The sequence below is a fragment of the Dasypus novemcinctus genome, chromosome 25, assembly GCF_030445035.2.
Source record: "Dasypus novemcinctus isolate mDasNov1 chromosome 25, mDasNov1.1.hap2, whole genome shotgun sequence".
Taxonomy (NCBI): domain Eukaryota; kingdom Metazoa; phylum Chordata; class Mammalia; order Cingulata; family Dasypodidae; genus Dasypus; species Dasypus novemcinctus.
Genome location: NC_080697.1, coordinates 22,537,350 through 22,659,245, shown reverse-complemented (window position 1 = coordinate 22,659,245; position 121,896 = coordinate 22,537,350). Strand labels below are relative to the sequence as shown.

Sequence of the window (121,896 nt, the reverse complement as noted above, 5' to 3'; positions counted from 1 at the left end):
TGGGGAAAAAATAGCCTTAAATTATGACAGGAGCAATTTATATCAAATTGAGGGGCATATTTTCTATGTGTGAGGTTTGGATAACTGGAAGGTCTTTGGTGAGTAAGTGTTCTTTATAGAGGACACAACTGGATGATTGTCATCTTAAAAGCTTAGATTGCTTTTAAACAAAAGGTCAAGAGAGAGACCAGTAAATTATAGCATTACAGTGTTATATCTCTTTCCCTGGAGACCATTAAGAATAGGTGAGGCACCACCCAAACATCCAGAGAAGAGACAATGAGAATTTCCAGAGAGACAGACAAGTGCAGGGCACATGTGTAGAGCAGCAACTATGGCCTTTACTTTGTAAACAGCTCTGACCACTTCCACCCTGATTTACTCAGAATTGGCATCAGATCTATTTTTTTTTTCCTAGCAGGTAACTGGGCACATGGTTCAGAATTTAAAAGGCACAAAAATATACAGAATACAAAGTAAGTTTCCTGCTCCTCTCTGTCCCCAGATCCCTTCCTCAGATACAAGTTACCAGTTTCTTGTGTATCCCACAGAGTTTTTCATGCATTGCAAACATATGCTTACGTATTTTGAATGCTAAGAGATTACACATATATTTTTACTTTGATTTTTTTTCTCTTTACAATATATTTTGGAGGTTGATATACGTCACTGCATATAAAGCTACCTTATTCATTTTATCAGTTTAATTTAGCCTTCAATTAGATGTACCTAATTTAATTAACCTTGTACATGTGCCAGTTTACCTGTTTATTAGGATGTGGACAGGATAAACTCTTAGGAGTGTAGTGGAAGCAAAGAGGATTCAGTGATTGTATATTGAAGGCTAGGACTTAGGAATCTCTGAGAAGGAAGATCTTTTTCGACCAGCCAGGCCCGGTGGACTCTTGTCCAAAAAGTCGAGCCCTGAGTAGAGGCTTTAGGTTATTTTTATACAAGAGACACACATGGTGGGGCCAGGAAAGGTTTAGGAGTCAAAAAGGCTTTCTTTGTTAGTTTTTTAGGGTTTAGCCATTTGTTTGAATACCACCTAAGCTTGAATTAGCGTATCACCCACATTCCAGGTAAGCTTGAATTAACATATTGCCTACTTTCCAGGTAAGCTTGAATTAACATATTGCCCACATTCCATCTGGATGTAACTTTGAATACACATTCAATCTATATCCTTTCTGAATATTCAAAGCCTATAGGGTCTATATCACTTAATTGGCTTTCTAGAAACTAGGCATACTTGGATACAGAATTAGATAAATTTGAATTCATGCACAGGCTATATCAGGAGTAGGCTGCTGACCAAAGGATATGTGCATTTTCACTTTTTCTAGAAACTGCCCAGTTGCTTTTCCACGACTTTCCACTCTCACCAGTAATGTGCCATGAGTCTTCCCACTAACTCTAAAAGGCAGGAAGCCTAGTCCAAGACCTCTGAGCCAGAGGAGTCTGCTGGGTGGACTGGTCAGCTGTGTTCCTGCTGGGTCACCAGAGGATGACCCACTCTGCCGCCTTCTGTGTGCCAAGCCAGCAGGGAGCCTGGCAAGGGGCATGGCATGACAGGGAGGTGGTTGCCTACATTGGCCCAAAGGAAACTGGTATTGCATTGCCAGGTTCCTGAAGCATCAAGGGGAAATTTTCCACTAGCAACTACCACCAGAAAGATTAGGCCTTTCCTGAGAAATTGTCAGCTTGAAGGAAAGCCTTTATGGACATAGCAGAGCAGAGTCATGGAAAGAGAATAGATTTGAATTTGCCACTTCTTTTTTTTTTTTTTTAATTATTTATTTATTTTTAAAAATTACATTAAAAAAATATGAGGTCCCATTTAACCCCACTGCCCCCACCCCCCACTCCCCCCACAGCAACACTCACTCCCATCATCGTGACACATCCATTGCACCTGGTAAGTACATCTCTGAGCATCACTGCACCCCATAGTCAATGATCCACATCATAGCCCACACTCTCCCACGTTCCATCCAGTGGGCCCTGGGGGGATCTACAATGTCCCGTAGTTGTCCGTGAAGCACCACCCAGGACAACTCGACGTCCCGAAACCGGCTCCACATCTCATCTCTTCCTCCCATTCCCCAAACCCAGTAGCCACCATGGCTACCCTTCCCACACCCATTCCACATTTTCTCTGTGGACATTGGATTGGTTGTGTCCATTGCACATTTATGTCAAGTGGGGGCTTAGATTCCACATGGATACTGGATGCACTCCTCCTGCTTTCAGTTGTAGACACTCTAGGCTCCATGGTGTGGTGGTTGACCTTCTTCAACTCCATGTTAGCTGAGTGGGGTAAGTCCAATAAATCAAAGTGTAGGAGCTGAAATCTGTTGAGGCTCTGGGCCTGGGTGTCATATTATCAGTCCAGAGATTCAAATCCCCTAAATCTATCTTAAACCCCAGCACCTATTACAATTCCAATAAAGTAGCATGGAAGTCCTGTGAAAAGAGATCCCCTCTGAGTCCAATTCCATCACGCAGAAACACCAGCTCCAAAGAAGGGCCATCTGCCATGGCAGTGAACCCCATCTGCCATGACCATAGAACCCGTGGGTCTCTTTATCCCTCAAAAGAACCAATACCTGGGGTTGTATCTACTTTATCTGTCTCTCAGACTCTGCTCAGCTGTGCATAAGGGCATTCCTTCTGACAACCTTCAGGCTCTTTTTTAGAGACTCATAGCCTTATAATCTCATTTCTCCTTTCCATTTCCCCCTTACATTAGGTCAATCAGCATTTTGAAGTCATGTTATTATATGTAGACAGGGATATTCTGCTGATCCGTATTGAACCTTTAATTCAAGGTCATTTTCTAGTTGCATCTTCAGCTGGTATGTGGTAGTGATCCCTCGGTGCCAGGGAGGCTCATCCCCGGGTGTCTTGTCCCTCGCTGGGGGGAATGCACTGCATCTACATGCTGAATTTGGCTGTGAGAGTGGCCACATTTGAGTAACATGAAGGCTGTCAGGAGGAAACTCCCAGGCACAGTGCTACTCTAGGCCTTGTTCTTATTGCAGGTGTACAGGCTCAAAAGCTTAGCCATTGGTATCAGGAGCCCACTGTTGGGCCCTCCTTCCTTCCTGGTTCTTGCCGTTGCACCTGGGGGACTGCCACTGCTCCTCCAGGGTCCACGACAGTGACTCCCCGGCCAGGGGCCCAGTATCCCCACAGCTGTTGCTTTTAATTGTTTCCACTATGAGTATATGTAGACATTACTATATACCCTGGGCACATGCCCTGTATAACTCCCTGTCAACCCTATATATCCTGTCAATAACATCCTATACCAGTATTCCTCCGCTGCCATTGTTGAACCACTCTGTGATCCAAAACTTCCTGTAAAGTGAATCCCAACATATTGTCAGCTTCACAAGAGTCTTAGATCACCGAAATTCATATATACAATATACAGTACTTCCCCAGATCCACCATAAAACCTTTTCCCTTCCGCAGCGATAATCTTTTAATTTATTCATATCATATTTCCTGAAACTGATGTAGAGATTCCGAGACAATAGCTTCCAAACAAGGTGACAGCTGTACTTACTATGTGGTCCATACTTTAGGTTGTACAGTTTTCTAAATTTTTTAGTTATCCTATGTTTTGCCTTATGGTTTACATTATTAGTCTGCCGTCCCCTATATGTTTTTGGTGTAATATTACATGTTTTATATTCATCCTCGTGTACTCTCACAAAACTCCTCTCTAGCCCCAATATTTACCTTGGTTCCATCCATTCCACATCCATTTTCCCCTCCCCTTGGGGCCCACAACACCAGCCAATCTCCATTTCCCAAGAAGCCATGTCCAGAGATACTTGCAGCAGTATTCAGGGCCTGACTTTCTCAACTGCCCTGTTGCCCTGGGAGCCATCCTTTCTCATGAGAGATACAGTTCTCTCTATTTGATGGCATTAGTCTTCTCCAGGATGTGGGTCCACCCCAACTCTCACTTCTTGGGTCTCTTCCCAATGGTACTACCCACCTTGGAATACTGAGCCTTCAGCTATTCTCCCGGAGTCCGTCCCGCATCAGACCATACCCCCTGAGCATCCTAAACAGGTAACCCTCCTACTTATATTTTGATACGAGTTTCTCAACATTTTGTTCTCAATGAACACCTGACACTCTCCCATGTTTGTATGTTGCCCCCTCCCCCCATTTTTTGGATAATATTACCTCTCTGCCCATCCCCAGCCCCCCTCAAACCCACAAAGCCCCATCCGAAGGCAACCCCTTGCCCCCATTTTGTCCCTTCTTTGTGCTCATACTTACCACCAGCTCATCACAGATTCTCCCCTGCAGACGTTAACTCACATCCTTCCTCCACTCCCCGATTTCCTGTAAGCCTCTTTCCACACTCTAGCTCTCTGAGGCAGTTTGCTTATTTCATATCATAGAGGTCATGTAGTATTTGTCCTTCAATGCCTGGGTTGCTTCACTCAACATAAGATTCTCAAGGTTCATCCATGTTATCACATGTGATTGTAGTGTATTTGTTCTTACAGCCGAGTAGTATTCCATTGTGTGTATATACCACATTTTATTGATTCACTCGTCTGTCGATGGACATTTGGATTGATTCCAACTTTTGGCAATAGTGAACAATGCTGCTATGAACATTGGTGTACATATATAGTTTGTGTCCTTATTTTCAGTTCTGATGGGTATATACCCAGCAGTGGTATTGCTGGGTCATATGGCAAATCTATGGTTAGTTTTTTGAGAAACCACCAAACTGTCCTCCAGAATGGTTGGATCCTTCTGCATTCCCACCAGCAGTGGATGAGTGTTCCCCTTTCTTCACATCCTCTCCAGCATTTGTATTCTTCTGTTTTTTTCATAGCTGCCAATCTTATGGGTGTAAGATGGTATCTCATTGTAGTTTTGATTTGCATTTCCCTGATAGCTAGAGATTTGGAGCATTTTTTCATGTGCTTTTTAGCCATTTGTATTTCTTCTTTGAAGAAGTGTCTGTTTAAATCTTTTTCCCATTTTTTAAATGGGTTGTTTATCTTTTTGTTTTCAAGATATATGAGTTCTTTATATATGCAAGTTATAAGTCTCTTATCAGATATATGGTTGCCAAATATTTTCTCCCATTGTGTGGGTTCCTTTTTTACTTTCTTGACAAAATCCTTTGAGGTGCAGAAGGCTTTAATTTTGAGGAAGTCCCATTTATCTATTTGTTCTTTTGCTGCTCGTGCTTTTGGTGTGATATTCATGAAGCCATTTCCTATTACAAGGTCCTGTAGATGTTTCCCTACACTGTTTTCCAAGATCTTTATGGTCTTGGCTCTTATATTTAGGTCTTTGATCCATCTTGAGTTGATCTTTGTATAAGGTGTGAGATGGTAATCCTCTTTCATTCTTCTACATATGGCTATCCAGTTCTCCAGGCACCATTTGTTGAATAGGCCATTCTCTCCCAGTTGAGAGGGTTTGGTGGCTTTATCGAATATTATATGGCTATATACTTGAGGTTCTATATCTGAACTTTCAATTCGATTCCATTGGTCTGTGTGTCTCTCCTTATGCCAATACTATGCTGTTTTCACTACTGTAGCTTTGTAGTATGTTTTGAAGTCAGGAAGTGTGATTCCTCCAATTTCGTTTTTCTTTTTCAATATGTCTTTGGCTATTCGGGGCCTCTTTCCTTTCCAAATAAATTTCATAGTTAGTTTTTCTAGTTCCTTAAAGAAGGCTGTGTTGATTTTTATTGGGATTGCATTGAATTCTGAGCCATGGGACACTGGGTATGTCACCCTCTCTGAGACTCTGTTTCTGCATCAGCACAATGGTGCAATGGCATTGACCTCTGTGAGGTACTGAATGTGAGAACTGAATGTGAGGATCCTGCACTGAATGTGGGAATTTAATGAAATGTGTAGAAAGATCCAAATATAACGTTTAGTCTCATTTGGTGCTCAGGAAAGGATGGTGCATTTGTGTGGTCACCATCATGTCCATTCCTTGCCTAGAAATTTTTCCTAATCTAATTTTGAAAAAATTCAATAAAGGAGCTACATAGCTAGGTATGTCTGCATGATTACCTTAAATGCCAAGGTTTTATGTATTTACCTGCAAGGTTCTTATAGAGACCATCCTGCTGGGATGAGGCAGGGGTTAGCATGGTGGAGATACTGCCTTGACCTTCTCAGTGATGCCATTCCACGTGACAAAGGACGTTCATTCTGTTAGAACTGCAGGGCCAAAAAGAAAGTGATTCCTACAATAGGGACCCCACCCAGACCCCCAGCAGGAGAGGATACAGAGTGGGGATTACCAAATTCAAAGCCAACTCCAAGCATGAGCCCCTTAATAGCCCAGGAACCACCAGGGCAGCATCTCTGAGGGGTCTAATGTATCTCAGCATCTCCTCCTTATTCATGGACAATTGCACCTGAGGTGCTGATCGATTGAATTAGGAGCTAATAAGGATGCACTGAGACAGGGAGGAGAGAACAGGAACAGCAGAGATGAAAAAAGAGGAAAAGAACTGGCCATCACCCCATCATGCATTTAGTCATTGGTTAAGTGTTTATTGAGCACTTGCTTTGTGCAATACACCAGACTTGACACACTGGGTTCTTCTTCCCAATTGCTTGAGAATTATCTTCTTGCTAATCTCAGTCCTTTTATCAACTAAAACCATTTTTCCTCTTCTAACCATCTCTTGCTTCTCTTTGAAAAACACCGAAAAAACTGACAGAGCCTAGTTTTAAATCTACCTCCTGATTTCAAGTCTTATGATTTTCCTTCGACACAACAAACCAGGGGCCCAAAGCCCTAGTCTCAGATCTAGCTGTTAGCCTTAAGCTGGTAATTAACCCTCTGGGCCTCAGTTTCCTAATCTGTAAGGTCAGGGAATGGGACTAGGAATTCTCTATGGTCTTGCCCAGTTTTAACTTCTTACTTCACTGTGGTTTAAGACAGATTGCATATGGTCAATATAGTAATTGTTTTTTAAAGGAATTACTTTCTTATGTACCTTAAAATCCAATTTCTATGGAAGCTGATGTGGCTTGAGCAATTGGGCTCCCATCTACCATATAGGAGGTCCAGGGTTTGATGCCCAGGGCCTCCTGGTGAAGGCAAGCTGGCCTGTGTGGTGAGCTGGCCCATGCAGAGTGCTGGCTGGTGCAGAATGCTGCCCTGTGTGGAGTACTGTCCCATGCAGGAGTCCTGGCCCACATGGAGAGCTGGCTCAGCAAGATGACACAACAAAAAGAGACACAGAAGAGAGATAATAAGAGACACAGCAGATCAGGGAGCTGAGGTGGCACAAGACAATGATCACCTCTTTCCCACTCTGGAAGGTCCCAGGATAGGTTCCCAGAGCCACCTAATGAGAATACAAGCAGACACAGAAGAACACACAGTGAATGGACATAGAGAGCAGACAATACAGGAGGGGAGGGGAATAAAGAAATCTTTAAAAGAAAAGAAAAAAAACACATTAAAAAATAAAGATCCAATTTCTATGTACTACTATGTGATTGGCTGTTGTAGACTTCAGCCTGTTTTCTGCATGGACTTGTAGATTGTGGTAATATGTTAAATGATGAGATACCTCTTGGCCTCTTCCAAGGGAAATTACATGCTTACGATTGAGGAAAAAAGTGTCTTCCAAAGCTGTAGTGTGGGAGAAGGGGAGGGGATTGGGCAGAGGCAGATTTGAGATATTACTGGATGCTGGTTCAGAGGTTTGTAAAATAGCAGCAAATCAGGCTCCTTAGGTGCTTGGGAGAGATGGTCAGCTCAGCTGGACTAGCAGACAAATTTGGAGACTCATGTGGTCAAGAAGGCCAACAGTAGCATAGACTCTGAAAAAGAACTTATATTTATGTTACTTGGGGGGTGGGAGGGCAAGCCCGAAGACCCTGAGCTGAGGCAAGATGATCCAAACGTACCTGACAGAGTATTTAGTTCAGAGGAAGCTGTTAGGAACTGTCTCCTGAGGCAGACAAAATGAATCCTAAATCTAAGCACTGTAACTGACCTATAATAGTTCACTGACATTTATTTAATGACTAAAATTTTATGTAGATAAGGGATTTCTCTCCTTCAAAAAATCAGTCTTGAGATTATGATTATTGCTGGGACCGTAAAGCCAGGTCACCTGGTCCCAAATCTTAACTCAGGCATTAGCTGCAGGGCCTGTGGATCCACCTCTTTGTGCCTTAGTTTTCTTATCCATGAAGTGAGAACAGTAATATTACCTATATCCCAGAATTGACAGAGGTTGAGATGAGCCTGTTGATAAAGAGAGTTCAAGTCCTAGACACAGGGCCAGGTGTCACCAGGACTGTTACATGGATGACTCATTAGACAGGAAGGGCACAGGAGACATGGAGAAACTGCATTTCTGAAGCCCCAGCCCCAGAAGAGAGCCCGACTCCAGCACACATTGCAGTGATGCAAGAATGGCAAGCACTGGCAGGCCTCCTCTCCTGCCCCCTGGGCATGTCAAGTCCACTTGGCAGAAGTCATTCAGCTCTATATGGACCCACATAATGACTATTTCTTCCACCTTCTGTCCCTGCTTCCTTCACCCCTGTAGTGCACTCCCTGATTTTGGAGGCAGGGTACCTTCAGGAGCTGAAATTGGAGCTGCATCCTCTCTTGAGCCCTTTCAAACATGCCCTCAGGCACCTGCTGGTCCACCCCTCTTCTGATGGCATCGTTCATTCTCTCACAGGCTTTTTCACCAGTGAACTGAGCTGCCTCTGGCAAAAACAATAGCCACAGTCACACTACAGCCAGGACTTCCTTAGATATCTTTACCTCAGGGAAAAAATGTGTGTATACATGTACATATATGTACCTATGTACATATATATATATTACATGAAGGAAGAGAGAACACCATTTGCACAGTGGTGGAAATAGTTTAATAATACGATGACACAAGCAAATAGCACTCTCAATATTTAGATAGTACCTATCATTCAGAAAATCTAATGAGTGAATCAAGCAGAAATTTACAAAATCCAGCCCCATTCCCCCTTCCCTACAATGGGGCCCCTGAAACAGAAAGGGCTGGAAAGTGAATTTGCATATACTTAAAATAAAAATGAAAACGAGATCATGGATTTTGGAGTCTAATTAGCTGAGATTCAGCATGGAGAGGAGAAGCAAGGAATCTAGATAAAGAAAGATTAAAAGGGTTCATTAGTGACTTTTCCCCAGGCCCTGGCACTTATTTAGACTTAGGACACAGGAGGACAAAAAGCTTTGAGGGGGAAGCAGCAGTAAAAGACTCTGGGGTTGACAGAATGCCCCCAAGGAAGAAGCGACGTTGCTGTCTTGGGGCTGCGCCATCATAGCAGGACTTCAGGTCCTTCTGAGCAGAGGTGCTGAGAGACTGGTAGATCTTTCTCTTCCTTCTGAGGATGTGCACCTCTAGGCCTTCCAGGATGGAACTTACCTGGGAAGCCATGTTTAAAAAGACCCTTTGCTTCAATTCCTTCAGTGGAAGGAGGAGGGTGTTCCTGTGTGTGGCAGCAACTCCCCTGCCTTATATCAAGGTTGGTTGTCTCCAGGCTGTCTCCACTACTGGGCTGCAAGCTTTTCAGGGACCAGAACTTTGTTGTAAGATTCTTATAAACTAATCATGCTTCCTACAGCACCTGGCAGTGATGTACCACTGGTAAATATTTGCTGAGTTGAACTCAAGCACGTGCAGGGCAGCCTTGAATGGGATGGTCCTGGAACAGGCCCTTTTGGGTGGGGGCACGAGCTATTTCTCTAGTGCTGCCATGTAAGTCAGGCTGGGCCTACAAAAAAGTAAACCATGGAAAAGAATTTTAGGGACTCAAAACTAAAACGTGATACTTTAACTTCTTCCAGGTTCACTGCTTTAGATGATACTTCATATCACTGGCAAAAATGGAAACATTAATGAAAATGTTAAAACTTGATTCAAAGTTTTGTAGAACTGATTCTCTGAGGATTCCAGTCTCAGCATTTACTGTCAGTTACTTTCCAGTGGAACAAACTTGGCCTGGGTGTCCCATTCCTCTGTAGCAGCCTGTCCCTCTCCCCTACCCCTTTATGGCTTGTATTTCACTGCTTCTCCTATGAGTATTTCCAGACCCCAGAAACTCCTGGGGAATAAGCAGAAAGATAAATAGGCAAACTCCAAAATCCTTCTGGAGAGAAAGCCACTACTCAACCTTGCTACCTTCTTCATTTCATAAAGACCTTACCTCCTGGATTAGGAAACTGTTTTTCCCACTATCATATTTCCATCCATTTTGTATCCCAATTTCCATAATTTTCTCCTTCAGTGAGTTCTTAAAAGCATCTATGTGAGGCATCAGACCTGAACCAGAAGGGTTCCCAGCCCTACAGAAGAAATCAGAGCAAAATGTTAAGAGACAGTAGTGGCTACTGTGGGATTTAAATAAATAGAAACTTGCTGGTGACCTTGAATACATTTCTAAGAAAACAGAAAGGGGATGAGATCTAACAGTTATCAAATGCTAATAATGTGCCAGAGAGTGTGACTGTCCTAAGCCCTTGACTTAAAAAAAACCTATGAAGTTGATGTGATAATCCCCATTTTCCAGATGAGAAAACTGAGTTTCAGAAAGGATTACTGATTTGTCCAAAGACACACAGCTAATAAGTGGCAGAGCCAGGTTTTGTCTAACTTCAAAATTCATAAACTTTGTACTGCCCAGTTGTTTCTACTTGAAAAGGTGGAACTTGACTTACACTTTAAAAGAAAGGTAAGATTTAGAGAAGTGAAAAGAAGCAAGAGTCATTCACCATGGGGATAATACAGTGAGCAAATCTTCAGAATATGCCAGGAGTAAGAAGCAGCATGTTGCAGAGGAGAGAGCACAGGCTTTAAATTCTAGCTACTTATGAGCCAGGAGACATTGGAAAAGTTGTGTAATTCATCCAAATTTCAGATTTTTCTATGTAAAAAGACATAAGCCACTTCATGGGGTTATTGGGAGGATTCAATGCTATAATGCTTGCAAAGTGCTGAGCACAGAGCCTGGCACATCACAATAACTTTCCTTCCCAGCAGGCTGGCTGAAGGAGAGGTCCATACTAGGCTACAGGGCAGGGAAAGACTGGAAAAGGGCAGAAATGTCTTGAATAACACTTTAAGGAATTAAGAATTTATCCCACAGACTTCTAAACAGGGGCTGGGTGGCCATAGATAGAATGGCCAAGATGCATATAAAGAAACTGTCAGAAAAGCAGGGGTGGAAAATGTGGGTGCTGAGTAAGACACAAGTAAAGGTAGGAGTTTGGATCAAGAGGCAGCAGGTGATCAACCACATGAAATCCCAGAAGTGACGGAGAAGGGACATTGGGGACAGGAGCAACATTTAGAGATTAAGAGATTCTGCTTCTATTGATGGAAAAAGGGATTGGAAGTCAGGTGAGGAGGGAAAGAGGGGGACACCAAGAAGTTACACACACCCCCCAACCCATGCCACCTATGTGAGTATTCAGCATGTCAAAACACAGAGTCATCATTGAGCCACTTTCCCTTTTCACATTCAGAGAAGGTCCTGACTGCCATGTGTTTGCTTAACTTCACTCTCTCCAACCAAAATACCCTGTCCTGGGCTGAGATCCATAAGAAAATTTATCCACTGCTACAAGTTTGAGATATTTGAAAAATAATGGGAATCATAATATTAGTCTAAAAGCAACATTGCAATCTCTACTCTAAGTCAGCATGGGAAATCTTTAAATAAACCAACCTAAGAAGGCTTTTGTGTTTTTCCAAAGACCAAGTTTTCCTCCTCAAATTGCAAGCTACTCTTTACACTTCCAGATCCAAAGTACAAATTCTTCAAGATGAAACTCTGGGCCAAAGTTCTTCAGATGTTTGTTCATGAAGGAATGAGAGGAAAGATCCCTTACCTAAAAATGCATCCAAAAATGGGATCAATTTGGTTGTAAATAGGCTGAGTGATGGCTTCATTCAGATCTATTCTTGCAAGAATCCTAGAGTCATAGATGTCATTCTTCCGGCAGACAGCTTTCAGAGTCTGGTTAAAACCCTGGTTTCCTTTATTCCTCTAGAAAATTAGACAATAAATTAGTAGGGCTTATAGGCGTTAAGTAGAATGTTACAGGATCAGAATTGCAGTACTTTTATCCAAAGGCTGTTAACAAGAGTCCCTGGAAAGAGTAGAGACAACACGATCTTCAAATATGTTATTAAGCTAGACAGGACAACAATCACTCCTCCAAGGTGGCAAGACACTGCTGCCCTGAGCTTCCAAAGAACCCTGTGCTCACTTTGATCACAGTCCTTTTTATACAATTTTATATCAGGCTCCCATTCCAGATTAATAGCTTGTCAAGATAAGGGACAATGTGTCATCCATCTTTATGTCCTTAACATCTGCCAATGGCAATCAATAGTGTTCAATATACATTTGTTAAAGAAGCAACTATTGAATGAATGAAAATGTGCTATGACTCCACTATGAGTATATGTCTTGGATTTTCCAAGGATAGTCCAAATTTTGCATACATTTTACTAAATACTAATGAAATGCTACTTAATTTTTTTAGCTTTGTAAGATTTTTTCCCCAGGGAAATAAATTTGTAAATCAGAGGAAAAATATCATAAAGGTAGAGGAAGGAGCGGACTTGGCCCAGTGGTTAGGGCGTCTGTCTACTACATGGGAGATCCGCGGTTCAAACCCTGGGCCTCCTTGACCCATGTGGAGCTAGCCCACACGCAGTGCTGATGTGCGCAAGGAGTGCCCTGCCACGCAGAGGTATCCCCTGCTTAGGGGAGCCCCGCGCACAAGAAGTGCTCCCCGTAAGGAGAGCCGCCCAGCATGAAAGAAAGTGTAGCCTGCCCAAGAATGGCGCTGCACACATGGAGAAGCTGACACAGCAAGATGACGCAACAAAAAGAAACACAGATTCCCGAGCCGCTGACAACAACAGAAGCAGACAAAGAAGAACAAGCAGCAAATGGACACAGAGAACAGACAACTGGGGTGGGGGAGGGGGGGAAGGGGAGAGAAATAAATAAACAAATCTTTAAAAAAAAAAGATAGAGGAGCTTTAGGGGACATTAAGGAATTTTACACAAATGGTGATTCTTAGTAAAGAGAATAAAAATACCTTTGAATTGACCAGAATTTCACTAGATGGTTTTATAATCAATAATCAGTATTTCAAGGGAATATGCTCTAAGTGAATGACAGCACAGCATGATACAATTGGAAGCATAACTTGTGCTCTTTTCACTTCATATTACAACATGAGCATTTTCTCCCTTTAGTATAAATACTTAAAAGTCATTTTAATAACCACATATATATCCCATGGACATATAACTATTTTACCATCTCATTTTTTTTTTAAGATTTATTTTTTATTTATTTCTCTCCCCTCCCTTCCCCCCCCCCCCCCCACGTTGTCTGCCTTCTGTATCCATTTGCTGTGTGTTCTTCTGTGTCTGCTTGTATTCTTGTCAGCGGCACCGGGAATCTGTGTCTCTTTTTTTGTTGTGTCATCTTGCTATGTCAGCTCTTCGTGTGTGCAGCCCCACTCCTGGGCAGGTTGCACTTTTTTTGCACAGGCAGCTCTCCTTGTGGGGTGCACTCCTTGCATATGGGGCTCCCCTATGCGGGGGACACCCCTGTATGGCACGGCACTCCTTGCGCGCATCAGCACTATGCGTGGGCCAGCTTCACCGCAAGGGTCAGGAGGCCCTGGTTTTGAACCTTGGACCTCCCATGTGGTAGGCGGATGCTCTATCCATTAAGCCAAATCTGCTTCCCCCCATTCTCTTATTATTTGATATTTAGGCTATTCTCCTATAAGTAATGATATGATGTAAATACATAAATGTTTGCCCAAATTTCTGACCACAAAGGAAAATTGTTTGTAAGGTAGGAATACCATGAACGTATTTTTAGTCACAGAAAAAGAAGTCAATAAAAGGCTGATACAAGAAGGGACAATTGATGAGACAAAGTCCATGTGAAAACCGGAAGATGGCTGATATTTCTTCTTCCTTTCCAAAACAAATTGTCACAAAGGAATGGTCTCTACTTCGTGCCTTCACCTTATCAGCCTTCTCTCACTAATTAAGAAACAGATCTCTCCAGGACCACTTAATTATCTATTGCTACAAAACAAATTATCCCAACTTCTTGGCATAAAACAACAAAGAGTATACATTTATAATCCCTCATAGTCTCTGTGGGGCCCAAAGTAGGATGTGGCTTGATTAGCTAGTTCTGGCTAAGGATTTCTCCTGAGGTTCAGCCAACTGTCAGCTGGAGCTTGGGTCATCTGAATGGGACTGGAGGAACTGCTTCCAAGGTGGCTCACTGCCTGGCTAGCAAGTTGATGCTGGCCATTGGTGGGAGGCCTCAGCAACTCTTCATGTGGGTTTTTCCAAAGAGCTGCTTGGCTTCAGCACACAGGGAGGCTGGCATGCTCCTGAGCAAGTGAATTTGAAGAACTCCATTACATACAAGATTTTCACATATTTTTTTATTACTAACCTTCCAACTTCCAAATTTCCAAGTCTAAAAATAATTACAACATAACTATCTATGTACTACTCCCACAGCAACAGACCTCTGCATTGCCCTTTCCACATTTACCAGTGTTGTCCATCTCCCCTTAGTCTTTACAGATCTTTTTTTTTTCTTTCTTAAAAAAGATGCATAGATTACACAAAATACTACATTAAAAAATATACCCACTCTCCACTCCCTCCCACTCCTCCCACATCAACAACTCTTTCATCAGTGTGGCACATTCATTGCATTTCATGAATACATTTTGGAGCACTGCTGCACTGCATGGATTATAGTTTACATCGTAGTTTATACTCTCCCCCAGTCCATTCAGTGCGTTATGGCAGGATATATAATATCCTGCATCTGTCCCTGCAAAGACAACTCCAAGTTCTGAAAATGCCCCCATTTCACACCTCTTCTTTCCTCTCCATGGCCTCAGCAACTCCCGTGGCCACTGTCTCCACATCACTGATACAATTTCTTCCATTGCTAGAGTCACAATAATTATATAGGAACTTTCTTTTATTCCTTAGTCTTAGAAAAATTCTATCTTGAGCTTACATTTTCATTCCTCACTAACTCCATACAACTAATTTTAAAATGTATTTTAAGTGAGTGGTTTCAAGCTGATTTCACATGATGCAATTTGATTGATCCTTATATCAATTTACAGGATAGGTAGAGGAAGTCTTTAGCACCGTCATTTTACAAAAAATAAAATTGACAGGTTCAAGTTGGTTTAGGGCCTTGCTCAGTGCTACACGACTGATGCTTGGTACAGTTGAGACTCAAACCAAGATTCTTAGATTCTAAATTCCAACTCTGTTTCTGCTGAACTACATACTCTTTCCCTGGCACCTGTAATACACAGTTGAAAAATTCCTTATGTATACTTTTCTATGTGCAATCCTCACTCCTATTCTCTTCTCCCTCCTTATTCTTTCAGAAGCTAAATAGGAGAGTGCTAAAAGAGCGTGGGTCCAGGCAGACCTTATTGCATATTGGTTTTCCTGAAAAAGGTCACTCACCACCAAGCATCTCTTGGTAGGAAGTCCTTGCATTTCTGACCCCTTCCTGCAGAGGCTGCTCAGTGTGGGCAAAGCACTGGTTAATAGTCTTCTCCAGCAGCTGGATCTTGTCTTCCACAAACCTCCACAGGTTACTCATATACAAGTATTCATTTTAGAGGTAAGGAACATAAGGAGCATCAGGCCAGCCTCTCCCTAAAGGCTCCTCCTCCCCAAACTTTGCTTCAAATTTGTCACCAATACAAGATTTAGCTTGAGATAACACACAGAGTGGACCACCTTATTGTCCAATTCTGGCATCTCTAATTGCACAGACCTCCTTAGGCACTGAAGGATTGGAAATGAGTACAAACACATGCCTCCTGCAGCTTATTTTACATGTATAATCGATCAGGCTATTTGGGGAAGTAAGTATCCAAATGGAAAATCCAATCTCCATTCAAACAGGTATTTCCAATGACATCTGATTCAAAAAATGTTTAAAGAGCTTCAACTTTCTGCAAAGCAGTTTTTTAGGATAATGTTTCTCAAACTTTAATGTTTCTAAGAATTATCTAGAGATCTTATTACAATCCGAGGGCCTGAGATTCTACATTTCTGACAACCCCCAACATGAAATCAAACTTCTGGGCCCTGGACCACACTTTCAATAGGAAACTTTTTTATTTAACAAAAATAAAGACACAGTTCTGCTGTAGGAGAACATAGTCTAGTCAGACTGAGAAATATGTGTTCAAATAATACAGGGGAGTGACCACCAGAGGCAGTGTTGACCTCCAGTTCCAAACTGCAAACTCCTAGTGTTCCCCTGGAGGGACCACACTAATTATCTTAACATTTAAGGCCCTTCATAGTTAAGGCACAAACAACTTCTCCAGGTCCATTGACCTGACACAGCCTCGCGGTGGCTGCCCTTGAACTTGTGGCCATTTCCCAAACATGCCATCCCTTTCATGACCCCACGTCTTTGCACATGCTGTTCCTACCTTTTCATTCTTTAAGACATTTCCCATGTGATGATTTCTCCGACTCTCCCAGGCAGAGTTGGGACTCCCTTTCCTGTGTTCCCATAATATTTTGTACATTCCTATATTACAACATGTGTCACACCATTATGTTTATTTGATTACATATATCTCTTTGACTGGACTATGAACTCACTGAAGGAACAGACTGAGTTATTCATGTTTATTATTCCAAGGCATGGAACAAAGAGGGCAATTGATAAACATTTGTTGAGTGAATGAGTGGCACAGAAACACTGCTAGATAATGTAGGCTTTTAAATTCTATTCCAAAGTTTATGACAGAAATAGTACCAAAATAGATATGTGACCTTATACAGATGACCTAACATCTCAGGACCTCAATTGCATTATTTTCAAAATAAGTGAGTTAGGCTAAATGATCTTGAAAACAATCTCAAGCTCTAAAACTTTGTGATTTTTTTAAGGTTTTTTAAAAATTTATTTTTGATTTTTTAAAGATACTTAGATTACATAAATGTTACATAAAATGAATACTTTATATTGAGTGAAGTTTATGAGTTTTAGAATTATGGGGACTATTTAGCTTAAGGAGTACCCTGGGAATTTTCATAGTTTTCAATATTAAGTATTATATAAATCATACTTTTTTCCCCAGAGTACCCTTTAGATTCTTTTGAATCTGTGGTATTACTGGTCATCTAATTGAAATAAGGAAGACGTCATAAAGAGGAAATGTGGGGGCAAGATCCTCAATTGTCTCACTTTCAATAAAACCCTGTTGAATGAACAAAAGAATGACAATAAAGGAAAGGTCTGGCATTTGTTATGAATAAAGCAACAGCAGGGTGTCTTAATCAACTTCCTACTGATTCTTAAAATTAATTACTATAACTCTGTTCATTTAAAATTACAGACTACCTAAACTCTAAATTTTTATTTGTCACAATCTTTTTAAAAATGATCAGTCACACATATTTTCAGGTTTGATTTTTCAGAATTCCAAGTAACTGACAAAATTCTGGTCATCCAACTTTCCACCAAAGAACAAAGACCAAGACCAAAATCTGACGCCAAGGAATATGGAGGGAATTTGTTGGCGATCCTCTTTAGATGGCTGTCATAGAAGTGCCATCAGCACCTTCCTCCCTCCTCTCTACATTCTCTGTCTGGGGACTGGCTGCAAGGATGGGGCTGACCCCTGGCCACAGGCTGCACCTCCAAATTAGTATATGGGCAGGCACTTCTGGGTTTGATTGCAGAATGCTTTATCCTTGTGTTTATAAACATAAACCAACCACACACAGCATCACATCACTGGTTTTCCATCAGCACATCCAAAAGCAATCTTTTGCTGGGCAGAGGCAAATCTCATTCTGAAGGAGAACTTTTTCAGGAAATTAGAAGGTCAAACCCTTCCCCAGCATTTCAGAAGACAAAAGTCTAAAAAGAAAATCTCATGTTAAAAGAGTGTTTTTTATTCCCCCACAAAACCAACCAAAATAAGAAAATGGAATATAAGGAATATGATGAAAAACAGTTCATTTTTCTTTTTAAGTCATTTCTGGAATTTTAAAAATGTGGACATTTGACTAAAACTACTTGGCATTGCTTCACTTTGAAGTCAGGGTTGATTATCTGCCTCTTCTTGCTACCCTCAGGGTGATCCCAGGCTCATTTTCCCTTGTTCTGAGGACCAGTCCCTGGAAATCTCACAGAGCCCTACTGGTTTACTGTCTCTGCCACTTCCCTGTTCCAGCCTAACAAGAAGTCAGCCAACTTGACTACACAAATCCAATGGGGGAAAGCAAGGAAGTGGTGTGGTTGGTGATTGGTAACAGCAACAGGTTTTCTCCATAACTCTCCCAAGCCTCTAAGAGATCTTTAGCAGCTTGTCCCTCTTAATTTGGGGGGAAAAATTCCCATCAAATAATAAATTTCCCCATTACTATGAGAAAAGTATTTTTAACTGGTCATTCAGATGGTCTGGATTCTACACAGTAAAGATAAACACCTAAACTCTTTTCTGAAATTCCCTCCTCATTTCCTTCCTCTCTTGTTATTTTATACATTGTTCTGAGTCTGAGTACCTGACAGCACCAGGGCACCAAGTAAATTCACAGACAGGTGAAACTTTTTTGGATTGTATATATGAACAAGACTCTCTGAGATAACCAAGAATTACCTGTATTCTACTGGAAGCAAATGAAATCACTTCTGCCATCATTTAAACATATTCCATTTTGTTCAAGTCTCAGGAGAGATCGAACATATCCATGGGCTAGTCTTACAGTTTCCTTTCATCCCATCTTCACCAGGTATAATATTATTCCTTCCTCTTTTACTTAGATGCTACCATTTTTTTTACCCTCTAATTATCTTAGTTGTCTTCTTTAGACCATCTCAGCTTAGTATCTTCTTTTCCAGGAAAAGAAAAAGTATCATGAGTCAATTTTCTAACTAGTAAAGGGAGTACCTCCAGACAAGAAGGGAGAGAATACATAACACAGATATCGTCTACACTGGCAAATTTTCAATGGTGTTGAAACTGTCTGGAGGAACAATAGGCCAAAGGTGACATAATTGGTCACCACCTGCTTCTTTTTGTCCAAGAGCATTTTTCTGATATATTCTCTTAATTTGGGGATTTTTGGAATTCACAGATAATACAAACAATATAAAATGGCCAGAATATAGGAATAAATAGAATTTACAAAAGTCTAAAGCAGGATAACAGCCTGAATTAACTACAGTTAAGGTCCTATATGGGCTGGGTGCCAACTCAACCAGCCTTTCTGAAGGACCTCTGTTCTATGTCTTGGGTCAACAACAATAAATGACATATCAATAGCACTGAATATTATCTTTATCTAACTATAAAAGGCCAACCCTCATAGAAACATGCAGGTGATTGATAAACTTGGCACTTATTTTTGGACTGATACCTACTGTGGTAGGCTGGATTATGAACCCCAAAAAGCACAAATTCTTAATCTTAATCTGCATCCCTGTGGGTGTGAATCCATCTCAGATGTGACTTTTTGAAGACACCATGTTTAAAAAAGGTATGGTGAACTAACCCAGCGTGGGCCTTAATCCAGATTGTTGGAAGTCATACAAAGAGAACCCAGAAATCTCAAAAGCCAGAAAGAAGAGTTATTTGCTATGTGATGGGAAGCAGAGGTATAAGTCAAGGAACCCTAGGTACTGCTAGTAGCCAGCACCAGAGCACAAACCTCACTGAGGCCTTGATTTTGGATTTCTGGCCTCTGAAACTGTGAGACAGCTTAGCAGTCTGACAAAAATGCACACATATCCAGAGTCTCAGCTATTTGATTATCCTACAGCTTTCTCTCTGTATCATGTAACATGTAACATCAAAATAATTAATGCTTACTGTAAAAAAAGAGAACAAGAAGCTCTGAAAAATGGGCCTTTAGATTAAAAATTTACCTTAGTCCTACTCCTTCGTTAGGTAGAAAATAATATGCCATTCTACATCTTCCCTGCTTAATCCTGTAAATGACTTTTGTTATATTATTCCTTGCATAGGTGTTAGACAAACATGGTTCTCACTGGGACACAGAGACCTAGGATTGCAGGAAGGAAATTTATTGGGAAGCTCTCCGAACAGAGGGGATCTGAAGAATAGTCTCCAGCCTCCTACCAGTGTGGTGGGGGGTCTGAAGAGAGACTTCAGCCTGCTTGTGGAATGTACAGATGTTAATTTACACAGTACATCAATAGGCAAGGAAACGTTATTACTTGGGAAGGGGGTTAGGGTCTAAAGTACAGTCTTGGATCAATAAGGGGTTGTAAAAGTGAATTCTTCTCATATATGGCTTAGAGGTAGCAGGCTAGGAAGTAGGGTATTCTTGGAAAGCAGGAAGGCTTGATGGCCTGCCCAGAAGAAATGAGGGTCCTAATGTGCTCCATTCCCACCATGATACAGCTCATTCTTGGGGGGAAATATACTGTCCTCCCCATGTAGGCAGCTTGCTCAGTAGGTTGGAATGGAGCCACAGGCTTATGGCGCCTTGAAAACCTTGTAAGGGGGAAACTCTAACAATATGCAATAGTAATTTCTCCTTTTACACACTTGCTCAAACAGGTCCCGCATTTCTGGGAAATTTCACATCTACCGTTCCTTAACCTCCTTTCACACATGTACTCGTCTAGTGAAATGTATACAGAGGGAAGTGCAGATCCTGCCTGCTCACCCAGGTTTCACTCAGTCCTTCAGTCCACTCAGATCCCTAGGTTCTTTGAAATTCCCTTGTCCTCAGACTCAGCACCATCTAAGTAAGCCATATTTTTTCTTTAAACTTTGCACATGGGTTAGGTTTAAACACCTCACCTAGTTTTATGAAGAAAAGGACCACATCTACTTTATCTCCATCACAGAGTAAAGCACACAATAGGCACGCAATAAATATTTCTGAAAGCCTGAGCTGGGTGAGTGAGGTATCTCATACCGAATACAAAGCCTGGCTACTTGACTTTAAATAACCCAAAGTAAGATTTGGAGGACAGAGGAATTGTGGTTTCAGGCACTACAAAACTATGGAGAGAAAAACATTTTCTTTGTTAATAGGTATAGAAACTGTGACAAGCTGGAAGTATGCCACAAAACATTCTAAAAAGAGAAATCTGGAGCTCCAAGCTTAATCTCGAGACTTTTAGCAATTGAGATGAAAAACATAAATTACCAGGTTCCTCCTCGGTGAAGAGAGGCTACAACCAACACTCCTGAGCACTGACTGTGTACACTAGATCCATAGCTTCCACAAGCTTGGAGTCAGCTGGCAGTTTTCTCTGAGAAAGAAGAGAGAGAGAGACACTCAGGGAACAGAATAACTCAACCATGGCAAAGGAAACAGTGAACAGGCCTCACAAGTTGAGCCTCCAGCAAATTTCAGTTTATTCACTTTCAGTTCTGCAAGAGTCCCATAAGGAATTGATAACATTTTGCATGTCAGATGGTTCCATCTGTCCTACTAACAAGGTCAAAGTGGTGAGGAAACCCCTGTGCAGAAACTATTCTCTCTGGAGCTAAAAATATCAATTCTAGAAGGAACACATATAGAAAATAGTTCCAATGTGTATTTTTTCCCCCTCTTTATTTAAAAAAAAATGTTACATTAAAAAAATATTAGGGAAACAGACTTTGGCCCAGTGGTTAGGGCATCCGTCTACCATATGGGAGGTCCGCGGTTCAAACCCCGGGCCTCCTTGACCCGTGTGGAGCTGGCCATGTGCAGTGCTGATGCACGCAAGGAGTGCCGTGCCACGCAAGGGTGTCCCCCGCGTGGGGGGAGCCCCACGTGCAAGGAGTGCGCCCGTGAGGAAAGCCGCCCAGCGTGAAAGAAAGTGCAGCCTGCCCGGGAATGGCACCGCCCACGACAACAGAAGCGGACAAAGAAACAAGACGCAGCAAATAGACACCAAGAACAGACAACCAGGGGAGGGAGGGAAATTAAATAAATAAATAATTCTTTAAAATATATATATATATATTAGGTCCCCATATACCCCCCACCCCCTCACCCCACTCCTCCCACACAATATTCAGAGGTTACAAAGCACCATGATCCTTTATGGAAAAAGAAGCCCATCTTTGGCAAAGGCAGTGATGTGCTGGAGCTCCCTTGTACCAGTTGCTGAAAGTTGATTGTGCACACCTCTTCCTAACTTCAGTAATGCCACTTTGGTAGCTTGAAATTGGCATTAGGTGGAATATTTACACAAAAAGGTTAGGAAAATGATACAAATAAGGTTTTCATTTTTTCTTATTTGTTTTTTTTAACAAAGAGTGCTTTGTTAAACATTTACCAGCACTACACGACATTGGGCAAAGGCCATATAAAAGTACAACTGCTAACGAGTAATTCTATGCATTTTAATGCCGGGTCATGTCTAAGCAAATCATGGTTTTGAATTTCAAGCAATTAAGAATCATGTGGGACACTAATGAAAGAAGTTGTCGATGTGGGAGGAGTAGGGGCTATGGGGAGCAGGGCAATATGGGAACCCCTTGTATTTTTTATTGTAACATTTTGTGTGATTTAATTATCTTTTAAAAAAAGATTTTAAAAAATTCAGGAGACCCAAAACTAAATAAATAAATAAAATAAAATATACTAGTGACAGGTGAAAAAAAGAAAAAGAATCATGTGAGAAAATCTTTTATGATTAGAAAAACATCATCACACAGGAGTCAATTAGAATTATACATAAATATTGTTCCATAATCTTTCATTCTTCTTACTTAACAGAAAAGAGAAAAACAATATTGAACATGCGTGTCTATCTATACATGTGTACATGCACACACATGTATTTGGAAGGGGTAGAAAACAGTGAAGATCATGAAACCCTTTCCTAATACAAGATCTTGTAAATGCTTCCCTACATTATCTTCCAAGATCTTTATGGTATTGGCTCTTATATTTAGATATTTGATCCATCTTGGGTTAATTTTTTTATAAGATGTGAGATTGTGTTCCTCTCTCAATCTTTTGGATATGGATATCCAGTTCTCCAAGCATCATTTGTTGAAGAGGCCATTCTCTCCCAGTTAGGTGGGCTTGGTGTCCTTGCCCAGTATCAGTTGACTATATATGTGAGGATCTATATCAGAATTCTCAATTCAGTTCCATTGGTCAGTATGTCTATCCTTGTGCCAACACCATGCAGTTTTGACCACTGTAGCTTTGTAGTATGTTTTAAATTCAGGTAGTGTGATTCCTCTGAGCTTATTTTTCTTTTTCAGTATGTCTTTGGCTATTTGGGGCCCCTTGTCCTTTCAAACAAACTTCATAGTTAACTTTTCCAAGTCACTAAAAAATGCTGTGGTAATTTTTATTGAGATTGCATTAAATCTGTAAATCAGCTTGGGTAGGTGTCTTAGTCAGTCAGTCAAAGGGGTGCTGATGTAAAATATCAGAAATCTGTTGGCTTTTATAAAGGATATTTATTTGGGGTAGAAGCTTACAGTTACCAGACCACATAGTATAAGTTACTTCCCTTACTAAAATCTGTTGCTATGTGTTGGAGGAAGATGGCTGCCGACATCTGCAAGGTTTCAGGCTTCCTCTTTCTCTAAAGCTCCATGGTCCCAGCTTCTTCCAGTCTCAGCTGTACATGGGATAAGTCTCATCTCTCTCCAGGATTTGTTTCTCACTGGACTCAGCTGCTCTGGTCTCTCCATAAGGACAGCTGTAGATATTAGACAAACGGCTGGTCTCTTTTCCCAGGTCCTCTTCCGTCTCTTAAGGAGTCTTCTCTCTTTCCTCATGCATCTATTTCTCTGTGTGTTATCTTCCTGAGGCTGCAACATAAAAAAACTCTAACTTCCTCTTCTGCAATGTTGTTTTCTCTGCCCACCAAGGGGGTGGGGACTAACATTCTGTCATGGCCAATCAAAGCCTTAATCATTATTTAATCAAGTAAAAGTGAAACCTTTGAATCCAATCGAATCTAATATAGTTAGAGGAATAGATAAGTTTACAAACATAATCCAATTTCTATTTTTGAAATTCATAAATGCTATCAAACTGCTACAGTAGGATAGACATCTTAATAATGTTTAGTCTTCCTATCCCTGAACAAGGAATATTTTCCCATTTATTTAGGTGTTCTTTGATTTTCTTTTACAGTGTTTTGTAGTTTTCTGTGTATTAGTCATTTACATCTTTAAATTTATTCCTAGGTATTTGATTCTTGTAGTTGCTATTGTAAATGGGATTTTTTTTCTTGATTTCCTCCTCAGATTGCTCGTTATTGGTGTACAGAAATGCTACATATTTTTGCACATTAATCTTATAACCTGCCACTTTACTGAACTCATTTATAAGCTCTAGAAGTTTTGTTGTAGATTTCTCAGGGCTTTTGAGGCATAGGATAATGTAATCTGCAAATGGTGAAGTTTTTACTTCTTCCTTTCCAATTTGGATGCCTTTTATATCTTTTCCTTGCCTAAGTGCTTGAGCAGGTACTTCTAATAAAATGTTAAATAAGAGTGGTGACAATGGGCATCCTTGTCTTGTTCCACATCTTAGAGGGAAAGAAGGAATGAAGTTGTTTGTTTTTTTTTTAAAGATTTATTTATTTATTTAATTCCCCCACCCCCTGGTTGTCTGTTCTCTGTGTCTATTTGCCGCGTCTTGTTTCTTTGTCTGCTTCTGTTGTCGTCAGCGGCACGGGAAGTGTGGGCGGCGCCATTCCTGGGCAGGCTGCACTTTCTTTCACGCTGGGCGGCTCTCCTTACGGGTGCACTCCTTGCGCGTGGGGCTCCCCTACGCGGGGGACACCCCTGCGTGGCGCGGCACTCCTTGCGTGCATCAGCACTGCGCATGGGCCAGCTCCACATGGGTCAAGGAGGCCCGGGGTTTGAACCGCGGGCCTCCCATGTGATAGACGGACACCCTAACCACTGGGCCAAGTCTGTTTCCCGGAATGAAATTTTAACACATGGGATAAAATGGATGAATCTTGTAGACCTCATGTTGAGTGAAGCAAACCAGGCACTGAAGGACAAATATTATGTGACCTCATTGATATGAATCAAGCAAACTGAGCAGACTCACAGAGCTAGAGTACGGAAGACAGGTTTACAGGAGACAGAAAGGGAGCAGAAAGTTGTGATCTAACACCCAAATGGGCAAAATCTATGATAAGGTGGGAAGGTGCAGTTGTGCAGTGGATGGGTATGACAGTAGTGCAGTGATGCTATTGGGTTGGGCAGTGATGGTCTGTGAAGAGGGTAGAGTGGAGAGGGTTGGTTAGACTATCCATGGAACTGGGGGGAGGGTTGGGTAAGGGAGCAGGTGAATTCTGGGGATTTGCAGGTTTGTGGTCGAAACTGCAATGTTGGGAATGTTCTTTTGGCAAATACGGCAGGGGAGGGTTACTGGTTTAGGGTGTTGGATATGGGGGTCATTCGGGACAGGGTGCACCTGGGGCAAGCTTCCAGGGAGTTTGTGAGTTTTCATCTTGTCATAGTGTGTTGTATCAGTGGGTGGAAACCCACATAATGAGCGGGAAGGTGTTGGACTCCCATCGTGGGGAGTCCTGCTATGTTCTCAAATAGAGGGATGGGAGTCTCTCAAGAGCATAGGCAGTGTCTAATAGGAGAGGACAGGCCAGTATGTCAAGCACTCAATGTTGTTGCAAGTAATTATAAATTTTGTTCTTCAAGGAGCGAAGCTTGGTAGTTGCCATGAGTCTGGAGAGGAGGGGGAGGGGAGAATAGAATAGATGGAACATGGGGCATTTTTGGGGCAATGGAATTGTTCTATATGATCTTGCAAGGACGGATACAGGACATGTTAAATTTCATCAAAATTTCTAAGTGTATGGTCTAAAATGTAAACCATAATGTAAATCATTGACCATGTTTAATAGCAATGTTTCAATATTTGTACATCAGTTGTGTAGCAAATGTACCATCTACATGTAAAATGTTATTAATAGGGGAAAGAGGAAAAGGGGGAGAATCATGGGTATATGGGAATTCCCTATATTCTGTACATGACTTTTCTGTAACTTAAAGCTTCTGTGAAGACAAAGTGAAAAAAATAAGATACTGGGGAATAAATGGAAAAAAATATCATTGTACTAAGACAACAGATCTTACAGTGATAGACATATGTCAAAAAATTTTTTAATCTTTTTTTAAAAGATTTATTTATTTCTCTCCCCATCCCCCTCCAGTTGTCTGTGCTCTGTGTCCATTTGCTGCGTGTTCTTCTGTGATCACTTCTATTCTTATCAGTGGCACCATTAATTTGTGTTTCTTTTCGTTGCATCATCTTGTGTCAGCTCTCCGTGTGTGTGACGCCATTCCTGGGCAGTCTGCACTTTCTTTCGCACTTGGCGGCTCTCCTTACGGGGCGTACTCCTTGCGCGTGGGGCTCCCCTACACGGGGACACCCCTGCGTGGCACCGCACTCCTTGCACGTGTCAGCACTGCGCATGGGCCAGCTCCACATGGGTCAAGGAGGCCCAGGGTTTGAACCACGGACCTCCCATGTAGTAGGTGGATGCCCTATCTATCCATTGGGCCAAGTCTGCTTCCCCTATGTCAAAAATTTTTAATTTTAGATTTTTAAATTATTTTTTGTTATTCAAAAAAATTTAGATTTAAAAAATTTTATGTTATTTTTTAAACTACTATTATTATTTCATTTTCTTATTAATTGAATTTGGTTATTTTGTTGGCTTCATTTTTGAAGAAGGGTTACAACTGTGGCAGGCGAGGATCTTTGGTGCAGGGTATCAGTGATGGAGGATTCATGGGAGGAGATTCACATTGGGTATATATATAAGGCCTATGAATGTGTTTATGTGTTCATGGGGCGTTGTTATGGCAGGCAGAGATTAATACAATAACTGAAAGAATATCAAATTCCTATCCTGGGGAGCTCTGGCAGATTCTCTAAGAGGACAGCAAGAATCCCCCAAGTACAGGGGCAGTGACTAGTGAAGGAGGATGGATTACTGATGGACCTTTGATACTGATGACTGTACTGATGAATCTTTACTTTTGAAATGAAAGTTAGCCTAGTATTATAGGATGTCTAAGAGTAACCTCCTGAAAACCTCCTTGTTGCTCAAATGTGGTCTCTCTCTAAGCCAAATTCAGCATATAAATGCATTATTTTCCCCCCAACATGGTATGTGACTCCCGAGGATAAGCCTCCCTGGCACTGAGGGATTACTACCAAGCACCAATTAACAATGCAACTGGAAAAAGACATTGACCAAAAGGGGGAAAGGGTAAAGACAAATTAGTTTAAATGACTAAAAGATTTCGAAGTGAGTTGGGAGGTCATTCCACAGGTTACATTTATACACATCTCAGCAGAATCTCATTGACTGACAAATTAAATATTTCTTCAAATAGCAGTGCTCCTGTGGGCTCTAGAGACATCCAAATATTATAGGCAGGGCAGATAGCTCAGGAGTTTGGCACCCTGCCAGTGGACCTTACTTTGGAATTTATGCTCCTCAGTGGTGACAGAGCTGGACTCAGTTGTGGCTTTCCCTACACATAGCACTTCTGCCCTTTCTATATGAACCTATATTTAGTACTAGGGTTGAGAGGTGTATGTCTAAGAGACTTAAATCTTTGGGCTGCCTATGTGCCTGCTGGGTCCTGAATCTCAACAGACTTGCAACATCTACCCTCCAGTTCATTAGACTCACCCAGGACAACTAACAATCCATCAACTGACTGACAATTACCATCCCAAGAAACAGAGAGAGTCTGCAACTTCAAGCAAGATAGTCCGATCTATCTGCCCCATGGGATATAAGCCCCCTCTCAATTGGTGGTGGAGAGGGTATTATCATCCCAGAATCCTCAGGATTGGGGAATGAATGATGTACTAGAGTAGACTTACTGTTATTCTACTACACACTTACTGTGATTCTTGCAATGGAAAAACTTTTGTCATTGATGTGGCAGCAGTGGCCACTGGAGATTCTGGGGTGAGGGAGAGGGAAAAATAAGTGTATGATGAGGGCATTTTTGGGACTTGGGAATGGTCTGAATGACATTGCCATGACAGATACAGGCCATTGTATATATTGTCATAACTTACAAAATTGAGTGGGAAAGAGTGTAAACTACAGTGTAAACTATAATCCATGCTTAGTGGCAATGCTCCAAAATGTGTTCATCAATTGTAACAAATGTACCACATTAATGAAGGATGTTGTTAATATGGGAAAGGGTAGGAGGGGTAGGGAACAGGGCACATGGGAATTTCCTATATTTTTTATGTAACATTTATGTAATCTAAGTATCATTAAAAAGTATAAAAAAAGACATAATAACATGAAATGAAGGTAAAATATTTTAATAAATATATTAATCATAAAAAAAAGAAAACAGTAAAGAGTTTTCAATATTTCTGAAGGAAAGATACAAAAGAGTTGAGTGAGTAGAAATCTTGGAAGCCACTGGGAGAGGTAGAAGCCCAATTTCTGGTAAATTGAAAGCATATACTCTAAGGGCTGGAATAGAGAGGCCTGTTCAGGCTGCCAAAAGCCCCACACACTGGAGTTGGGGCTGACATTTTATAAAGGATCTGCTGAGATTACTGTTTTTTTCTTCTGATAAAAGTTTTGATTCTAAGAAAAGGTTTAGGATAAAAATGAAGAACTATTTTCTACTGAGAAGATGGAATTAATGTGGAATTAAATTTAGATAGTTTTTTTTTAGAATATAAAGATTTATTCTCAGTATCTATTTTTTCTTTTTATTATTTAAAAAATCATACAAAATATTACATTAAAAAATATAAGAGGTTCCCATATACCCCACTCTGCACACTGCCAACTCCTCCCACATCAACAACTTTTTTCATTAGTGTGGCACATTCATTGCATTTGATGAGTACATTTTGGAGCAATGCTACACAGCATGGATTATAGTTTATGTTGTAGATAGAGTTTTAAACCCTTTCAAAGTTAAAAAGTAGCATACCAAGCTGTGCCTAGGTATTTGTATTAGTTTAAATCTTGGTATAAATTCTGTATCTCTTTTCTAAAAATTAATGGGCATTGTTAACACTATGTTTGCCATTATTAAAAATGGAATGATTTATAGCGTTAATGGACTGATGCTGTCCCCCAAAGGCTAAGGAAGGCTAGGTGGTCAACTCATTGCTCTGAGAGGGTTGAGCCTGTATGCCAAAGGTTAGGGAATGCCATGTGGTCAACTCGTTGCTTTGAGAGGGTTGAGCCGGTATGCCAAAGGTTAGGTGGAATGTTGTCTTCACATAACTGTACTAGGGAGGTTAAGACTCTAACCCGGAGATTGGGTAAGGTGTGGCAATCACCCCTATACTCTTGGAGGAAGAGGACTGGAGCTTGATCAACACCCAGATGCTTGATGAGGATGGAACCAAGAAAATGGCCATTGGACAAAGCTGTGGAAAGGGTAGGTTCCCACAAGGCCCAAAGGAGAAGAAACCGTTATCTTAAGAATGACTCTCAGACTGAAATCGAATGGAGGATGCCCTGCAGGTTTCTCCCAATTTCTCCTTATTGTAATGAAAATGTTTATCCTTTTTTTTGTCCATTTGTGTATTGGAAACAGAAAAATTGTTTTTTAAGTTTCAGAGGACTATAGCAGACAGGACTTTGCCCCAATAAAAACTGTATTTCTTTAAATTGATTTAATACTTCCGTTGTTACTGATTTAAGGTTTTTTTTTCAAATATAGTAATGTCTTTTTGGAATTCAGAGTGTAGAATGTAGCAGTTTGATATGGTTATGAATTCCAAAAATAGATATTAGATTATGTTTATAATCTGGTCTGTACTCGGGTGTGTTTAAGTTATGATGAGGGCTTTGACTGGGCCACGTCATTAGGGCGTTGAGTGCACACCCTTTGGTGGGTGGGGACTCACAGATAAAAGACATGGCAAAGGACAGAGTTGGGGGTTTTTGATGTTGGAGTTTGATGCTGAAGCCTTAAGCTGGATCCCCAGGAAGTAAGCTCACAGAGGAAAGAGAACCAAGTCCCAGGAAGAGAGGAACCCTGGGCCCAGGAAGAAGCAAGCCCTGGGAAAAGAGGAATCCTGAACCCTGAGAGAAAGAAGAGCCTGGAAGAGAGGAACCCAGGAAGCCTGAACCCTCATAGACGTCCACAGCCATCTTGCTCCAATACGTGAAAATAGACTTTGGTGAGGGAAGTAACTTATGCTTATGGCCTGGTATCTGTAAGCTCCTACCCCAAATAAATACTCTTTATTAAAAAAAAAAAAAGAAGTAGATATTTACAGCTAGAGTATCGAATGTAAGAAGATACTCATCAAATTATGTTTTAGGGAAGCAGACTTCGCCCAATGGATAGTGCGTCTGCCTACCACATGGGAGGTCCATGATTCAAACCCTGGGCCTCCTTGACCCATGTGGAGCTGGCCCATGCACAGTGCTGATGTGTGCAAGGAGTGCTGAGCCATGCAGGGGTGTTCCCCGCGTAGGGGAGCCCCATGTGCAAGGAGTGCGCCCCATAAAAAGAGCCACCCAGTGCGAAAGAAACTGCAGCCTGCCCGAGAATGGTGCCACACACACAGAGAGCTGACCCAGCAAGATGATGCAACAAAAAGAAACACTAATTCCTGGTGCCGCTGATAAGAAAAGACGTGGTCACAGAAGAACACAAAGTGAATGGACACAGAGAGCAGACAACTGGGGGTGGGGGTGGGGGGAGGGAGAGAAACAAATAAATAAATCTAAAAAAATTATGTTTTAGAAAGTTTAGTCACTGTTATAGTTCACACAGTTGATCATGAGAATGTATAGCACAATATATAAAATTTGTAAGATGTAGATGAGAGAGGTAAACACCTGGAACCTCAAAATCAAAGGGATACTAGAGAGAAGCAGAATAAAAAACACACAGTTTTGGAATAGGAATGAAATCAGTAAGATAAATCAGACTCAATTTTTAAAAATTATCTTTTCTATAAGTTATTAAAATGATTTAGCAGTGATATCACCTGTCAACTATACTCCTTTGTATGAAATAATTTGATGTGTACTTCTAACCCTCCAACTTTTATTTTTAATATTATTCTCTGCTAGGAGGAATCTGCATTATTTTGTAGAGTAATCGGTCCATATCAGGTGGCAAGGAAAAGTAAGATGGGCCTGACTATCTCGATATTTCTGGATGGCAACAAAGCTTTAAAAAATGTCTAGGTAATGCTAAAAGGAGCCAGCTTAAGGGGTTCCCACTGGCCAAGATGTGGCAACTTGACATAAAAAATAACATAATAATTCAATGAAAAGCCATGAATTCATTATGATCCTGAGAACAAATAAATAAAAGGAGATATGTTAAAGTAAAATGCTGTATATAAACTGGTTCAAGCAACATGCCTGAGAAGGTCGAAACCCAGCCAGAGAATGCCGTTTGTGCAAATCCTAAAAGAGTTTGTAGAAGAGTGTCACACTCTGGGTATGAACGCAAATCCCATTTGGTTAAACCAGGCAGTTAAGCTTTGTGCAGTAGGTTAGAGTAGAAATCGTGTAAGAGGTTATGGTAAAACCCAGGTCAGGGCAAAACCTCAAGGCGGCTCAAGTGAACCACCATGTGGACCCGGAGCATCCCGTTGCTCAACACTGACTCGAGTCACCTCTGCTCAGTTGGACCTAAGTTTCTGCCTCGTCCTGAATCTCAAACCAACAACCGAAATCCATAACCTAGAATTCTCAATTGTCAGTCAAACAAAATTTCAGGTGACATCCTACCATAGCTTATCAATTCTACAGGGTACCTTTTTCCATATTTTAATATTTCTGAAACTGAGATGGACCCTGTGATTGCTGTCAGCCAGGCGGCAGCAGTGAAGTGGGTGCTGTGGCCTGCCCATGGGAGAACGTGGTCCCAGTGTTCACCCTGTCCTCCCTTCAAATGCCTTGTACGCATTGTTGGTATTGCTCTATTTAGTTTCCATTTAAAATGTCTCCAGAAAAGATATAATTCAACATTGAACACAAAAGTTATCATTTACATCAAAAGGCTTGGGAACAGAACAAGGGGGCGTATATTTGATATTAGTGGGAAAAAAAATGCTTATTGGTGGTGGAATGACAATAATTCCAGAATTTTTTGCAAAGCAACATGCAAGTGCTTCATGGGACCTTGGAAAGGGAGACACCTATATGCAAATGAAGTTGAGTTATGCTTTATTACAGACATGTGCAAAGTGATTGCCCATCACACACCAAGCAAAGTACTGAGGTCAAAACTTTCATATTGCATGTCAGTGTCTTGGAAAAACCCCAGAGAAAACAATGGGGCACTGTTGTAAGAAATGCTGCATGGCCAGTGTTCTTGGTGGCAGAGAGGATAATACTGGAGGAGAAATATAGATAATGGTGACTCTGAGTAAAAAATGTGATTTAGAAGAGTCAGAGCCTGAATGGAAAAATAGTTTTAGGAATTCCTTAATCAATATATTTCACTTATATTTTCATTATTTTTTGACAGACAAGAGTGATATGACTTCTAAAATCCATGTCTAAATAAGGATGATACAGATCTTTTAATAAGTATTAAAAACAACTCTACATAAAAAGAAAACATGTCATAGTTTAATTGGCAGCATTTTTGCTTTCCTAGAAATATATGTTCTAATGGTACACCTTAAAATTCATGGAGCCGGGAGTGGATGTAGTTCAAGTAGTTGAGAGCTTGCTTCCCATGTATGAAGTTCGGTTTCAATCCCTATTACCCCCTAAAAACAAAAACAAATGAAAAAGCCGACTCTGATTGAGGAGCAGCAGTAGCTCAGTGGTTGAGTGACTGCTTCCCATGTACAAGGTCCCAGGTGCAATCTCAGGTACCTTAAAAAAAATTGATGATGCCTTAGAATTTTAAAAAAATAAGATTATTCTGCTTCAGCCTTGGAAGATATAAAAATAAGTATAAAGATGATAATGAAATGACTCAAGCCTATATTATAAATGTTTTATATTGAGTTTAAGAAGTACTTTGCAAAACATTTTTATAATCTGTGCACATCGTATCTCCTTTAAAGGTATTTAAAATGCCAAAGTCCAGGATGCCAGTTTAAAGTATTTACAGAAATTTAATTACTTGTTTTCAAAATGATTTCGTTTTCAGGGGAATTTAATCTGTTGTCTCTAGATGTTAATTGAGCATTGAACAAAGAAACGGCAAAAGTTTTGGCACCAAAATTATTACATTTGTAAATAAAATGACAAAATTAATACACTGAGCTCAAAGGCTCCTGATTACTTTGACTGTTTAAGTAAAACATTTTCATCAGGCAGAACTCCCATTTTTTGGCTAAGCTCATTTTCACAGTATATTAACCTAAATTAACGAGTAAATGACCAAATTGTTCATGTTGTGGGAGTACCTAAAAGAGGAGCCACATATGACAATCCGATCTGAAGCTCTTAGATCAAGGTCATTTTCCCTACCGGGTCATTTTCCCTACCTTGAACTATTTCGGTAGGACAGTATCTCCCAAACTCATCTTCTGTAGACCACCATCCCACAGGCTCTTGGCAGTGAAATGCAGCAAACACAGTGTGTGTGCGCACAGGACCTTCTCAGAGCCCATGATCAACAGCTGTGAGCTTTTTTCCCTTTAAGCCCCATGTTGGGCACCAGTTGCTGCGATCAGCTCAGTGATATGTTGGCTCAAAGAGAAGGCAATGCAGAACTTTACAAAATAAAAGACAGAGAGAGATACAAGAAAGGAGACAAAGATGGGACCAGGGTACTCACAGCTCCTGGAACTGAGGGTCTGGACCCTAGTTTCTACCTCATATTTATCGGAAACTACCAAGCAGCTCTTTGCTATTAGAATTGCAACATCATCTATAATAGGGAACAACTGCAACAGCTACAATAGAACAGGTGTAACATTTACAATAAGGAACAGGTAAGCCAGTTTCCCACAACATTTCCCCCTTTTTGCTTTTGCAAAGTCTAAGCAAATGATGTTTCACTGATTAACAAAGCTTCTTGCATGATATTTTCACTTGTAGGTTTGAACAATACTCATTAAATTTTTTCTCAATATATTCAGTCCCAGGATTGTTCAAACTTAAAACAAGAGATTTACATATACATTCAACAAGGTACATTTATGTATCACAATTCATCAAATCACTTAAGTACACAATATGTTTCATTATTAAAGTATGGATTATATATAAAATGCTTGAATACTAATCAGAACTGCAACCACAAACAATAAGAATTCCAACTAGCATACATTTAATAAATAGACTTTCATTTCTCATAGGTGTAATATTCCCAACTGGCAAGGCTATATAGGCCATTATTTTTTTTTTTCATATTTCACATAATATGTTTATTTATTTATTTTAAACTCTACTCAATTTATTCATTTAAAAAAAATATTACATTAAAAAAATATGAGGTCCCCATCCACCCCCACTGCCCCCACCCCACCACTCCCCCCACAGTAACACTCTCCCCCATCATCATTACACATCCATTGCATCTGGAGTACATCTCTGGGCATCGCTGCACCCCATGGCCTGTGGTCCGCACCATAGCCCACACTCTCCCATGTTCCATCCAGTGGGCTATGGGAGGATATACAATGACCAGCAATTGTCCCTGCAGCACCACTCCGGACAACTCCAAGTCCCGAAAACGCCTCCACATCTCATCTCTTCCTTCCATTCCCTGCACCCAGCAGCCACCATGGCCACTTTTTCCACACCAATGCCACATTTTCTCGATTATTAACCACAATAGTTCATGAATAGAATATCATTAAGTCCACTCTAATCCTTACTGTATTCCTCCTTCCTATGGACCTTGGCTTGGTTGTGTCCATTCAACATCTATGTCAAGAGGGGGCTTAGATTCCACATGGATACTGGATGCAATCCTGCTGCTTTCAGTTGTACAAACTCTAGGCTCCATGGTGTGGTGGTTGACATTCTTCAGCTCCATGTTAGCTGAGTGGGGTAAGTCCAATAAATCAGAGTGTAGGAGCTGAAGTCTGTTGAGGCTCAAGGCCTGGCTATCATATTGTCAGTCCAGAGATTCAAATCCCCTAGATAAATCTTAAGCCCCAGCACCAACTACAATTTCAGTACGGTAGCATGAAAGACTTGTGAAAAGAGATCCCACCTGAGTCCAGCTCCATCACGCAGAAGCACCAGCTCCAAAGAAGGGCCAACTGACATGGCAGTGAACTCTATCTGCCATGACCATAGAACCTGTGGGTCTCTTTAGTCCTCAAAAGGACCAATACCTGGGGTTGTATCTACTTCATCTGTCTCTGAGACTCTGCTCAGGTGTGCATAAGGGCAATCCTTCTGACAACACCCACACTCTTTTTTAGAGACTCATAGCCATATAAACTCATTTGTCCTTTCCATTTCCACCTTACTTTAGGTCAAACAGCATTTTTAACTCCTGTTATTATATGTAGACAAGGATATTCTGCTGGTCCACATTGAACCTTTAATTCAAGGTCATTTTCTAGTTACGTCATCAGCTGGTACTTGGTAGTGATCCCTTGGTGCCAGGGAGGCTCATCCTTGGGTGTCATGTCCCACGCTGGGGGGAAGGCATTGCATTTACATGCTGAGTTTGGCTTTGAGACTGGCCACATTTGAGTAACATGGAGGCTGTCAGGAGGGAACTCTTAGGCACAGTGCTGCTCTAGGCCTTGTTCTTATTTCAGGTGTATAGGCTCACAAGCATAGTCATTAGTATCAGGGGCTCACGTTGGACACTCATTCCTTTCTGGTCCTTACCGTTGCAACTGGGGGACTTCTGCTGCTCCCCTAGGGACCATGACAGAGCCCCCTGCCGCCCCCGGCCAGGAACCCAGTACCCCCGCAGCTGTTGTTTTTAATTGTTTCCACCATGAGTATATCCAAACATTTCCATGCACCCTGGACACATGCCCTGTATAACTCCCTGTCAACCATATATTGCCTGTCAATAACATCCCATACCAGTATTCCTCCACTGCCATTGTTGAACCACTCTGTGATCCAAAACTTCCTGAACAGTGAAGCCCAATATAATGTCAGGTTCCCTTACTAGTAAAATGGAATATAGCGATGAGTTTAAAGGTTAGATATAGAATACATATTGATTTGGAAAAATTCTACATCTTATCTTTTTCTTTTCTTTTTTCCAATTATTGAGCTTCTCTTCACAAGAGCCCTAGATCAGTAATTCATATGTACAATATACAGTACTCCCACATATCCATTATAAAACCTTTTCCCTTCCACAGTGATAATCTTTTAACTTATTCATATCATATTTACTGAAACTGATGTACAGATATTGAGACAATAGCTTTCAAACAAGGTGACATTTGTGTTTACATTGTGGTTTATACTTTAGGCTATACAGTTTTCTAAATTTTTTAGTTATCCTATGTTTTACGTTATGGTTTACATTATTAGTCTGTCATCCCCTATATGTTTTTGGTGTAATATTACATATTTTATATCCATCCTTGTGAACTCTTGTGAAACACTCCTTTTGCCCTCACATTTACTTTGGTTCCATCTATTCAATATTTATTTCCCCCTCCCCTTGGGCCCCACAGTGACAGTCAATCTTCATTTCTTGAGGAGCCATGTTCAGAGATACTTGCAACAGTGTTAAGGGCTTGACTTACTCAACTGCCCTAATGCCCTGGGAGCCACCCTTTCTCTTGAGAGATACAGTTCCCTCTATTTGCTGGCATTAGTCCTCCCCAGGAGGTGGGTCTACCTTCACTCTCATTATATGGGTCTCTACCCAATGGTATAACCCACCCTGGCAAAATGAGCATTCAGATATTCCCTAGGAGTCTGTCCTGCGTCAGATTATCCCCTTTGAGTATCTTAAACAGGTAACTTTCCTAATTATATTTTGAAAATGTTTTCTCAGCATTTTACTCTCAACCAACACCTGACAATCTCCTATGTTCGTATGTTGCCCTTCCCTCCCCCCAATTTCTTGGGCAATATTACCCATCCACCCATCCCTAGCACCCCTCAAACCCCCAAAGCCCCACCCAAAGGTAACTCTATGCCCCCATTTTATCTCTTCCTTGTGCACATACTTACTGCCAGCTTACCATAGATTTCACCCATGTAGATGTCAGCTTACATCCTTCCTCTACTCCCTGATTTCCTGAGAGCCTATATCTTCCAGTCTCTAGCTCTCTGAGGCAGCTTGCTTATTTCATATCATTGAGGTCATGTAGTATTTGTCCTTCAATGCCTGGGTTGCTTCACTCAACATAAGGTTCTCAAGATTCATCCATGTTATCACGTGTGTTTGTAGTGTATTTGTTCTTAAAGTCGAGTAGTATTCCATTGTATGTATATACCACATTTTATTGATCCACTCATCTGTTGATGGGCATTTGGGTCGATTCCAACTTTTGGTGATAGTGAACAATGCTGCTATGAACATTGGTGTGCATATATCAGTTTGTGTCCTTGTTTTCAGTTCTGCTGGGTATATACCCAGCAATGGAATTGCTGGGTCATATGGCAAATCTATGGTTAGTTTTTTGAGAAACCACCAGACTGTCCGCCAGAATGGTTGGATCCTTCTGCATTCCCACCAGCAGTGGATGAGTGTTCCCATTTCTTCACATCCTCTCCAGCATTTGTATTCTTCTGTTTTTTTCATAGCTGCTAATCTTATGGGAGTAAGATGGTATCTCATTGTAGTTTTGATTTGCATTTCCCTGATAGCTAGAGATTTGGAGCATTTTTTCATGTGCTTTTTAGACATTTGCATTTCTTCTTTGGAGAAGTGTCTGTTTAAATCTTTTTCCCATTTTTTAAATGGGTTGTTTATCTTTTTATTTTCAAGATATAGGAATTCTTTATATATGCAAGTTATAAGTCTCTTATCGGATATATGGTTGCCAAATATTTTCTCCCATTGTGTAGGTTCCCTTTTTACTTTCTTGACAAACTCCTTTGAGGTGCAGAAGGCTTTAATTTTGAGGAAGTCCCATTTATCTATTTGTTCTTTTGCTGCTCGTGCTTTTGGTGTGAAGTTCATGAAGCCATTTCCTATTACAAGGCCTTGTAGATGTTTCCCTACACTGCTTTCCAAGGTCTTTATGGTCTTGGCTCTTATATTTAGGTCCTTGATCCATCTTGAATTGATCTTTGTATAAGGTGTGAGATGGTAATCCTCTTTCATTCTTTTACATATGGATATCCAATTCTCCAGGCACCATTTGTTGAATTGGCCATTCTCTCCCAGTTGAGAGGGTTTGGTGGCTTTATCGTATATTATATGGCTATATATATGAGGTTCTATATCAGAAGTTTCAATTCGATTCCATTGGTCTGTGTGTCTCTCCTTATGCCAATACCATGCTGTTTTCACTACTGTAGCTTTGTAGTATGTTTTGAAGTCCAATTTCAGTTTTCTTTTTCAATACGTCTTTGGCTATTTGGGGCCTCTTTCCTTTCCAAATAAATTTCATAGTTAGTTTTTCTAGTTCCTTAAAGAAGGCTGTGTTGATTTTTATTGGGATTGCATTGAATGTGTAGATCAGTTTTGGTAGGATAGACATCTTAATAATATTTAGTCTTCCTATCCATGAACAGGGAATATTCTTCCATTTATTTAGGTCTTCTTTGATGTCTTTGAACAGTCTTGTATAGTTCTCAGTGTATAAGGTTTTTACATTTTCAGTTAAATTTATTCCTAAATATTTGATTTTTTTATTTACTATTGTGAATGTATTTGTTTCTTGATTTCCTCCTGATCTTGCTCATTATTGGTGTACAGAAATGCTACTGATTTTTGCACATTGATCTTATAATCTGCGACTTTACTGAACTCATTTATGAGTTCTAGAAGCTTTGTTGTAGACCTCTCAGGGTTTTCTATGTATAGGATCATGTCATCTGCAAATAATGAAATTTTGACTTCTTCCTTTCCAGTTTGAATGCCTTTTATATCTGGTTCTTGCCTCAGTGCTCAAGCAAGTACTTCTAAGACAATGTTAAATAGAAGGGGAGAGAGTGGGCATCCTTGTCTTGTTCCTGACTTTAGAGGGAAGGACTTTAGGATTTCTCCATTGTAAATTATGTTGGCTGTAGGTTTTTCATATATACTCTTTATCACGTTCAAAAAGTTTCCTTGTATTCCAATCTTTTGGAGTGTTTTTATCAAGAAAGGGTGCTGTATTTTGTCAAATGCTTTTTCTGCATCTCTAGATATAATCATGTGATTTTTTTCCTTCAGTCTGTTTATATGGTGTATTACATTGATTGATTTTCTTATGTTGAACCATCCTTGCATACCTGGAATGAATCCCACTTGGTCATGGTGTATAATTCGTTTAATGTGTTGTTGCATACGATTAGCAAGTATTTTGTTAAGTATTTTTGCATCTAGGTTCATTAGAAAAATTGGTCTGTAATTTTCCTTTCTTGTGGTGTCTTTGTTTGGCTTTGGTACTAGGGTAATGTTGGCATCATAGAAGGAGTTAGGCAATGTTCCTTCTGTTTTGATTTTTTGGAAGAGTTTCAGTAGGATTGGTGTTAGTTCTTTCTGGAATGTTCTGTGGAATTCACCTGTGAAGCCGTCTGACCCTGGGCTCTTCTTAGTTGGGAGGTTTTTAATGACTGGTTCTATCTCTTTACTTGTGATTGGTTTGTTGAGATCATCAATTCCTTCTTTCGTCAATATGGGCTGCTTATGTGTTTCTAGGAATTTGTCCATTTCCTCTGAATTGTCATTTTTGTTGGAATATAGTTTTTCAAAGTATCCTCTTATGAGAGTCTTTATTTCTGTGGGGTCAGTGGTGATATCTCCTTTCTCATTTCTTATTTTGTGTAATTGCATCTTCTCTCTTTTTTTCTTTGTTAGTCTCACTAAAGGTTTGTCAATTTTATTGATCTTCTCAAAAAACCATCTCTTGGTCTTGTTTATCTTTTCAAGTGCTTTCTTATTTTCTATTTCATTTAGTTCTGCTCTTATCTTTGCTATTTCCTTCCTTCTTCTTCCTGTCAGATTACTTTGTTGTTTTTTTTCTAATTCCTCCAAATGTGCAGTTAGTTCTTCAATTTTTGCTCTTTCTTCTTTTTGATGTATGAATTTATGGTTATAAATTTCTCTCTCAGTACTGCTTTTGCTGCATCCCATAAATTTTGGTATGTTGTGTTATCATTATCATTTGTTTCAAGGTAGTCATTGATTTATTTTGAGATTTCCTCTTTGACCCATTGTTTTTCTAAGAGTGTGCTGTTTAATTTCCATATCTTGGTGTGAAATCTGGGCCTCTGGCCCTTGCAGATTTCCAGCTTCACTCCACTGTGGTCAGAGATATTATTTTGTATGGTTTTGATCTTTCTGAATTCATTAAGCCTTTCTTTGTGGCCTAGCATATGGCCTATCTTGGAGAATGATCCATGTGCACTTGAGAAAAATGTATTTCCTGCTGTGTTTGGGTGTAATGATCTGTATATGTCTATTAGATCCAGCTTCTCTAATATACTGTTCAAATATTTGTTTCTTTAGTGATCTCTTTTGAGATGTTCTGTCCAGAGTTGATAGTTGTGTATTAAAATCCCCCACTATAATTGTAGATGCATCTATTCTTTCACTTAGTTTTTCCAGCATTTGTCTCACATATTTAGAGGCGCCCTTGTTAGGAGCATAAATATTTATGATTGTTCAATCTTCTTGACAGATTGTCCCTCTCACTAATATGTAGTATCTTTCTTTGTCTCTCACAATTGTTCCACATTTAAAGTCTATTTTGTCTGATATTAATATAGCTACTCCTGCCTTTTTTTGGTTATTGTTTGCTTGTATGATTGTTTTACAGTCATTCACTTTCAACCTCCATGAGTCTCTGGGTCTAAGATGTGTCTCTTGTAGACAGCATATAGATGGGTCATATTTCCTTATCCAATGTCCCAGTCTGAGTCTTTTGATAGGTGAGTTTAATCCGTTGACATTCAATGTTATTACTTTCAAGGAATTATTTATGTTAGCCATATTTTGATTGGACTTGTGTTTGTCATATTTTGTTTGTTTTTTCTTCTCTTTTTGTCTTTTTTGTTGCCCTTACACTCTCCTCCAACTCTGCCTGTCCTGTTTTTTCCTTTCTTCCTGCAGAACTCCCTATAGATTTCCTTGAAGGGGAGGTTTCTTGTTCACATACTCTTTTAATTTCTGTTTATCTGTGAATATTTTGAACTCTCCATCATTTTTGAATGCTAGTTTAGCTGGATAGAGTATTCTTGGTTGGAAATTTTTTTCTTTTAGTGCCTTGACTATATCATACCACTGCCTTCTTGCCTCCATGGTTTCAGATGAGAAATTAGCACTTACTCTTATGGAGCTTCCCTTGTATGTGATGGTTTTCTTTTCTCTTGCTGCTTTTAGAATTTTCTCTTTGTCTTGAGCATTGGATAATTTGACAAGTATATGTCTTGGGGTGGGCCTGTTGGGGTTTATGTTTGGGGTGCGCTGTGCTTCTTGGATGTGTACATCTGTCTCTTTCCATAGATTTGGGAAGTTTTCAACCATTATTTCCTACAACACTCCTTCTGATCCCTTTCCCTTCTCTTCTCCTTCTGGGATGCCTATAATACAAATGTTAGTGCGTTTTGCATTGTCATTCAGGTCCCTAAGTCCTAGCTGAATTTTTTCTATCTTTTTATCAATTAATTCTACTATCTGTTTGATTTCTGATGTACTGTCTTCCACATTGCTAATTCTCTGCTCTGCTTCTTCTAATCTGCTGCTATTTGCTTTGAATTTATTTTTGATTTCTTGAACCGTGGTGTTCATTCCCATCATATCTGTTATCTTTTGCATATGTCTGCAATTTCCCCTCCAAGTGTTGTCTTCATGTTGTTAACCTCTTCTTTTACTTCATTAAATTTGTCTGTGATATATGTTCTGAGATCTTTAATTACTCGTGCGAAGTTCTGCTCCCTGTCATGGTTTTTAGTTAGTTCATTGGATTCAGCCATGTTTTCTTGATTACTGGTTTGGTTTGTAGATTTTTGTTGCTCTGTGGTCATCATTTTATCTTGATGGGTTTAATCAGTTCCTTAGCTTCTTTGTCTAGTCTTGGGGATTAATTAGCTGTTGTTTTTGCGTAAGTGTTATATCTTCTGTTTGTAACTTTGTTCTTCTTATTCTAATTTCTTGTTGCTGGGCGTGTTCACTTTGAAGGAAAGTATCAGGGCCAGAGAAAAGCAATTGTGTAAGAAAGGAAAATGTGTAAAGTAGTAATGGTAATACATGTTAACAGAGCAGCAATATGATATCTGGGAGGGTGGATATTAGATTCACGTAAGTTGTGTAGCGTTCTAGCGGTAAGTAGAGTACCTATAATGAGGTAGTTGACTGAATATGGGAGGAATATGGTATGAATTAAAAAGCTAGTGTTTTCATGAGAGAGGGAAAGAGAAAAGAAAGGCAATAGTTTTGAGAGTGGATAAAAGACAGAAAACAAAACAAAGGTATTAGAAATTAAGAGTTAGACACTTTGTGGATCAAACAAAGGGAGGTGGAATATAGGAGAGACAGTAAATGAGGGAGGGTATCAAGATGTGGGGGAACGGGGATAGTGTAGGTAGCCAAAATCAATTGACACAGAAATGAGGCAATGGTGGATGAGGAAACCCAGCAAATGTGAGGTGTTCCCTGCAGTACGTATAGTATAATGAAGATAAAATAAAATAACAAGAAAATGAGGGACAAGAGAGAAAGAAAAAAAAAAAGAGAGAGAAGAAAGAAAGAAAGAAAAGGGGGGTAACGGAAGGGGAACAAGTAAGGAAAAGAAAATGATATAGAACAACCACAACAGCAACAACAAACCCCCCCCCCAAATAACTGAAGAAAAAAAAAAGACCTTGGGGGATACAATGGGAGAAAAGACTAGGAGATAATGCAATGTTAGCAATCAGGACAATAAAAAATAAAAAATAAAAAATAAAAAATAAATTAAAAAAGCAAAACAAAACAAAACAATAAAGAAAAAAGAAAAAACACAAATATTGAGGGCTAGGACATTCAATGACCTCAGATGGACCTCAGGGTGTGGTGGATTCAGGGATGGAAAGTCTGTGATATTGCAGACTCAAGAGGTATGAATCTTTGGGGTGTGGGCCACCAGGGTTTAGGGGACACAGACCTGGCAACCTCAAATCTGGTTAACAGGGAGCCTGGGAGCACCACAGTGCAACACAGCCTTCAGGGATCCCCACAGTTGGGTGTCAGCCCTATGGGGGAGGTCACATCTGCAAATTCTGACCTATGTGTCAGAACCCCGCAATTCACCCTCTCACTAGGGTCTCCTCTGTGGCTGTATCACCAATTCGACTTCAGGACAGCTTCCGCCCTGCAATCACCCGAAACAGTCACCTGGGGGTGCCTCTACACTGCAGCCAATTAAATGATGCTGCAGATCAACAGCCAGGCCCAGGGGGCGGGGCTCTAGCCGGAAGCCCCTATATCAGTGTCCCAACCGGAAATTCCCACGCCTCGCAAAAGATTCCCCTAATCGGCTTCCAGACGTCTCCCACCCTGCAGGCCCCTGAACCAGCCTCTTGGTGACGTCTCTTTATTGTGAGCGATTTAAAGCTGCTGCAGATCTGCAGCCGGCCTTGGGGGCGGGGCTCTAGCCGGAAGCGCTATTATTCGTGTCAGAAATCAAAAATTTCCCTGCCTCACACAAAACTCCCGTCTGTCTCCCCAAATTGGTCTGCGAAGGCCTCCTGCCCTGTTAGCCCCCCAATAGCCCGCTCAGAGCTCATGAATTCGCCAGTACCGCAGAGCCTCCAGGAATCGTGTGCGGTGCCGGTGCCGGGGCTTCTCCCACCCCAGGAGGGAGCATCCTGCGCGCAGCCCCCACCTCCGTGTAAGAGAGCCTCAATTTTATCTTATACACAAATTTTCTTGTTACCTTCCCACCAAATCGATGTCCAGACATCTCCTGCCCTGCAAAATCCCAAAACAGCCTTGTCCCGAAGAATTTCCAACACTGCCCAGCCGCTTTTTTGCAGGAGAGACACTCAGGTGCACTCACTCAACCACCATCTTGCCCTGCCCTCCTCTACCATATAGGCCATTATTAGTGCTGGCCACATCTCCCTCTTTTTTTATTTTTTAAAGCAGCCTGCTGGAGCTACTCCTACTCCCATGGAGGACCTTTCCTAATTAACACTTCTCAGTGAGGGATAAAAGATTTTTAGTATTCCAACAATATTACAAACTCTATTAACATGAGAAAACATTGTACTTCATCAATTACAGCAGAGAGTATAGTTTTGTATTACCCAACCAAACATCATTTAAGAATTTGATAGAGTAGCAGGGACCTTACAAGCTTGTCCCAATTGTTTGCCTAGTCCAGGCCCTTAAAATACCATTGTCTTTGCAGTTCCTTAGTAGGGTCACTGCCACAGGTATCTTCTATGCAGCCAGATTCATTGCCATCAGGCCAGGGCAGAAAGACTTGAAGAACTGCAAAAGTCCATTGCTGACCTTTTCACACAGTTTTTGCACTTTTTTGTATTCATTCCAGCTTGTTTTACTTTTATAAAACACAGTATCTCACTAATGTTACCACAATACTTTTACAATTGCTATATGCATACTAGTTCTGTCCCACATATCTCCATTTCTGAATTTATAAAACTAACCATTTTATTTTAAGACAATATACTTTATTAAATTTCAGTTGGCATTCCCACAAACTTTTTACCTTTTTCAATATTCACTTAACTTTAATATTTTGCATTTTATCCTTCCTTTCTCATTTTTACTCCTTCTTTCTTCCTTCTTCTTCCTTTTCCTTTTTCTTTTTCTTTTTTCTTCCTTTTTCTACCTCTCTTTTTTCCCTTTTCTCTTTTCCCTTCCCTTTTTTCTCCCTTCTCTTTTCTCTTTCTACTTCTCTTTTTCCCTTCCCTTTTCTCTTTCTACTTCTCTTTTCCCCTTCCCTTTTTTCTCCATTCCCTTTTTTCTTTCTACTTCTCTTTTTCCCTTCCCTTTTCTTTCTGTCTCTTTTTCCCTTCCCTTTTCTTTTTGTCTCTTTTTTCTTCCCTTTTCTTTGTCTCTCTTTTCCTTCCTTTTTCTCCTTCTGTCTCTTTTTTCCTTCCTTTTCTCTTTTTTCCTTTTCTTTTTGCTTTCTTTTCTCTTTCTATTCTCTTTTCTCCTTCCTTTTTCTTTTTTCTTTCTTTCTCTTTTTCACACACACTGAAACAATTACAACATACACACTGACATTGAACAAACACAAAAGCAGTTCCAAATCTATTAATCTAGAGTTTCTTCATTGCTTCCTTTTATAATTCAACATTTTCCCCCAGTTTTCCTCCTCTCAATTTCCTTCTTAATCTCTTTCTGTCCCAAGTCATACTTGCTTTATGATGCCATGCTTGAACAAGTTCTGTAGTTTAGATACTTTGATGTAAAGCCATTCTGGTCTTCAGAATGAGACCCAGCCATGCAGTTTCCAGTGTCTGTCTATTCATCTGCATGACCAGAGGTTCTGGGTTCCACAGGAACTTTCCTTGCCTTTTGATGTTCATGGTATGTCAAATCAATTTTCCCTCTCTGTCTTGTTAATATAATTTCCTCAAAAGGTTTGGACAAGGGATTTAAAGAACAGCACACCTAATAAAGCATATTTTGACTGCTTCTGTCTAGCACTTGGAGGGAGTGCTGCTTCTACTAGCAGAAAGGAAATATGTGTAGAATAATTTTTGTGTGTGACACCCTCTATCTCCACTTTCTTATACAGACAGCTCCTTGAAAGATGAGCTGGCAATATCTCCCAGCTCCTCAGCATATCCACTCCATAACCCACTGTGATTCAGCTACAAACCTGGACCTTACACTGAAGTAGCCTTCACTCAATTCATTAGAAACTTTCTAAATGTTAACCAATGGACACTTTTAGTCTATTTCTCACAGGACCTCTCCACAGCTTTGAAAGTGTTGCCCCCTCCCTCTTCTTAGAACTCTCTTTTCCCTCAGCTTCTCTGACACCACTCATCCTCACCTGGAACCCTCCTCATTCCCTGTTCCTTTTCTCTATAGACGCTTGTCCTTCATTCTTCTTGTAAATGTTGTTATTACCAGGGCAGAGGCGCCTGACTGCATGACCCAACCCCACCCACCTTCCCTTCTCCAATGCCACTTCCAGCAAGGACTCAGTTCTGGCCAGTGAATTGGTTAAGCTTTGTTTACCCAACAAAAAAGGAACAGACTTGCCTGGCACACTTTTTCATCCCCTGCCCCTTCTTTCTGCCAGGAAAGTGGGCATGCAGCCTGGGATGTAGCAGCCATTTGGCATGCTGGGATGATATGCATGAAGACAAAAGCCAACCTGCTAAGGATGGTACAGCAGAAAAATAGAAAGAGCCTGACTCTATCACTGAGCCATTGCACCAACCCCAGACTGCTCATTCCTGGACTCTTATTATGTTAGCCACATTAACCCCCACTCATACCAGTTACTATTGTTGTTTTGTTTTTGTTTTTTTAAAAAGATTTATTTCTCTCTCTCCCCTTACCCCCATTGTCTGCTCTCTGTGTCCACTTGCTGGGTGTTCTTCTGCATCTGCTTGCATTATCAGGCGGCACTGGGAATCTGCGTCTCTTTTTGTTGCGTCATCTTGCTGAATCAGCTCTCTGTGTGTGTAGCACCACTCCTGGGGGGGCTGCGCTTTTTACACATAGGGCAGCTCTCCTTGTGGGGTGCACACCTTGCATGTGGGGCACCCCCACATTAGGGCGCTCCTGCGTGGCATGGCACTCCTTGGGTGCGGTAGTGCTGTGCATGGGCCAGCTTACCACATGGGTCAGGAGGCCCTGGGGATCGAATCCTGGACCCTCCGTATGGTAGACAGATGCTCTGTCAGTTGAGCCATGTCTGCTTCCTGCTGTTGTTTTGTTACCTGCAGCCAAAGTTACTCTTATCTGGTATATTAAGCCAAAATCCTTAACCAGGGCCATTTAGTGTGGGGGCATTCTTTTTAAATTTTTTTTTTTTGTTATTTTTAAAGAAGCTTAAATTACATAAATGTTACATAAAAAAATATAGGGGATTTCATATGCCCCACTCATTCCTCTTCCCACAATCTCCCACTTTAACAACATCTTTCATTAGTGTGGTACATTTTTTACAATTGATAAACCCATACTGAAGCATTACTATTAACCATAGTCTACAGTTTACATTAAAGTTTACACTCTGTCCCACACAGTTTTGTAAGTTATGACAAAATATACAATGGCCTGGATTTGTCACTGCAAAGTTATGCAGGACCAAACCAATGTCCCTAGAATACTCCATATTAGACCTGCTCTTCCCTCTCCCATCCCTCAGAACCTCTGATGGTCACTGACTTTACATCAACTATAAGGGCATTTCCATTGCTAGAATAATATGTCTATAGTATAATAATAAGTACCTTTTAGTCCATTGTTCATTCCCCAATCTTAAGGGTTTGGGGATGGTGATGCCCACTCTGCTTCTAATTGAGAGGGGGTTTAGATCCTATAGGACAGATGGATAGAACTAATATTCTTTCAGTTGCAGGCACTCTCTGTTCCTTGGGATGGGCATTTTCCATCATCATCTCCTTGTTAGTTGTACTAGGTGAGTCCAATGAACTGGAGAGTAGGTACTGCAACTCTGCTGAAATTCAGGGCCCAACTGGCACATGAAGGTTTAAGTCTGGGGGACATATATTTATCATGTATAGTGCTAATTATAGGTTCAAATAAAAGGGGCAGAAGAGCCATGCGTAAAGAACTTTTAAGTGAATCTAACTCTGTTACACTGGGGAGCATAAATTCCAAAGTAAGGCCCACTGACAGGGTGCTGAATTCTTGAGTTGTCTGCTCTGCTTATAGTTTTTGGATGTCTCTAGAGCCCTCAGGAGCCCCTCTATTTGAGGCACTGTTTACTGTGGCAGTCAATGAGATTCTGGTGTGACTTTCACAACCGTAACCTCTGGAAAGAACTCTGGACTCATTTTGAAGTCTCTTAGCCATGAAAACTCATTTGTATTCACCATTTCCCCCTTTTGGCCTAGGTGTTTTTCCAGATGCATTGCTAGTTGGAGCTTAGTAATAATCCCTCAGTGCCAGGGAGGCTAACTGGTGTGGGGACATTCTTGGTTGTCACAGTGACTGGGGAACACTGCTGGTATTTGGTGGTGGTGGTGGTGTGGCATGACTTGCAATACTTAGGACAATCCTACACTGTGCCCCACCCCCAAATATCAGTAATGCCCCTGGTGAGAAATATTACAAAGTTTTAAGATTAGCCTTATACTTGTCTCCTTACATATACTATCCATGGCTTCCCAATCTTTATCCTGTCCAAACATCTACTGGACATCCCCTAAACACTCAATATGTTCAATTCATTAATATTCATCTTCAACTCCCCAGAGACTCTGCTAATCCTCCTTACATCTGCTTTTCTGAATACTACTGCCATTTCCTGAGTTGTTCCAAGCCAGAAATCTAGCAGTTATCTCAAGTATCTCAAGACCTTCCTCTCTTTTTACTTCCAACACACAATTAGTTAGTCATCCAGACCTGTGGATTTGCCCTTCCCAATAGCTCTTGAATTCATTGTCTCTTTTCTATGGCTGTCCCTAGTTTAGGTTCTTACTGCTTTTCATCTTACAGAAAAATCCTCCTAACTGGTCTCTCTACATCCAGTTTTCATGCATCCCTCTCCTTACCATTCACTCTCCATATCACTGAAAAAGCAGTCTTTCTAAAATGCATGGTATTTCCACACTGAGTACTACAAACGTAGTTTCAGGGATAGGCAATCTTTTCATGGTATTTATTCCAAATTTTTTTGTGCAATGAAAAAAATAAGCATAGACGTCTATATGGATACTTTTCAGTCAAATTCCACTTCATATTTTCTGTGACTAAAATGAAATCTCCAAATTAACTCATGTGGTACAAGGGAGAGTTGCACAATAATTCAAATGGAAACAAAGTGGTTGGAGATGTAAAGTACCTCCTGGCCATCAGAGGTGCAGGCGGGCAGATCCCACAAGAACTTGCACCATGGCAGTCAGAACCATAGTCACCTGCAGGCTGATGCACTGCTGTCCAGACCCTCTCCTACAGACCAGTTGGCCACATTTATTAGCATTAAATATAGCTGTGAATTGTGCATTCTAGTATTTTATGTTCCTGGCCCCAGAAATAATATAATTAGGTACCCATAAAATGCATATTTCTTTAATGTCAGCATGAACAATTCAAGTGGAGAAAAACAGCTTTACTGAATTACCACCTCATTAAACATGGCCTTCAAGAATTGCTTGGTGAAAGACTTTGGCTTATGTCTGAGTTCTGATTATCCTGAATTAGAAACAAAAGCTTTGAAATTTGCAGTTCCATTGTTGGGAAACAGACATTTTCTGCATCACTATTATTGATGTCAAAATACAGAAAGCAATTGAATAAGGGAATGAACATAAAGGCACATGTTTTTTCTATTAAACCCAGTCCTGAAGATTTAGCTTCAGCCAAACCATATCATCTGTCACATTATACTAACTCTGATGGGTCAATTATATAATCTTGCTCATATTTTATTTTTAAAGTGATTTCAATTTTATGGTTGTACAAGACTATTATTATAAGGGGTTTTACATTTATAACTATTTTAGTGACAGAATAATAAAATAATTTAAGCAAACCCAAGAGGCCCACCGAATGATCACAAATTGGGAAGACACAGCAGGGGTCTTATCTCCCCCAACAGGACCCTTCACATACACTTTGCTACACCATTCGAAACTGCTTGTGCAGAGTTCACTGAACCCAGCAGGCCCCTTCAACCATGCTTTTCCCTCTGCCTCACGTGCCCTTTCCTCTGCCTCACCTTACTAAGGACTCGAAGTCTTTAAATTTCTGCTGAAGAGGCTAGAGGTTTTCAATCTCCCCCAGTCTTCCTCTGTTCTCCCAGCACCCCACGCTTTCCTCCATTGAAGGTGTACTTCTCAGAAGACAGAGGTAGATGATTTCCCCCATTTTATAGGTGAGAACATGGAGACTTAGAGAGGAATTGTCACTTGCCAAAGGTTACAAAGTTATGAAGCAGTAAGACTGAGTTGGATCCAAATGGTCTACTACAAAGCTGGGCTCTTTCTACAGGCCCAAATATGCATATTCATCTCAAAATCCAAATGAGTGAGAGGCGGAAAAATACATAGGAAATCTGTTAACTCACCTTTAGTTTGTCCTTGAGCATTCCATTCCTTTGTAGTTTTACTATTTCAATTCTTTCTAAAACAGCCTCTTTCTGACTTTGAATAGCCTGTGGAAGATTGTGAAAGGAAATAAAAGGAAAGCAAAGAGTCCAGGGTTATCAACAGCAACAAAGTGATGAGGCAGATTTTTTTTCCCAGCCAATCTTCATTTTTCTAGGCAGTCAAATATGCATGTGTTAGATTTTTGTAATATAAATAATGAAATTATGTCATATTAATATTAAATAAATGATCCTTACATTTCACTCTTTTCTTTCTTTGGAAGGAAATGAGAAAAATTTAACAATAATTTCCTTTTTATTACACATCATGATAGGTTTTCAACGTTCCCTGTCTTGTCTCTCTGCCTTTCTATAAGGGTTTCTTTGGCCCAAATGCTCTGTCTTCTAATCTACCTCCAGTGTCCATATGACAATATGTGCTTTTTTCCTCAATGACTTGTCTTCTCTAAAATCTTCTGTGACACTACCTCCTGTCCTGGTGAAAATGCAGCCCTCTCTCCTCAGTTCCCATAGCACTTGGCTTGTCCCTACGTATGACCTTTAACCCTCTTTTAGACCATGAGCTGAGCAACTAGGCAATCTGCCCTTCTGATTCCACAGCCCATATCACAGTGGTCAAGTAATGTTTATTAAACTAGATTGAACTGCATTTACTGTTAGTGTTGGCTTTGAAAGGGTGAGTTCTGTGGCAATGCAGGGGACAGAAGTGCCAAAAGAAGGGAAAGAGTGGAAAAGGAAGGGGGGTGGGGAGGGGAGGGGTGAAGAAGAGGGGGAGGAGGAAGCAGCAGCAGCAGCACTGAAATTCTAGCCTATACCTTGACAGCAAGATGCCAGGGGAAAAGGCCTATTTCTCACAAAGGAGGTTTGCTCTGCTTTGTTAATTCATGGAACCAGTTGTCTGACTTAAGTTTTAGTGGGTGTGGGGAGATGGCGGAGGTCAAGGTGAGTAAAAACGCTATAGTTAGAGCAGGAAAGCACTAAACATGCTACATCATGAGGTCATACATCCCATGGACCCAGGATGGCCCAGTTTATGCTTGTGGTTCTTCCGTAAGCATTCATAACACTTTCACTTTTAAAAAGGTCCCAATTTGGAAGATGCTATAATCACCCTAGCTCTAGAGTGAACAGAGATCTACATGGATATCACCTGTTATGGCATATTTAGCATTTATTAAGTTCTAATAGCACACCTTTCATTATTCTTTCTTAGAAAATGATTTTGTGAGAATGCTTTTATTTTAGCCAACGTTTTAAAACTTTGAGGACCTTGCTCCAACTGGATTAAAAATCTCAGGAGTAAACAAATCTGAAATAGAACCTGATACTTCAAAGCTGTACCAGGTTGAACATATTTTAGAATGTACCTGCTAGTTGCAGGGGAATCTCCATTTTCCTCATCTGTGGGGCATAGGCAGGACCATCACCCTGCACAGGCCCAGGAGGCACGATTGGCATTCCTCTTACATGTGGAGGGCGCTCCTAGAGCTGTGTAGGCACAGCCTGTTGGGCGTCATGCAGCCACCATGGAGGCAGAGCCACAAAGGGTTCAGACTACCCAGAAAGCAGACCCCAGTGATCCTGATGTCCCAGGAGCTCACCCGGATTTCTACTTCACCTTCACAGTTCCTGCCCTAAAGTTCATGATGCCCACTGCCTCAGGAAATGAAAGCTCTGTCAGTCCTATAGTTGGAACCCATGGAGGAAAGCCCCAGGCTGGGGCCATATCCCTGCAAACCCAGCCCATTACTTTAAATATTCTGGCAAATGGAGCTTATTAGTCTTGGTGACCAAGGCAATGGCCCAACAGAGGCCCCGTTGGCAGGCTCTGATGCTCTCATTCAGAAGATCTTCATGGGCTCTCCCCCCAGACACTCTTTCGGTGTCACTGATCACCCAGATCACTGAGCACTTCTTGATGACCTGTAAAACAGGGCCCCAATATGTATAACATGAACGACGTCTTAGACCTTGAGGAAGTTATTCCTTTCTTTTTTCTTTTTTAAATTCAGTACTTTTTTTTATCCCAAAGTTGACATGTTTTCTGTTGTTTGTAAGTCATTGATACTATCCCATAGTCCTTGGCTATTTTATCACAAATTATCAGGCAATGGTTAGACAGTTATATTACAAACCATATGATCCCCAAAAAGGGGAGTTTATGAAATCCATTTTGATGAAATCAACCATTTTAAAAAATTATCTTTTTTTTTTAAAAAGATAAATAGATCACACAAAACTTTACATTAAAAAAAAAAACAACATAAACAACGTAAGAGGTTCCCATATATGCCACTCCCCCCTTCCCTTCCCGATTCCCCCCTCCACTCCTGCCTCTCCCACATTAACACTCCCTTTCATCAGTAAGGTGTGAGGCACATTCATTGCATTTGGTGAATGCAGCCTGGAGTACTGCCACACCGCATGAACCATAGTTTACATTGTAGTTCACACTCTCCCCCAGTCCATCCAGTGGGTTATGGCAGGATATACAGTGTCCTGCTTCTGTCCTTGCAATATCATCCAGGACAATTCCAAGTCCTGAAATTGCCCCCATTTCATACCTCTTCCTCCCTCTCCCTGCCCTCAGCAACTCCACATCAATGGTACAATTACTTCTATTGCTGGAGTCACTACAGTTCTATAGTAGAATACCAGCAAGTCCAATCCAATCCATATTATATTCCTCCATCCTGTGGACCCTGGGATGGTGATGTTGACTCCACCTATAAATCGAGAGAGGGCTTAGATCCCACATGGCTGATGGATGTGATTCTCCTGCTTGCAGTTGTAGATGCTCTCGGTTCCCTGGTGTGGTGGTTGATCATCTTCACCTCCCTGTTAGCTGAACCAGAGAGTAGGAGTTACAACTCTGCTAAGGTTCAGGGTCCAGCTGACACATGGAAAGTCCAGAGATTATCTTTCAGAGGCTTTAAACTTGCCCCAACCAGTGCTTAACCTGTAATCACCCTTCTAGACTCTCTAAGAACCACTCTGAGGATGGGCTGGGTGTCACTCATCTGCATCCAGTTGCACCTGTACTTACCCAACCACAGTACTCTCAGACAGAGTTACTATAAAAGGACAGTGCACTGCCCCACTAGCTTGCGAGGCCCTTGATGGGAAGGATCTGTGCCTTCTATCTTGGAATCAACATCACCTAGAGCACAGTGTTTGGCACGTGTTAGAGGATCCACAGGTGTTTGGGATATTGGTGATGGACAGAATTCAAGAAATCATTAGACTTCCTGTCCTCAGGCCATCACTGCCTTGCTGTGCTATCTTAACAGCCATCCCACTATTCTCTAGCTCTGTTTTCCTCTATGTAAAATTAAAGTATTGTTTTTCCAGAAAAAGCTTTGGTAGTAAATCTTACCCCAAAGCTGTCACTTCATAGCATCATTTTGAAGATATTTAGCTGTCTCTGCATTTTTAGCACACTGCCACCACAAGGCAATGGGGAACTTTAAACTATATGATTCCAGTTGCAAAGTTCAATGAACAAGGAATTACAAGTTAGTACTAACAAAAATATTGCTTTATTAAATATGCAACTTTAAAAAAATTTTGAAATTTCTTTCCCCTTCACTCCACCCCCCCCCCCCCACACACACACACCCGGTTGTCTGCTCTGTGTTGTACTTCTGTGTCTGCTTGCATTCTTGTCAGGTGGCACCGGGAATCAGTATCTCTTTTTATCTTGCTGTGTCAGCTCTCCATGTGTAAAGTGCCACTCCTGGGCAGGCTGTGCTTTTTTTGTGCGGGGAGGCTTTCCTTGCGAGGCGCACTCCTTGCATGTGGGGCACCCCTATACAGGGGTCACCCCTGCATGGCACAGTACTTCTTACATGCGGCAGCACTCCACGTGGGCCAGCTTACCACATGGGCCAGGAGGCCCTGGGTACTGAACCCTGGATCTCCTATACAGTAGGCGGATGCTCTATCAGTTGAGCCACATCTTCTTCCCTAAATATGCAACTTTTATGCAACAGGAAATCATGTGCTGCCTTGTGACATTCCTCTTAGTGCTTCATTTGTCTTATCTGTCCATGTAAATGAAAAGGTGGTTTAATTTCATGATGGAGTTTATTTGCGATACCTTAGAACAGGACTTTGTGCATAAAGATGTGACATGTTTGTGACTTGGCAATTAAATTATTATTTTGCTTAATACCACTGATTATTTACTGGTAGCAATCTTGTAAACCTAGAAGACTTTGGCAATGTCTAGCGGTATTTTGGTTGTTACATCTTGGGGTGTGCTACTGGGTAAATTCCAGGGATATTGTTGAGCATCCTAAAATTCACAGGACAGACCCTCTATAGCAAATAGTTATCTGGCCCAAAATATGAAGGTTGAGAAAACTTGATATAGAGCAGTGGGTTTCAAGCTTGGTTTTAGCAGCAGTGTGCTTTTCAAATGAAATCTTTAGGAAAAATTCTAATTACAAACTTGATTTTAAAAAATGGAAGTGCTCTGGTTGAATTGGGGGTGGGAGATTTGGAACCTTCATGTGTTCAGTGTCCCCGCCCCCTATCCATGAACCTTTTGACATCATGGATCATTGTTGAAAAGTCATCAATCCTAGAGTTAGATACCCCTTTGCTTTATAGAGAAGAAAAAGGTCCAGAGAGGCAAAGGGACTAGCTTAAGGCCACACAACCATGAGTCCTGAACCTCCCTCATATGTGCCTGGACTCACATTTAGGCAGGAGAATAAAAACAACTGCTGTCCTCCCACTTCCCAAATTAGTGTCAACACTGGGCAGTGAACTATGAGTTGTGGAACCTCATAAAAATGCCAGGCTGGGAGATCCTTGAGGGCAGGGCCTCATTCATCTTTATATTCCCCATGATCTTGGTAAGGCTATAGGGGCTTTAAAAATGTTTATTAACATGAGAAATAGACTACAGTCATAATAGTTGCTGTGGTTATAAAGTTCAGGCCCTATGCACAGCTCTTAAATATCAGGATGTGGTAAGTTGGATCACAGAAGACACATATCTATAAAACAAGAAGGACTGGACTAATGAGTAGGTGGCTCAGCACTCCCCATCCCCTCACCACCTCCATCCCTCCTGATAAGAAAGGGGCCTCTGAGAGGTTAAGCGAGTTGCCTGCAGTCACACTACCTCTCAGCAACAGAACAGGGACATCTGAGATAATGCTAGTTTTAGCTTAGCTTAGGGAAGGCAACTAGAGCAGCGGAAGGAGGGGTCGCCATGCTTTGTTCTCACTGGAAAGAAGGGAGTCTTTAGTAACTTCTCGTAGGGAGGATATCACAGAACCACAAGAATGCGGAGGCTCAGAGTCCAAAAAGAGTTGCTTGGAACCATTCCTTTGCTTCAGTGCAACCTCCTCAGAGCTCTTGCTCTGAGCCAGATCTGCTGGCTCCTCTGTTCTGAGGAGCCTTTGATAAGTTGTCAGAGTATCTGAACTGACTGAGATCATGGCTCCATCCAGGGAAAATGTCTGGCTGCCCCTAGGATGTCTCTCACTTGGCCTCCCTGCAGCTAGTGGAGCTCAGGGACTCCATTCCCAAGAGCAGGTTCCTGCAGAAACAAAGGCTCACAAGGCCAGGCCTGAGCAGAGTGACTAAGGTGAGGGAAAATGAGTCTACCTTCTGCTTAAAGAAAGTGTATACAGGGAATATCTTAGGGTGATGAGATGAGTAGATAGAGTCCTGGTTGGGGAGTTAGGAGACCTGCTCTCTGTTTCAATTTCTGTCATGCACTAGCTGTGTGGTCTTGAACAAGTTACTTCCCATCTCATGGTCTTTGTTTCCCATCTATAAAATGAGAGTAGAGTCTAGATTATCTGTATGCTGATATCCAGCTCTATATCTTGTTGGAAACTCTAGTCATAAAGCTCTCCCAGACCACAGTCATCATTTAGGATAAATCTGCAGACTTTAAAGCTTTAATCAATTGTTCTGAGTTGACTCCTTTGGCAGCTGCTGTGCTGATAATGACTCACTGGTAGTGGACCTCCCTCCCAGTCCCTTTCCAGCTCTGATCTTGTGCTCCTGTGATCCCTCTGCCCAAGAAGCCTTTTCTTTCTCTTTCTTTATGACCCAGTTCTACTTGTCCTTCATACTTCTCCCAGAAGCCAAACTCTGGCATAATGCTAAAACCCTCTCCCCACCAACTTTCCCAGGCTTGTCTTCTGTCACTTCCCTCCTCTACACATCCCATGCCCCCTTCATTTCAGCCACCCAATAAGGCTCAACTTCTCCCAACACACCAGCTTTCTCACCACTCTGGATTTTTGCTTATGCTATTCTTTTGCCTAGAATGGTGCTTGTGATTCCACTCCCAACAGTATTCTTTACCTGGTGGAGGCTGAGCTTAAACGTCTCCTCTGATGCCCCACCCACCCCCAAGTGGAATTAATCATATTGTGCTCTCACTTTTAAGTAATGGGATTTGTGAATTGTATGTCTGATTCCCTTCCAGACTATGAAACTCTCAAGGGCAAGGACTTCATCTTCATCCATCCAGAACCTGGCACACAATTGAGTAGATGCTCAATAGGTGTTTGTTGAAGGAATGAGATGTCTTGTTGGAGGTAATTTCTACTTTTGAATGCTCACCACATTTTAACTTCTCTCACATGACTTTCTCCATTTAGTCATCTGCATATCTCCTATTAGACTATGAGCCCCTTTTGGGAAGGCTCTGTTTCTCATTCATTTTGTTTTATTTTGCTTTCAACTTTTTAGTTGTAAAAGTAACACCTGTTTGTGCAAAATATAAAAACAATATAGAGGTGTGTGTGTGTACTAGCAAGTGGTAGTAAACAGAAACTGTGGGGTGTCTATCCCCTCACTAACAACTAAACTGATATTAACAATTGGGTGTGTAAGAAGGCAGGATCTTACTTTTGCTGTGCATTTACAAACATTATATATGTACACTCCTTAACATAATAGGCCATGCTCTGCATCTTTTCCATCATTTTTCAGTTGTTTTGTTTCACTATGTAGGATATGGAGGGGGTTAAGAGCCTAGGCTCTCAAACCAGCTTGCCTGCATTAAAATCCCAACTTTGTTACTCACTATAATGCTATAATCTGCTATTTACTTCATTTAGAACAGTACCTAGCACATAGTAAATGTCATCCATTATTATTAGCTGTAATACTTGCATCCTTAGCACTTAGCGCAGTGTCTTATAAATTATACACTTGATGAATGAAAAATAAGTGGACAGAGACAAATTCTTTAAAAGTATTTCAATCTCTAATCACTAGGTTCAGATCAAACTATGCTAATGCTTAAATTGCTGTTGGTAGACACATCTGGGGGTGCTTGATCAGTTCATATTCCACTTGCTTGGGAACTGAACTGGCATCCAAGAATTCAGCTGAAGGGAGTGGACCTTCATGCAAATGGCCACCTTCAGTCACAGCTGATGGCACTAAGGATGGATACCTAATTCAGAGAAAGCTAATCTGTTAGCTGGGCAGTAAACAATGAGTGTGTCCTTCTTAGAGATTTGAATTAAAAGACATAGAAACAGACAATGGTCAGACAATGGTAGGTACATGAACTGCAAGGCCATTTCAAGACAGGGTGAGGTTATTTTCCAAAATATGGATCCCAATGGCTAAGTGGAGAAAGTTGGTCAAACAAAAGAAACAGGACTCTGCAGAGAGATGCACCGAGGGAAGCAGATCATGAAAGACCATGAAGAAAGACTGAGAGAAGAGCTGCTTCAATTCAGGTAGGTTACCTAGCCGTGTCTTATGAGATTTGAAAAGTATTCTTTTGATAAAACCCTTTTAAATAGAGACTGCTTAAATAGGTGTCTGTTGTGTTTGGCCACCAGCTGCTCTGCTTTGTACCTAACTCTCAGTCTCCAAGGACCACTCCTCCCTCTTGCACTCTGCTTACACTTAGGCCACTTAATTGCTGGTCCTTCGCATACATCAGACGTATTTGTTCCAGCAACCATGCCTACCCATGCTGCCTCCTTCCCTGATTTCTCTGGTCTCACAGAGCTTATATCTGCCTTGAAGCTTATAAATCCTTCCCTCCTTCTTTTAATATCTTTACCTAAGTAAAATCAAAAGGGATTCAGCCATGGAGGTGGGTCTAGCTGTTCTATTCCTTTTCATTTTAAACCTAGAAACAAATACAGTCATGGCAGTTGGCATGGTCTCACTTTTCCTATTTCAAGTGAGGGATGTGGAGGACTTCTCCTTCTAGTCATAACAGAGTAACAGGGTCCAGGTTTACCTTTTTGCCTTAAACAACTATAAATGGACATAATTTATGGACCAGCAGTTTTTCTGCATTGGATAATAGTCAGTGCAGGACAGTGATCCCTGAGAGAAGGGAGACAACCAAGGCAAGCTCTAGAGAGATTTTCTAGGCCACAGCACAGAGAGGGGGGGACCCAAACAGAGCCTGGTGCTCTCCCTGAGTTGAGCAGAGTTCAGAATTCTGGGAGCCAAGGCGGTTAGAATTCATAGGGTAGAGTATCATTGAGGAGAAAGCTGGACAGAGGGAAAGCTCCAGAGATATGAAGTGGTCCCCTTGAGCCTCTGATAAGTACATGCATAAGAGGAAACCACCATGGGTGGGGAAAGAACCACCCAAAGGAGCAGGCAGAACAGCCCACAAGCTCACATGGAGCCAAGAGCAGCCTGAGGGGAAAGGCCTCTTTACACACACAACATCAAGGAGAGGTCCTCATTAGAGGAGCCAAAACAGCTCTAGATATAAGGCCATTGTGGATCCACCTAGCAAGGTTTAAAATGTGTGGTAACAGTAGCACAAAGGCCTGAGGGGAGAAATGGAAGTATATACAATGGAAGTAAGGGTTTTATACTATTTTTTTTTTTAAAGATTTATTTATTTATTTAATTTCCCCCCCTCCCCTGGTTGTCTGTTCTTGGTGTCTATTTGTTGCGTCTTGTTTCTTTGTCTGCTTTTGTTTCTTTGTCCGCTTCTGTTGTCGTCAGCGGCACAGGAAGTGTGGGCGGCGCCATTCCTGGGCAGGCTGCACTTTCTTTTCACGCTGGGCGGCTTTCCTCACGGGCGCACTCCTTGGGCGTGGGGGCTCCCCCACGCGGGGGACACCCTTGCGTGGCACAGCATTCCTTGCGCGCATCAGCACTGTGCATGGCCAGCTCCACACTGGTCAAGGAGGCCCGGGGTTTGAACCGCGGACCTCCCATATGGTAGACGGACGCCCTAACCACTGGGCCAAAGTCCGTTTCCCTTATACTATTTTTAAATTGAGTTAGTATTACTTGAAGATAGACTGTGTTACTTGAAGGTAGATTGTGATAAATTAAAGATGGATATTATAAGCCCTAGAACTATCACCAAAAAATCAAAAGATATATCTAATAAGTCTTTAAAGAAGAGAAAATAAAATATTGGAAAAATATTAAATTCCCCAAAAGTCATCAAAAGAGGAGAAAAGTAAAGAAGAACAAAAAGTACAAATAGAAGACAGTCAGATGGTCTAAATTCTATAGACACCAACTAAAAGGCACAGATTATCAGATTAAATAAAAATTCAAGTCCCAACTATATGTTATCTATAAGAAATCCACTTTATTTTTTAATATACATTTTTATTTTTAAAGAAACTTAGATTACATAAATGTTACACAAAAAATATATAGGGGATTCCCAAATGCCCTGCTCCCTAGCCCTCCCACATTTTCCCACATCAACAACATCCTTCTATTAGTGTGATACATTTGTCACATTTGATGAATACATCTTGGAGCATTGCCACTAAGTGTGGATTATAGTTTACATTGTAGTTTACACTCTCTCCCACACATTTCTGCAAACTATTGCATGTTATACAATGGCCTGTATCTGTCATTGCAATGTGCTTGCGGATAATTCCCAAGTCTTGAAAATGCCTGCAAATCACACCTATATGTTTCCCTCTCTCTCCCCTCAGAATCTCCAGTGGCCACTGCTTCTATATCCATGATAAAAGTTCTTCCATTGCTAGGATCACAACAAGTCTACAGAAGAAAAACTATTAGTTTACTCTAGTCCATCATCCATCCCCACTCATGAGGATTCTCTGATGGTGATGCCCATTCCATCTATAATTGAGAGGGGACTTAGATCCTAAGAGGCAGATGGATTGGACTTTCTTGTTTGCAGTTGCAGACTCTCTCTGTTCTTTGAGATGGTTGTTATCAACCATCATCTCCTTGTTAATTGTCTTGGGTGAGTCCAATGAAATGGAGAGCAGGTGTTGCAAATCTGTTGAGATTCAGGGCCCAACTGGCACATGGACAGCCCAAAGATTTAAGTCTTTTAGACATACACCTCTCAACTCTAGTGCTAAATGTATGTTCAGAGAGAGGGGCAAAAGAGCCTTGTGTAGAGAAAACACAATTGAGTCCAACTCTATCCCACTGGGAAGCATAAATCCCAAAGTGGAGTCCCCTGGCAGGGTGCCAAACTCCTGAGCTGTCTGCCCTGTCTATAGTGTCTGGATGTCTCCAGAGCCCTCGGAAGCCCCACTATTTGAGGTTATGTTTACTTTGACAGTCAATGAGTTCCTGTTGAGACCTGCATAAGCATAACCTCTGAAATGACCTCCCAACTTACTTTGAAGTCTCTTAGTCATGTATTCATTTGTCTTTCCCCTTTCCCCTTTTGCTCAATGTTTTTTTCCATTTGCATTGCTAGTTGGTGCTTGGTAGTAATCCCTCAGTACCAGGAAGGCTCATCCCTGAGAGTCATGCCCCACAGTGAAGGAAAGGTAATGTATTTATATGTTGAGTTTGGCTTAGAGAGAGGCCACATTTGAGTAACAAGGAGGCTCTCAGAAGGTAACACTTAGGCACCCTATAATATTATGGTAAGTTTCAATTTCTAAAGTAAAGGTTCATAAGTACAGTCATCACAATCAAAGGCCTGTCAATGGTTCATCCTCTTTCACTAGTAACTGCCCCATTTACCTATTTTTTGTTTCATTGTTCATGCTTTGGGTTCATATTCCTAATACAATATACTGTAGCTCCTTCCCTACATTATCTTCTAGGAGCTTTATGTTCTTGGCTCTTACATTTAGATCTTGAGTTAATTTTTGAATAAGGTGTGAGATGGTATTCCTCACTCATTCTTTTGGATATGGATATCCAGATCTCTAAGCACCATTTGTTGAAGAGGCCATTCTCTCCTAGTTGAGTGGCGTTGGTGGCCTTGTTGAATATCTGGTAACTGTATATGTGGGGATTTATATTGGAACTCTCAGTTAGGTTCCATTGGTCACTATGCCTATCCTTGTGCAAATATCATGCAGTTTTGTCACTGTAGCCTTGTAGTATGTTTTAAAGTCATTCCTCCAATTACATTAGTGCGATTCCTCCAATTACATTTTTCTTTTTCAGTATGTCTTTGGCTACTCAGGGTCCTTTGCCCTTCAAATAAATTCCATAGTTAGCTTTTCCAATACAGTAAAAAAAATCCTGTGGTAATTTTATTGGGGTTGCATTAAATCTGTAAATCAGTTTGGGTAGAATAGACATCTTAGTGATGTTTAGTCTTCCTACCCATGAACAGGGAATATTCTTCCATTTACTTAACTCTTCTTTGATTTCCTTTAATAGTGTTTAGTTTCCTCATATAAGTCATTTACAGCTTTAAATTTATTCCTAGGTATTTGATTATTTTAGTTGCTATTGTAAATGGGATTTTTTCTTGATTTCCTCCTCAGAATGATCATTTTTGGTGTACAGAAATGCTACTGATGTTTGCACATTGATCTTACAACCTGCTACTTTACTGAGCTCATTTATAAGCTCTAGAAGCTTTGTTGTAGATTTCTTAGCACTTTCTATGTATAGGATTACATCATCTGCAAATATTGAAATTTTTATTTCTTCCTTTCCAAATTGGATGATTTTATATCTTTTTCTTACCTAAGAGCTTGAGCAAGTACTTCTAACACAAGTTTAAATAACAGCAGTGACAGTGGGCATCTTTGTCTCGTTCTGATATTAGAGGGAAAGCTTTTAGGATTTCACCATTAAATATGATGTTAGCTGTGGGTCTTCCATATATACCCTTTATCATGTTAAGGAAGTTTCCTTCTATTCCTATCTTTTGCAGTGTTTTTATTAGGAAAGGGAGCTCTATTTCTTGAATGTTTTTTTCCCATCTATAGAGATTATCATGTAATTTTTCTTTCTATCTTTTATGTGGTGTATTACATTGATGTATTTTCATATGTTGCACCATTCTTGCATACCAGGGATGAAACCCAATTGATCATGGTATATAATTCATTTGATGTGTTGTTGAATATGATTAGCAAGTATTTTGCTGAGGATTTTAGCATCTAGTTTCATTAGAGAGATTGGTCTATAGATTTCCTTTTCTGTGGTGTCTTGGTTTTGCTTTGGTATTGGGGTGATGTTGGCATCATAGAATGAGTTAGGCAATGTTTCCTCCACTTCTATTTTTTGGAAGAGATTAAGCAGGATTGGTATTAGTTCTTTCCAGAATGTTTGGTAGAATTTATATCTGGTCTTGGGCTCTTCTTAGTTGGGAGGCTTTTGATGAGTAATTCTATCTCATTACTTGTGACTGGTCTGTTGTGGACATCAACTTCTTTTGTCAATGTAGGCTGACTGTGTGTTTCTAGGAGTTTCTCCATTTCCTCTAAATTATCCATCTTGTTGGCATACAATTTTTCAAAATATCCCCTTATTTTTTATATTTTATTATTATTTTTAATTGTCTTTTTTTAAAAGATACATAGATCACACAAAATGTTACATTAAAAAATATAAGAGGTTCCCATATACCCCATACCCACCCCCCACTCCTCCCATATCAGCAACCTCTTTCATCATTGTGGCACATTCATTGCATTTGGTGAATATATTTTGGAGCAATGGATTATAGTTTACATTTTAGTTTACACTCACTCCCAGTCCATTCAGTGGGTTATGGCAGTACATATAATGTCCTGCACATGTTCCTGCAATGTCATTCAGGACAACTCCAAGTCCCAAAAATGCCACGATATCACACCTCTTCCTCCCTCTCCCTGCCCTCAGCAATTTCTGTGCCCACTGCCTCCACATCAAGGATACAATTTCTTCAATTGCTAGAGTCACAATAGTTCTACAGTAGAATATCAGTAAGTCCACTCTAATACATATTTTATTCCTCCATCCTGTGGACCCTGGGATGGCGATGTCCACTCCACCTCTATATTGAGAGGGGGTTAGATCCCATATCACTGATGGATGTGATTTTCCTGCTTACAGTTGTAGATGCTCTCGGTTCTCTGGTGTGATTGTTGACCATCCTCACCTCCCTATTAGCTGACCTGGGTAAGTCCAAAGAACTGGAGAGTAGAGGTTGCAACTATGCTGATGCTCACGGCCCAGCTGGCACATGGAAAGTCCCGAGATTCAAGTGTCCTGAGCATGCACTAACACCAGCACCAACCACAGGTTCAGTAAAGGTGACAGAAGAAGCATGTGTAGAGAGGCCACATCTGAGTCCAAGTCCATCACACTCAGAAGCACACATTCCAAAGTAGGGCCCACTGGCAAGGCACTGAACTCCAGAGCCATCTGTCATGACTGCAGAACTTGTGTGTCTCTGTAGCCCTCCGGAGCACCAGTATTTGGGGTTGTATCTACTTTGGCTGTCTCTGGAATTCTGCTGAGGCATGTATAAGCATGACCCCATTGATGACCTCCCAACTCATTTTGAAGTCTCTTAGCCATATCAACTCATTTGTCTTTACCATTTCCCCCTTTTATTCAAGGTCTTTTTCTAGTTGCATTGCCAGCTGGTGATTGGTAGTAATCCCCTAGGGTCAGGGAGGCTCATTCCTGGGAGTCATGTCCCATGCTGGAGGAAAAGTAATGCATTAACATGTTGAGTTTGGCTTAGAGAGTGGCCACATTTAAGCAACATGGAGGCACTCAGGAGGTAACTCTTATGCACCCTGCAGCTCTAGGCCTACTTTATATTTCAGACACACATGCTATAAGCATCATCATCAGTACCAAGGGCTCATCATTGAACCATTCTTTTTCACTGGTCTTTGCCCTTGCACTTTGGGTATTGTTGCTGTTCCATTGGGGAATGTGACAGAGCTCCCCGGGCTAGGAACTCAGCACTCCCTCAGTTTTCCTTTGTAACTCTAACTACTATGAAAATACCCAGTGAATATCCAAACATTTTTATATACTTTATATACATGCTCTGGAGAACTCCCTCCCAATCATGTGCCCCCCATCAATAACACCCCACACCAGTGTTCCTCCTGCCATAGTTGAACCCCTCTGAGGTCTAAAACTTCTTAAAAAATGAAGCCTAATATATTGCCAAATTCAATTAGTAGGAAAATGAAATAGTAATGATAGGTTTAAAGATTAGAAATAGAATACATTCTAACTTAGAAAAATGAAAATAAAGTAAAAAATAAATTGGGGTATTAAAAAATGAAAATACCATAAAACTTCATTTTTGACATTTTGCCTTTCATCATTGTAATAGGTGTTGCCCTGTATGTACAGTGGCAAGGCAATTTCTTACATTTCTTCCTCAGTGTCTACACCCTCTTCTTTTAATTTTTAATTTTGTCTTCAAAAATGTTTTAGAGCACAGTAAAGTCACATATACAGTATAGGGGACTCCCATATATCCATCATTGAACTCTTTTCCCCCTTCCCCAACAATGATCTTTTTACATGTTCATGTTACATTCGCTATAGCTGATGTACAGATATTGAAACATGGCTACCAAACAAAGCTCTATTTTGGTTTACATTATGGTTTATATTTTAGACTGTACACATTTATAAAATTTTAGTTACATTATGGTTTACATTTTAGATTGTACACTTTTATAAATTTCTGTGAAATTTAATATGTCCTATATTCATCATTGAACCATCTTGTGGAACACTTCCATTGCCCCCAGTTAACCTGCTTCCATCTATTCTATTCCTCTCTCCCCCTTCCCTTAGGGCCCTCTGGGACAACCAAGCTTCACTGCTTAAAGGACCAGATTCACAGATACTTGCAACAATGCTGAGGGCTTGACACACTAGACTGTCTTCCCCCATTAGGAGCCACTAATTCTCTCTCAAGACACCCTTCCCTGTGTTTGAGAACATCATGCCTCCCCAGGATAGGGTTACTCCTTTCCACTCATTGTATGGGTCTCCACCCAATGAAATAACACTCTATGACAACATGAACACTCACACACTCCCTAGAAGTCTGCCCCTGTGCCAGATGACCCCCATCAAGCACCTTCAACAAGTAACCCTTCCTTATTATATTTTTTAAAGAGTTTTCTAAACAATATAGTTTCAACCACATACCCAACAATCTCCCATGTTCATTTGCTCCCCCAACTGAAAAAAAAATATCTTGACATGTAGTCTTTTCCAGGACAGTTTAATGATTGTGGATGGGATGGGAATTGGTCTCAGCCTACAGCTCCCATTTAAACATATTTTGGAAAGTGACACATTCGATCTCAACTGAGTTAGTTCACACAAAAGACATGGAATGTATAGTGGTCACTGTCAATAAATAACTATAGAATGGTTCTGAAATAAATGAGAAACTCTCTTATGAGATTTTAGATTACTCATTACATAATCATGGGACTTGTTGCAATCTGGATAGGTCGTAACAAATTTCATCAATTCTAGTCAAGTAACAAATTGTGAAAAGGAAGGTGGCAAAAGATCTTTAAGATAGTTTAATGAAAACATAAAGCAGATACAATAAGATCCATTTGCAGAAATGGCATGGGCTTGAAAAGTCCCTTTCTATTGTTGTAGATGTCAAGAGAGGTTCAATTATTTGCCTATAGAAAGGCCAGGACTCAGGAATAATTTTGAGAAGGAAAAAGTAATTTATTTTTGGCTGGCTAGACTCAGGAGCTTTCTCTTCAAAACCTGAGCCCCAAATAGAGTTTTGGGTCCTTTTTATACAGACGATATAAGGGTGGGGAGTCAAATGGTGCTTTTATGAAAGAAAACAACTTTTCTTTGTTAGTCAAGCATTTGTCTGAGTATCAGATGAGTTTTGAATTAACATCTCCCCCACATTCCGTCTGGATGCAACTTTGAATATATATTCAGTCTTACATTCTTTCTGAACATTCAAAGCCTATAGGGCCTATATCACTTAACTGGATTTCTAGAGACTAGGTACACTTGGATACAGAATTAAATAATTTTTAATTCATGCACAGGCTATACTATATCCCCCCTTTCAGGCCAAGCTTAAGTTATTAAGCTTTGGCATCACTATTGCCAGAGTTTCTCTGGACTGACTGTTATGTATATAGAGTAATGAAATGGGCAGCTGTTTGTGTTTTCACTATACCAGTTATTAGGGTGCACATTCTGTTTACAATGAAAGGGAGAAGGCAAGGAAGTAAGGTGCATCCTCCTACAAGGAAGGCAATTATTCCCAGTAGAAGCTTGAAATTGTTTTCTATTGATTTCTAGCTTCCAAAGGGATTTCTTAAATTCCAACCATTCCAGGTCTGCACTGGAACATAAGCAATTCTTACCATTTTGCTTGTAATTTCATTAATAACCTTTCCAGTGTTGTTTAGCTCAAGGCAACCATTTGAGAGATTGAATTTTCCACAAACTTCCCCTGTACATGTTAGGTTTCCAAAAGATATAGAGGAGTTATGAGGTGGGTGGCTGTTCATTGTTTTGATTGATTATCCCACTTATCAATTTCCCAGTGAGGGCCCAAAGACAAAATTCCTGGGTAATACCTGGGATTTATCCTGTTTTTAGAAGAAGATCTCATCCCGGACAGCAGAATCCTGGGGGTGGGGCTCCCAGCAGTCATCCTGGGGGTTATTGGTGCTTACATGGATTTCTTGCTAAGCTCCAGATCCTTCTATTAATTTTATTTTGCCTTTAGAGAGTTTACACCCCTTTAGTCTTAAAGGGGTGCTGAAGGGAGAGGATCTCTTTTCTGTAACTACTTTCTGCTGGCCATGGGTTGTAGTCCTTACCTAACAAGGTGTAAAAACTTTGTTATTTTATTTTGACTGGAGGAAGATAGATCTGACATTCTGTATGAAACTGGATGAAGTTTTCATATGGTTAATAGATGTTCATTCTGAAAGAAACAAAACTAAAATTTTGGAATACCTGTTTTTTAAAAAGAGGACACTGGATTTCAGAGGTAGGCAAGTTGAGGTGCCTATAAAGATGGCACCTTTTTAAAAGTTGGTGGGGAATAGTATATATATATATTAAGTTATTTATTTTCAAAGAGAAATTGTAATAGATAACAGTATTAGGCACTTACCTTTGTTTTGAAGATGCATTCCAGGCTGTTTAATGATTGGCACTCATGTGCTTCCTCAGGTGCTTCTGGTGAACTGGCACCTTTTGGGCAGTTGGTTTCATTCAGGATTAGTGCACCAAGTTGGAAATTCCCTTAGTTTTAGCTGTGGGAGTGATCAGAACTACAGGATAAAGTTTTTTACATTTTGGGTTTAATTGAATAATTCCTGGTAATTTTGACCGTTCAATAGGTGACTCATCACTAGCAAGCAAGCCTCGTTTTGCTACATAGTAGATTAAAGTAGAGTAGTAGGGTGGCTGATCCTGGACCAATTAACCAGCTACCTGCATGCCACTGGTGGCCCCATTGTTTTTAGCTAAGACCGCCACCTTATTTTATAGACATGTTTATTAACTATTTAGAAAATGAAGTTACCAGGAATTTCACGTCTGATGTACTTTTGTACCTGATCCAGAATAGAAAAGATAACATTATAATTATTAGGTATATATTTAGAACAGGATAAAAGCACTTACTATTAATTAATGTATTACTTAATGCATAAGAATTCTGAGCTGCAATTAATAGTTTTAAGTTTCAGGTTTGTAATACTTTACATGTTATCTGTCCATGGGAGCATGCCATAATGCCAATTGTGCTTAAGTTTTACTTACAGTATCCTGGGAGTCATGGCTCCAACTTAGCATGGTCTTCACACAGTGAACAAGTCACAGCATTGTCAATCCTAGAGAGAAGTCAAGAAGATAGATTTCAGTATTTCACTGGCTTGGTGCATAGTGCTCTCTAGCACTATGGAACAGTGCCAGAGTGGAGGCAATATCCGCTGTATGCTTGGTTGTACAAGCCATCATTGGCTGCAGGAGCTTGAAACTGAAATATAGTTTTCATCAACTTCAGGAGCAGAACCAGAGGCCTGATGTAGCAAATATTTCTATTTGAGGGGTCAGTGACCAGCCTAGCCAATAGTTCACATGGAGAGGCAACCTGTAATGTATTCAAGGCCTGGTTTGAATACACAAGAGAGTTTGACAATGTTAAAGTTATCCCTTCATTTTATATATATTTTTAAACATTTTCAATGCAACACATTATATATCAAATGACTTTGTTTATTTTTTACACTTTTACCATGAAGATATTAGCAGGTATTTTACCTTAGTAGTAGAAGAAAAAAAACTATTTTTCATTGTTAAAATGAAAAACAGAAGATTTCCAATAGAATTAAGGTAACTTTTCATTACCATTTACTTAAATATGTACCTTGCGGTGACCTTCAGGCAGGTTTTATTATCATGAAGTTACTCTTTGCCATCAATATCAATTCAGGTTTTTAGTAAACAATGACTTCTAGAACTAGAACTGTTTAAATGCTTCAGTCTGGAAGATGTTTGTTTGTTTTTTTTACAAACTTTTTACAATTGACTACAATTAGAGTCTGGCAATTTTATGCCAGGTTACAATTGGCAACCAATGTAGTCGACCTCATGCATTTAAGAGAGAGTAGTTTTACACTTGATTTCATTAAACATGAACTTACAGTTCCCATTATTTTAAAGATTCGACACATACAATGTTAACTTATTAACCTGGTATTTTATAAACCTAAGAGATAATGTTTAAGCTAAACAAGTTGAAATTGTTATTGATTAAATAAAAAAATGTTGTTTTCCTTCTTGACAGGGGCTTAAAACCTTTGTTTTTGATAATTTAAAAACTGAATAATTTCAAAAGTATACTAACTTTTAGGCTTTGGAATGTAAAGCAATTATTTAACCTGTTTTAATTATAATTTAATAAGGATTTCATAGCTTTTTAACAGTTTTGTATTTAGATTTTACAGGACTTTTTATACCATTTAGTTTAATTTGGGTTTTAGAAATATGTATTATTACTTATATAACTGTATATTTACCTTTAACAATTTGAGCAAATAGGTAGACATGAATAGTTTGATACAGAAACACCACTTAGTTATTTAAAACTTTCTCTTTGCTGGTTAATTCAAAATATAGTTCCCTTACTGGTTACATTGTTGTTTGGAGGGAACCTGGCAAGCATTTGGGCTTTTGGTTAGACTGGAAAGAAACTAGGTAGCTTTTACTCATTTTTCCTTTGAGACAGCCTGAACAGTGTGTGTGTGTGGGGGGGGGGGTGGAATTGTTTAGTAAGGCTTGGTACCCTAGGAAGAGTACGGCTTATTCCTGGAAAACTTGGCAATGGTTATTTTCTGCTTTCTGGTGGAAATGGCCAATTAGAAATAATTTATATTATCTTAAAGATCAAGGAAAAAGACAGTTTTTCATTTAAAAGGGTAAAGAGGAAATGAGAAGACTGAAAATATTTAGAATGGCATAAATGTGATATGCATAAACCCCTTTCCTTCTAATTTAAATATAAGCTTTTAAAGTTAATTTTTAAATTGAATTGCTAAGGGGTGGAACCATAAGCTACCATCACAGTAGCAGAAGATCATGGGTGAAATTAGTTATAAAATAACTATAGGATAAGTTTAAGTAATAACCACCACTGCTACAATAAGCACTAGATGAACCCGAAGTAACCACAAACAGAGGCAAATCAATCCAATATCACCATTACAGTAATCGAAATCTAGGCCACATTTACTCTGTTGTAATAGATTTAGTTATATATTTATATATATATATATATATATATATATATATATAAAGGTACTAATACAATTATTTTAATTCTCAGTTATAGTTTTAGTATGTTCTATTTTAAGATGAATTGGATACCTTTATTAATTAAGTAACAAGAACCTTATTAGTAACAACCCTGTGAAGTTTTCCTGTTTTTTTAAGTAATTGAACAAATTTCATCCGTGGGTTATGCATTTAATTCATCAGCAAGACAGTACTGGCATTTAAAGATCCATTTTAAATTACCTTTTTACAGTGATTTTTTTAGGCACAAGCAAATTGACAAAAGCCAAACACAGATTTTAAAGTTGAATACAAAGTTAAGCACAGATTAAACCAGAATTCCATATCCTTAGTATTTTAAGGAAGTCCCTGACCCTAACTGATAGCACATGAGATCTCATTTTGATTACTGTTTATATCTTTTATAGGTACAATTGAGTTTAAATTGAGAAGTTGAGGTTTATTAATTTTTTTTCAATTTTTTAGGAGACATGACATGAGGTCTTTGGGTTTTCAGATTTATCTGTCTTTTTCTGCAGTATCTCATGACCCTTACTGCTGGCTGCTTCCAGCTAAACCATTAAAAGGGCTATCAAGTGATTAGAAGTTTATTGTTTTTAAGCAATAGCCTCTTTCCTTTAGAACGTTTTTTTTGTTGTTGTTGTTGTTGTTGTTGTTGTTTTACCAGTTTACAGTTTTAAACATTTCAAAGCATTTCTACATAGACTTACAAAGAGAGAGATTTCCTTTACCTCCCTCCTTCCAGGTAGATCAGTGATTTGATAGGAATGTGTCTTATGAATAGAAGGTGTAGATTCACTGGAAAGGGGCAAGCCACTCCCCCTTCCCAGCTCTCCACTTTTGTTATGCATCCTCCCAAAGGGAATAGGGGAGATAAGATGATGGTAGCAAGTTCCAGGCTACTAAAATGGCTTGAAAGAACTTTTCAAATTTGGTGCCTTTCCCGGGGACACCTGCCTTGGCATGGTTATGATTTAAGTTACCAGCTCCATCAGCTACCCTGACTGGGCCTGTTCCAATAAATTTGGATGTGTGGCACAGACACCAACACAGATAATCCCCAAGCTCCAGCAAATGGGGCAGACCCAGAGAGGCAAGACAGCAGAGCATGCACACACACATTCAGATGCCATGGCTTTGCTTATAAACTACAATCAATTCACTCCTTTGCCAATGGAAAGGGAGGGTTCCAGCCTAACCAAATTCACCACTTCATATAATTACACAATTTAACACCAGTATTTAGTAGATACAGACAGAAGCACAAAACTTATCAATCTGACTTATAAGTTTTATATTTTCCTTGGCATGGCTGCCCTGTAGCCATTAAAAACTTTAGAAAGAGAGAACACTTAGCATTAACATCTAAACAGGATCTCCTGCTTACATTTGCTGTCTATAAAGTGAATTCATCTGTAATTCAGACCCAAAACAAAAGGATCCTGGGTCACAGTTCAACCTTACATTCAGATCAAATCAAGCCTCAGATAGGCAAAGCTGATCCATTTTGCCGTGACCAAGATTTTCTAAATCCAGACCAATTTCCAGGACATTAGGACTTGAACCTATAAACATCTTTTCCTATTACAATCAAGCCTTCACTACCTCAGTGGAGTCAAGACCAGAACCAGATAGTAACATGCAGTTAGACAAACTCAAACACCAGGCTTTTTCCTTTTTTTTTTTTTCTTTTTTTCTAACCTGGAGGAGACGGCTTCCCCCCAAATTTCTGAAGGTAATGGGGCCTCTGGGAGGTGATTGGGCTCCCTCCCTAGCAATTAAAGCTAGGGTTTTCCTGACATTATGCTCCCCAGGGAATCTTACCTTCTTCCAAGTTTGGAGTCTTTTCATTCCCAGAATTTTTTCCAGACCTTCCATTGTCCTCGATTTTTGTTGGGAAGATTCTGGTGGAGCCCACTTCTTTTCTGGATTAAATGTAATCCAGGGGCACCCAGATTGGGGTTCACCTGAGTCCTCCTGGCTTCCTTGGGGATCCAGAAGGGGTAGCAAAATGCTACCTTCTCTGGCCTTCATTTGCAAATCCTGGATGAGCCCCCCAAAATGTTGTAGACATTGAGAGAGGTTCAATTATTTGTGTATAGAAAGGCTAGGTCTCAGGAATAATATTGAGAAGGAAAAAGTAATTTACTTTTGGCCACATGGACTCAGGAGCTTTCTGTTCAAAACCCGAGCCCTGGATAGTTTTGGGCCCTTTTTATACAGACAATATAAAGATGGGAGTCAAATGGTGCTTTAATGAAAGAAAATGACTTTTCTTTGTTAGTCAAGTGTTTGTCTGAGTACCAGATAGGTTTTGAATTAACATATTCCCCACATTCCAGGTAAGCTTGAATTAACATCTCCTCCACATTCTGTCTGGATGCAACTTTGAATACACATTCAGTCTTACATCCTTTCTGAACATTCAAAGCCTATAGGGCCTATATCACTTAACTGGATTCCTAGAGAGTAGGCATATTTGGATACAGAATTAGATAATTTTGAATTCATGCACAGACTATATTACTATAAGAGGGCTTAGCCCCCAAAATTGTGGCTCAGGGCAAAACATTCTGGAAGGCACATTCAGATTTCCATGTCCTACTCTAGAACCTCTGATCAAAGTTCTGAATTTGGAGCATCACTCACTGAGTTGGTAATTCTTTTCTCCTTGTTTCAATGGGTAAATATGAGAAGGAGTATTTCTAAATACAGGGATGATGAAGAAATTAATTATACTGATATATTTGTATAAACTATAAGTATTCAGATGAACTAACTAGTTTTGTAATCATTGTTTCTTTTGATATGTTAAGTTTATGTTCAGATACTAAGAATATTATAATTTTTAATAGTAATATCCATTTAAATATAAGAAATGATTACTACATTTGTTTGATTTACTAGACATACAAGAGGTGGCTAAGTGCTTTGAAAGTGTTCATTCATTTTATTTCTAAGTGTGCCAGTCAGATCTTTAAAATATTTTTAGAGAACCAGATATATTAACTTTGAAATGTAATATAAAATGCCTAAGGAAATTTGATTAATTATGTAAGAAAGTTTAAAATGTTTAAGGAAGTTTTGCAATGTTCAATTTAAGAGATAATAGAACATTAGATTTTGGAACAAGTATAAGTAATTGCTTTTATTTTATACAAAAACTGCCAGATTTATAAACAGAAAAAAATTTTAAAGATGAAGTTCAAAACAATTTTGAACAAGTCTGTTTGCTGATTTTCTATACTCTGTTTTGGTTAGGGCTGGCCATGTGATCAGTTATGAAGGATGAGCTGTACACAGAAATTTGTTAGATATATTCCCAATGAAAGGAAGAAGTGGTTAGAGCCACCTTTTACCCATTTCTTCCTGCTACAACATCTGGCACTTGGATAGCAAAATTATGATCATGAGGTAACAAGGATGATGAACGGCCAAGGAACCACAGAGATGCTGAGATTGCATTGTTGAGCCACTGAATGACCTCAAGTACTCAAATGCCTCCAGACTTCTAATGTGAGATAAATAATAATCCCTATTTGCTTAAGTCTTTATGTAACTTATATTTTTATCATTTGCAAATAAAAGCATCTCTATGGAGCCCTCAACTATAAATAGTTTTTCTATGCACAAAATCTTCCCTAGCTGAACTAAAAATTCCCATTTGACAGCTCTAAGTAATGAAAGATGAAATGGATCACCAATAATTCTAGTTCGGGTATAAAATTAATTCCAATAAAAAATACTTGAGCAAGTCCCCTAAATGGATTCAACTACTATACCTGAGACATGATAAAATAAAGAAAAAAAAAATCTCGTAGATACCTCTTCTTCCTTAAGGGGATTATTCTGGAGGTGAGAATCTTTCCTTTTGGCTTTGACCTTAGTAACTCCTCCCAGTTCTTACTTTCTTCTCCCTTTCCAGAAAACATTTGTAGCTTCTAGATGACTTCCTCCACTGTATCAGACCTGTCCCATGCATCCTCCTCTTCTCTGCTCAAATCCTCCATCCCATACAGGAGTTCAGTCAAGTTCTTCAGTTCCTTCTTCCATTCTTGCCAAGGCAGAGTAGGGCCAAGCCCCTCATGACATCAATACACAAAAGAACCACAAAGGGAGAAGGTCACTGTTTTAAAAGCATCCTTTTTTTTTTTTTTTGTTCTATCCTTCTTGCCCGGGAAGCACTCCTCTGTCACTATCATCTCCACAAATCTTTTTCCTTCCAAGTGGCTTAAAGGTCCAGTGTCTGTGGAGGGCAGTGAGGCTGCATATTCAGAGAGCATCAAATCCAACTCCCTTCTTCTGTAGGTGAGGAAACAGGCATATAAAGAGGGAAGTATTTTCCCACAAATCGCTCAGTTAGCTGTGACCTGGGTTTGACCCTCCATTTCATCCTTTTGAACATTTTCATTTTGTAATATGTTATTTTCATTCAACAAAGGTATGAGTTATATTTACAAGGAGTATAATGCTAATCCCTGGCAGAGAATGAAAAGGAAATAAAGAAAAGGGAGGAAAGAAGAGAGGAAGGGAGAGAGGGAAGGGAGGGAGGGAGGGAAGTAAATATTCAAAACACTTACCTGGTCAGAGAAAAGGTGGATCTTGGCCTCATACTGATCACAGCAACCTGAGCTCACTTGCACAGCACAAGAAGTATATATACTTTCTCCAGACACTGGTAGAAACATTGCTTGCTGGATGATGGCACTGATCAGGGAGCTCTTCCCAGCCCCAGTGCTTCCAAGTAATCCAATATAGATTGGATCCAGTGATGGTTTTTCAATCAAGGCAAGAAATCTGTTTCTGGATCAGTTTTAAAATGCACATTATCATTATCATCAAAGTATAGTGGGAAGAGCTTTGGAATAGAATATAAAAGAATGCAGTTCTTATCCTGGGCAAGTCACTATATCTTTCTGAGTTTCTGCTCCCTCCTTGGTCAATGAGGAATATTAATCACTGCTTATTATATAGTGTTGTCCTATGGATGAGATTCTGTAAAAATGCTTGGCAGTGATAATTCTACATAAATTTTATAATAGCTCTATAAATGTAAAGTATTCTTATTTGTGTTCTATAGAAATTATATTTTCTTGCCCCTGAAAATAAAATGTATGCAGTTGTAAAGTATTAGGAGCAAAACAGGAGTTCAGTTGAGCAGGAAAAATTGTGGTAGCCTCCTTATACTCAAGTCAGTTCAGCAGCAACAGTCGATGGCACAAGGCCCCAGAATCATATAGCCTGGTTGGAAACCTGACCCTTCCATTACCCAAAGCGTGACTTTGGTCAGTGTCTTGACCTCTCTGAGCCCAAATTTCAGTAAAACAAGGAGGACAATAATAATTCCTACTTTATATGGGTACTGAGAGGATTTGATAAAATTTGACATATGTAAAGTATTTAGCAGATTACCTGGCAACACTGAGAGCCCAAAGAGCAGCAAATATCAGCAATAACAGTGATGGCCCATAAGTATAGAAATTATCAGGCTTTAGCCCAGTCTCTAATAGAAAGTTCCCTCTCATTATTGGGAAAGGCACAAGTACCCACAACTAAGTAAGGAAAGTCATTGATGCAGAGATGTGATGGTGGCTGAATTCAGACTCCACTGGAAATGTTGTCATCCAGGAAGACAGGCTGAATAAGTTTCTGATAAGTGTTGCTCAAAATCCTTCTGGTCCATGACTCCAATTTTTCATCTGGAATCAGTAGAGATGTATTATCTGGAATGCACATGGCAGGGATCAAGTACAAGGTCTCCACAGGAGGAGACTGCTGAACATTGCAGGGAAAGGAAAAAAGTGAACTAACAAGCCAAATAAACAAGGACAGCAAATTATAAGTGCTAGGGGTAATAGCTCATCAGAGGTTGTAATCATTGATTCTGACAGCCTCCCAGGGAGCCAGCCAACCTGAATCTCCTTGAAACAGAAGTCATCATATACCTTGCCATGGGGTTTTAGCTACCAAGATTCTTCTATTCTGTGATCATAAAAAGAAAAAAATTCAGGAACACAACACAAGCGCCTACTAAAGGACAAAAGTAACCATTTTCACACTCTCTGTTCTACCTAGTGACTTCTTTGTCTAGACCATAACATTTTCTTCCTTTGAACACCTTAACAGTTTTGGAAAAAACAAACAAGCTATACAGAAGTTCCATGACACTCACATTCCTTAAGGGCATTTTGCTTCATTGAGGGAAACTTGGGGAACTGCAGGTCTTCATCTGATTGTCTTCTTTTTTTCATTGGTTCTTTATATAAATCATCAACTGAAAATAAATAAAAGTTACTAAAAAGTATATAGGTTTTGGGTCATGGTATGTTTGCCTCAACTTCTACCAATACCCAAGCCCAAAAACTTGGAGAGTTCCCTCTCAGCTCATTTCAGAAACAAGCACTTTTGGGTCATACAGTTGGATTCGTACTAGCATAGACACAGGACTTTTTGCATCTGGTTCCAAAGCACAGAGCCCAACATTTCTCCCCAGATGAAAAGGTTTTTGTTTGGATGTCCACACAAGTCAAAGTGGCTGGACATTCTTCACCAAATGCGAAGTTTTAGAAAATCAGACTCTGCAGAATGAAGCGCAGAGCAGTGCTAAATGTGGGGTGACAAAAGCCATATTTCAATTCAAGGGAAGCCTCTGGGAGGCCTTTCAGACTAGGAAATAAACTGAACAGGAGCAGAATTTGGAGGAAAGAACAGGCCATATGACCTGGGCAAATCATTTTATCTCCTTACACTTCTCATTTGTAAAATGAGAATGCTGACAAAAATATATAAGTAATACAAGAGTGTTGGAAGGTTTTCTACCAGATGGATCCTCTCAGAGACTAAATTTGAAGACATTTTCCCCTTCTTCACCAAGAGACATTAGCAGCTGCTTCCTGACACACACAAGAACAGAAATCACCAAGAAGCAGATCCTTGTCCTCCTACAGAGATTCATTCACTTAAGTGATCTCCCTTGGCTAGCAAGTGAAAGCTGGAAGGCCCATAATCCTAAGGAAAGGATATAATTAAAATGTCATGGTTTGGATGGGTTTTTAAAAATGTCCCTCAGTTGTGTTCACCTGGTTAGAAGAGGGCAATAGGTGGGTCCTCGTGGTGAAGGTTTATAAACGGTCCTAACCCAGAGTTCCTGGAGCTGGCTTGCACCTTCAGAAATAGCTGAGGTAAAGTAGAAGAGTTGATCCCAAAGAGTCGTAACTCTCTAAGCTTATATTAGTTCATGAGACCCTGAAACTGCACGAGACATTGGGAGGCCATCTTCCCTGAAGAACCGTAGAAAAGGAGCTTGGGGACCAGGACAGAAGGTCCAGCCTCCAGCACTGGCCTCCAGACATAGGTCTCCCCAACAGCTTAGGGAAACCTTCCCTCTCTGTTCAGCCCTGTGTCTTCCAGCAAACTCCTACTCAACCTGGAGCCAGAACCAGTCCCGTGGAGTATGCTAGCGCAGAGCCACGACGTATCCCTGAGCCTGGATCTTTGCCACCTTGTGCTCAAAAAGAATGCTTGTGTTTTTGTCATTTTCATTTGTTTGTTGTTTGCTTTTTTGTTAGGAGGTACTGGGCATCGAAACTGGGACCTCGGATTTGGAAAGCAGATTCTCAACCATTTAAGCTATATCCTCTCCCATGGTATTTACTTTTATTGTTTTAGGTACCAAGGGCTGGGGATTGAACGAGGGACCTCATATGTGGGAAGCTGGCACTCAACCACTGAGCCATGTCAGCTTCCCAGAGTTGGTTTTGCTTGTTCTTTGTTTTTGCTTTTTCAGGAGGCACTAGGAACCAAACCCAGGACCTACCATGCAGGAGGTGGGTGCTCAACTGCTTGAACCACATTTGTTCTCTGGTATTTGCTTTTAATGCAGCCCTTGAACTCAGCCAGGATGAATTCTTAGTTAGAATGTCTAAAGTTAGAATGGCTGAAGTTAGAATGGCTGAGATGGACAGTCTGATGTACAAGGATGTTCACAAAAAAACAAACAAAAAAACCAACTCAGGGGAGCCAGAGTAGCTCAGTGGTTGAGCACTGAATTCCCACATATGAGGTCCTGAGTTCAATCCCAGGCCTTGGTACCTCAAAAAAAAAAAAAAAAAAAAAAGAAAGAAAGAAAGAAAGAAAGAAAAGAAAAAAAAGTAAATACCAAGTGGTGACTGGCTAAGTGGCTTCAGCTGGAGAGGAAGGCGCTGAGAAGAAAAAGAACCCACTACTAAAGCACCTGGGTTAGTCACAGGCTGAAGAACACTAGTCTGAGTTCCAAAATTCCCTATTTTTCCATGCTCTCTCCATGGAAAGAAAGTAAAAGGATGCAGGGCCTCAATCTCTACTTTGTAACTCATGAACTCCTTTGTGCAAACAATGTTTGCATAGTATCTTAGCCACAGGTCCAAAACAAGGGACAAGTCCACGATGCCATCACCCTTAGTTTCAAGTTCATAAGAATTGGCAATCTGATCATTGATTTGGAGCTGGTTTTCTCAACTAAAGCAAAGGTTCAGAAGTCAGACAAAACAGGAAAAACATTAAAAGTTTTCTTCAATTTCTAAATACAACAACAAAAAACATCTAGAAAGGAGAAAGTATTCCATTTTGGAGTTATATTGTAAGGACATTTTTACAATGAATTGTAATTGGATAAAACTGCAATGTACTTAAGACCACACCTCATGTTATTCCTTATAATTTCTCAAGCATCCCTTTACCTTTACCAGCATTTTATTCTAAATCATCCTAGAAAGGAGCAACAGAGATGCTTGCTGCTTGTTTCTTGCTACCACCAAATGTTGCTTTTGAAAACTGATCCCAGACAACCTGACTTATTGCAGGCTCATTATAGACCCAGACCCTTGCCAGAGCCTGCACGTTTCCTCCAAGAATAGTACCACACTTCAGGGCCCAGCGCAGCAGAGGGTGCCTCAAATTTGCAACTCTTTCAGTTCATAGGCCCAGCCATGCTTCAGATGCCACCACCTCACTGTCCAGGAGCCCTGCTTCCCTTTTCTCTGAGAAAGCCAGGAAACTTTTCCTCTTCCATTCTCAAAATTCTCAAAAAAAAAAGGTCTAAAGGAAGTGGATGTGGTTGAAGCAATTGGGCTCTCATCTACCATATGGGAGGTCCAGGGTTCAATTCCTGGGGCTTCCTGGTAAAGGCAAGCTGGACCAAGTGGAGAGCTCGCCCACGCAGGAGTGCTTGCCCCTGCAGGAGTGCTGGCCCGTGTGACAAGTTGGCCCAAGTGGAAAGCTGGTGCAGCAAGATAATGCAACAAAAAGAGACACAGAGGAAAGACAATAAGAGACACAGCAGACCAGGGAGCTGAGGTGGTGCAAGAGATTGAGCACCTCTCTCCCACTCCAGAAGGTCCCAGGATTGGTTCCTGGAGTCGCCTAAAGAGCAAACAAGCAGACACAGAAGAATGCACAGCAAACAGACACAGAGAGCAGACAATGGGGGAGGTGGGGAATAAATAAATAAATCTTAAAATATAACGAAACAGTCTGATTGCACCCATGTTTTTTGTACTTAGAGGTACTTTCCTGCCATCTTCTGGGAAGTTTCCCTTGTTGGCTCCCGGGGCCCTAGACCAGTCTTCTCAGTAGAGCAAATCATCCTTACTCACCTTCAGGGCTGGGGCTCTTAACCTTTTTTGTTCCATGGACCCCCTTTGCCAGTCAGGTGAAATGAATACTACCAAAGTTTATTTATTGCATGCATTCATAAGCGAAGGAAATTCTAGATTTCAGTTAAAGGTCAGACAAAATAAAGATAAGTCGTTTTTTTTCAATTCAAGCTTACGGACCCCCTGAAATCCTGGACCCTTGGTTAAGAACCCCTGCTTTAAGGGGACATTCCAATGTGCCTATGCCTCCCATTCTAAGGGAAGTCACCTGAAATGATTCCAGGGACCTTACCCTTCCCATTCTAAGAGAGGTCACCCTCAGAGAGAACAAAGGGATACTCCGGAACCTACTTTTTTTTTTTTAGATTTTTATTCTTTTTTTAAATTAAGATTTATTTTATTATTTATTTCTCTCCCCTTCCCCCCCGTTTTGATCTCTGTGTCCATTTGCTGTGTGTTCTTCTGTGTCTGCTTGCATTCTCAGTGGCACCAGGAATGTGTCTCTTTTTGGTGCATCATCTTGCTGTGTCAGCTCTCCGTGTGTGCAGTGCCACTCCTGGGTGGGATGTGCTTTTTTCACATGGAGTGGCCCCTTGCGGTAGGGGCTCCCCTACGTGGGAGACACCCCTGTGTGGCAGGGCGCTCCTTGCGCATGGCAGTGCCACGTGTGGTCCAGCTCACTACACGGGCCAGGAGGCCCTGAGTTTCAACCCTGGCCCTCCCATGGGGTAGGTGGACGCTCTGTCAGTTGAGCCACATCCGCTTCCTTCTTATTACCTTTTCATAATTTTTTTTTGAATTAGAGAAGTTGTAAGCTTACAGAAAAAGCATGTAGAAAACACAGAATTCCCATATACCACCCCCCCAAAACATACAGTTTTCCCTATTATTAACACTTTGCATTAGTTTGGTAAATTTGTTACAATTGATGAAATGGTATTCTTTTTTTTGGGGGGGGCATCATACACAGGGTTATCCTTAAACAGGATTTATTTATTTTAATTTTATTTTTTTCATTTAAAATTTCATTTTTTTAATTGTCTTTTTTTTTTTTTAAAGATAAATAGATCACACAAAATGTTATGTTAAAAAACATAAGAGGGCGGCGGACTTGGCCCAGTGGTTAGGGCGTCCGTTTACCACATGGGAGGTCCGCGGTTCAAACTCTGGGCCTCCTTGACCTGTGTGGAGCTGGCCCATTCACAGTGCTGATGTGCGCAAGGGGTGCCATGCCACACAGGGGTGTCCCCTGCCTAGGGGAGCCCCATGCTCAAGGAGTGTGCCCTGTAAGGAGAGCCGCCCAGCGTGAAACAAAATGCAGCCTGCCCAGGAATGGCACCGGTGGCACACACAGAGAAATGACACAAAATGACACAGCAAATAGAAACACAGATTCCTGTGCTGGTGACAACAACAGAAGCAGACAAAGAAGACGCAACAATAAACACAGAGAACAGACAACTGGGGTGGGGAGAGAAGGGGAGAGAAATAAATAAAATAAATAAATCTTAAAAAAAAAACATATGAGGTTCCCATATACCCCACTCCCCACACCCCTGGCTCCTCCCACATCAACATCCCCTTTCATCAGTGAGGCAAATTCATTGCATTTGGTGAATACATGCTGGAGCACTGCCACACCACATGGACCATAGTTTACATTGTAGTTCACACTGTCCCCCAGCCCATCCAGTGGGTTATGGCAGAATATACAATATCCCGCATCTGTCCCTGCAAAATCATTCAGGGCAACTCCAAGTCCGGAAAATGCCCTGTATCACACCTCTTCCTCTCTCTCCCTGCCCTCAGCAACTCCTGTGGCCATCATCTCCATATCAATGATACCATTTCTTCCATTGCTAGAGTCACAATAGTTCTATAGTAGAATACCAGCAAGCCCAATCCAATCCATATTATATTCCTCCATCTTGTGGACCTGGGATGGTGATGTCCACTCCACCTCTAAATCAAGAGTGGACTTAGATCCCACATGGCTGATGGATGCGATTCTCCTGCTTGCAGTTGTAGACACTCTTGTTTCCCTGGTGTGGTGGTTGACCATTCTCACCTCCTTGTCAGTTGACCTGGATACGTCCAATGAAGCGGAGAGTAGGTATTGCAACTCTGCTGAGGCTCAGGGCCCAGCTAGCACATGGACAGTCCAGAGATTCAAGTCTCCTGAGCATATACTAACCCCAGTGCCAATCATAGGTTCAGTAAAAGTGAGAGAAGAGGCACATGTAGAGAGGTCACATCTGAGTTCAACTCCATCACATTCAGGAGCACAAATTCCAAAGTAGGGCTCACTGGAAAGGTTCTGAGCTCCAGAGCCATCTGTCATGACCACAGAACTCGTGTGTCTCTGTAGCCCTCTGAAGCACCAGTAGCTGTGCTTCTACTTAGGCTGTCTCTGGGATTCTGTTGAGACGTGCATAAGCACAACCCTTCTGATGACCTCCCTACTCATTTTGAAGTCTCTTAGACATACAAACTCATTTGTCTTTACCATTTCCCCCTTTTATTCAAGGTCTTTTTCTAGTTGCACTACCAGCTGGTGATGGTAATAGGTTCATCCCTGGAGTCATGTCCCACACTGGGGGAAGGTAATGTTACTTGCTGAGTTTGGCTTAGAGAGTGGCCACATTTGAGCAACATGGAGGTTCTCAGGAGGTAACTCTTAAGTACCCTGCAGCTCTAGGCCTGGTTGAAATTTCAAACACAGGCTCATAAGCATAATCTTCAGTATCAAGGGCCCATCATTGGACCATCCTTCTTCACTGGTCTTTGCCTTTGCACTTTGGAGATTGTTGCAGTGGAACCTTCTTAAAGAAAGGAAAAACTGCCTTACAAATGTCATTTCTGGTAGGAGAGTGCACTATAATATGAATGGGCTATTTTGGGTATGGTTAAAATAATAAGTATTCTCCATGGGATCTAAGCCCCCTGTCAGTTGGAAGCAGAGGGGGTATCAGCAGATCCCCAAATCCTCAAGACTAAGGAGTGAGCAAATTTAAGGGAGGAATTCAACTATGGACTAAAGTAGAATTATTATTATTCTAAAATGGAAAAACTTGTAACACTGATATAAAGTCAGTGGTCACCAGAGTTTCTGAGGGGAGGGACAAGGAAGAATAGTGGAACATGGGGCATTTTGGGACACTGGAATTGCCCTCCATTACATTGCAATGATGGATACAGGCCTTTATACATGCTGTCAAACCTATAAAATTGTGCAGTACGAAGTGTAAACCATAATGTAAACAATAGACATGCTTAGTAACAATGCTTCAATATGTGTTCATCAATTGTAACAAATGTACCACACTAATGAAAGATGTTAATGGGGGAAATTGCGGGAAGGGGAGGGGGTGGGGTATATGGATATCCACTATATTTTTGATGTAACATTTATGTAATCTAAAGCTTCTTTAAAACATAAAGGAAAAATGACAATTAGTATAAATTCACTACTAAAAGCAGATTCTGGATAAAGAGCAGTGAACAATGACTGTGGTTAAATAGAATCTTGGCCCATTTGTTCTTGATTAAATAATTGCCATTGGTTTACTAATTACTCCATCAGGGACATAGCAGGGGCATTACCTGGGTGTGACACTTAACCCACAAACTCCTCAGTTTCTGCCATTTCCTGGTACAGGAATCATTACTTTTGTCCACTTAGTAGAAAGAGCCTGAAGTACATACAAAGTATAAAGTGAAGCAGCAGAAAATGTAAATATGAAAAGCAAAAACCAAAAAGAATATGTAAATCTGCTTATGCTTTTTTTTCCCACCTAGATTGAAAGCTCCTAAAGGGTATTGACCATTCACACTTATCTCTGAATCCTAAATAATGCCTAGCACACTCTTAATTAATTAATTTTTTAAAAGATTTATTTTTTATTTCTCCCCCCTTTACCACCCCACCCCCCAGTTGTCTGCTCTCTGTGTCCATTCTCTGTGTGTTCTTCTGTGACCACTTCTATCCTTATCAGCGGCACCAGGAATTTGTTTTTCTTTTTGTTGCATCATCTTGTGTCAGCTCTCCGTGCGTGTAGCACCATTCTTGGGCAGGCTGCATTTCTTTTGCACTGGGCGGCTCTCCTTATGGGGTGCACTCCTTGCATGTGGGGCTCCCCTACATGGGGGACACCCCTGCGTGACACGGCACTCCTTGTGCCCATCAGCGTTGCACATGGGCCAGCTCCACATGGGTCAAGGAGGCCCAGGGTTTGAACCATGGACCTCGCATGTGGTAGGCAGATGCCCTATCCATTTGGCCAAGTCTGCTTCCCTCTTTATTAATTTAAATATGACAAAGATCAATGCTTGACCATAGGTTTACAATAATACTTGTATCTATAGAAGTTTAAACTTCCGTTGTTGAGATCTGAACTATGAATAAATCTCTAGTGAACAGAGCTGTGAAAGTAAACTTGCATAGCTTTGCTGCTTTGGGTGACACCAACACCCCAGACCAGTAAGCCTTGAGCCCCTTTGCTGGGAATATTTCATCCCAGCAAGCCTCAGCAAAATCTGAGAGATGCATGGAATATTAGATTCCCCTAGGATTCCTTGGAGTTACTTTGGGAGCACAGAGTGGGAAAGGAGAGATCAAAAAGCTAGGTTCTCTATACCTTATACCTTTCTTACTCCCCAACTTCAGCCAAGAGGATACCTCTACCAAGGGTTGGAAACAACACTTCAGCCTGAAGTACCTGCAGGGTGGAGAGAGAAGGTGAGGCATATCAGTGAGCAGCTGTCTCAGGTCCAACCCACCTGCAGTCCCCTGCCAGAAAGAGCTTGCGTCCTGAGGAAGAACGAGACCCACAGAGGCTCAGAACAGAAGGCATCATATACACCAGGAGGGAATCTGTTATCCTGGAACTTCTTTGTCTTCAACCACAGAGGAGAATTTGAGAAGTGGGGAGTGTCAGAAGTGCTTACTATCCATACCTGCTGATTCCACTTAGATCATTCAGCTGTGCATATCAAAAGCAGAATTATCAGACTTCTGAAATATGCAAACTCTTACTTGATCTGGCAACCTCAACTAGACCCAGAGACCTTTAGCTAGGGAAACTGTGTACCTCATTTACATTTTAACTCCAAATTAAAATTACAACACATCAGTTGAAACAGTCTCTTACTCTTTACTTGGCTTATGTACATCAACTGAATAAATGACTTCAGTAATCTGGTGGTGGTTGAAGGTGGTGTCAATCCCTAGTAAGTAGAAGGTCCTGAGCCTTAGGTAGAGTTCCTTAGCTCACCATTCCTTCTCTTGCAGCCCACTCTCTGGCCATCCCAAACTACTCCCACTTCTCCAAGGTGGGGTAGCCTATTGCTCTTCCATGTGTTTGAGTTCAGGCTGTGCCTTGTGGGGGGGTGCCCTTCTCCTCTTCTTTCTTGTGAATTCCTCTTCTTTCTTCAAGACCTTGTTTGAGCCATTTCCTCTGTGCAACTATTCCCTGATTCCCAAGTTCAACTCTGATATTTTTCCTTCTGTGTCACCACTGCACCACACCCAGCTCTCTTACACTGCTTCCTATGTTTATGCATCTTCCTCTTACTGAACTATGAGGTACTTGAAGTCAGGGGGTTGCATGTTTTCATTTTTGCATTTCTGGCAACAAGATGCATGCACTAACTGACAAGAAGTATTTGCTGAATGAAAGAATGAATAATGGATGGGAAGTTTTTTAAGAATTTCCATCTCAAAGAATGTTTAAAAAACAGATTAGTTTTGGCCTGTTTTGATTTCTGGCTTAAAGAGTAAAGGAAATTGTAGGAACAAATATAGACAAGTATGCATATGGAGCAGCATTAATAGTGAAAACTGCTCCTTAGAAATTGGGAGTATTTAGTTTGATGAAGGAAAATCACAGGCAGGGACAGAATATGAGTAGAGGACTTCATAGTGGTCTCTAAATATATGACCTTAGAACTGCCATGTAAAATGGAAATGATGCATGTTTTCTGTGGTCCCAAGAGAGAAGAACTAGATCCACTAGGTACAAGATACAAAAAAGCACATTTGGGCTTAACATTCTGTAATAGTCATACTTGTCCAAAACAGAAAGAGTTCCCTTATAAAGTAATGAGTTTTCTGCCAGTAGAGGCATCTGTACCCAGACTGGCTTGACCACCTAATAATGACATTGGACAAAATGACTCTAAAGGCTTCTTCAGATTCCAGGATTCAATGTTCTGACTTGAAATGTTCACTAGTAAGCTCATGGAAGAAGACTCTTTGAGGTCATTAAATTTCATATGGACTTCCTGGTTTAATATGCTGAGCTGTAAATGCTAAACTACATAAAAATAGGTGGTTTAGGAGAAAAAGAGGATAGAGAAGCTTTAAGGGCAAGTGCACAGTAGGGCCTTTAATGCAGAAATAGGAATTCCACCTAGGAAAGAGAGCTGTTGTTTCCTGAAGTCAGCAGTTCAATGAGAAATTGCTACAAGAAAATATTAGGTGTCATATCATCCCAAGGGGGCACTGGGAACAAAACAAACTGTATGCTCCTACCATGGGCAAATTCACTATAGACCTCTAGGACAACCTGCGTTCTGGTAGTCAGATCTTGGGAAAAAATGGTGGAGGGAGATGAACATCAAAAGGACTAATATACCAGGCTGACAAGAGTTACCACCACAGAAAGACTGAGATTCAGGCCCTTCAATCTTGAGAGGGAAGTAGATCAATGTCCATAAAATCAAAGTCTGAGAGTGCAAGCAGACATAACTACCAAATTCCAGAATGTGAGTAGTGTGTTTTTACTTCTCTCTGGTCATAGATTTCATTTACAGAATCAACAGTATACCATGGCCAGTCAAGGCTATGAGTATATAAATATCCAGGTTTGGATGGATTGGGTGTCGCAGCATCTGGTGGCGACACCAAACCATGATCCACCTACAGTAGCAACATCTCTCATACCAATAAAAAGGTAACCCCTAACTGAAATTTGGAGCAACTGGAAATTATTATCTGAAATGTGGTTGTGGTGAATTTGGCTTTAATTTCCTTCCCCTGATGTCCAAGGATAAAAGACCCCTGTGAAGATAGACATTTCTCAAATTATTTTGAATCTACTTCCCCCAAAGGAAGGCAGTAATGGTGGTTATATTGCAAAACTTTGGTTTCCATGGAGAAACAACTGAACACAGTCAAAATTTATTGCCGAGACATGCAAGGTTTTGCGTGTATGGTTTATTTCACCTACTGTCTTTCAACTGTGTGGTAAGCACTTAAATTTTGCTATCAGTACTTATTTACACTCATGTGCACTGAGCCTAAGAATAGCATCTTTTAAATGAGACTCTGCATATTTAGTCAGATATGGGAAGTTTGAACAGAACTGGTTTCCTGTTAAATAAGTGTTACTTTGGACAGTTACTCTTGCTTTCTCACTTTCTTCTATTTGTGTTTGTGCCTATTTTCTTTCTACTTAAAGCAAAAGAATGAGATGACACAAATGCAATAGTTATTCCTATGCTAGAACAACTGCATACAATGGAATCAAATAAAGAATGCTAGTGATATGGGAACTGAAGCAGAAAGAGGAAGGAACTTGTCCAAGGCAACATAATAATATACTGGTAATCAGGACCCAAGCTCAGTCTTCGGGACACCAAGTTCAGAGCTCTTCTCATTACACCAAGTAGCCTCTGCTAGGAACTAGTTAAGCAAATCCTGTGGAGTTTGGGAGTGGGAGAAGGTGAGGAGCAGTGCCTCCACACGAGGTGCTCTCTCAATGTACGAAAAAAGGCATTTCCTAAGAGTGAATGAAGGCTGTTGGTAGGAAGGAGAGTAGCAACTTAAAATTATACTTAGGGACTCAAAAGTGAGGCTACTGCCTGCAAACTCTTAGATATCCTCAGAAAAAAAACAAAACAAAAATTTTTAAAGGACAGAATTAGAATTGTACAGTTTTACAGTGTTTGTTTTGCATCTGATGCAGAACTGAATGGGTTTGTGAAGAATTCCCAATGTTCTGTTCTTTTGCCATACTATTTCTGCTTTAGTCAGAAGCTCACTCCACCCTAACTTGGCCCACATCATTAATACTTCCCAACAATATTTTCATTTTCCTTTAATTTCCTCCCCAATGGAGCACTAATAGCAAAAAATAATGTGTTTGAATTAGCAAAGTTTCTTTAAAGGACATTTTACTCATTAGTATTGGTTTATTGCCTACTTTTAATAAATGTGGAAAGCACTTGTTATATACTTAGTAAATATTTGTTGAATGAGTGACGTGTACCTTTTAAATACATTTCAGATAGTAGGGTAATTTAATAATGTTAGGGATTATATTCATTTCTTCATTCAAAAAATATTTGTTGAGTATCTATTATTTGCCAGGTATTCTGAATGTTGGTGATACAGCAGGGAACAAAATAGGCAAGGTGTCTACCCCCATGGGCTTATAGTCCAGACTGTGAATGGGGTAGTAGAACTCACTCAGAATTTAGAAACAGAATGAAGGAATTTTAGGTCCTGCTCTAATACTTCAATGTAACACTGAACAAATTACCTACTCTCCCTGTGCCTGTTTTTCCACAATGAAAATGAAAATGGTAAACATACCAATACCAGGAGTTCATTGTGAGAATTAAATATGATCATGTATGCAAAACATGATTTAAAAAACATAAGGGTCAAAAGAACCGTAAGCACTGTACAAATATTATTTATTTTTAGAATATTTGGTGAAGGCAATTAAACTAGAAGTTAAAACTAGTATTCATTTAAATGAGCTCTATTTAGTCTGGGGGAAAACAGATACTTCCTTAACTGATACATTGATTCCTATTTTTGACTCTGTTGAAGAATCAACTTGAAAATTGTATGCCATCTTTCTTAAAGAGTGTTTGGTAAAGTCTCACCCCCCTGTCCTACAAGGGATAGGCTGAAGAATGAAATAGGGATAAAGAGGAAATTCTAAATAAAATTATGGAATGTTGAGGAAATATAGGATTTCCTTTCTTTTTTTTAAGATTAAGATTTAGATTTTAGTAACTTGGCTGTTGATAACATTTTCCAGTGATCTTATTGGGCATTTCAGTGCCCTTCAAAACAAGGTATGTCCCAAAAGAACAATTTAACCACCTTAGCTCAGAAGCAAAAGGTAAAACAGGGATATTCAATGTTGCAAAGAAAAAGAGGTATGTTTACTGCTCTAATATGTCAGCTAACCTGTTCAATTTCAGAAGCCTATTCATAGGCAGACCCTGTAGAAGAGGCAATAGGATGACTTGATGCTCTGCATTCTCCTCCCCCAGGTGAGTAGGTAACTATAAATTAAAGATATTTTCATAAAGCACTTCATCAGGTTCTAACAAAATGATTTGAATATTCTCATATTGCTCCCTGAAGTTTGCCAAAGTTAATGAGGCAAGAGATGACATGTTCCTAATTATTGGATACCTTGCCCAGCAATGCCTGAAATAAATGCTTTCTTTTGGGAGGAATAATTAGTAATTGCCTAAGATCATACTGATAAGTAAAATGCAAACTAAAACCTGATTCTCCAGATTTCTAGTCCATTTTCCTTTACATAGCCTTAAAATTCATTTTAATAAACACAAACAGGAAAGTATCATTCATTTTCCCTCAAGAATAACTTCTTTAATAATATCATGCAGAAGAAAAGAGACAAATCTCTTGCGTAGAAGAATTTCAAGTTATTAGTGTAGATACTCCACCCTAAAGGAGGGGGGCTGTCACTCCCACTCCTTAAATGTGGGTTTCACATACTGACTTCCTTCCAAAGAGTACAGTTTGGGCAGGAGAGGGGAATAGTAACTTTACAGGGGGAAGCCTGCCAAACACCACCGCAACTCTGTGGTCAAGGTCAAAAACATCAACAGCCATAAATCATGGTGCTAGTATGTGCTGTTGATAAATGATAAAAATGCCATTTTAACTCAGTAATCTTCCTCCTCCAAACCATAACCCCTGTCTAATCATGAGAAAAACAGGAGACAAACTCCAATAGGGCCATTTTCATCCTACAAAATCCCTGACAAGTATTCTTCAAAACTGTCAAGATTATTAAAAATAAGGAAAATCTGAGAAACTGTCATAACCTAGAGGAAATTAGGAGACATGACAACTATACGTAATGTGGCATCTAAGATAGGATACTGGATCAGAAATAAGATACTGTAAAAACAAAAGCAATCTGAGTAAACCAGGACTCTATTTAAGAACAACGTATCAATATTGGTTCATCAATTGTAGTAAATGTACCATGTAAGATGTTAATAATAAGGGAAACTGGGTGTGGGGTACACAGGAACTCTCTGTACTACCTTCTCAACTTTCCTGTAAATCTGTTTTAAAAACTTAAGTCTGTTTCTGAAAAATCAACCACTAGTTACAGTATTGACTAAATAAGAGAAACAACTCAGATGTCACAGAGCAGAAAATCCCACTTTTCCTGCGTCAGCTTCAAGAATCCACAAAGGAGATGGCAGTAGCTCTCGCCGTGGTGCAGATATTTGAAAGCAAATGAGGTATATAGCCTTCCACAGTCACAGCCGCAAAGCCACATTCACACAAGCGGAAGTGAAACTGCCTTGCCATCACAGGGCAATTTATGGCAATCTCCTCCCTCAGATATTGATTTGTGCTAATTTACCTTTTAATTTAAATTTAAATTGTATGTGAGTTTGGGATCTTATATCCTTCTCTGTCCTATTTCTATAAACAGTTATAGTCATATTTCCTTATAAATATATTGCAACTTCTATTATGCTGCCTCCTCTTCTTGAGGGTGAAGGTGAATGAGATCAATCTAGCTTACCTGTTGAGGTGGTGTTTGTCAGGTTTCATCACTGTAAAGCTTCCACTCCCCCACCCTTTCCAAACTATACTCTTTGGAAGGAAGTCACTATGTGAAACCCACATTTAAGGAATGGGGAGTTAGCAAAAATGTCCTACCCCCAAGGGACACCAAAGGCTGGTTCCCAGGCACTGAAATATAAGACATGACTGAATGGATGGATGATAGGAGATGATAAATATAAACTGATTTGTAGTTTTAAAAATCTTGAAATTTACCAAAAATAAAATTCATCAAAAATAAACATTGGGCTGCTTGATGGAGAAATGAGTGTCATACAGTTTTAAATAACTCTTTCTGGAACTTTAATTTTATACCTATGTTACAAACAACAACAGTAAAACATCAAACATTTGCTTTGCTCAGCTCCATTCTGCAACCCAAGCAATCACCTTAACCCCAGGGAAAAGACTATTGTTCTTTGTGCCTTCATTTTCAGGTAGTGTGTTACTTTCGAAGGTAGGTAGTCATTATCAGGACAACCTTTAGAAACTCTAGATATGTTTTTAGTTCAAAGCAGAGATTCAGAAAGCAAAGAGGTCAAAATGTGGGAAGAATTGAAGATGAATATTCAGACTGTGACCTTAAACACTGCTTTGAACTTTTGGCATGGACCTCATCCATAAGAAAACCATAGAAATACCAATATAAAGTTCAAAGTAAAGAAAATCAATGCAAACACTACCATTAGTATTGGCTCTTCTAATTATCTGCCTGGGTATACTTACATTCATGTTGCACATGCTTAGCTCTCCCTCTACTGGCTATATCTTTGCTTCAACAGTTAACTATATTCCTAAGTGAAGCAAGCCAGACACAAAAAGACAAATACTGTAGGCATTATTATGAACTAAATATATTGTATAAACTCATGGAGGTAATAATTAGATTCTAGGTCACCAGAAAATAGAATGGGGTAAAGAAAGGAAAGCTGAGGGTTCATCTGCACAAAATTGGTGAAAAGGTTGCTTGTAAATCTTTGGAAATGAATAGAAATGGTGAAAGCATGTCTTAGTGTTTGTAAGTAGCAGAGTTACTATAGGGGCATGACAGTGGTTGAAAGGGAAAGTCTAAGGTCTCATATATTAATAGAAGAAAAGCTAAGAAATGTAACATGGTACTATATAAAATTAGTGAAATATTGTGTTAAATATGAATATGGGTATATTTCATATATAAGACTGTTTTGACAAAATATAAAAACAAGTAAACTAAAGAGGTACATACAGCTATGTATGGCAGGGGAAGCATAGAGATTGTTGAGGTGATGAGTTTTTGTCTTTATTATTATTATTAGAATAATAAAAATGCACTACTCATGATTGCAGTGATGTATACAAAATACCACTGACTGTACAGTCTTCATGAATTTATCCTTTATTAGTATGTTTTAATAAAATTGATTTGTTAAAAAAAAAAAAGTAGAGACAACACCAAATTCTGGTGAGGATACCTGGAAACTAGATTCAGTCATACTCTGCTTATGAGAATGTAAGATGGTGCAGCCACTCTGGCACTTACTTCTTATCAAACTTCATATTTCTAGTTTTCCTTATGTAACACAAATCTCTTATGGTAGGTCCCCTGTTGAAAGTCTCAGGTAATTCAGCATTGCTCATACACCGGTGGTTTTCTAGAATCCCTTCAGAAACTTTAAACATATAAAATACCCCTACTGTCCAGCTGGTCCCCATCCCAGGGATCCGGTTAAATGAGAAGGCCTGGACACTGGTATTCATTAGTGATTCCATGGGGATTCTATTGTGCAACCAGCACAGGGAACCCCAGAATCCTAACTGTTTAGTTGGATGAACAAGGTCCTTCTGAACTAGGTGTTACCCCTTTGGCTTCACCCCCACGTTAGTTGGGCTCCACAGATTCTGTGCCCAGCCCCAGTGATTTCTTATTGGTCCCTAAATGCTATGTTCTCTCACCATTCCATGTCATTGTATCCTGTTCCAGTACTCAGAAGTTCATGGCCCCCATTCTAGCCAACTCCATCCCATTTCTACTTCATGGAGACATGTCCCCCAGGAAATGTTAAGGCACCTTCTCTATCTGCTTCAGAATCCTGCCCATTTCTCCACCATTGTACATGCCCTTTTTAATTATAATTGCATATGGAAACATCTGTCTTCCCCAAGGACAGGGCACATGTCTCCATGTCCTCAATACCTGGTATTTAGAAGTTGCCCAATGATGCTTGTCATGGAACATTAAGTGGTTAACAAGCCTAGCGAGGAAAGTCCTAGTTCTAGCCCCATTTCACAGGTGAGGAAACGGAGGAAGAGAGTCTGGTTTCCTTTTTAACACTCTGTGAATGGTTTTCCTCATTCTAAAACATAATGGTTAATGTCATGTGTCAACACAGCTAGGTTACAAAGCCCAGTTGTTTGGTCAAGCAAGCACTGGCATGATTGTTACTGTAAGTATAATTTGTAGATGGATTTAAAGCATTAATCAGTTGATTGCATCTATGGCTGACTGTAACTACAGCTAACCACATCTACAATTGCTTTCAGTAATGAGGGCAGTCTCCTCATCCAAACAGATGGAGCTTTTAAAGCTAGAACTGAAGATTTCAGCAGTCAAAAATAAGAATTTCTCTCTCTACTTCAGCCAGCCTGCTTCTCCTGGGGAATTCAAGTTCACCTTCAGTGAGACTCATGACCTACATTCTGCAATTTGGACTTGTCAATCCCCACAGCTTTGAGACAATGCTCATAAAAAATCTCTCTCTCCATAAATATCCATATATATCTCCATATATATCCGTATATATCTTGACAGTTCTATTTACCTAAGGAACCCTGACTAATACACAAGACAGTGTGTGTTTGTTGTGGAAAACTAAAAATAAATATAGTTTAAAAAGTAAAATTTAAAAAGTAAAAACAAAATACACACAGAGCACTCTTCTTTTTTTTTTTTGGACGATCTCAGAAATTTATTATATAAGAACTGAAAAGGGAGCCTGGCCTTATGTAATCTGGATTTTTTTGAACAAAGTATACATTGATATTCAAGTATTCCAGATATAGTCTCCAACTAAAGCTGGTGGCATCAAAGCCAGTTACAGTTTCATGGCCACTTAAAAACCTAGATAGAATCTATTATTTCAGAAATGAGGAATGATCTTGATGGGACTTCTTCCTGTAAATACAGTATTGTCTTAGATAATAATTACCTGAAAAGCTCTCCTCTGGGGCTAAACCTTGTGTATTGTAATTTCCTATTACCAGTCAATCTTACCAGATAGACTATAAATTTCTGGAAAGTAAGAACTGTGGCTTACTTTTTCTGAGTAATTTGTACATAATCACATTGAAGGAAATTAGATAATGACCTAATAATTTCTTTGAGTAGTTTCAGAGAGAAAACAATTCACAAATGAAAGAAACAATACAGGATAACCACAATTACTGTATGATGTTCTAAGATATGATATAGTCAAAGCTCATCATTAAATTGTAACTGGTGATAACATTTGTTCCCTTCCAGACTTTGTCCCAGCTTACCCTGTCATCAATTATTTCCTGCTGTGCACCTTCTGTTTTTCCTTTAACCACACAAGCCCACTTGCCATTCCTGAGACAGACTATACACTTTTACTCCTCTATAACCTAAAATTTCCCCTTCGAACCACATTCAGATATATAATTCAGTAGTGTTTTTTTTTTGAAGAGAAAAATATATCAATACTATATTTGACACAGTAATGAGAATAAAAAATTCCAACACAGTTTCACAATAAAAACACTCAGAAAAATAATAAAACAAATAGCTTCCTCAACATTATCAATAGCATGTCTTTAAAAACATAGGTGTTCTTTTTTTTTTCCAAATTCTACTCAATTTATTCATTTTTTAAAAAGATATTACATTAAAAAAATATGAGGTCCCCATTCACCCCCACCACCCCCACCCCACCACTCCCCCCACAGTAACAATCTCCCCCATCATCATGTCACATCCATTGCGTCTGGTGAGTACATCTCCGGGTATCGCTGCACCCCATGTTCTGTGTTCCACACCATAGCCCACATTTTCCCACGTTCCATCCAGTGGGCCATGGGAGGACTTACAACATCTGGCAATTGTCCCTGGGGCACCACCCAGGACAACTCCAAGTCCTGAGAATGCCTCCACATCTCTTCTCTTCCTCCCCTTCCCCACACCCAGCAGCCACCATGGCCACTTTTTCCACATTAATGCCACATTTTCTCGATTATTAACCACAATAGTTCATGAATAGAATATCATTAAGTCCACTCTGATCCTTACTGTATTCCTCCTTCCTGTGGACCTTGGCTTGGTTGTGTCCATTCCACATCTATGTCAAGAGGGGGTTTAGATTCCACATGGATATTGGATGCAATCCTCCTGCTTTCAGTTGTAGGCATTCTAGGCTCCATGGTGTGGTGGTTGACATTCTTCAACTCCATGTTAGCTGAGTGGAGTAAGTCCAATAAATCAGAGTGTAGGAGCTAAAGTCTGTTGAGGCTCAGGGCCTGGCTATCATATTGTCAGTCCAGAGATTCACATCCCCTAGATATATCTTAAGCCCCAGCACCAACTACAATTCCAGTACAGTAGCGTGAAAGGCTTGTGAAAACAGATCCCTTCTGAGTCCAGCTCCATCATGCGGAAACACCAGCTCCAAAGAAGGGCCAACTGGCATGGCAGTGAACCCCATCTGCCATGACCATAGAACCGATGGGTCTCTTTAGCCCTCAAAAGGACCAATATCTGGGGTTGTATCTACTTTATCTGTCTCTGAGACTCTGCTCAGGTGTGCATAAGGGCAATCCTTCTGACAACCTCCAGACTCTTTTTTTAGAAACTCATAGCCATATAAACTCATTTGTCTTTTCCATTTCCCCCTTACTTTAGGTCAAACAGCATTTTTAACTCCTGTTATTATATATAGACAGGGATATTCTGCTGGTCCACATTGAACCTTTAATTTAAGGTCATTTTCTAGTCACGTCATCAGCTGGTACTTGGTAGAGATCCCTCGGTGCCAGGGAACCTCATCTCCGGGTGTCATGTGTCATGCTGGGGGGAAGGCATCGCATTTACATGCTGAGTTTGGCTTCGAGACTGGCCACATTTGAGTAACATCAAGGTTGTCAGGAGGGAACTCTTAGGCACAGTGCACACAGCACTCTTCTTGACCCTACCTTCCCCTTTCCTTTTTATTTCTTTTTGACAAAATTCATCAAAAGAATTTTCTAGGCTCAATGTTTCCAATTCTTCTCCTCTCAGTCTTTTCATAATCCTACTCTAGTCAAGTGTTCACCCTTATCATTTCATCAAAACTTCTCTTGTGAAAGTCACCAATGACCCTAAACAAGATTCACCCCTCATCTTATTTGGTCCATCAGCAACGTATGACCCAGTTGATTGCTCCCTTCTCACTCACATCCTTTCTTCCATGAAATCACATTCTCCTGGTTTTCTTCCCACATCCCTAGAGGTGACTGCTGGTCTCTTCTGTCAGTTTCTCCTCCTCTTTCCAACCTGCTAATAATAGAATACCCCAAGGCCTAGTCTTTGGTCTCTTCTCTTTCCTATTCACACTCATCCTGTTTCATTCTTTTAAGTGTCACTTATTTGCCACTAACTCTCAAATTTATATCTCCAGTGCCAGCTTCTTTCATGTCTTACTGCTCACTAAGCAGCCCAAACATACTGTGTCTACAACTGACTTTCTGAGAAGCCTCTGCAAACTCCGTTGTAACCACAGTCTTCCTCATTTCAGCTAAGGGCAAATACATGGTTCTAGTCCCTCAGGCCAAAAGCTTTAGTGCCATCCTTGGCACTCTTTCTCTCACACCCCACATCTGATCTGTCAGGAAATCCTGTTGAAATCTTCAAAATATCTTCAGAATCTGGACGCTTCTTACCATCTTCCCTGCTTACTAAACCGAAACAAGTCACCATCATCTCTGACCTCCTTTAGTGGTTCCCAGACTTTGCTGCATATTGGAATCACCTGAGGATCTTTAAAAACTAAAGTCTGGCTCCCACCTCTTGATATTCTGATTTAATTGTTAGGGAGTGTGACCTGGGCACCGGGATTTTTCAATCCTCTCCAGATGATTCTAATGTGCATTAAATTTGGGAATCACTGGATTGGTTATAATTGCCACCTAACTCATCTCCCTGCTTTATCCTTCACGCTTTATTTGCAACACAACAAATAGAGGTACTTTTAAATTATAATCATTATCATATCATTCCTCTGCTCAAAATTCTCCAGTGACTCCCCATATTATTTAGAGTAAAACACAAAGGCTTTACAGTGGTCCACAGGTCTTACATGAGCTACATTGCCCCCCCCCACCCCACCCCACCACTTCTCTGACATCTATTACTTTTCCTCTCACAGGCCCATTCCCAGTGGCCTTCTTACTTTTCTTGAATACAGCAGGCATCATTCCCTTGGACCTTTGCACTAACCATTCCCTCTGCCTGAAATTCTCTTCCCCCAGAAATCACACATCAAGTATTTACTCAACAATCACTTTCCCATTGGAGGAATCACACTACCTGACTTCAAAACATACTACAAAGCTACAGTAGTGAAAACAGCATGGTATTGGCATAAGGAGAGACACACATACCAATGGAATTGAATAGGAAGTTCTGATATAGAACCTCATATATATAGCCATATAATATTCAATAAAGCCACCAAACCCTCTCAACTGGGAGAGAATGGCCTATTCAACAAATGGTGCCTGGAGAACTGGATATCCATATGTAGAAGAATGAAAGAGGATTACCATCTCACACCTTATACAAAGATCAACTCAAGATGGATCAAAGACCTAAATATAAGAGCCAAGACCATAAAGACCTTGGAAAGCAGTGTAGGGAAACATCTACAGGACCTTGTAATAGGAAATGGCTTCATGAATATCACACCAAAAGCACGAGCAGCAAAAGAACTAATAGATAAATGGGACTTCCTCAAAATTAAAGCCTTCTGCACCTCAAAGGAGTTTGTCAAGAAAGTAAAAAGGGAACCCACACAATGGGAGAAAATATTTGGCAACCATATATCTGATAAGAGACTTATAACTTGCATATATAAAGAACTCATATATCTTGAAAATAAAAAGATTAACAACCCATTTAAAAAATGGGAAAAACCCGCGTAGGGGAGCCCCACGCGCAAGGAGTGACCCATAAGGAGAGCCGCCCAGCGCGAAGGAGGGAGCAGCCTGCCGAGGAATGGCACCGCCCACACTTCCCGTGCCGCTGATGACAACAGAAGCGGACAAAGAAACAAGACGCAGCAAAAAGACACAGAAAACAGACAACCGGTGGAGGGGAGGGGAATTAAATAAATAAAAATAAATCTTTAAAAAAAAAAATGGGAAAAAGATTTAAGCAGACACTTCTCCAAAGAAGAAATACAAATGGCTAAAAAGCACATGAAAAAATGCTCCAAATCTCTAGCTATCAGGGAAATGCAAATCAAAACTACAATGAGATACCATCTTACTCCCATAAGATTGGCAGCTATGAAAAAAACAGAAGAATACAAATGCTGGAGAGGATGTGAAGAAATGGGAACACTCATCCACTGCTGGTGGGAACGCAGAAGGATCCAACCATTCTGGAGGACAGTTTGGCGGTTTCTCAAAAAACTAACCATAGATTTGCCATATGACCAGCAATACCACTGCTGGGTATATACCCAGCAGAACTGAAAACAAGGACACAAACCGATATATGTACAATGTTCATAGTGGCATTGTTCACTATCGCCAAAAGTTGGAATCGACCCAAATGCCCATCAACAGATGAGTAGATCAACAAAATGTGGTATATACATACAATGGAATACTACTCGGCTGTAAGAACAAATACACTACACACACACGTGATAAAATGGATGAATCTTGAGAACCTTATGTTGAGTGAAGCAACCCAGGCATTGAAGGACAAATACTACATGACCTCAATGATATGAAATAAACAAGCTGCCTTAGAGAGGTAGAGACTGGAAGATAGGCTTACAGGAAATCGGGGGGTGGAGGAAGGATGTGAGCTGACGTCTGCAGGGGTGGAATCTATGATGAGCTGGTGGTAAGTATGAGCACAAAGAAGAGATAAAACGGGGGCAAGGGGTTGCCTTTGGGTGGGGATTTGTGGGTTTGAGGGGGGCTGGGGCTGGGTGGATGGGTAATATTGCCCAAAAAATTGGGGGGAGGGAGGGGCAACATACGAACATAGGAGATTGTCAGGTGTTGGTTGAGAGTAAAATGCTGAGAAAATCGTATCAAAATATAATTAGGAGGGTTACCTGTTTAGGATGCTCAGAGGGGATGGTCTGACACGGGACGGACTCCTGGGGAATGTCTGAATGCTCATTTTGCCAGGGTGGGTTGTACCATTGGGAAGAGACCCAAGTAGTGAGAGTGGGGGTGGACCCACATCTGGGGAGGACTAATGCCATCAAATAGAGGGAACTGTCTCTCTCGAGAGAAAGGGTGGCTCCCAGGGCATTAGGGCAGTTGAGCAAGTCAGGCCCTGAACACTGTTGCAAGTATCTCTGGACGTGGCTCCTCGGGAAATGGAGATTGGCTGTTGCTGTGGGCCCCAAGGGGAGGGGAAAATGGATGTTGAATGGATGGAACCAAGGTAAATGTGGGTAAGAGAGGAGTTTCGCGAGAGTACACAAGGATGGATATAAAACATGTAATATTACACCAAAAACATATAGGGGATGACAGACTAATAATGTAAAACATAATGTAAAATGTAGGATAACTAAAAAATTTAGAAAACTGTATAGCCTAAAGTATGGACCACTATGTAAGCACAGATGTCACCTTGTTTGAAAGCTATTGTCTTGGAGTCTGTACATCAGTTTCAGTAAATATGACATGAATAAGTTAAAAGATTATCGCTGTGGAAAGGAAAAGGTTTTATGATGGATGTGTGGGAGTACTGTATATTGTACATATGAATTACTGTGACGTAGGGCTCTTGTGAAGAGAAGCTCAATAATTAGGAAAAAAGAAAAGAAAAAGATAGGATATAGAATTTTTCCAAATCAATACGTGTTCTATATCTAACCTTTAAACCCATCGCTATATTCCATTTTACTAGTAAGGGATCCTGACATTATATTGGGCTTCACTTTTCAGGAAGTTTTGTATCACAGAGTGGTTCAACAATGGCTGTGGAGGAATACTGGTATAGGATGTTATTGACAGGTGATATATGGTTGAGAGGGAGTTATACAGGGCATGTGTCCAGGGTGCATGGAAATGTTTGGATATACTCATAGTGGAAACAATTAAAAACAACAGCTGGGGGGTACTGGGTTACTGGCCGGGGGGGGGGGGGGGCTCTGTCGTGGTCCCTAGGGGAGCAGCGGCAGGCCCCCAGGTGCAATGGTAAGGACCAGGAAAGAATGAGGGTCCAACAGTGAGCTCTTGATACTAGTGACTATGCTTGTGAACCTATATGCCTGAAATAAGAACAAGGCCTAGAGCAGCACTGTGCCTAGGAATTCCCTACTGACAGCCTCTGTGTTACTCAAATGTGGCCAGTCTCAAAGCCAAACTCAGCATGTAAATGCAAGCCTTCCCCCCAGTGTGGGACATGACACCCGGGGATGAGCCTCCCTGGCACCGAGGGATCACTGACGTGACTAGAAAATGACCTTGAATTAACGGTTCTACGCGGACCAGCAGAATATCCCTGTCTATATATAATAACAGGAGTTAAAAATGCTGTTTGACCTAAAGTAAGTGGGTAATGGAAAGGACAAATGAGTTTATATGGCTATGAGTCTCTAAAAAAGAATCTGGAGGTTGTCAGAAGGATTGCCCTTATGCACACCTGAGCAGAGTCTCAGAGACAGATAAAGTAGATACAACCCCAGATATCGGTCCTTTTGAGGGCTAAAGAGACCCACAGTTCTATGGTCATGGCAGATGGGGTTCACTGCCATGCCAGTTGGCCCTTCTTTGGAGCTGGTGTTTCTGCATGATGGAGCTGGACTCAGACGGGATCTGTTTTCACAAGCCTTTCACGCTACTGTACTGGAATTGCAGTTGGTGCTGGGGCTTAAGATATATCTAGGGGATTTGAATCTCTGGACTGACAATATGATAGCCAGGTCCTGAGCCTCAACAGACTTTAGCTCCTACACTCTGATTTATTGGACTTACTCCACTCAGCTAACATGGAGTTGAAGAATGTCAACCACCACACCATGGAGCCTAGAGTGCCTACAACTGAAAGCAGGAGGATTGCATCCGATATCCATGTGGAATCTAAACCCCCTCTTGACATAGATGTGGAATGGACACAACCAAGCCAAGGTCCACAGGAAGGAGGAATACAGTAAGGATCAGAGTGGACTTAATGATATTCTATTCATGAACTATTGTGGTTAATAATCGAGAAAATGTGGCATTGGTGTGGAAAAAGTGGCCATGGTGGCTGCTGGGTGTGGGGAAGGGGAAGAAGAGAAGAGATGTGGAGGCATTCTCGGGACTTGGAGTTGTCCTGGATGGTGCCCAGGGACAATTGCCAGATGTTGTATGTCCTCCCATGGCCCACTGGATGGAACATGGGAAAGTGTGGGCTATGGTGTGGAACACAGAACATGGGATGCAGCGACGTCCGGAGATGTACTCACCAGACGCAATGGATGTGACATGATGATGGGAGAGAGTGTTATTGGGGGGGGGGGGGGGAGTGGTGGGGGCTAATGGGGACCTCATTTTTTTAAATGTAATATCTTTTTAAAAAATGAATAAATTGAGTAGAAATTGTGGGAAAAAATCACTTTCCCAATAAGATCTATGTTAATCCCTATTTAAACTTAAAAATATACTGCCTGCTTCTCTCTCTTGCTTGCTACTCTCTCTCTCTCCCCCTCTTATCTGGCTCCTCTTTTTCTTTTGTCCATATCCTTTCCACATACCAGATAATTTGCTTATTCATTGTTTATTTTCTGTCTTCACCTGAGAGAATGTAGTTTCATAAGGAGTCATATTTATTTATATATTTTTTATGTATTCCAAGCACTTAGAACAGTGACTGAAAAATCAATAAATCTTCATTAACAAAATTAATGAATTCACTTATTGATAGTAGCTAATATGTAAATAGTCCATTCATTATTCAACAAATATTTATTTGAAATGCATATTATGTTCTACACTGTATTAGGTACTGAGAATACACAGAGGAAAAGCACAGGAGTATTACTGTTCCCATGGGTCTTTATGTGATGGAAAGAGGTAGACAATAAATAAGTAAATTAACCAAAAATAAATTTAAATTATGATCAATGTTATAAATAAAATAAGGTAAAGAGATGGGAAAAGGGCAGTTCTTCAGATAGGCTAGGCAGGGAAAACCTCACAAGGAGGTGTCATTTGAACTGAAATATGAATAACAAGAAGGACTCAACCATATGAAGATGCTGGGGAAGAATGCAAAGGCTCTGGGGTGGGAAGAAGTTTTGTAGATAGAAGGTGAGGTGTCAGAGTGATGGACCCGAAGGGTATCGGGTATTGGGATCAGGGGTTCTGAGAGCATTGGTTTCTCAAGCTCATCAGACAAGTTTATTAATATCAGGGGCTTCTTTATATACCCCAAGCAACCATGAGAACCAGCAACTATTCTAGCTAACTATTCCCATAACTTCATTAATGAAAACACAGTGCACAGTGGATAAGAGAGGAACTAAAGCCTAAGATGTTCTATTATGTTATTGAAACAAGTATACTCATAAATCTTGTTGCCCAGGTTACTTGAGATATCAAGTCTGGGTACTGCTGGAATGTTGTATTTCACAGAGAGATTAGCCACCTGCACGTACATCTCCAGGGACAGCATGACCCAGCAGTCAGAAAGTAACTTGCTACCATGGAAACAACATGCCTTTGTTTCCCACATTTCCCCCTTTTTGTTTTAGTCAGGGTGACTGTGCCTGTCTTAGGTTGCCCTCCTCTGAGAGTCTTACCTGTCATTGACTACCAGCCAAGCGCTCTGACCATGGGGAATTATATCAGGGTTTTAGCAAGTACCAAATTATTAGCTTGTCCCATCGTGTCAACATGGTGCAGTCTTTGGCATATTTCTCGTCCCAGACAAGCAACCACAATAAGCAACAAGATTAATACACAAAGTCCTATTCCTAATGCTGATAAAAAATGCTGAGACTTCCATCAATCTACTGGATTAAATTTATTAATATGAGAAATTAAATCATTAAAGATATCCGTATCTTCAGCTACATAAATCTGATTATGAGACATTTCTAATATCTTTTTCTGTAATTCTTCTATTTCTAATGACATATTACCTTTATGACCTATTAAATGATTTTTAATCTTTTCCTAATCAAATATAAAATTATTATAAGCAAGTGGAGTAATACAAAAGTTACTTTCATTCCAATCACATTTCAATCCCCTTAAGTTTAAATTATACAATTGATCTCCAATATGCAAAACAGCTGATTCTAAATTATTAACTCTACTGTTTAATTCTCCATCAATATATTCTTGACTATGCCGTAAGTCACTAGCATTCTTATGCCATTCATTCACGTATTGTTGAGTCTGCACCGTCTCATGCAAGGCCATGATAGCTATAGTGGCAGCTGCAATGACACCAATCAGTCCTAAGATGCCAGCTATTATCAATCCCATGAATCGCTTCAAGCGCTTCAGGATTTCTCAAGCCATATGGAACAGCAGTTGACTCTCAGGTGATGATTGCCAAATTCGTTTCAGTCGCACTGGAATCCACAGTCCCCGCTGCCTTCGAGCCATTGTGATGAAGTCTCCATTCTGTAAAATGTTCTCAGACAAATAAGTATGCAAGGCCCCACTTTTATAAAATAGAGCATTCTCAGTTATAGTTAATTTTCCAACCACAAACACATAAGCATCTTTTACACACGCCTGAAGATGATGAATTTGATTTAAATGCAGATATTGACCATACTTACTATTATTCCCAGTCCATTCTATAGTAGGAGCTATTTCTAGAAAAACTTTCCATAAATTATTTGAATATGTATAGATGTAACATCACACCATGGAGTAGGTACCGATTTTCCTATATATTTCCAATCACTATTATTTTTAGTAAAGATTATTTTTTCATCATGATTTAAGGATTCATGAAATGGATATTGCATATTACTAATTTGCTGTCCTTTACTATTTAGACCATACCAAATAAATCTGTCATTATATGGAGAGGGACTCCCCATTGGGGCACTCTTCCACACTATTCCATAGGAATCATTAAAAACGACAGATCCTCTTCCCATATGGCACTCTTGCCATCCTTCTTTATCCCTACTTTCTTTTTGTGGACAATCATAAGTAGGATTTTTAGTCATGATTAAATCATAAGAGGGAAATAAAGTCACAATAAACTGAGTATTATTATTTTTGAAGATAGTTATGGCCCGATTTTTAACATACATACAGGAAGGATGGTTATCAATGCATAAAGGTCGATAATCAAATGGTAATACCAGATTATAGATTCTTTGTCCTTCCTCATAGGGTTTAATTGTCAATCAATCATCAATTGGTCCAGGGAATATATGGGTTTTATTCAGATATATATGAAAGAATGGATTTTTCCAGGTTAACACTTTAAGTAATGGGGGGTTAGGTATATAGGCCCAATAAGTGTAATTACTGGCAGCTTCTTCATTACTTACAATCACCATCATCAGAAGTTGCAGGAGACCCCATCTCTTCATTCCAGGGTTTAATCCTCTTTGCAGGTAGCCAAATTTGTTCTCCATTTTCTGAAATGATAAGAGCATAGCCTCACCCCCTTACTTTAATCCTGCCTTTTTTCCATTCATTGCTTAAAATACCTTTCCAGAATATTGGTTGATCTTCATTTCCTGCGTCCACTGTAGATGTCTGACATTTTCCAAAGTGACATACTGCAGGTGTCAATGAATTATAAACATTAAGAAAATTTAAAGTAAATAAAACCTTTGCCAATTGATCTTTTGGTGTTATAATACCATCATCTCCCTTTTTGTTTTAAAAGCATAGTTTTTAGAGTATGATGGCTGTGTTCAACTATGGCTTGACCTGTAGGATTATAAGGAATGCTGGTAACATGTTCAATACCATATTTTAAACAGAAAGATTCAAAGGATTTACTAATGTAAGAAGGTCCATTATCAGTTTTAGTTTTCAGAGGGCATCCCATTACAGCAAAAGCAGACTAGAGTTGTGAGCGAACATGATGAAAACGTTCACCACTTTGTGCAGTAGCCCACAAAAAATGAGAGTAAGTATTAATGCAAACATGGACATATTGTAGTTTACCAAATGATGGTATGTGAATAACATCCATCTGCCACAGCTGATTAGGAGCCAGGCCTCTGGGATTAGACCCAGCCTGAAAAGACACTGTAGTTAAGGGTCCACAGGTGGGACAGGTACAACTAATTTCTTGAGCTTGATGTTTTATTAATTGAGGAAATTTATGTTTAAGTCCCTTGATATTAATATGAGTTAATGTATGATATTTATTGGCATCCTGCAAACATCCTACTAATAAATCAGCCCTTGCATTTTGTGTAGCTAGAGGACCAGGAAGGGAAGAATGAGATCGGCTATGAGTAATATACATATGGGCTGACTTCTTTGCTGAATGAGAGCTTGAAGGCCAGCAAAAAGTTGAGATAATTCATTAGTAATAAAAATATGATCTGTTTCAATATGAGCTACAGTTAAACACACATATTCAGAATCAGAGACAATATTTAAGGGCTCTTGAAATGTTTGTAAAACCTTAATGATGGCTGAAAGCCCTGTTCTTTTTGAGAAGTAACGTATGCTACTTTTTTTTATTACTATTACTATCAGCAAATACTGTACAAAATGGTTGGGCTATACACATAGCCCTGAAAAGCACTGCAAAAGTTTACTGTTGGGTTTTTTACAGATTTGTTTAAGAAGACACTAAAGAAAGTTTTAGCAAGTTTTAAAACAAAGTGATAGCAACACAGCTGGACATTAACTTCTTGAAGTAAACTAGCAGTGTCTGGGATAGCTGCATACTACAGTGTTGTTACTATAATCTATGATAAGAGGTTGTTTCTGTGACACACACTCTTTTATAATTATTAAAACCATAATTAACCACATTGTACTTTTCTCTTTGATATTATGCTGAAATATTGGTAACTTTATACACTTTTAAGCATTTATAGAAAACTTTTACTCATACAACTTTAATTAACAGAGGGTTAAAGGAAAGAAAAAACTTGTTAATTTTATAACACTTTAAAACACCTTTTATTCAACTTATAACATATTAAATGAACTTAATTTTACTTTAATTTTTCTTTCAAGGTAAAAGAACAAATCTCTTGTAATTAGTTTGGAATAAAAGGCTACTTTTCAGGGTTTAATTTTGAGAAAACAGGTTTGAATGTTATGTTCTTTTAATAGAGATAAAACTTTTCCTTCTTGGAACACTGAGGAAATTATGAGGTTAAAGCACAAGAATTTATTTTGATAAAACAGACTTTCTTTATATATAGATTATTCAGGATAAAAGCTTTTACCAGAACAGATTAATGACTTGAGAGGTTTTGAGAAAGAACAAAATTTTAAGTTTGCATTAGTATACTACTTGATACTAAACCTTTTAAAATTTTATAGATAGATCCATTAAATTTTATTTAACTTTAATCATAAAAATTTCTTTTCCATGAACCTTCTACACTTTCAGTATTCACCTAGGTTTTGTTCCATATTTTATTCTTTCTTAATAACCAATTATTTTATCTCAGGACAAAATCATTTCCTGTTTCTTTAATAATAAAAACACATTCTATATATCTTACATACTAAGTTACCAGGTAAACTTCTTACAACATATAATACCATCAACACTAAAGAAGCTTGTTAAAATAATAAACTTTTCTTCACTTTAAAGACTTAGTAGCATGCAATATTAGAAACAGTCCCCTAGAAGCAAGTTGTTGGGGGAGGCTGGCTGCCGATGAATTTTCCCATTATAAAATTACCTTTTATTATTATTATTATTATTAATTCAGGTTTGTTTAATAATGACTTTTTGGAATTAGCCATTTAAACATTTTAATTTAAACAATGCTTCATAAGACTTTTTATAATTATTTATAACCATCTAGACTATAATTATATTATTTTAAGACAAATTTCACTTTTACAGAACACATTTCTTTACTTAAAATTACCACAATACTTTCTACAACTTGCCACATGCATTTAAGTTCCAAGAGTTTATGAAAATTAGCCATCCTACTTTAGGACAAAACACACCTTTTTGCAAAAATGTATTACATTTCAGTTAGCATTCTCACAAACTTTTAACCTTTTTAATATTCATTTAAGTTTTACATCCTTCATATTATCCTGTGAAGAAAAATAAGTTATTCATTTCAATCTAGGCAAGAACAACCTTTTATAAAAAGACTTACAGTAATTTTGTTAATCAAGACTCACAATTTTTATCATTGTAGAGATCTTATTAACATTTAGACTTATGTATTAATATAAGCACTTATTTAATTTTTGGCCATTTGAATAGAGCTCTTTTATAAATTTTTATTAATTTATATTACCATCCGGAGGTATCAAAATATACACTGACATTGAACGAACAGACAAACACAGAACAATCACAACACAGTAACAGAAACATACAGTTTACAATTAACTCATAATTCTTACTTTCTTGGTATACTTGCTTTCAAGTTCTTATTAAGATTTCTTCTGGAATCCATGTTGCCTGTAACATGCAAGCTTGTACTTGGAAACATTTTTATTAGTTATCAGCAATCAGTTAAGATAACTTGAGCAGCATAAATGTAGTTAAGCTCTAATTTAGCAGTTTAGACCATTAACACACATTTTTGGATTATTACTCTGTAAGACTATACTGAGACTTGAAGTTCAGGAGTAAAGTATTGATTTAAAACTGAAAATTCCTTTTTAAACCTTGATAAAAATTTTGTACTAATTTTATTATCTTGGTTAAATAAACCCAATTAGAATTAGCATGGAAATAAAACAGAACACCAATGTTGCCATGTTTTTCTCTTTTTCCAGTGGCTTAACTCTATTAACCCCCACTAGCCCACAGCTACATTGTCATGTAGACAGCAGGGGGTTTGCTGAGTTGCTGCCAGAACAGTTTCCTTATCTTAGTTAACACTTTAACAGAGAGTTTTCTTACAAGCCTGATTTCACTAACAAGGACTTTGTTTAGTATTTTTGCCCATTTTAAATCTTTCAATAGTTTAAAAGGTATTGGTTCAGGATGAAACTCGACACCCCCTTGCAAATTATTTGTATCTGGTGGTATCACATGTAATGTTACGGGGGAAGCAGATAATAATTGTTTAACATAAGGCAAAGCATTGGCAACATCTGAAAACATTTCTAATTTAGTCTTAGTAACAGAAAGCAATTCAGTAGGTGCAGAGGATTGTACTGGATACACAGAAGATATTTCATTAACACACTTCACTGAGCTTTTATTGATGAAAGGGTTAATATCAGGATGAGGGGAAAAAACATGATGGTTCCCCATTCACCTCAACCTCCTGTTTTTGTTCCAATTTACTTCCTTTTATTTTAAATTTACTTATGAGCTTAGAAAATATAGTAATTTCATCTTTCTCTCCTTCTTCAGACTGTAAAGGATCTAAGGCGGTAGCAATTTGCTGGCACAAAGCCCACACAGATAAAGGAATGGATTCCCCTCTTTGATATACTCTTCCTAAAGCTTTCATTACACATTTCCACTCTTTCAAATTTAAAACATTACGCCCCTGAGGCTGAAACTAGTAACAATGTTTCTGAACTAAGGCAAAAAGCTCAAGTAAATCAGCCTTTTTTACTGAAACTCTGACAGTATTTAAAAGAGATTTTAGTACCTGTGAATATTCTTCCATCCATCCTGGTTGATTACCCATACCCTGATGCTAGCGGAAAACAGGATTAATTAAAATTCTTACTACTGTGTGGTCAGACTCGAGTCACCTTTTGATGGATGCCTCAATCTTTCTGGAAGGTTTTCAGTTCCACATTCCCGATACTGTTGTGGAAGAATCTCTGCTGCAGTCACTACTTCGGGCCCCATGGTGGGCACCAAATGTCGGAGTGACGGACCCGAAGGGTATCGGGAATGAAAGACAAAGAGAGATTGGGATCAGGGGTTCTGAGAGCATTGATTTCTCAAGCTCATCAGACAAGTTTATTAATATCAGGGGCTTCTTTATATACCCCAAGCAACCGTGAGAACCAGCAACTATTCTGGCTAACTATTCCCATAACTTCATTAATGAAAACACAATGCACAGTGGATAGAGAGTAACTAAAGCCTAAGATGTTCTATTATGTTATTAAAACAAGTATACTCATAAATCTTGTTGCCCAGGTTACTTGAGATATCAAGTCTGGGTACTTCTGGAATGTTGTGTTTCACAGAGAGATTAGCCACCTGCACGTACATCTCCAGGGACAGCATGACCCAGCGGTCAGAAAGTATCTTGCTACCATGGAAACAACATGCCTTTGTTTCCCACAGTGAGGGTTTCTAGAATTAGGAGTAAAGGAAGAATAGTAGAAAGAAGTAGAGGCTAGATCATACTGCGCTTTGTAAAGAGTTTGGACTTTATTCTAAAAGAAAACAGAAACAACTGAAGGGTTTTAAGCACAGAAGTGACATGGTCTGATTTTTTTTTTTTTTGACTTTTTTTTTTTTTTAAATTTTTTTATTTTTTATTGACTTTGTAATAATATTACATTAAAAATATATATGTGAGGTCCCATTCAACCCCACCCCCCCACCCCCCCTCTCCGCCCCCCCAACAACACTCGTTCCCATCATCATGACACATCCATTGGATTTGGTAAGTACATCTTTGGGCACCTCTGCACCTCATATACATTGGTTCACATCATGGCCCATACTCTCCTCTATTCCATCATGTAGGCCAGGTCTGATTTATGTTTCGTGAAATAACTGTGACTGCTGAATGGACTGTAAGGGAACAAGAATGGAAGCAAGGATCTCAGTCACTTGATTGTAGGGTGTACATGTATCCTTGAGCAATACGAATAGTCTTTCCAAGAGGTACCAGGTCCACTTTTTTTTTTTTAAAGGAAATAAACCTCCACATGCACTCTCCTCCAGTCAATCACTGGCCTGGAATGAAGATGCAGGTGCTCCTTTTCCATTTTCATTTACACAATGGTCCTTCTGCCACTTTAGGAGAGAAGAATATACATCTTTAGCTCATTCCTATGGTACATTGTTTCTGGGTGTAAAAATCTACAGGGAGCTAAACAATGGACAAATAGAAATATTGGTGTTTGTGTTTTAAGAAAGTTAATAATCTTTCTGTAAGTTGTTTGGTTTCATCAAAATCTAAGGATGGCCTAATAGAGTTGCCAGATGAAAAGTCATGAAAATTAATTTTGATGAAAGATGACTATGCAATTTTTGGCACAAAATTCCATAGTTCAAAGAATTGAGTAACTTCACTCTAATAAAATCCTTTCATTGTCATCTACTCGTTTATGTGGATACGTTGCTCTGGATTTACTTGTATAAAAACAAATGCTGAACCCTCTCTTTTCTACCAATAAGTATATTTATCCACAGATATACCTTTTTAAAAAACCAGATTCATCTATTTCATTAAGAGATATTCCTAAAAAATTAATTTTAAATTCAATGACCAGAATTTGTAACTTATTTATACTGTTTTGATCAATTGTATACTACTAATAATTATAATCACAATTCAAAAGACATTTAAAACACTCAGAAACTTATGGTGTTAGGAAAAACTTTTTAAAATTTTAAATTTACAAATATTTTCATGCTGAGAAATTATGGTGTGATCAACAAGAGTCTTTCAAACTTAAAATGCAGTACATAAGGATAACATTTTGAGGGAAAAAGTAGAATGAAAATATGCTTTCAAGTGGGTAAAGAAATGATGTAAAATTTCTGACTGTAAAAAAGAATTTCTTTTCCCTTCTTCCCTCCCTTTCTTTCCTTAATTTCTTTTGGATATACCAGGAATTGAACCCAGGACCTTGTACATAGGAAGCAGAACTCAACCACTGAGCTACATCTGCTCCCCTCCGTATATTTATAAAATAGATGGTAGTACTCTTGGGTAATTTCGATTTCTTTCTTGCAGATGCAAGAATTAGACAGCTTTTACCATCTATCATAGGGAAACATTTCTATCTCAGAAAGAAAGTTCCAGTAGCTGTAAACCTTTTGGCCAAGGATTTATCAATAGAGATCAGTGGATCTATAGGTGTAACTGTTTTAAACATCTCTAAAAGTGGTTCATGCAGTACTATACACATTGGTCACACTGGAGTGAAGTTGCAGCAGATCCTTCAAAATGTCATTGCTGTTGCAGAAGGGCTTTCAGAAAAATTTCCAGGGAAGTGGGAGAGTGTGAAACTCTTATACCTGAAAACTGAGAAATCAGTTGCCCTTCCAATCTCTTCTTCATTTAAGAGCAGTTGGGATGATGCTAAAGGAATAAGCCTTCCTGGTCAGAAGAAAAAAGAGACAAAGAAAAAAGAAAAACTTAAAAAAAAATAAACAAAAAAGCTCAAATTAAAAAGAGAGAAGAAGAGAAGAAAAAGGGAAATGCAAGATGCTAGTAGAAGAAAAAGCCAAGCCCCTTCTAAAGATCAGGAACCTGCTGAAGCCAGTGGTGCTCCAGTGAAAGGCCATGGCCTCCCAATGGAGGACACCCCAGGGCCTGAGAAGAAGGAGCCAGGCCAAGTGAAAGCCCCATTTAAAGTGGAAGATGTATCTGAGGATGAGATTCCACTACTGGTACCAATGGACAAAACACCTGCTACAGAAATGATGCAAAACATGCCAAAGTAAAGAAATCTTCCAGAAAGAGCCTTGGTCTCAACACACAAATGGGGAAGAAGAGAAAGACCTCTTCAGCTTCAAAGACCCCTGGAACTGTGGACAGGGAGACCCCAGGTAAAGATCCAGGAAAGAAGCCAAGAATCAAAGGGGAGGCAGAGGAAGAATCAACTCCTCACTTGGGAAAAAAGGCTTAGACAGACTCCAAAAAAGCCAGAGCCAAGTCCTTTGCTACTCCAAGAAAATCTGCCAGAAAAGCTCCCTAGACTCCCAAGCACAAGTCCCAGACAGCCTGAAATAAGTGACTTGCTGGGTGGGAAATATCAGGGCTGCCTGAAGAGCTTTTTAAAAATACCCACAGGAAGCAGACTTGTCCCAGTGGTTAGGGTGTCCGTCTACCACATGGGAGGTCCGCGGTTCAAACCCCAGGCCTCCTTGGCCCATGCGCAGTGCTGATGCGTGCAAGGAGTGCCGTGCCACGCAGGGGTGTCCCCCGCGTAGGGGAGCCCCACGCGCAAGGAGTGTGCCCATAAGGAGAGCCGCCCAGCGCGAAGGAGGGAGCAGCCTGCCCAGGAATGGTGCCACCCACACTTTCTGTGCCGCTGACGACAACAGAAGCGGACAAAGAAACAAGACGCAGCAAAAAGACACAGAAAACAGACAACCGGGGGAGGGGAGGGGAATTAAATAAAATTAAAAATAAATAAATAAATCTTTAAAAAAAAAAAAAAAAGAAGACATTGGGAGAGCACACACACAAAAAAATTTTAAAGCCTGAAAATACAAATAACAACTTACGGGAATAAAAGACATGATGGATGAGATTTAAAACACATTAGAGGCACATAGGAGCAGATTTGAATTGCTTGAAGACAGAATGAATGATTTTGAAGGCAGGACATTTGAACTGGAAAAGACAGGAGAACAGAACTAAAGAACATGGGGGAAGTGGCTGTCAGTTGGGCTCCCGTCTGCCATATGGGAGGCCCTGGGTTCACATCACGGGGCCTCTTGTGAAGGCAGGCTCGCCCACACACTAGGGAGAGTTGCTGGCCCAGGCGCCACAGAGTGCCACCGGCCCACAAGCACCATGGAGCACTGCCTGGTGTGCAAGCGCTGTGGAGAGCTGACTCAGCCAGGCAACACAACAAAAAGGGAGATAAGCAAAAACAGAAGAGTGTGCAGTGAATGGACACAGAGAGCAGACAGCAAACAAGCCATGGGGCAGTGGGGATAAAAACAATAAAAAATAATAAAATAGAGACACAGAAGAATGCACAGCGAATGGACACAGAGAACAGACAGCAAGCAAAAAGCTGCAAGGTGGGGGTGAATATAAAAAACAAAACAGAACATGGAAGAAGTGGAACAGAGTCTCAGGGAACTGAATGACAATGTGAAATGCACAGACATTTGTGTGATCAGTGTCCAAGAAAGAGAAGAGAATGGAAAAGGGGCAGAAAGAATATTTGAGGAGATAATGACTGAAAACTTCCCAACATTTATGAAGGACATAACAATAATCCAAGAAGGGCAACACACCTCAAGTAGAATAAATAGACCTACCCCATGACACCTACTATTCAGGATGACAAATATCAGAAACAAAGATAGAATTCTGAAAGCAAGAGAAAAGCAAAGCCTCACATAGAAGAGAAACTTGATAAGATTGAGTACCAACCTCTCACCAGAAACTGTGGAGGAAAGAGGAAAGTGATATATATTTAAGTTATTGAAAGAGAAAAACTGCCACCAAGAATTCTGTATCTGACAAAACTGGCCTTCAAAATTGAGGGTGAGTTCAGAGTTTTACAAAAGCTTACAATTTTACCAAAAGACCAAACTTCCAAGAGTTACTAAGGGGCTTGCTGCAGCCTGAATGGAAAAAGCAAGGGTGGGAAATTTGAAGAGTTTAGAAATGAAGATTACTAGGAAGGGTAAACAAAAGAACAAGGAAATGGACAATAGAATGATATGACAACAGAGAGCCAAATAACAAAATGGATGAAGTAAGTAATACTTTTACAGTAAGAACATTGAATGTTAGTGGGTTTAACTCCCCAATAAAAAGACATGGACTGATAAATGGATAAAAGATGTATGAGCTGCCTATATGTAGTCTACAAGATGCCCAACTCAGATATAAGGACAATACCAGGTTAGATGTGAAAGGTTGGAAAAAAGGTATTTTGTGCAAACAGTAAGAAAAAAAGAATTAGAGTAGTGATACTAATATTGGACAAAATAGATTTAACTTGCAAAACTGCTATAAAGGATGAAGAAAGTCATTATATATTAATAAAAGGGGCACTTTACCAAGAAGAATAGCTATATTAAATACTTATGCCTCTAACCTGAGTGCGCCAAGGTACACGAGGCACACAAGGCCAAAACTAAAGTGAGAAATAGATATCTCTACATTTATAGTTAGAGACTTCAATACACCACCCTCATTTTGGACAGAACATCTGGACAGGGGATAGATTAAGAGAGTCTGGGGAAGTGACCTTGACCCAGTGGTTAGGGCGTCCATCTACCGCATAGGAGGTCCACGGTACAAACCCCAGCCCTCTTTGACCAGTATGGAGCTGGCCCATGCACAGTGCTGATGCGCGCAAGGAGTGCCGTGCCATGCAGGGATGTCCCCCGCATAGGGAAAACCCATGCACAAGGAGTGCACCCCATAAGGAGAGCTGCCTAGCGTAAAAGAAAGTGCAGCCTGCCCAGGAATGGTGCCACACACACAGAGAGCTGACACAACAAGATGACACAAAAAAGGAAACACAGATTACTGTGCCGCTGACAAAAACAGAAGGGGACAAAGAAGAATATGCAGCAAATAGACACAGAGAACAGACAACCAGGGCAGGAGGGGGGGAACAGGGGAGAAATAAATAAATAAATAAATAAATAATAAATAAATCTTAAAAAAAAAGAAAGTACGTACATAATATGATAAATTAACTAGATCTAACATCTATAAAGCATTGCACATCACTTCAGCAGGGTATATACTTTTTTTAGGTGCTTGTGGTTCCTTCTCCAAGATAGACCATGCATTGGGTCACAAGATAAGTCTCAATAAATTCCAAAAAATTGTAATTCCAAAAGATTGTAATTATACAAAACAGTTTCGCTGATCATAATAGAATGCAGGAAATTGATAATGGACAAAGGGAAAATTCATAAATATGTGGAGGTTAAATGACAAAAAAATCAGTGGGTCAGAAAAGAAATTGCAAGAAAACAAATATCTTGAAACAAATGAAAATGAGAATTCAGCATATCAAAACTTATGGGACACTACAAAGGCAGTGCTGAGAGGGAAATTTGTACCCCTCAATGCTTACATTAAAAAAGATGAAAGATCTAAAATTGGTTTAACAGCACACCTGGAGGAAATAGAAAAAAACAGTAAACTAATCCCAAATCGAGCCAAAGAAAAGAAATTGTAAAGATCAGACCAGAATTAAGTGAAGTAGAGAACCAAAAAATATAGAGATAATCAACAAAACGAAATTTTGGTTCTTTGTGAAGATCCACAAAATTGAAAAACCTTTAGCTAGACTGACAGAAGATGCTAATAAAATAAAAAATGAGAGGGGGGACATTTCCACTGACCCCATAGAAATAAGAGAGATCAAAAGAGGATGCTATGAAAAACTGTATGCCAAAAAACTAGACAATGTAAAGGAGATGGACAAATTCCAAGAAATACAAACCACCTACACTGATCCTAGAAGTAATAGAAGACCTCAGCAAAACAAAAAACAATCACAAGTGAAGAGATTGAAACAGTCATCAAAAACCTCCCAAAGATGGATACCCCAGGACCAGAGAGCTTCACAGGTGGATTTTACCAATCATTCAAAGATGATCTAGAACCAATCTTGCTCAAGCTCTTCTGGAAAATAGAACAAGAAAGAATGATACCAAATACATTATATGAAGCCAACATCAACCTAACACCAAAACCAGATAAAAATACTATAAAAAAAGAAAATTACAGACCAATATCTCTAATGAATATAGATGCAAGACTCCTCATGCAAACAGAAATCCAAAAGAACATTGAAAGAATTACTCAGCACAATCAAGTGGGTTTTATCCCAGGTAGACAAGGGTGGTTCAACACAAGAAAATCAATTAGTATAATACATCACACTGATAAACTGAAGAAGAAAAACCACATGAGCCTCTCAACTGATGTAGAAAAGGCATTTCGCACACTACAGTAGGCACCCTTTCTTGATAAAATAAGGGTTTAAAGGGAAAGTCTAAGGTCAAGCATATTACTAAAATGAAAGATAAAAAGTGTAACATGGAACTTGACAGCATAGTAAACTGATGTGAATTATGAATATGGGTAAAATTGCATACATAAGACTGTTTTTCTTCGTAATTAAGCATGTATATTAACACTACAAGTTGTTAATATCAGACCAAAACTAAAATCAAAAAAGCACAACATTTTACTAAGTAAAAGAAACCAGACAAAAGTATTATATATTGTATGATTACATTTATATAAAATGTAAATACAAATGAATTTATAATGAAGAAGTTACCTTATTAGTTATGTAGGGCTGGGGAAGGACTGCAAAGAAGTATGGAGTTTTTATTTTTTGAGTAATTGAATTGCTCTAACATTTTTTGTTGTGATGAATGCACAACATTGTGAGTATACTAAAAATGATTGATTATACACTTTGGATAGATCCTATGATAGATGAATATATCGCAATAAAACTGCTTAATAAATAAATAATTGTGCAAGAATAGCCAGAAATATCATCTATGTACAGGAGGGGTAGCACAGAGAGATCAAGGGGTGAGAAATTTCTTCCTTCCTTTTTGTTTATTATTATTACTAAAATAGTGAAAATGCTCTAATGATGATTGAGGTGATGAAAAAAAGCCAGTGTCCCTACCTCCTGGGTCCTTAAAAGTCTTCTTCTCAAGCCTCTGGCTGCATATTTGGTGCATACCAGAGGAGAGCAAGTCCAGGGCTGATGTCTTCAGCCTATTCAGGCTTCTTTGGGAGTCTGTGGGTGGCAGCAGCCAAGCTCCCCTTCCCTCCCCTTTCTTTCCTTACTGATGGGATGAAGGAGTAATGAAGGAAGAGCTCCATATCCACTGAGCTGGCAGAGGTGCCATTTAGCTGCCTGATTCTGAAAAATGGGCACAAACATTCCCATCATCAGTCACTGCTGCAATCATTGACCCTTCAGCCTTGCACATCATTCTCAGGTTTCTGGCTCGTAGCCTTCTAAGACCATCTGATTTCCGCCCCCCCTTCCCCCCTCCCCCATATTTATTGTATATTTTTTGCTCCTTGGGTACTCCTAAGAGCCTATTTATTTGTTTGTTTGTTTTTTATAGCAAAATTTTTAATTGTTTTTTTTAAAGAATCATAGGTCACAAAAAATGTTACATTAAAAAATGTGTTTCCCATATACTCCATACCCCACCCCACCCACTCCTCTCACATCAACAACTTTCATCAGTGTGGCACATTCATTGCATTTGATGAGTACATTTTGGAGCACTGCTACACCACATAGAATATAGTTTACATTGTAGTTTACACTCTCCCCCAATCCATTCAGTGGGTTATGGCAGGATATATAATGTCCAGCATCTGTCCCTGCAATATAATTCAGGACAACTCCAAGTCCTGAAAATGCCCCCACATCATATCTCTTCTTCCCTCTCCCTACCCTCAGCAACTACCTTGGCCACTGTCGCCACATCAATGATAAATTTCTTCCATTGCTAGAGTCACAATAGTTCTATAGTAGAATACCAGTAAGTCCACTCTAATACATATTTTATTCCTCCATCCTATGGACCCTAGGGTGGTGAAGTCCACTCCACCTCTAAATTGAGTGGGGACTTAGATCCCACATGGCTGATGGATGTGATTCTACTTGCAATGTAGAGAATCTCAGTTCCCTGGCGTAATGGTTGACCATCCTCACCTCCTTTTTAACTGACCTGGGTTAGTCCAATGAACCAGAGAGTAGGTGTTGCAACTCTGATAAGTCTCAGAGCCCAGCTGGCACATGGCCATTCCAGAGATTCAAGTCTCCTGCATATACAACAACCCCAGTGCCAACCACAGGTTCAGTAAAAGTGACAGAAGAGGCATGTGTAGAAAGGTCACATCTGAGTCCAACTCCATCACACTCAGGAGCACAAATTCCAAAGTAGGGTCCACTGGCAGGTCACTGAACTCCAGAGACATCTGCCATGACCATAGCATCTGTATTTCTGTAGCCTTCAGGAGCATCAGTACCTGGGGTTGTATCTACTTTGGCTGTCTCTGTGATCCTGCTGAGATGTGCATAGGCACAAACCCTTTGATGACCTCCCAACACATTTTGAAGTCTCTTAGTCATATAAACCTATTTGTCTCTACCATGTCCCTCTTTTAGTCAACGTCTTTTTCTAGTTGCATCACTGGCTGGTGATTGGTAGTAGTCCGTTGGTGCCAGGGAGGCTCGTCCCTGGGAGTCATGTCCCATGCTGGGGGGAAGGTAATGCATTTACGTGCTGAGTTTGGCTTAGAGAGTGGCCACATTTGGGCAACATGGAGGCTCTCAGGAGGTAACTCTTAGGTACCCTGCAGTTCTAGGCCTAGTTGAAATTTCAGGCACACAGGTTCATAAGCATAATCATCAGTATCAAGGGCTCATCATTTGACCATCCTTCTTCACTGGTTTTTGCCCTTGCACTTGCAGGATTGTTGTTGTTCCATTGGCAAATGTGACAGAGTTCCCTGGCCAGGAGCTCAAAACTCCCTCAGCTGTCATTTGTAGCTGTAACTACTATGAAAATACCCAATGAATATCCAAACATTTTTATATACCTTATATACATGCCCTGGAGAACTCCCTGCCAACCATGTGTCCCCCATCAATGAAACCCCACACCAGGTGCTCCATCCCTGCCATAGTTGAACCCTTCTGTGATCCAAAACTTCTTCAAAAATAGCAATTTATTGCCAAATTCAATTAGTAAGATAAATGAAATAGTAATGATAGTTTTAAAGATTAGAAATAGAATACATACTACCTTAGACAAACTAAAATAAAGTAAAATATATATTGGGTTATTAAAAAATGAAAAATATCATAAAACTTTGTTTTTGATATTTTGCCTTTCATCACTGTAATAGATGTTGCCCTGAATTTCCAGTGGCAAGACAATCTTTTCCATTCCTGCCTCAGTGTCTACATCATTTTTTTTTAATTTTAATTTTGTCTTTGAAAAAGTTTTAGATCACAGTAAAGTCACACATACAATATAGGGCCTCCCATATACGCAACATCAAACCCATTTCCCCCTTCCCCAGCAATGATCTTCTTATATGTTCATGTTATATTTGCTACAGCTGATGTACAGATATTGAAACATAGCTACTATCCATGGTTCCATTATGGTTTACATTGTGGTTTATATATTACACTGTACATTTTTCTAAATATTTAGTTACATTATGGTTTGCTTTTTGGTTTACATTTTAGACTATACACTTTTATAAATTTTTCATGAAACTTAACATGGCCCATATCTATCCTTGCACAATCTTGTGGAACACTTCCATTGGCCCCCCGGTTATCCCTGCTTCCATCTATACTATTCCTCTTTCCCCCTCCCCTCAGGACCCACAGTGACAACCAAGCTTCACTGCTTGAAGGACCAGATTCATAGATACCTGCAACAATGCTGAGGGTTTGACACACTTGACACACTTGACTGTCCTTCCCAATTGGGAGCCACCAATGCTCTCGAGAGACACCCTTTCTTCTGTTAATACCATGCCTTCCCAGTATGGGGATATAACACCTTCCCACTCATTGTACAGGTCTCCTCCCAATATATAACATACTATGACAAGAAGAGCACTCACGCACTTCCTAGAAGCCTGCCCCAGGTGCAACCTGTGCCAGATGCCCCCATCAACACCTTAAACAAGTAACCCTTACTTATTATATTTTCTAAAGTGTTTTCTTAATGTTATAGTTTCAACCATGTGCCTGACAATCTCCCATGTTCACCTGCTCCCACCAAAATCTCCCCCCAATTCCATGGATCATCTGATCCATCACCCCAATCCTAGCCCTCCTCAAGCCTGCAAAGTCCCACACAATAGTAGTCCTATGCCCTCATCTTATCCTTCACAATACAACTATATACATCCACATTATCATAGATTTCATAACCTTCCTCTCCCCTCCAATTTTCTGTAAGCCTATTATCTAGTCTCTAGCTCTCTGAGACAGCTTGATTTGCTTAATTCATATCAGAGAGGTCATGTAGTATTTGTCCTTCAGTGCCTGGCTTACTTCACTCAACATAAGGTCATCAAGATTTATCTATGTTATCCCATGTGTTAATACTGCATTCCTTCTTAAGGCTGAGTAGTATTCCATTGTATGTATTTACCACATTTTGTTTATCCATTCATCTGTTGATGGGCGTTTGGGTTGATTCCAACTTTTGGCAATAGTGAATAATGCTGCTATGAAAATTGATGTACATATATCCGGTCATGTCCTTGTTTTCAGTTCTTCTGTTTATATACCCAGCAGTGGAATTGCTGGGTCATATGGAAAATCTATAGCTAGTTTTTGAGGAACTGCCAAGTTGTCCTCCAGAATGGCTGGATCCTTCTGCATTCCCACCAGCAGTGGATGAGTGTTTCCATTCCTCCACATCCTTTCCAACAGTTGTAATCCTCTGTTTTTCTAATAGCCACCAGTCTAATAGTTGTAAGATGGTAGGTATCTCATTGTAGTTTTGATTTACCTTTCCCTAATAGCTAGTGATGTTGAATAGGTTTTCTGTGCTTTTTAGCAATTTGCATTTCTTCTTTGGAGAATCATCTTTTGCCCACTTTTTAAATGGGTTGCCTTTTTATTTTTGAGATATAAGATTTCTTTATATATGCTCAATATTAGTCTCCTATCAGATATATGGTTACCAAATATTTTCTCCCATTGGGTAGGCTGTCTTTTCACTTTCTTGATTAACTTCTTTGAGGTGCAAAAGGCTTTAATTTTGAGGATTCTAAGTCTTGTGATTGGTTTGTTGAGATCAACTGTGGGAAACTAAGGCAAGGTGGTGCTGTTTCCATGGTTATACTGTTAACACAGGAATTCAGAAAGTAAACAGGATCAAAGTTGACCGGTGCAGGGAGTATTATGAGAAAACACACTTTGTAGTCTGAGAGGGCACTACAACCTTGTACTCTGAAGTAAGATGTTAATCTTGCAGCTTGTGAGAATTTTTAGAGTGCAGCTGCATGGCTATTGCTTGTGCTTACAGTAGCTTGAGTATATATAATGTTACTTGTAAACAATAAAGTTGTCTGATGAGCTTGAGGAGTCAATGCACTCAGAACCCCTGATCCCAACCTTTCTTTGTCTTTCATTCCTGATACCTTTTGGGCCAACATTCTGACAAGTGGTGCCCAACATGGGGCCTGAAGAAGTCAGTGAGTCTTCCATAATCATATTGGGAACCTGTGGAAACAACCTCATTGAGGGTCAAGTGAGACGTCCAAAGCAGTGATTCAAGCCTTCAAGATTAAGTAAGTAAATAACATTTCCACATAGTCATTAGGGTAATGGGTAATCAAAAGGAAGAATATTCTCAAGTGTTAAAAACTATTAAATACTACAGGGGTGCCAGTTAGAACAGCTGATTTGATAGAACTCTTTTCTTTAGTTCAAAAACATTGTGATTGTTTTCAACCACAAGGTGAAAATCTTTTGAATTTAAAACAGTGGAGACAAGTAATGAAGGATTTGTGCAGAGCATATCAGAAGGGAGAGTCTATTCCCCTGTCAGTTTGGGCTTTAGGTCAGCCGATAGTGGTTGCATTAGACTCATTACAATCTGAGGCAAATGAGGAAGAAATTGCCATATATTCCAATCCTCTGCTATTCCCTAATTTTTGCACCAAGCCACCCACAGGTCCAGTTAAGCCACCTCAGATAAACACCATGCCTATGGCACTGGGAATTTTCTCTGATGCTACTGATGCTATGACTTATGTTAATA

The 121,896-nt window shown here is 39.9% G+C and overlaps 1 protein-coding gene across 1 annotated transcript; it reads right to left on the bottom strand.

The window, feature by feature from the left end:
• Positions 1-3,062: 3,062 nt before the first annotated feature.
• Positions 3,063-75,079, bottom strand: NUGGC (nuclear GTPase, germinal center associated). Its single transcript, XM_071211867.1, is given in 13 exon segments — positions 3,063-3,220; positions 6,109-6,183; positions 6,580-6,601; positions 8,620-8,756; positions 9,349-9,457; positions 10,239-10,377; positions 11,923-12,109; positions 15,591-15,745; positions 19,100-19,130; positions 19,133-19,225; positions 21,285-21,390; positions 50,346-50,432; positions 74,972-75,079. Coding segments are annotated over 13 exon segments (1,407 nt in total).
• Between the last annotated feature and the right edge of the window lie 46,817 nt (positions 75,080-121,896).